The sequence below is a fragment of the Syngnathus typhle genome, linkage group LG3, assembly GCF_033458585.1.
Source record: "Syngnathus typhle isolate RoL2023-S1 ecotype Sweden linkage group LG3, RoL_Styp_1.0, whole genome shotgun sequence".
Taxonomy (NCBI): Eukaryota; Metazoa; Chordata; class Actinopteri; order Syngnathiformes; family Syngnathidae; genus Syngnathus; species Syngnathus typhle.
In genome coordinates this window covers 15938161-16082339 of record NC_083740.1, presented here as the reverse complement: position 1 = coordinate 16082339, position 144179 = coordinate 15938161, and the positions used below count along the sequence as shown (strand labels likewise).

Sequence of the window (144179 nt, the reverse complement as noted above, 5' to 3'; positions counted from 1 at the left end):
ATCTTTTATTTTGAAATTCACTCCCAATTCCTTTTTCCCTTCTCATTTCTACATTTTTCAACTGATTCAACCCATTCCAACTTTCAACTGTTCATCATTTTTCTACCTATTCCACAACTTCCCCCTTACCAAAAACTTCACATCTTTTATTTTGAAATTCACACCCACTTCCTTTTTCCCTTCTCATTTCTACATTTTTCAACCGATTCAACCCATTCCAACTTTCAACTGTTCATCATTCTTCTACCTATTCCACAACTTCCGACTTACCAAAAACTTCACATCTTTTATTTTGAAATTCACACCCAATTCCTTTTTCCCTTCTCATTTCTACATTTTTCAACCGATTCAACCCATTCCAACTTTCAACTGTTCATCATTTTTCTACCTATTCCACAAGTTCCCACTTACCAAAAAATTCACATCTTTTATTTTGAAATTCACGCCCAATTCCTTTTTCCCTTCTCATTTCTACATTTTTCAACCGATTCAACCCATTCCTACTTTCAACTGTTCATCTTTTCTCTACCTATTCAACAACTTCCCACTTACCAAAAACTTCACTTCTTTTATTTTGAAATTCACACCCAATTCCTTTTTCCCTTCTCATTTCTACATTTTTCAACCGATTCAACCCATTCCAACTTTCAACTGTTCATCATTTTTCTACCTATTCCACAACTTACCAAAAACTTCACGTCTTTTATTTTGAAATTCACGCCCAATTCCTTTTTCCCTTCTCATTTCTACATTTTTCAACCGATTCAACCCATTCCAACTTTCAACTGTTCATCATTCTTCTACCTATTCCACAACTTCCCACTTACCAAAAACTTCAAATCTTTTATTTTGAAATTCACTCCCAATTCCTTTTTCCCTTCTCATTTCTACATTTTTCAACCGATTCAACCCATTCCAACTTTCAACTGTTCATCATTTTTCTACCTATTCCACAACTTCCCACTTACCAAAAACTTCACGTCTTTTATTTTGAAATTCACACCCAATTCATTTTTCCCTTCTCATTTCTACATTTTTCAACCGATTCAACCCATTCCAACTTTCAACTGTTCATCATTTTTCTACCTATTCCACAACTTACCAAAAACTTCACATCTTTTATTTTGAAATTCACACCCACTTCCTTTTTCACTTCTCATTTCTACATTTTTCCACCGATTCAACTCGTTTCAACATCATTCAGGAACATTCCTTAAATATTTATTCAACTTCTTCACCTTCACACGCAATTCCTTCAGGAATTGCAAATTCTAGTTATTATTATTATTCTCTTTTATTCTCCACACTTTTTTGACACGTTTCATCTTCCACATAATTCATCCGATTCACTCCATTCCACTTTTCACGTATTCCAAATATTCACGCGACGAGCGCTTGTATTTTTCTCGTTCCGAAAATTTTCCGATTCCGCAAAATTCCCAAAATTCCGACAAATTTTTCCCCATTCATTCTTAATGGCACATTCGACATTTCACATTTACGTCGTTCCAATTTGAAATTCACATCATTCAGCACATTCTAATCACATTCGGAAGGATTCTCGACATTCCCAAAATTCCCAAATTCGAAAATTTCACGTTTTCACGTTAAAAATTCCGACAAATTTTCACAAAATTTCGTTTTTCACCTCTAACTTCTACATTTTTCAACCGATTCAACTCGTTCCAACTTTCAACTGTTCATCTTTTGCCTACCTATTCCACAACGTCCCACTTACCAAAAACTTCACATCTTTTATTTTGAAATTCAACCAAAATTCTCTAAAATTTCGTTTTTCTACTCTAATTTCTACATTTTTCAACCGATTCAACCCATTCCAACTTTCAACTGTTCATTATTTTTCTACTGATTCCACAACTTCCCACTTACCAAAAGCTTCACATCTTTTATTTTGAAATTCACACCCAATTCCTTTTCCCTTCTCATTTCTACATTTTTCAACCGATTCAACCCATTCCAACTTTCAACTGTTCATCATTTTTCTACCTATTCCACAACTTCCCACTTACCAAAAACTTCACATCTTTTATTTTGAAATTCACACCCAATTCTCCAATATTTCCTTTTCTCCTTCTCATTTCTACATTTTTCAACCGATTCAACCCATTCCAACTTTCAACTGTTCATCATTTTTTTACCTATTCCACAACTTCCCACGTCCCAAAAACTTCACATCTTTTATTTTGAAATTCCCACCCAATTCCTTTTTCCCTTCTCATTTCTACATTTTTCAACCGATTCAACCCATTCCAACTTTCAACTGTTCATCATTTTTCTACCTATTCCACAACTTCCCACTTACCAAAAACTTCACATCTTTTATTTTGAAATTCACACCCAATTCCTTTTTCCCTTCTCATTTCTACATTTTTCAACCGATTCAACCCATTCCAAATTTATTCACTTAATTCACCTTATTCTTCCCACATTCACTCCCTCTCACCCCCACTTCCACTATGCTTACACAATTCAACCCTTGACCCCCAATTCCAGTGTGGCGGCCATCTTGGATGACCCTGAAGTGCCACCAATGAACCCAGAATGAACCGGAAGTGCCCCAAATCAAACCGAAAGTGACCCCAAATAGACCGGAAGTGACCTCAGGTAAACCGGAAGTGACCCCAAATCAAACCGGAAGTGACCCCAAATGTACCGGAAGTGACCTTTTTAGACCGGAAATGACCCCTAATAAACCGGAAGTGACCTCAGATGAACCGGAAGTGACCCAAATTAAACCGGAAGTGACCCAAATAAACCGGAAGTGACCCCAAATAGACCGGAAGTGACCCCAAATAGACCGGAAGTGACCTCTGGTAAACCGGAAGTGACCCCAAATGAACCGGAAGTGACCTTTTTTAACCGGAAGTGACCCCAAATAAACCGGAAGTGACCTCAGCTAAACCGGAAGTGACCTATATTAAACCGGAAGTGTCCCAAATAAACCGGAAGTGACCCAAATTAGACCGGAAATGACCCGAATCAAGCCGGAAGTGACCTTATTTCAACACTAAGTGCCCCAAATAGCTACATTTGCGCTAACGTCTTCGTTTTTTGTCCGATTTAACCCGTTTCAACATTTTCACCCCAAAAGTGAACCTCCTGAGGCCGTTTTTTTTGTTTTGTTCCAAATTTAGAAAGATTTTGGCGCAATTGCTTTTTTTTATTTTCCCATTCATTCTCTATGGGGATTCAACATTTGCTCTAACTTCTACATTTTTCAACTGATTCAACCCGTTCCAACTTTCAACTGTACATCTTTTGCCTACCTATTCCACAACTTCCCACTTACCAAAAATTCGAAATTCAACCAAATTCTCCAAAATTTCGTTTTTCTACTCTAATTTCTACATTTTTCAACCGATTCAACCCATTCCAACTTTCAACTGTTCATCTTTTTCCTACCTATTCCACAACTTCCCACTTACCAAATATTCCAAACTTTCAATTTTGAAATTCACTACAAATTCTCCAAATATTCTACATTTCTCAAGTAATTCAACACGTTTCAACATCGTTCGGCAGCATTCCCCGAAAAAGTTATTCATACATTTCGCCTTCACACGCAATTTCTCCAGAAATTGCAAAATTCTAGTTATTATTATTATTCTCTTTTATTCTCCACACTTTTTTGTCCACTTTCATCTTCCACATAATTCATCCGATTCACTCCATTCCACTTTCCACGTATTCCAAATATTCACGCGATGAGCGCTTCCATTTTTCTCGTTCCGAAAATTTTCCGATTCCGCAAAATTCCCAAAATTCCGACAAATTTTTCCCCATCCATTCTTAATGGCACATTCGACATTTCACAAAATTTCGTTTTTCACCTCTAACTTCTACATTTTTCAACCGATTCAACCCATTCCAACTTTCAACTGTTCATCTTTTGCCTACCTATTCCACAACTTCCCACTTACCAAAAATTCCAAATTTTCAAATTTGAAATTCAACCAAAATTCTCTCAAATTCTGTTTTTCTACTCTAATTTCTACATTTTTCAACCGATTCAACCCATTCCAACTTTCAACTGTTCATCTTTTGCCTACCTATTCCACAACTTCCCACTTACCAAAAATTCCAAATGTTCAAATTTGAAATTCAACCAAAATTCTCCAAAATTCAGTTTTTCCACTCTAATTTCTACATTTTTCAACCGATTCAACCCATTCCAACTTTCAACTGTTCATCTTTTGCCTACCTATTCCACAACTTCCCACTTACCAAAAATTCCGAACTTTCACATTTGAAATTCAACCAAATTCTCCAAAATTTCGTTTTTCCACTCTAATTTCTACATTTTTCGACCGATTCAACCCGTTCCACATTTATTCCCTTTACTCATCTTATGCTTACCACATTCACTCCCATTCACCCCCACTTCCACTATGCTCACACAATTCAACCCTTGACCCCCAATTCCAGTGTGGCGGCCATCTTGGATGACCCTGAAGTGCCACCAATGAACCCAGAATGAACCGGAAGTGCCCCAAATCAAACCGAAAGTGACCCCAAATAGACCGGAAGTGACCTCAGGTAAACCGGAAGTGACCCCAAATCAAACCGGAAGTGACCCCAAATGTACCGGAAGTGACCTTTTTAGACCGGAAATGACCCCTAATAAACCGGAAGTGACCTCAGACGAACCGGAAGTGACCCAAATTAAACCGGAAGTGACCCAAATAAACCGGAAGTGACCCCAAATAGACCGGAAGTGACCTCTGGTAAACCGGAAGTGACCCCAAATCAAACCGGAAGTGACCCCAAATGAACCGGAAGTGACCTTTTTAGACCGGAAATGACCCCAAATAAACCGGAAGTGACCTCAGCTAAACCGGAAGTGACCTGTTTTAAACCGGAAGTGACCCAAATAAACCGGAAGTGACCCAAACTAGACCGGAAGTGACCCGAATCAAACCGGAAGTGACCTTATTTCAACACTGAGTGGCCCAAATAGCTACATTTGCGCTAACTTTTTCGTTTTTTGTCTGATTTAACCCGTTTCAACATTTTTACCCCAAAAGTGAACCTCCTGAGGCCGTTTTTTTTTTTGTTTTGTTCCAAATTTAGAAAGATTTTGGCGCAATTGCTTTTTTTATTTTCCCATCCATTCTCTATGGGGATTCAACATTTGCTCTAACTTCTACATTTTTCAACTGATTCAACCCGTTCCAACTTTCAACTGTACATCTTTTGCCTACCTATTCCACAACTTCCCACTTACCAAAAATTCCAAATTCGAAATTCAACCAAATTCTCCAAAATTTCGTTTTTCTACTCTAATTTCTACATTTTTCAACCGATTCAACCCATTCCAACTTTCAACTGTTCATCTTTTGCCTACCTATTCCACAACTTCCCACTTACCAAATATTCCAAACTTTCAATTTTGAAATTCACCACAAATTCTCCAAATATTCTGCATTTCTCAAGTAATTCAACACGTTTCAACATCGTTCGGCAGCATTCCCCGAAAAAGTTATTCATACATTTCGCCTTCACACGCAATTTCTCCAGAAATTGCAAAATTCTAGTTATTTTTATATTTTATTCTCCTCACTTTTTTGACACGTTTCATCTTCCACATAATTCATCCGATTCACTCCATTCCACTTTTCACGTATTCCAAATATTCACGCGACGAGCGCTTCCATTTTTCTCGTTCCGAAAATTTACCGATTCCGCAAAATTCCCAAAATTCCGACAAATTTTTCCCCATTCATTCTTAATGGCACATTCGACATTTCACATTTACGTCGTTCCAATTTGAAATTCACATCATTCAACACATTCTAATCACATTTGGAAGGATTCTCGACATTCCCAAAATTCCCAAATTCAAAAATTTCACGTTTTCACGTTAAAAATTCCGACAAATTTTCACAAAATTTCGTTTTTCACCTCTAACTTCTACATTTTTCAACCGATTCAACTCGTTCCAACTTTCAACTGTTCATCTTTTGCCTACCTATTCCACAACGTCCCACTTACCAAAAACTTCACATCTTTTATTTTGAAATTCAACCAAAATTCTCTAAAATTTCGTTTTTCTACTCTAATTTCTACATTTTTCAACCGATTCAACCCATTCCAACTTTCAACTGTTCATTATTTTTCTACTGATTCCACAACTTCCCACTTACCAAAAGCTTCACATCTTTTATTTTGAAATTCACACCCAATTCCTTTTCCCTTCTCATTTCTACATTTTTCAACCGATTCAACCCATTCCAACTTTCAACTGTTCATCATTTTTCTACCTATTCCACAACTTCCCACTTACCAAAAACTTCACATCTTTTATTTTGAAATTCACACCCAATTCTCCAATATTTCCTTTTCTCATTCTCATTTCTACATTTTTCAACCGATTCAACCCATTCCAACTTTCAACTGTTCATCATTTTTCTACCTATTTCACAACTTCCCACGTCCCAAAAACTTCACATCTTTTATTTTGAAATTCACACCCAATTCCTTTTCCCTTCTCATTTCTACATTTTTCAACCGATTCAACCCATTCCAACTTTCAACTGTTCATCATTTTTCTACCTATTCCACAACTTCCCACTTACCAAAAACTTCACATCTTTTATTTTGAAATTCACACCCAATTCCTTTTTCCCTTCTCATTTCTACATTTTTCAACCGATTCAACCCATTCCAAATTTATTCACTTAATTCACCTTATGCTTCCCACATTCACTCCCATTCACCCCCACTTCCACTATGCTTACACAATTCAACCCTTGACCCCCAATTCCAGTGTGGCGGCCATCTTGGATGACCCTGAAGTGCCACCAATGAACCCAGAATGAACCGGAAGTGCCCCAAATAGACCGGAAGTGACCCCAAATAGACCGGAAGTGACCTCTGGTAAACCGGAAGTGACCCCAAATCCAACCGGAAGTGACCCCAAATGAACCGGAAGTGACCTTTTTAGACCGGAAGTGACCCCAAATAAACCGGAAGTGACCTCAGCTAAACCGGAAGTGACCTGTTTTAAACCGGAAGTGACCCAAATAAACCGGAAGTGAGCCAAACTAGACCGGAAGTGACCCGAATCAAACCGGAAGTGACCTTATTTCAACACTGAGTGGCCCAAATAGCTACATTTGCGCTAACTTTTTCGTTTTTTGTCTGATTTAACCCGTTTCAACATTTTTACCCCAAAAGTGAACCTCCTGAGGCCTTTTTTTTTTTGTTTTGTTCCAAATTTAGAAAGATTTTGGCGCAATTGCTTTTTTTTATTTTCCCATTCATTCTCTATGGGGATTCAACATTTGCTCTAATTTCTACATTTTTTAACTGATTCAACCCGTTCCAACTTTCAACTGTACATCTTTTGCCTACCTATTCCACAACTTCCCACTTACCAAAAATTCCAAATTCGAAATTCAACCAAATTCTCCAAAATTTCGTTTTTCTACTCTAATTTCTACATTTTTTAACCGATTCAACCCATTCCAACTTTCAACTGTTCATCTTTTGCCTACCTATTCCACAACTTCCCACTTACCAAATATTCCAAACTTTCAATTTTGAAATTCACCACAAATTCTCCAAATATTCTACATTTCTCAAGTAATTCAACACGTTTCAACATCGTTCGGCAGCATTCCCCGAAAAAGTTATTCATACATTTCGCCTTCACACGCAATTTCTCCAGAAATTGCAAAATTCTAGTTGTGTGAAGGCGAAGGCCTTCACACATATGTTATTCTACACCATTCTCTATTATTATTATTATTATTATTATTATTATTCTCTACGTTTCTCCACACTTTTTTGACACGTTTCATCTTCCACATAATTCATCCGATTCACTCCATTCCACTTTTCACGTATTCCAAATATTCACGCGACGAGCGCTTGTATTTTGCTCGTTCCGAAAATTTTCCGATTCCGCAAAATTCCCAAAATTCCGACAAATTTTTCCCCATTCATTCTTAATGGCACATTCGACATTTCACATTTACGTCGTTCCAATTTGAAATTCACATCATTCAGCACATTCTAATCACATTCGGAAGGATTCTCGACATTCCCAAAATTCCCAAATTCGAAAATTTCACGTTTTCACGTTAAAAATTCCGACAAATTTTCACGAAATTTCGTTTTTCACCTCTAACTTCTACATTTTTCAACCGATTCAACTCGTTCCAACTTTCAACTGTTCATCTTTTGCCTACCTATTCCACAACGTCCCACTTACCAAAAACTTCACCTCTTTTATTTTGAAATTCAACCAAAATTCTCTAAAATTTCGTTTTTCTACTCTAATTTCTACATTTTTCAACCGATTCAACCCATTCCAACTTTCAACTGTTCATTATTTTTCTACTGATTCCACAACTTCCCACTTACCAAAAGCTTCACATCTTTTATTTTGAAATTCACACCCAATTCCTTTTCCCTTCTCATTTCTACATTTTTCAACCGATTCAACCCATTCCAACTTTCAATTGTTCATCATTTTTCTACCTATTCCACAACTTCCCACTTACCAAAAACTTCACATCTTTTATTTTGAAATTCACACCCAATTCTCCAATATTTCCTTTTCTCCTTCTCATTTCTACATTTTTCAACCGATTCAACCCATTCCAACTTTCAACTGTTCATCATTTTTCTACCTATTCCACAACTTCCCACGTCCCAAAAACTTCACATCTTTTATTTTGAAATTCCCACCCAATTCCTTTTTCCCTTCTCATTTCTACATTTTTCAACCGATTCAACCCATTCCAACTTTCAACTGTTCATCATTTTTCTACCTATTCCACAACTTCCCACTTACCAAAAACTTCACATCTTTTATTTTGAAATTCACACCCAATTCCTTTTTCCCTTCTCATTTCTACATTTTTCAACCGATTCAACCCATTCCAAATTTATTCACTTAATTCACCTTATTCTTCCCACATTCACTCCCATTCACCCCCACTTCCACTATGCTTACACAATTCAACCCTTGACCCCCAATTCCAGTGTGGCGGCCATCTTGGATGACCCTGAAGTGCCACCAATGAACCCAGAATGAACCGGAAGTGCCCAAAATCAAACCGAAAGTGACCCCAAATAGACCGGAAGTGACCTCAGGTAAACCGGAAGTGACCCCAAATCAAACCGGAAGTGACCCCAAATGTACCGGAAGTGACCTTTTTAGACCGGAAATGACCCCTAATAAACCGGAAGTGACCTCAGACGAACCGGAAGTGACCCAAATTAAACCGGAAGTGACCCAAATAAACCGGAAGTGACCCAATCAAACCGGAAGTGACCCCTTATAGACCGGAAGTGACCTCTGGTAAACCGGAAGTGACCCCAAATCAAACCGGAAGTGACCCCAAATGAACCGGAAGTGACCTTTTTAGACCGGAAATGACCCCAAATAAACCGGAAGTGACCTCACCTAAACCGGAAGTGACCTGTTTTAAACCGGAAGTGACCCAAATAAACCGGAAGTGACCCAAATTAGACCGGAAATGACCCGAATCAAGCCGGAAGTGACCTTATTTCAACACTAAGTGCCCCAAATAGCTACATTTGCGCTTACGTCTTCGTTTTTTGTCCGATTTAACCCGTTTCAACATTTTTACCCCAAAAGTGAACCTCCTGAGGCCGTTTTTTTTTGTTTTGTTCCAAATCTAGAAAGATTTTGGCACAATTGCCTTTTTTTATTTTCCCATTCATTCTCTATGGGGATTCAACATTTGCTCTAACTTCTACATTTTTTAACTGATTCAACCCGTTCCAACTTTCAACTGTTCATCTTTTGCCTACCTATTCCACAACTTCCCACTTACCAACAATTCCAAATTTAAAATTCAACCAAATTCTCCAAAATTTCGTTTTTCTACTCTAACTTCTACATTTTTCTACCGATTCAACCCATTCCAACTTTCAACTGTTCATCTTTTGCCTACCTATTCCACAACTTCCCACTTACCAAATATTCCAAACTTTCAATTTTGAAATTCACCACAAATTCTCCAAATATTCTACATTTCTCAAGTAATTCAACACGTTTCAACATCGTTCGGCAGCATTCCCCGAAAAAGTTATTCATACATTTCGCCTTCACACGCAATTTCTCCAGAAATTGCAAAATTCTAGTTATTATTATTCTTCTATTTTATTCTCCACACTTTTTTGACACGTTTCATCTTCCGCATAATTCATCCGATTCACTCCATTCCACTTTTCACGTATTCCAAATATTCACGCGACGAGCGCTTCCATTTTTCTCGTTCCGAAAATTTTCCGATTCCGCAAAATTCCCAAAATTCCGACAAATTTTTCCCCATCCATTCTTAATGGCACATTCGACATTTCACAAAATTTCGTTTTTCACCTCTAATTTCTACATTTTTCAACCGATTCAACCCATTCCAACTTTCAACTCTTCATCTTTTGCCTACCTATTCCACAACTTCCCACTTACCCAAAATTCCAAATTTTCAAATTTGAAATTCAACCAAAATTCTCTAAAATTCCGTTTTTCCACTCTAATTTCTACATTTTTCAACCGATTCAACCCATTCCAACTTTCAACTGTTCATCTTTTGCCTACCTATTCCACAACTTCCCACTTACCAAAAATTCCAAATTCTCAAATTTGAAATTCAACCAAAATTCTCTAAAATTCCGTTTTTCCACTCTAATTTCTACATTTTTCAACCAATTCAAACCATTCCAACTTTCAACTGTTCATCTTTTGCCTACCTATTCCACAACTTCCCACTTACCAAAAATTCCAAATTCTCAAATTTGAAATTCAACCAAAATTCTCTAAAATTTCGTTTTTCTACTCTAATTTCTACATTTTTCAACCGATTCAACCCATTCCACATTTATTCCCCTTATTCACCTTATGCTTACAACATTCACTCCCATTCACCCCCACTTCCACTATGCTTCCCACATTCACTCCCATTCACCCCCACTTCCACTATGCTTACACAATTCAACCCTTGACCCCCAATTCCAGTGTGGCGGCCATCTTGGATGACCCTGAAGTGCCACCAATGAACCCAGAATGAACCGGAAGTGCCCCAAATCAAACCGAAAGTGACCCCAAATAGACCGGAAGTGACCTCAGGTAAACTGGAAGTGACCCCAAATCAAACCGGAAGTGACCCCAAATGTACCAGAAGTGACCTTTTTAGACCGGAAATGACCCCTAATAAACCGGAAGTGACCTCAGACGAACCGGAAGTGACCCAAATTAAACCGGAAGTGACCCAAATAAACCGGAAGTGACCCAAATCAAACCGGAAGTGACCCCTAATAGACCGGAAGTGACCTCAGGTAAACCGGAAGTGACCCCAAATAAACCGGAAGTGACCTTTTTTAGCCGGAAATGACCCAAAATAAACCGGAAGTGACCTAAGCTAAACCGGAAGTGACCTATATTAAACCGGAAGTGACCCAAATAAACCGGAAGTGACCCAAATAAGACCGGAAATGACCCGAATCAAACCGGAAGTGACATTATTTCAACACTAAGTGCCCCAAATAGCTACATTTGCGCTAACTTTTTTGTTTTTTGTCCGATTTAACCCGTTTCAACATTTTTACCCCAAAAGTGAACCTCCTGAGGCCATTTTTTTTGTTTTGTTCCAAATTTAGAAAGATTTTGGCGCAATTGCTTTTTTTTAATTTTCCCATTCATTCTCTATGGGGATTCAACATTTGCTCTAACTTCTACATTTTTTAACTGATTCAACCCGTTCCAACTTTCAACTGTACATCTTTTGCCTACCTATTCCACAACTTCCCACTTACTAAAAATTCCAAATTTGAAATTCAACCAAATTCTCCAAAATTTCGTTTTTCTACTCTAATTTCTACATTTTTCAACCGATTCAACCCATTCCAACTTTCAGCTGTTCATCTTTTGCCTACCTATTCCACAACATCCCACTTACCAAATATTCCAAACTTTCAATTTTGAAATTCACCACAAATTCTCCAAATATTCTACATTTCTCAAGTAATTCAACATCGTTCGGCAGCATTCCCCGAAAAAGTTATTCATACATTTCGCCTTCACACGCAATTTCTCCAGAAATTGCAAAATTCTAGTTGTGTGAAGGCGAAGGCCTTCACACATATGTTATTCTACTCCATTCACTTTATTATTATTATTGTGTGAAGGCGAAGGCCTTCACACATATGTTATTCTACTCCATTCACTTTATTATTATTAGTGTGAAGGTGAAGACCTTCACACTATTGTTATTCCTGTCCTTTATTATTATTATTCTACTTATTCTGCCCACTTTTTCGGCGCTTAACTACTTCCACATTCTTCAACCGATTCACTCCATTCCACTTTTCACTTATTCCAAATATTCATGGCAACACTGCTTAAATTTTTTTCCTTCCAAAAATTATCCGTTTTCCCAAAATTCACAAATTTATGGCGATTTTTGCCCCATTCATTCTTAATGGCAGATTCAACATTTCACATTTACGTTGTTCCAGTTTGAAATTCACACAATTCAACACATTCAAATCACATTGGGGACATTCCCGAACTTGCCAAATTCAAAGTTTTCACGTTTTCACTTTTAAAATTTGCATAAAATTTTGCAAAATTTCATAAAATTTCGTTTTTCACTTCTAACTTCTACATTTTTCCACCGATTCAACTCATTCCAACTTTCAACTATTCATCTTTTGCCTACCTATTCCACAACTTCCTACTTACCAAAAACTTCACCTCTTTTATTTTGAAATTCAACCAAAATTCTCTAAAATTTCCTTTTTCTACTATAATTTCTACATTTTTCAACCGATTCAACCCATTCCAACTTTCAACTGTTCATCCTTTTTCTACCTATTCCACAACTTCCCAAAAACTTCACATCTTTTATTTTGAAATTCACACCCAATTCCTTTTTCCCTTCTCATTTCTACATTTTTCAACCGATTCAACCCATTCCAACTTTCAACTGTTCATCATTTTTCTACCTATTCCACAACTTCCCACTTACCAAAAACGTCACGTCTTTTATTTTGAAATTCACACCCATTTCCTTTTTCCCTTCTCATTTCTACATTTTTCAACCGATTCAACCCATTCCAACTTTCAACTGTTCATCATTTTTTTTCCTATTCCACAACTTACCCAAAATTTCACATCTTTTATTTTGAAATTCACACCCAGTTCCTTTTTCCCTTCTCATTTCTACATTTTTCAACCGATTCAACTCGTTTCAACATCATTCTGCAACATTCCTTAAATATTTATTCAACTTCTTCACCTTCACACGCAATTCCTTCAGGAATTGCAAATTCTAGTTATTATTATTATTCTACATCTTCCGCTCACTTTTTTGACGCTTAACTAGTTCCACATACTTCAACCGATTCACTCCGTTCCACTTTTCACTTATTCCAAATATTCATGGCACGGCTGCTTAGATTTTTTTCGTTCAAAAATTTTTCCGTTTTCGCAAAATTCACAAATTTATGGCGAATTTCGCCCCATTCATTCTTAATGGCAGATTCAACATTTCACATTAACGTTGTTCCAGTTTGAAATTCACATCATTCAACACATTCAAATCACATTGGGGACATTCCCAAACTTGCCTAATTCAACATTTTCACGTTTTCACCTTTTATTTTGAAATTCACACCCAATTCCTTTTTCCCTTTTCCCTTCTCATTTCTACATTTTTCAACCGATTCAACCCATTCCAACTTTCAACTGTTCATCTTTTGCCTACCTATTCCACAACTTCCCACTTACCGAAAACTTCACATCTTTTATTTTGAAATTCAACCAAAATTCTCTAAAAATTCGTTTTTCTACTCTAATTTCCACATTTTTCAACCGATTCAACCCATTCCAACTTTCAACTGTTCATCATTTTTCTACCTATTCCACAACTTCCCAAAAACTTCACATCTTTTATTTTGAAATTCACAATATTCCCTTTTCCTTTCTCATTTCTACATTTTTCAACCGATTCAACCCATTCCAACTTTCAACTGTTCATCATTTTTCTACCTATTCCACAACTTCCCACTTACCAAAAACTTCGCGTCTTTTATTTTGAAATTCACACCCATTTCCTTTTCCCCTTCTCATTTCTACATTTTTCAACCGATTCGACCCATTCCAACTTTCAACTGTTCATCTTTTTTTTTCCTATTCCACAACTTACCAAAAACTTCACATCTTTTATTTTGAAATTCACACCCAGTTCCTTTTCCCTTCTCATTTCTACATTTTTCAACCGATTCAACTCGTTTCAACATCATTCTGCAGCATTCCTTAAATATTTATTCAACTTCTTCACCTTCACACGCAATTCCTTCAGGAATTGCAAATTCTAGTTATTATTATTCTACTTATTCTGCCCACTTTTTCGGCGCTTAACTACTTCCACATACTTCAACCGATTCACTCCATTCCACTTTTCACTTATTCCAAATATTCATGGCAACACTGCTTAGATTTTTTTCCTTCCAAAAATTTTCCGTTTTCGCAAAATTCACAAATTTACGGCGATTTTTGCCCCATTCATTCTTAATGGCAGATTCAACATTTCACATTTATGTTGTTCCAGTTTGAAATTCACATAATTCAACACATTCAAATCACATTGGGGACATTCCCAAACTTGCCAAATTCAACATTTTCACGTTTTCATCTTTTATTTTGAAATTCACACTCTATTCCTTTTTCCCTTTTCCCTTCTCATTTCTACATTTTTCAACCGATTCAACCCATTCCAACTTTCAACTGTTCATCTTTTCTCTACCTATTCCACAACTTCCCACTTACCAAAAACTTCACATCTTTTATTTTGAAATTCAACCAAAATTCTCTAAAATTTCCTTTTTTCTACTCTAATTTCTACATTTTTCAACCGATTCAACCCATTCCAACTTTCAACTGTTCATAATTTTTCTACCTATTCAACAACTTCCCACTTATCAAAAACTTCACTTCTTTTATTTTGAAATTCACACCCAATTCCTTTTCCCCTTCTCATTTCTACATTTTTCAACCGATCCAACCCATTCCAACTTTCAACTGTTCATCATTTTTCTACCTATTCAACAACTTCCCACTTATCAAAAACTTCACTTCTTTTATTTTGAAATTCACACCCAATTCCTTTTTCCCTTCTCATTTCTACATTTTTCAACCGATTCAACCCATTCCAACTTTCAACTGTTCATCATTTTTCTACCTATTCCACAACTTCCCACTTACCAAAAAATTCACATCTTTTATTTTGAAATTCACTCCCAATTCCTTTTTCCCTTCTCATTTCTACATTTTTCAACTGATTCAACCCATTCCAACTTTCAACTGTTCATCATTTTTCTACCTATTCCACAACTTCCCCCTTACCAAAAACTTCACATCTTTTATTTTGAAATTCACACCCACTTCCTTTTTCCCTTCTCATTTCTACATTTTTCAACCGATTCAACCCATTCCAACTTTCAACTGTTCATCATTCTTCTACCTATTCCACAACTTCCGACTTACCAAAAACTTCACATCTTTTATTTTGAAATTCACACCCAATTCCTTTTTCCCTTCTCATTTCTACATTTTTCAACCGATTCAACCCATTCCAACTTTCAACTGTTCATCATTTTTCTACCTATTCCACAAGTTCCCACTTACCAAAAAATTCACATCTTTTATTTTGAAATTCACGCCCAATTCCTTTTTCCCTTCTCATTTCTACATTTTTCAACCGATTCAACCCATTCCTACTTTCAACTGTTCATCTTTTCTCTACCTATTCAACAACTTCCCACTTACCAAAAACTTCACTTCTTTTATTTTGAAATTCACACCCAATTCCTTTTTCCCTTCTCATTTCTACATTTTTCAACCGATTCAACCCATTCCAACTTTCAACTGTTCATCATTTTTCTACCTATTCCACAACTTACCAAAAACTTCACGTCTTTTATTTTGAAATTCACGCCCAATTCCTTTTTCCCTTCTCATTTCTACATTTTTCAACCGATTCAACCCATTCCAACTTTCAACTGTTCATCATTCTTCTACCTATTCCACAACTTCCCACTTACCAAAAACTTCAAATCTTTTATTTTGAAATTCACTCCCAATTCCTTTTTCCCTTCTCATTTCTACATTTTTCAACCGATTCAACCCATTCCAACTTTCAACTGTTCATCATTTTTCTACCTATTCCACAACTTCCCACTTACCAAAAACTTCACGTCTTTTATTTTGAAATTCACACCCAATTCATTTTTCCCTTCTCATTTCTACATTTTTCAACCGATTCAACCCATTCCAACTTTCAACTGTTCATCATTTTTCTACCTATTCCACAACTTACCAAAAACTTCACATCTTTTATTTTGAAATTCACACCCACTTCCTTTTTCACTTCTCATTTCTACATTTTTCCACCGATTCAACTCGTTTCAACATCATTCAGGAACATTCCTTAAATATTTATTCAACTTCTTCACCTTCACACGCAATTCCTTCAGGAATTGCAAATTCTAGTTATTATTATTATTATTATATTTTATTCTCCTCACTTTTTTGACACGTTTCATCTTCCACATAATTCATCCGATTCACTCCATTCCACTTTTCACGTATTCCAAATATTCACGCGACGAGCGCTTCCATTTTTCTCGTTCCGAAAATTTTCCGATTCCGCAAAATTCCCAAAATTCCGACAAATTTTTCCCCATCCATTCTTAATGGCACATTCGACATTTCACAAAATTTCGTTTTTCACCTCTAACTTCTACATTTTTCAACCGATTCAACCCATTCCAACTTTCAACTGTTCATCTTTTGCCTACCTATTCCACAACTTCCCACTTACCAAAAATTCCAAATTTTCAAATTTGAAATTCAACCAAAATTCTCCAAAATTCAGTTTTTCCACTCTAATTTCTACATTTTTCAACCGATTCAACCCATTCCAACTTTCAACTGTTCATCTTTTGCCTACCTATTCCACAACTTCCCACTTACCAAAAATTCCAAATTTTCAAATTTGAAATTCAACCAAAATTCTCCAAATTTCAGTTTTTCCACTCTAATTTCTACATTTTTCAACCGATTCAACCCATTCCAACTTTCAACTGTTCATCTTTTGCCTACCTATTCCACAACTTCCCACTTACCAAAAATTCCACATTTTCAAATTTGAAATTCAACCAAATTCTCCAAAATTTCGTTTTTCGACTCTAATTTCTACATTTTTCGACCGATTAAACCCATTCCACATTTATTCCCTTTATTCACCTTATGCTTACCACATTCACTCCCATTCACCCCCACTTCCACTATGCTTCCCACATTCACTCCTATTCACCCCCACTTCCACTATGCTTACACAATTCAACCCTAGACCCCCAATTCCAGTGTGGCGGCCATCTTGGATGACCCTGAAGTGCCACCAATGAACCCAGAATGAACCGGAAGTGCCCCAAATCAAACCGAAAGTGACCCCAAATAGACCGGAAGTGACCTCAGGTAAACCGGAAGTGACCCCAAATCAAACCGGAAGTGACCCCAAATGTACCGGAAGTGACCTTTTTAGACCGGAAATGACCCCTAATAAACCGGAAGTGACCTCAGACGAACCGGAAGTGACCCAAATTAAACCGGAAGTGACCCAAATAAACCGGAAGTGACCCCAAATAGACCGGAAGTGACCTCTGGTAAACCGGAAGTGACACCAAATCAAACCGGAAGTGACCCCAAATGAACCGGAAGTGACCTTTTTAGACCGGAAATGACCCCAAATAAACCGGAAGTGACCTCAGACGAACCGGAAGTGACCCGAATTAAACCGGAAGTGACCCAAATAAACCGGAAGTGACCCAAATCAAACCGGAAGTGACCCCAAATAGACCGGAAGTGTCCTCAGGTAAACCGGAAGTGACCCCAAATGAACCGGAAGTGACCTTTTTTAGCCGGAAATGACCCCAAATAAACCGGAAGTGACCTCAGCTAAACCGAAAGTGACCTAAATTAAACCGGAAGTGACCCACATGATCTGGAAGTGACCCCAAATAGACCGGAAGTGACCCCAAATAGACCGGAAGTGACCTCTGGTAAACCAGAAGTGACCCCAAATCAAACCGGAAGTGACCCCAAATGAACCGGAAGTGACCTTTTTAGACCGGAAATGACCCCAAATAAACCGGAAGTGACCTCAGACGAACCGGAAGTGACCCGAATTAAACCGGAAGTGACCCAAATAAACCGGAAGTGACCCAAATCAAACCGGAAGTGACCCCAAATAGACCGGAAGTGTCCTCAGGTAAACCGGAAGTGACCCCAAATGAACCGGAAGTGACCTTTTTTAGCCGGAAATGACCCCAAATAAACCGGAAGTGACCTCAGCTAAACCGAAAGTGACCTAAATTAAACCGGAAGTGACCCACATGATCTGGAAGTGACCCAAATTAGACCGGAAATGTATTTATTTCAACACGAAGTGGCCCAAATAGCTACATTTGCGCTAACCTTCGCATTTTTTGTCCGATTAAACCCGTTTCAACATTTTAACCCCAAAAGTGAACCTCCTGAAGCCGTTTTTTTTGTTTTGTTCCAAATTTTAAAAAAAAATGGCGCAATTTTTTTTTTTCATTCCCATTCATTCTCAATGGAGATTCAACATTTGCTCTAACTTCTACATTTTTTAACTGATTCAACCCGTTCCAACTTTCAACTGTTCATCTTTTGCCTACCTATTTTAAGAATTCCCGCTTACCAAAAATTGACCCCCACTTCCAGTGTGGTGGCCGCCTTGGATTGACCCTGAAGTGACCCAATGAACCCAGAATGAACCGAAAGTGCCCCAAATAAAACCGGAAGTGACCCCAAATGAACCGGAAGTGACCCTAGGCAAACCGGAAGTGACCTCCGGCAAACCGGAACTGACCCCAGATCAAACCAGAAATGACCCCAAATGAACTGGAAGTGACCTCCGCTAGACCGGAAGTGACCTATATTAAACCGGAAGTGACCCAAATAAACCGGAAATTATCCGAATCAAACCGGAGGTGACCATATTTTAACACTAAGTGCCCCAAATAGCTACATTTGCGCTAACTTTTGCATTTTTTGTCTGATTAAACCCGTTTCAACATTTTAACCCCAAAAGTGAACCTCCTGAAGCCGTTTTTTTTCGTTTTGTTCCAAATTTCTAAAAGATTTGGCGCAATTGCCTTTTTTTTATTTTCCCATTCATTCTCTATGGGGATTCAACATTTGCTCTAACCTCTACATTTTTTTTACTCTAATTTCTGCATTATTGCATTTCAAATTTTGAATGCATTTTTTGTGTATTGTGACAGCAAACGAGCAGGTGATCGAGCAAGCGTCTGATATGAGAGCATTGTGTTCGTATGGAGTGTGTTTGAAGTGAACAGCAGAGAAGAAAGTGCATCCGTAATGGCGGCCTCTGTATGATATCCGGATAAAAAAAAAAAAAAATTGTATCCATGTATAATGCGCACCCCAGATTTTAGGACAATAAATTAGTTCCATTTTGCACATTATACATGGAAAAATACGGTATGTTAGCTTGCGAGCAAGCTGTAAGATGCATTCAGATTTGTTCCAAGAAGCAAAAAGCGCTTCATTTGCATTCATCTCTGAATGCAGACAGTAAACATGCAGCGTATCCACAATGTCCTCATTCGAAGCACATGTGCGTGTAGCGGTGAGAGTGAATGTCTGATAATTCATTCTTATTTTTGATTGGTAGAGTTTGTGTGCAAGAAATATTTAAAATTCCCAAACCAAAATATTTGTTTGTATTTAAAAATAACATTTTAAAAGTTTTACATGTGTACAAATCTATGTTCAAGCACAGTAACTGATTTGTCTCTCTCTCTTTCTCTCACGCTCTCTTCCTCTTTATGCAGTTGAATTGCTTTGATGAATTGCTGTCACAAAGATTCGAGGTTTTTATTGTGGGAGAGATTTGGCATACATTACAACGTCTGTTGTGGTGGTGCTTGACACATTGTCCAAACTGTTACTTCCCAATTTGAACACTAGGTGTCACCCAAGTGACATTAAAAACTGACGTGGTGCTGTCGCCTCGTTGCAGTGTAAACAATAAAAGAAAAAAGAAGTATGAAATCGATTATCGAAATTACTGCAATAGTCAAACTTGTTTGTCAACATTATAATTTCATACATCAACCCTCACATTTTGAAACATTCAACGGCCATTGAATACCTGCCGAGCTAGACTGCAATTGACTGATTTTCTGAATCCAAACTCTACTTTTGATATTCAACCAGCAGCACATCGTCATTTTTGTGACTAGGTACGTGGCTCAAAACATGATAATTTAATAAGCTACTTACCCCAGGGACTTGAAATTTAGATTTTCAGATTGTCATAAATGCATCACGAGAGCATGTACGCGTCACGAGGTGAACACATTCATTCCGCTGCTGCCGTGAATGTGTGCCGAAGGTAAGTAGCAACACGTCGTCCTCATAAGATTTCAAATGGCCAAATGTGTTTCTTTAATGGTCTAATCTACTATAAACTATTATGTTTATGGCCATTTGGTGTTTGTCTGTCCGCGCGTGTAGGCAACTAGCCTCAAACCGTCCTTACGTTTTCTTGCTACCGTTAGCACGCTAGCATCTGCGCTTGCTACTGTTAGCTCGTTATCGCGCGTAGTAACGACATATATTCAAACGTTGAGGTAATATGGTTAGTGCGTCTTCTAGCGTCGAGACGCTCTGACGTTGGCGGTGATTGAGATATAACAAAATTAGGACGATAGGTTGCATGTTTGAACAGTGTTAAGATTGTTTGAATGTCCATTTGTTGTATAAGTTGCCATGTGTTTCGTTTTTACGTTTATAAAGTCAATAAACCTACGGCCGCCATTTTAATTTCTTTACGGCAGAAATGCATGGCGTCTTTCTCCCTGGAGTTCTTCAATAACAACGGGGAACTCAAGTTTTGTTGAGCTACGTCTGACAACCTGGTGTTTTTTTAAAAAAAGATTAAAGTCCCAATGATCGTCACACACACACCTGGGTGTGGTGAAATTTGTCCTCTGCATTTAACCCATCCCCGTTTTATTAGTGTCGAAGTAATTTCTGTTTAGAAAATGAGGTATTTGAGGCTTGCTAACTCAGTCATGTATTCATATTTAATGAAAATATACATATACATATGAATACACACAGTTTTTGAGTCATAACAAAAGATTGCTTTTTAAATGCACGTTTTTGGTTGACTGATTTTCTGAAAATACGAGACTCGGGGGATTCGGAAGTCTGTTTAATGTTCGATAAATGTGTTTTTGTATGCCTCAATAAGGCATTGCAATCTGTATGAGTGGTTTGTATGTGTGCAGTGATCTGCACACATACATTCTCGCCGTGATGGAGTACTTTGATAATATGTTTGAATTACACAACTTTTCATAAAAATTGGCTGATCATGAGAGGACCATCCCTGGTTCTGACCATTTTGCGGATGTGTAAAAAGTGTGTTGTGGGTTCTGTGGCTATTTGAACATTTTCTCCAAACATAAGAAGATTCACGTTTGTATGCTGTCTTCTATCTTATTTTTTGATTGGTAGAGTTTGTGTGCAAGAAATATTTTAAATTTTCAAACCAAAATATTTGTATTTAAAAATATATTTTTAAAAAATTTACATTTGATGGAAATGTATGTTCAAGTACAGTAACTGATTTCTCTCTCTCTCTCTCTCTCTCTCTCTCTCTCTTCCTCTCTATGCAGTTGAATTGCTTTGATTTTGCTTAATTTTGGTTAAGTAGATTGTGTGCTAAAAATATTTAAAATATCAAAATGTGTATATTTTAAATAGTCCTGCAACATTTTGTACGGTTTTTGTACGCAGATGTATGTTCAAGTACAATAACTGATTCTCTTTTTGTCTCTGTTTGCAGAGTTCATTCGCTTTGACCAAAGGTGAAGTGCGGATTATATCCAGCCAGCTAACCATGCTTCCACCCATTATGCAATAAAAGTTTCATAGTGATGATCTTTAACTGTAAAAAATGCTGTTTGTTCTTTGTACAACATACAATTAGATGCAGAGATCCTGTTTGTAAATGTGTTTATACATTTAATGTAGAAATGCTATTGTTAGGAATATTACAATCTTTTAGCATTTATTGTTGTGCATTTTAGCATTCATTTGATGTGGCCACATAATAAACACATGCTTTTTTGCAAGGAATTGCTAACCGAATTTCACATTTTATTATAAATTGTCGTGCAAATTTAATTTAAGTCAATTTCTAGTATACACATAATAAACACATGCTTTTTTGCAAGGAATTGCTAACCGAATTTCACATTTCATTATAAATTGTCGTGCAAATTTAATTTAAGTCAATTTCTAGTATACGGCGGGTCAGCAGTGACAGTAAAAATAAGGCTGCAGTGCCACCATTTTTTAAAGCTGACGTGAATTACAAGAGAAGTAGAAAGATGGTACCGTTGTAACAACTATTTGAACACTGTGGTTGACTTTAATTAATGCTTTTATGCTTTTTGTACCCATTCTCCCCAGGCTGCCGACTGAGTCCCCCCCCCCCCCCAACCCTCTTTATTGCTGCTCCACTTTTTGTCTCTGACTTCTTTCACTCACTGTCTATCTTGGATTGACAAGACGCATTGTGGTGGACGTTGACTGATCCCTGTGGGCTGGATCAGACATTGACGAATCAGACGTGGACTTTGATCCCTGTGTTGAGGATCAAACTTTCTTTTTTTTGATCCTTGTGGTGTGGATCAGACGTTGACTTGATCCCTGGTATCTGGATCAGACCTTGACTTGATCCTTGCCTGGATCGGACCTTGACTTGATCCCTTGCGGTGCGGGATCTGATTGAAAAAAAAACCCTGCCTTGGGATTGGCATTGAAATATAACCCTGTTGTGGGCTTTGCATTCAAAATATAACCCGTTGTGGGTTGTGCATTGAAATATAACTTCCTGGACCTGGGCCTGTGAAATATTACTACCTCTTGTGCGAGATCCAATTGACAAAAGTGCAAGACACGAGCCATGCCGCGCAAAAGCAAGAAGGCGCAAGCTGTCAAGGTAAGCTGGCAACAACGTAAAAAAAACACTGACTGTGGAAGTGCAGATAAACCAACACCCGCTAAAGAATTGCTGGCCATTGAACCTGGAAACTCATCGGAGGTAATGTCTACATGTCATGATCCTGTAACATGTGTTTTGGCATCCTACAGTCAAGATCATCCAAAGTATGCTGATTCCAGAAACAGTCAGTGTGCCGCAAACTCTGCTACATTTCTAGCTTTCCTGCAGGAGATAGACAATGTGACCAGTGCTCACCTGGACCTTGTTCTCAATCGAGGCAATGAGCTCTATGTGGCTACTGTGGCTGTGCTGAAAGCAGAAGGACGGTACGAACATCATCATTTGGCAACCGATGAAATTCCATCCATTGTGAATGGCTTTCACAAACAACATGTGTTAATAAAGTATCAGTCAATGTATGGTCTTTTCAATTCCTCTATTGCTGATGTGGCATTTATGATGCTCCGTGACAGACTTCAGTGCCTGGTGTCAGAGGTAAATTATGCTCTTTTGGTCATGAATTCATTGTTTATTGCTGTTTTCCGAAACCACCAAGGAAGATATGGCTATTTTGATCCACACGCCAGAGAGAGTGATGGGCTCCCTCCGCCCTCCGGTGCACCACGTGGTACAGCTGTCATGATGCTTTTTACATGTTTGAACGATCTGATAAATAAGCTCATACAGGTTTTTACTCTGGCGGGTGCCGCTCCCACTACTCAATATGAATTGATGCCGGTAAGGTTTCAACCAGTTGACAATGGACGTGACCGTGAAATGGCGACTGATGCTGAATCAACTCTTATGACAACACACAATGATGATGCTATGTCAAGCCAGTCTGCTGCTGAGATGACACAGCGTATGGTGACGGGTGAGTCCAAACCATGTGCGAACAAACACGAGTCCTTTGAAGGAGCACATGACAACAGTAAGGTGGTATGTACGCAACAAACACGAGATCTGTTGAAAATTGCTAAATCCAAAAGGAGAACATTTGCAAGACGAACTCAAGCCCAACAAAAGATAATTGATAAAGCTATGGCGACACTCACAAAACAAGAAACAAGGCGAATAGACGCAAACATGAAAAAGAAGGAAAGATACAGCCAAACTCCAGAGGTTAAACAACGTAAAAAGTCTTACATCGTGACTCGCTACCAGCAAGACCCTAATTTCCGTGCAAAACAAAAGTCGTTCGCAGTCGACCGCTATTGCAAATATGACACAATTAAGATGAAACAGCGCAAATATATCAAGCAGAGATACAGTCACGATGATAAATTTCGGACCAAAATGTGTTCCTATATCAACGAAAGGTATGGTCATGATGGTGAATTTCGGCGCAAACAGCGCTTTTTTGTCAAGCAGAGATACGCACATGACGATGAATTTAGGCGCAAACAGCGCTTTTACATCAAGCAGAGATATGCACATGACGATGCATTTACGCGCAAACAGCGCTTTTATATCAAGCAGAGATATGCACATGACGATGAATTTAGGCGCAAACAGCGCTTTTATATCAAGCAGAGATATGCACATGACGATGAATTTAGGCGCAAACAGCGCTTTTATATCAAGCAGAGATATGCACATGACGATGAATTTAGGTGCAAACAGCGGTCCTTTATCAAGCAGCGATATGTTGATGACGATCAATTTAGGCGCAAACAGCGTTCCTACATCAAAGAACGTTACGCACAGGACCCTGCCTTCAGAGCCAAGCAGAAGGAAAACATGCGTTTGCGCTGGAAAGCCAAACATGATTCATCAATGAAGGTAAATGCAAATCGCACTGCAATGAAACTGCTACAAAAATACAAAGTCATCAACAGATTATGCAAAGAGAGAAACGACCATGCAATCATGAAAGCTGTTGCGCTATTCCAAGCTCTGGTAAAAAATGGACCGACTTTTGTTTGCACAGTTTGCCACAGAGCATTATTTCCCAATCAAGTACGCCAGCTGACCAAATATAAGAAAAACAAGGACGTTGTTGCAAGTTGCCTTACACGAAGGTTTGTTCATGTTTGTAATCGTGAATGTAACACATGCTGCAAAGTACCGGATGAGAGAAAAATGGAGTGGATATGTCACACCTGCCATGCACATCTCAAAGATGGTAAAATGCCAGCACTTGCTGTAACTAACAATCTCCAACTTGCAGACATTCCCGCTGAACTGTGTGATCTAAATATTCTGGAAAGACATCTCGTTTCAAAATGCATTTCATTTGCCAAAATCGTCCCTCTGCCAAAGGGTCAACAACGAGCCATCCGTGGGAATGTTGTGTGTGTACCATCAGAAGTGGAAGAAACGGTCAATGTCTTGCCCAGACTAAGAAGTAGGTCTCAGGTGTTGAGAGTGAAACTGAAAAGACGACTTTGTTACAAAGGACATCAGATATTTCAAACTGTCACTTGGTCCAAGTTAATGAGTGCCCTGATAAAACTGAAACAAATTCATCCGCAGTACAGAAACATCACCATTCGCGACGATGCTGACCTTTGTGACCCGACGCTCACTGATGATGACAGCGGCTCTGATGAAGACGAAATGAACGAGAGTGACTACAATGAGGAAGACCTCGAGGCAATCCACGCATTTGAGAGGGATGCTCTCTGTGAATTGAACAGTGACTCACAGAACGATGCACGTGGTAATGTGCAGCAACAACAGTGTGCTGAAAATGTGGAAGAAGGTGATGCACCAAACGGTGGGGTTATCCTGGAGTCATGTCTCCAACCAAATGATGTGTCAGAGGAAATTATGAGTTTTACTCAAGGCATTTACTGTGTGGCTCCTGCAGAAAGAAATAACCCCGTAAGCTTTTTCAGGACTCCCAAACTTGAGGCCATGGCATTTCCAGTGCAATTTCCAACTGGACAAAACACCCTCGATGAAGAGAGACAAATAAAAGTCACACCAAGCAAATATTTCAAAACACGTCTGTGTTGTGTGGATGAACGTTTTGCCCGTGATACAAACTACTTGTTCTTTGCTCAGTTTGTGACTGAAATCTACCTGGCAACATCAAGCATGAGAATCCAGCTACGCAAAGGTAAACCTTTTACCAGGGATGGTCGGAGGATAAACAATGCTATGCTGCAGGACAAACGTGAAGTTGAAAAACTGGTGCGCAGCAAGGATGCAGTCCGTTTCATGACGCCCCTGAGAGGCACGCCAGCCTATTGGGAAAGAACCACCAAAGATCTTTTTGCAATGATCCGACAGCTGGGTACACCCACATTCTTTTGCACATTTTCTGCTGCCGAAATGCGTTGGGAAGAGGTTATCACTGCCATTAAAGCGCAACAAGGTGAGGTGGTGAATTTTGCTGAACTTGACTGGGCCACGAAGTGTGAAATTCTGCGCAGCAATCCTGTGACGACAATGCGCATGTTTGACAAACGTGTGGAAGCTCTGTTCAGAGATTTGATCCTCTCTCCGGCACGACCGATTGGTGAAGTCGTCGACTACTTTTACCGATTGGAGTTTCAGCACAGAGGAAGTCCTCACATTCATTGCCTCATATGGGTTAAAGATGCCCCTGTATTTGAGGAAGCCTCAGAAGGAGCCATCTGCGATTTTGTGTCCCGCTACATCTCGGCTCAGCTGCCGGACCCAGAAAAGGAACCCGAGTTGTATAAAAAAGTCACAGAAGTTCAGATGCACAGCAAAGGTCACACCAAAACGTGCGTCAAACACCAAGGTGCAAACTGCCGATTTGGTTTTCCCAGACCACCGTGCGAAACCACAATGATCATCACACCTGTAGCCTGTGAAAATCAAGATCAACACAAGGAGAAGCAGGTGGTGGCAAATGACAAGCTTGTTCGTGTGCAGCGTTTGCTGAATGAACCCGAAACCTCATCCCTGACTTTGCCGCAGCTTTTGGCTAAATGCGAGCTCACTGACGCCGAGTACGTGGAATGTTTGTACATGACCGCCTCAAAGAGTTCTGTTGTGCTCAAGCGAGATCCAAAAGACTGCTGGGTGAACAACTACAACCGCCATTTGCTTCTTGCCTGGGATGCCAACTTGGACATCCAGTACATTCTGAATGCCTATTCGTGCATCTCGTACATCTGCAGCTACATCAGCAAAGCTGAACACGGTCTGAGTCAATACCTGAAGTCTGTTATTGAAAACTCACGCAATGAAAATGTCAATGAGAGCGATGAAATGAAACAAATCATGCAAGCGTACTCAAAGAAAAGAGAAGTGAGTGCTCAGGAGTGTGTCGCACGCGCGTGCGGCTTGCATATGAAACAGTCCTCTCGCAGTGTGGTATTTGTACAAACGAGTGACAATCCGCTGAAAATGAGTTATCCTCTCTCGCTCCTTGAGGGCAAAACGCAGGAGTCTCATGAAGTGTGGATGACTGGCCTGCCAGACAAATATAAAAGCAGACCCCAAACGAAGGACTTTGAAGTGATGTGCTTGGCCGATTTTGCATCAACATGCAGAATTGTTTATGGAAAACAGGTAAAAGGCAAAAATGTTTTGCCTCTGCTGAACGACATGGGCTTTGTCCAGAAAAGAAAAGAAAAAGCTGCGGTCATCAAATACTGCAAATTCTCTGAACAAAAGAATCCAGAGGAATATTACTGCTCCTTGCTCAAGCTGTACCTGCCTCATCGTGCTAATTGCCAGTTAAAATCTGAACGCTGTCCCTCATATCAGTTGTTTCATGATCATGCCTGTGTACAGTTACCAAATAACGACTCTGTGGAGCGTGTGTGCGAAATTGTCAACAGGAACAGAGAAAGGTATGAGAAGCACAGTAAAGACATTGACGATGCCATCCAAGAGGTGGAGGAGAGCGGGCTCGTCATAAACGAATGGTGCCACCTGGCTCCTGAGAGCGAGTTGCAAAGACTCGAATGCATTGAGGAAAACAACGCAAGAGATGAACCAAATGACAACGTGGAGGACAATGTCCCGGACTATAACGTAAGGTCAGAAACGTCTGAAATTTCCATTGCGACAGAAGCTGCTGCCATCGATCCCGCAGTGTTACGTGACATGTATCGGAACCTGAACCAAAAGCAAGCGTCTGTTTTCTACAAGGTCAGAGATTGGTGCATAAAACGTGTGTGTAGCTCAAAGCCCATCGAGCAGTTCTTCTACCACATCAACGGTGGCGCCGGGACCGGCAAATCGCATCTCATTAAGTGTATCCACACCGAGGCTACCAAAATACTGCAAAGACTACCACGACTGGCTGAGGAGGCCGACATTTCCAAACAGACGGTCGTTCTCGCAGCCTTCACTGGCACGGCGGCATTCAACATTTCTGGGACAACTTTGCATTGTCTGCTCAAACTGCCGAGAAGTCTCAAACCCCCGTACCACGGCCTGGGCAATAAACTGGACGAAGTCAGAGCCGAGCTGTCGATCGCCCAAATACTCATCATCGACGAGATTTCCATGGTGTCCAAAGACCTCTTTGCCTACGTGAATGCCAGGTTGATACAAATCAAAGGCATCAATTTACCTTTTGGTGGCATGTCTGTTCTTGCTGTTGGAGATTTCTTTCAGCTCCCTCCCGTGAGACAGTCCAAACCGCTATGCGTGTACGATCCCACTCGGCTGGACCACTGGCGTGACAACTTCAAAAAGATCACGCTCACCGCCATCATGAGGCAGAAAGACGATGTTGCCTTTGCCGAACTGCTGAACCGACTCCGGGTGAAAGAAAAGTCTGATGAACTTTCGGAACTGGACAGAGCTCTTCTTGCTACGAGGTACACTTCTCCAGAAATGTGTCCAAGTCATATTCTGCATGTTTTTGCCACCAATAAACAGGTAGATGGCCATAACTCTGCGATGCTGGATCTGCTTCATAAGGACATTGTACAAATTGATGCAGATGACTACAAGAAGGACAAACAAACTGGCAGAATGGCGAGGCAAACTTTCCCTGTGCAAGGCGCTAAGAGCGAGCTCCCGGACTCGATCAGAGTTGCCCTCGGTGCTCGTGTTATGCTCACGCGTAATTTTGATGTTCAAGCAGGTCTGTGCAACGGGACGTTTGGAAAAATTGTGGAATTGGTCAACTATCCGAATGAAGCCCGCGTAAAGAAAGTTGGGTTGGAACTTGATCATGTGAGTAACACAGCGCGTGCCGCTAACCGTGTGTACATTGACAGACAGGAGGAAAAGCTGAAAAAGCCTGGAGTGACGCGCCGACAGTTTCCCATCAAGCTTGCTTTTGCCTGCACGATCCACAAGGTACAAGGCATGACAACATCAGAGGCTGCTGTTTCGCTGAAAGGCGTTTTCGAACACGGCATGGGGTACGTAGCTCTGAGTAGAGTGACCTCGCTCAGCGGTCTGCATATTCTGCATATGGACGAGAGAAGACTTCATGCAAATCCAGAAATCACTGCTGCTCTTGCTGAGATGGCAGAGGATTCTTTGGAGAGCGTCATGCCACTCCTTCACGTGATGCCGTCGGTAGATCGAGCAAATCACCTGGTTGTCGTCCATCATAACACCGAAGGGCTGTCTTGTCATGTGCAGGACATCAGGTGCCACCACGAGCTGCACTTTGCTGATGTTTTGTGCTTCACAGAGACACACCTTCAAGGATCTGTGGCTGATGGACGTGCCTGCTTGGAAGGCTTCACAATGTTTCACAGGAACCGAAGAGATTCTTACACAAACTGTCCTGACTTGGCAACAAAACTTGGTGGCGGCGTAGGTATTTGTGTCAAAAGTCACATTGCAGCCCAGGAAAAGAAATACATACAGGGTGTGACCGACATTGAATTTGTTGTGGTGAAACTTGAAGCTCCCCTCAATGTGTTGATTGCTGCCGTTTACAGGCCTCCAGGCAACAGTCTGCGCACTTTTCTGCCAAGCTTGGGAAATCTCTTGCGGTACCTTGAAGTAATGGACCATCATCAGATCTTGGTATGTGGAGATTTTAATGAAGATATGCTATCTGCCTCATTCAAGCCCATTCTCGATTTGTTTCGCTCAACAGGTTACACGCAACTCATAACCACTGCTACCACTGACAAAAACACATTGCTTGACTTAATTTTTGTCTCTCGACCTCAGTGTGCTCTTCATTCAGGTGTCTTGCAAACGTACTACAGCTATCACAATCCTGTTTTCTGTGTTTTGGCCACTGAAAGGTAAGTCACAGCTAAATCATGTGGTTCAGCATTTGCAAAAAGGATGGAAATCAGAACGTGAACGTTGTCGTAAGTGTATAATATTAGTGGTGGGATGTGGTGGGTGATTTGTTGCCTTTAGGTGAGATGGGATCTGGGGCGAAAGTTGCTCAAAATGACAAATGAAAGAAACCTGCTGGAATAGTGGTTGGGGGTCGGTGAGGAATCATGTTGAGTTTAGGGAAGGCAGAGGCTTTTTAAAATTTCAAAAAGCCTTCCCTTAACTCAACTTTTTAATTTTTAAAAAGCCTTCCCTTAACTCAACTTTTTATTTTTAAAAAGCCTTCCCTTAACTTAACGTTTTAATTTTTAAAAATGTTACTTTTATTTTTTTTAAATTTTAACTTTTAAAACTTTTACCTTTTTACATTTTTAAATTAACTTATGGTTGAGAGGAGACTTTTTAACTTTTTAAACCTTTATTTTACAATCAAATTTTAACCTTTTGAACCTTTATTTTACAATCAAATTTTAACCTTTTAAAACTTTATTTTACAATCAAATTTTAAAATTTTAAACCTTTATTTTACAATCAAATTTTAACCTTTTAAACCTTTATTTTACAATCAAATTTTAAAGATGAGTTAAGGGAAGGCCTTTTACATTTTAATTTTTTAATTGTTTTGAACTTTTATTTTGAATTTTTTTGAATGTCATAATCACCAGGCGAGAACAGAAAACAGATGAGGTAAGTTGCTCGTCATGAAACATGTTTTTTCCTTTCTTTCTAAAGAGAGTAAATGCTGCTATTTCACTCCTTTGTATTTTAACAGTTTTTATCTGGCGAAAGCAGTTCATCCCAGAATGGAGGCCAGAGGTAGGCATGACATATCACCTTATTGTAATGTAATTATAAAATTGTAACATGTTGTAATTTATAGTTAAGCTTGTGTAAGCCCTCTGTACAATCATACATTTTCAATCAACTTTGCTGGATTGTCCTTTTTTCTCCACAAAGACCTTGAGCATGCAAAAACATTCATCATGGAACGAATGACTCCCAAGCAGACTCAAGGCACGCCACCCCTACAACATGGCAGCACAAGAGATGCTCAATTCCATCCCTGAAGACATCTCCAGAGATGCCTGGCTGGCAGCAGCTTGGAAGCAGGAGTGGGAGGCAGCTGGCCCCTCCCTCATGCACAGTTATGTCTGGGAACCAGGAGACGGCGCCATAGGAGGAGACGAACTACCTCGCCAGCAGTGGACCACACTGAACCGCTTAAGAACTGGTGTTGGGCGCTTCAACATGTCTAGTGGGGTCTGGCGGACAGTGCGGCATGCGAGTGCGGAGCCCTCGAGCAGACAGCCGACCACACCATCAACACCTACACCAACATATAGACCACCCTCAGAGGCCGGCCTCTTCGACCTGGGACCAGAGATGCTGGCGTGGCTCCACGACACCAAGTTGGAGCGCTGACGTTACACGAGAGAGAGAGAGAGAGAGAGAGAGAGAGAGAGAGAGAGAGAGAGAGAGAGAGAGAGAGAGAGAGAGAGAGAGAGAGAGAGAGAGAGAGACTCCCAAACCAGGGTGGCAAGAAGCAGGACTTCTCATTCCTCTGTAAGTAGCCAATTATTATTGACTATTGTTACAAAACACTCTCTTTAATTTTGAATGTCTTTTTCAACTCATGTCCTCAACCACCTCTATGTTTTTTCTTCTTCAGTTTTCTATGTTGCGTGTGGCTCCACATGCTCCATTTGTGTAGACCATTTGTTTGGCCACCTTGGTACTCAGCCTTGATGAGACCTGGCCTGTCTCGCCAAAAAAATGACCGACATTTTAAGAAGATCCATGGGACCAGTGTTATTCTCCTTTTCTATTGACTCCAAGCAACAGGTAAGTAATTGTGATTCCAAATTGAATGTGTTCATATCATTCACTCAAGATGGACACAAGTTGTACATATGCTTGATTTATGACTGTATTGTAATGTGAATGAATTCATGTGATGAATTAATTATGATGTTATATTATAGCACAGGGAGAGCCAAGACTTTCCAAAAGACCTGTACAACGGAGGCCAGCATCATGAAACACAAACTCCCAAACCAGCATGGTAACATGAAACACAAACTCCCAAACCAGCATGGTAACACACAGGACTTCTTCTGATTCTTCTGTGAGTAACCATCAAGGAACATTTTCATGAAGCATTTTGCTCCTTTTCCTCAACACATCTTTCATGTTTTTTTTTTAGTATGTTCTTGGGTCTTGCCTGTGGTTCTACACGCATCCAGAAATGCAGACAAAGAACAGCTTGGCCTTTAACAGTCGGAAGCCTCTGATTTTACTCTACTAAGCCTCAGATACAGTCTGTTTTCTGTTCTCATTCAGTCATTCATTCATTCATTCATTCATTCATTCATTCATTCATTCATTCATTCATTCATTCATTTATTTATTTATTTATTTATTTATTCATTTATTATATTTTTTGCCTCAAATTATGTTTGCATTATCTTTTGTATAACAGCGTCTTCAATCATGTTGCACTTAAACTCTTAAAAAATAACACTGAAATTAACATAACATCCATCCATCCATTCATTCTCTGAACCGCTTAGTCCCCACGCGGGCCGCAGGTGTGCTGGATCCTATCCCAGCCGTCATCGGGCAGTAGGTGGGGGACGCCCTGAACCGGTTGCCAGCCAATCGCAGGGCACACAGAGACAAACAACCATTTGCACTCGCACTTCAGTCTTCAATCGGCCTACCAAGCATGTATTTGGGATGTGGGAGGAAACTGGAGTGCCCGGAGAAAACCCACGCAGCCCGGGGAGAACATGCAAACTCCACACATGGAGGGCCGGAGGTGGAATCGAACCCGCACCCTCCTAACTGTGAGGCCGACGTGCTACCCAGTCCTCCTTAACATAACATTCAAAATAAAAAATAGCATCCCCATGCACAAGCATGACTTTCTTTATGGCATATTTTTTCCCCACTGCCGTCTTTGATTCAGCTGGAAAAAGAATCATACTGCATTTTTGTCCTAAAAAGCACACTTTTTCTTTTCTTGCGTTTGGTTCATTATGTTTAGTGTGTCCAATGTTTACACGTAAATTTGAACACATTTAAGTCTTAATTCATTATTATTTATCATCACTGTGTTTATTATTTATTTAATCAGTAAAACATTTGATATGTTTTCTGTTTTTGTTATTTCTTGAGAGTTTCTAAAAGTTATTTATATTATTTCTAGCATTACACGTTTGATTCAGCTAAAAAAAAAACAAACATTGTATTTAGTCCCAAAAAGCACCAATTATTTTCTTTTGTTGTGTTTGCTTTATTATGTTTATTTTTTCCAATATTTAAACATGACTTTGAACACATTTAAGTCTTTGTTTGTTGTCGTTTATCATTTTTATGTTTATTATTTATTATTGTTATTTCTTGAGAGTTTCTAAAAGTTATTTATATTATTTCTAGCATTACATGTTTGATTCAGCAAAGAAACCAACATTGTATTTAATCCGAAAAAGCACCAATTTTTTTCTTTTGTTGTGTTTGCTTTATTATGTTTATTGTTTCCAATATTTAAACATAACTTTGAACTCATTCAAGTCTTTGTTCGTTGTCGTTAATCATTTTTGTGTTTATTATCTATTGAATCAGTAAAATACTTGATATGTTTTTATTTGTTATGTCTTCAGCGTTTTTGAAAGTTATTTATATTATTTCTTGCATTACTTCTTTGATTCAATTAAAAAAAACTGTATTTTGTCCCAAAAAGCAAAATTTTTTCCCTTCTCTTGTGTGTGATTATATTTTGTTTCCAATATTTAAACAGCTCAGTGACCTAGTGGTAGAGTGTCCGCCCTGAGACTGGAAGGTTGTGGGTTCAAACCCCGGCCGGGTCATACCAAAGACTATAAAAATGGGACCCATTTCCTCCCTGCTTGGCACTCAGCATTAAGGGTTGGAATTGGGGGGTTAGATCACCAACTGATTCCCGAGCGCGGCACCGCTGCTGCTCACTGCTCCCCTCTCCCCCAGGGGATGGATTAAAATCACACGGGGGTGAGTTAAATGCAGAGGACTAATTTCACCACACCCAGATGTGTGTGTGACCATCATTGGGACTTTAACTTTAACTTTTTTAACATGAATTTGAACACTTTCGAGTCAAGCCCAATTTATTCATACTTTTTCAGAGTTTCCGAAAGTTATTTATATTATTTCTTGTATTACTTCTTTGATTCAATTAAAAAAAAAAAAAACCTAATTCCTCCCAAAATCAGGAGTTTCCGGGTTAACGTAATAAGTCGGTGAGCGATTGGCTAAGGCAGCGCCCAATTACGTGAGCGGTTGTCTAAGCCAGCGCCCAATTATGTGAGCGGTTGGCTAAGGCAGCGTTATGGTAGCCAATCAGAGGCCGTGCTCTGTAAACTATTGCGGTTCGGTGTTATTGTGGAAATTATTACTCGCCACTTTAAACTTTGTGAAAATTATTAAGTATTCCAATATCCTCACATCTCATTTACTAGACATTTGCGTGTACATACATTTTCTAAATTTTTAGAAAAGTCGCGTACACGCAGATTTGCGCTGCTAGATAAGAGTCAACATTCAGCATCTTACAAAATACACAAATCAGACATTTATTCGTTTAAGAATACTAATTCATTATGTTCACATGCCCATGTATTTCACCACTTAGTAATTGCCAATTTATATTTGGTGAACGACAATTGGCTGCAGAGAATGACGTTCCTGACGGGTCGCAGCCAGACGGTGAGAGTGGGCCGTCATACATCCACACCTCTCAGTCTCGGTACCGGCTCCTCACAGGGCTGCGTCCTGAGCCCACTGCTTTACACGCTCTACACACATGCATGCACCCCCGCCCACCGTAGCAACATCATTGTGAAATTTGCGGATGACACAACCGTGGTGGGACTCATCTCAAAGGGGGATGAGTCTGCCTACAGGGACGAAGTGGTCCGGCTATCGGAGTGGTGCGGAGAGAACAATCTGCTCCTAAACACTTTTTTTTTTAATTATTCTATTTATTCTATTTATTTTTTTATCTCATGCGCGGATCGGTTGGCACTTTTTAAATTTCGTTGTACAGGTGACAATGACAAATAAAGATCTATTGTATTCTATTCTATTCTGGAACCGCGATCATGGTCAAAAATATGTTTTGACCATGACTGACAGCTCTCAATCGTATAATCACAATTCACATGATGTGTTTAGCAGTTATTATTTTTCTTTCTTCCGTGTGTAATTAATATCTTATTAATGTTGAATGGGGGCGGGGTTGTGCTACGTTCATAGAAATCTGAATTCACAAGGACTGTGATCGTAGTATATCATGAACAAAATCTTAAAATGCTGAAACATGTTCACTCAATCGTTTAGTCACATTTCAGACGAATTTACAGGGATATGTGTGTCTGACACTCTTTTTATCGATTGCATATCCAAATGTTGCATATCCAAATATTGCATATCTGTTTAGCCTGCACTGAAATTTCCCACTACCCGCAAAGATATTGGGGCGCACACAAGTTCGCATCAGACTTTCCCAGACGTCGAAAGAGGTAAGTAGCTCGCTCAACCCAGTCCGAAATTTGATTTTCCCAAAACATTTATAAACACTTTGTAGTCTAGTGTTGTACTGTAGACCATTGTGTTACTCTGTAAATTAGTATTTACTGCTTTAAACTGGGTGAAAATTAAGTAACATCCTCACTGTTCCGCGTGTACAGACAGGCCTTTTAAAATGTTTCTTAAAAGGCCTGTACACGCGAATTCTAGTAAGAGGTCTTCAGGTCCGTTTCTTAATGTTTAATAACAATTGTACCGATTTGGTTGAAGAAGAGCTGATATTCAAGAAAAGAAACGAAATAAACCTCGCGCACGACGGCAAGTGTAAAACTATTAAATGAGTCCTATATTATTATATCTATTATACCTATGTCCTCAAAAAAATGTATCCATTAGTAAGCGTCTCTCGAACAATATATTTCTTCATATGGTTTAGTTTTTGAGACAGACAGTGAATGTACATCTTGTCTTGACTAAATATCATTCAGTAGTGCGTACTCTAAAACAAAATGAGCAAATAATCCGAGTCATATTGTATAAACTTATTTGTACAATTATAAATAAATATTGTTGTATCCGTGTTCTAACATTGTAATTCCGCCTTAACAAGGCTGCATGGACACCTCTTTTGATCCATGCCGCATGTGGGAAAAAAGCCTGGGAAACACCGTGGCGCTGTCAATCATGCGAGTTGCGCGGCTAGATCAGTCAACTCTCAGCACCGTTTCTGGCAGTAGTATGCAGATGTTTATTTCACTATAACAAATAGAAAATCAAGTGCCAACATATGAGTTTCCAAAATTATGTAGGGGATGAAATTGTAGATCAAAGGAATCAACTCTTAATATCTTCCAAAATACACAAAACTGGAAGTAGTTCGTTGGAAATAATAAATAAATAAATAAATAAATAAATAAATAAATAAACAGATATATGATAGATAGATAGATAGATAGATAGATAGATAGATAGATAGATAGATAGATAGATAGATAGATAGATAGATAGATAGATAAAACCAACAAAAAAAACATTAAACAATAGCCATTTGGGACATTAACCATAGTCCTTCTAAAAGGGTAGGGCTGCTATTTTATAACCAATTTCTGTCATCATGTAGACTAATTAAACCATATATAAGTGCTGTAGTAATTATGTCTCTGATGATCAGTTATTATTTTCATTTTTTTTTTCAGAATGGAAAACCTGTGGACGCTCCACCAACTGCCAGCAGCGGTCACGGCCAAAGTGGTGGCCCTAAAAACCACCACAAAATATTCACAATGGGCCCTGAAAGAGGATGGCACGGTGGCGGCTGGGGCCTCCTACTGTAATACAGTGGTGGCCCTCTGTGATGGGCACCATTTGTGCAAATTTATTCTTTTTCAAAATTTAGCCACCGATGTCTCCGTTGGAGGCACGTTCCGATTTATTAATTTTGGGCGGGGAAAAGAAAAAGGGGTCCTCCTCTCCCGGCACAACACTGCGATTTATGTGGCTGGGGCGATAGAGGTGACACCAGATTTGGAGGTGAGGGGCACAGCTCTGCTGTACCCTCCAAGCATTGCCAGAGAGTTGAAGGACATCCGCCATGAGGAGGGTCTCCTTTTCACGACAGACGGCATTGTCTCTGCTGTAAGATCAATCTCTCTCTTTCCGCTCCCTCTCTTTCATGAAGTAGTGATGTTTAATCTGTTTTTCTTTTTTAGATCCGCCCCATGAGGATGGTGATGTCGCGTGGGTCGATGGTCCCCTTAGGCATCATTTATTTAAAAAAAGTAAACTGATTGTTCTCTCTCTCTCTCTGTCACACTATCTGTGTGTGTGTGTGTGTGTGTGTGTGTGTGTGCGTGCGTGTGCATGCATGTGTGTGCGTATCTAAATATAGATACATCACACACACTCACATTTCACCTGAGTAAGGTGCCTTAGGGCATCAAGGCCTGATCCCTTCCAAGCTTTTGATAGCTCACTCTAATATCACCCGTGAGAGTTTGCTGACGATCATGTATATTAGAGGAGGGAGACGTTTAAACCTGCAAGACACTGGTTTTGTAGGACAGAAATTTGACACCAGTTTCTTGAGTATTTCTCTAGCTTTATTGCCTTAGTAATTGTGGCCTAGATCTACATTTCTACAGCTAGTACTAATTTGATATTTTCATTATAGGATCAAATGCAAATAAAGGTGGTCAGGTGGCGAGAGACCAACATTTTTAATCTGGCAGTTGGACAGCGGGTGTCTCTATCCCACCTGAAAACAACATGTTCCGGTGGCCTGGAGCTCCACTCCACGGAAAGTACTGAGATAAAGGTACCTAAAGCAAGCAGTTTTTTCCCATGTGTATAAACAAAAGTATTCTAAATTGAATCAATACTGTTTTTTACTTGGGATGCCCTGCTATCAGTGGCTCATCATCACTAAGGTTGAAGTCAGATTCACGCTTTAGGAGTTTTCTCAAAATCTGGATCACCAACCTTATAAATTTTGTCTCAGATACAGCTCTATCATGAAGACATACAATTTCACTTGCTTCCTTGACTGTATGAAATCATTGTGGTTGTGATTATGGTCATGAAATTAATCAAATTGTTTTAGGTTTTCCATCTATCTATCTATCTATCTATCTATCTATCTATCTATCTATCTATCTATCTATCAATCTATCTATCTATCTATCTATCTATCTATCTATCTATCCGCCCATCCATCCATCCATCCATCCATCCATCCATCCATCCATCCATCCATCTCGTGGTGTTTTAAACACAATAAATTGACATGAATTTTCTTTACGCAGGAACTGGCAGAAGAGGTGTTTCACGTGATGGCCTACAAAATAAAAGGCGAACACGTGGAGCTCGTCAACGCTACCAATGCCATCAAAAAGGTTCCGCTGATAACGTGGAAGGAAAGATTCCCCGAAGGCCCTATTCTTACCCCAGAGGGTTTTTTGTGGTAATTTTTTTTTTGTTCTATTGTTTGTTGTTCTGTTTAAAATGTTGTATTATTAAAGTTTAATGCACACAATAGTCATTGTTTATTTGTTTTATTAAACTAAATTAATTCAGGGCGGCTTGGTGGCGCACTGGGTAGCACATCCGCCTCACAGTCAGGATGGTGTGGGTTCGATTCCACCTCCGGCCCTCCCTGTGTGGACTTTGCATGTCACCCCGGGCCCGTGTGGGTTTTCTCCGGGTACTCCGGTTTCCTCCTACATCCCAAAAACATGCTTGGTAGGCTGATCGAAGACACCAAATTGTCCCTAGGTGCGAGTGCGAATGGTTGTTTGTCTCCGTGTGCCCTGCGATCGGCTGGTAACCGGTTCAGGGTGTCCCCCGCCTACTGCCCGATGATGGCAGGGGTAGCACTCCCATGACCCCTGTGGGGACTAAGCGGTTCAGAAAATGGTTGGATGAATTAATTTAATCTAAATTATGAAAATATATTTCACCACTTAGTTATATTTAGTTGTCCGTGTATAAATTGTGTGTTGAGTCATTATATTAAATGTATTAGTTGTATCAATTCAATAGATGCTTTACGTTTTTTTCTCCCTATATTTTTCCAACTATTTTTTTAAATTATGATAAATTATTATTGACAATTCCTACACCAAAATACAACTTATTCCGACATATTTAGTTTTCCTTTCATGGTCTGGCTTGATAACCACATAAGCTACAACAAAACCAGGAAAAAAGTAACTAGCTTTTTACTAAACATTGCTAAATGTGCACTATATTGGCTCTATATTGGGTGATAGGCAGTACATTCCCTATCTGTTGATTCTGTCGCTCAGCACCTGGTGGATGTTGACAGTCATTAACAGCAAAGTCATGCGCGTATTTAAGTGACCTAGTTTTATTATATTCCTATTGCAAATACTATCTTGATTCAGTAGCTCGACACTGACACTTAGTGGCTGTATAAAATAATTACCAGCAAAGTCTTCCGTGGATTTAAGGCACCCGTTTTATTAAATTACCGTATTTATTCCAATTATCTCCCATTATTGTCCGATTGCCAAGGGGCACTGAAAAGGGCGATAATATGTATATTTTCCTTATGTAGTATCTCACTGGTGTTCTTAACACGAGGACAGCGGCTGTTTTGAGCTACCTCTAACAGCGGGGTGCGTCAATTGACGCCGCCATCGATGCGACACACTACCGTCGCACATCACGTGTTGGACACGTCATATTAACGCGATCGTCTCGTTCGAGCCCATGCCCCGAGAACGTAATTGTGTGAGGATATGGTCGCGGAGTGACGAGTGTAATTGTATCATACTTTATGGAGAAAACCAATTTAAAAGGGACATTCAACGCGCTGTCAAATCAGTCATATTTAAACTTGCGCAATGACGTCGGCATGTGGTCGCGGAGGAAAACGTAAGTTTTGGGGGGAATTTATTAGCAGCATGGGCGATAATTATAGGTATCAATGTTTTATTTATGCCATCGCTAACACACACAGGGCGGTTATTAGAATTTGGGCGATAACTAGAATAATTACGGAATTGCAAATACAATTGCAAAGAAACAATTGGTTGAGGAGCAGTTTTATAGCAGATTTTTCTTGTTGTATTGCGATACCGTATTGCTAATGCTAATCTGTTGATTGTGTCGCGAGAGAGAGAGAGAGAGAGAGAGAGAGAGAGAGAGAGAGAGAGAGAGAGAGAGAGAGAGAGAGAGTGAGTGAGAGTGTCTCAGTAAAGATATCTGTCACACTCTCATTTCACCTGAGTAAGGTCCCTTAGGGCATCATGTTGCCTTAGTAATTGAAGCCTAGATCTACATTTCAACAACTAGTACTAATTTGACATTTTCATTACAGGATCAAAGAGAAATTAAGGTCCTCACATGGCGCGAAACCAACTTTTTCCATGTCAAACTTGGACAGCGGCTGTCCATGACACACATGACAACATCATCTTCTAGTGGCGTGGAGCTCCACTCCACAGAAAATACTGTAATAAAGGTACCTAAAGCAAGCAGTTTTTTATGTGTATAAACAAAGGTGTTCTCAATTGAATCAATACTGTTATTTACTTGGGATGCACTGCTATCAGTGGCTCATCATCATTAAGGTTGAAGTCAGATTCATGCTTTAGGAGTTTTCTCAAAATCTGGATCACCAACTTTGTAGGATATTGTCTCAGATACAGCTGTCTGTCTGTCTATCTGTCTATCTGTCTGTCTGTCTGTTTATATATCTATATCTAACCAACCTACATACCTACCTACCTACATACCTACCTACCTACCCAACCCCATCCATCCATCCATCCATCCATCCATCCATCCATCCATCCATCCATCCATCCATCATGTTTTCTCATGGTGTTTCAAACATAATAAATTGTCATGAAATTTCTTTGCGCAGGAACTGGAAGAAGAGCCCTTTCGCTTTGTGGCCTTTAAAATCAAAGGTGAACAGGTGGAGTTTGTGGACGCCACCAATGCCACCAGAATGGTTCCATTAGAGGAGTGGAACCGAAAATTCCCCGATGGCCCTAAACTTCCCCTAGAGGGGTTTTTGTGGTAATTGTTTTTTTTTTGTTATGTTGTTTCTATTTTGTGTTACTTGTTTGTTCTGTTTAAAATGTTCTACTATTAAAGTTTAAAGTTAAATGCACAAAATAATCATTTTTTATTTTATTCATTTTTATTAAATTATGATAATATATTTCACCACTTCATCAACATTTGCCCCCTATAGAGACTACCCTCAGAGGCCGGCCTCTTCGACCTGCGACCAGAGATGCTGGCGTGGCTCCACGACACCAAGTTGGAACTCTGACGTTACACGTGAGAGAGAGAAAGAGAGAGGCAACGTCAGGTGACCCAGTTTATTATTTTGTTTATAGCAAATACAGTCGCAAATATATTGTTTCAATGTGTAGTTAATGGTATTAATGTATTGTATAGTATATGATTTTAATCTATTTTAATCTATAGTAATGGTATTTTACCCATGTCTTATTTTGGGATATTTGTAACTTCTGCTGTCTTTATTTTAGTATTCTGGAATACTATGGTTTATTTTGAAAATGTTGCTCAGATGTCGCATGTATTCCCATTCTAGATTGATAGATAGAATTTACGGTAGCGTTCTTTGGCCCGCTGTCCAAAGAACATAGAAAACAATACGGAATGCGATCATCTCATGTGCGGTGGCACCACAAAGTAGATTGCAGAAGTTAACTCAGCAGCATGGACGCGTTCCAGGCAGTTACTGCGACCGCAAGGGGGTAAGTATTACTAAAAAGAAGCACACAAGTTTCAAACTTGCCGAGTGGACAGTGAAGCAGAAAATAGATTTGTCAAAAAGTGTGAGGAAAATATGCACTGTCTGCCGACTCACATTTTCCATAGTCCATGTGGAACTGACTCACCTTAAGCAACACGGTGGACACGAACGAAAAAACGCACAACTAAGCAAGGGGGAACCTGGACAGATCCATCAGGCAACGACAAAGATGGTACGTAAATATTTTTTTAAACCCTCTCAAGGTTAATATGAGAATGTACAATGGATGTCTATCGTATAGAAAAAGCTATATTTGCTTTTGGGTGTAATAAACGACCAGGTAAATGGATAGATAATACATAAAAACCATTCGTTTGCATACATTGATAAATAAAAGATCAACATTATGTGGCACTTGCCTCCCCAGAACTTTTGGTTTATACGAAGTTTTTTTTTTTCTATGGAAGAAACCCATGCGCCCAAGTGCAATATGTATTTTCGCCAGTAGAGGACGCTGAAAATAAATGTTGCACAGCGGATGAGCTGTCTTCATCATTTCTGTCTGTAACAATTGCACACACAGCCTTACATTTGTAACTAGTTTTAGGAGATGTGCATATTTTTTCATTGGACATGCAATGTAATTCTGTCAACCTTTAAATAAACTGTTATTTTATTTTTAATGTGGATAGAGGATTTATTTTTGGTGTTTCCGATTTTACTGCAGATTATCCAGACATCCCCAACGTCAAAGCAGCAGTATTTTTGTCCTCAGCATCCTTATTTTCCACAAAGGTTTCTACATTTTTCAACCGATTCAACACATTCCAACTTTACACTGTTCATCTTTTGCCTACCTATTTCACAACTTCCCACTTACCAAAAATTCCAAATTTTCAAATTTGAACTTCAACCTAATTCTCTACAATTTACTTTTTCTACTCTAATGTCTACATTTTGCAGACGATTCAACCCATTCCAACTTTCAACTGTTCATCACTTGCCTACCTATTCCGCAACTTCCCACTTACCAAAAATTCCAATTTTGAAATTCAACCAAATTCTCCAAAAGTTTGTTTTTCTACTCTAATTTCTACATTTTTCAACTAATTCAACCCATTCCAACCCAAACTGTTCGTTTGCCTACTTATTCCACAACTTCCCACTTACCAAATATTCCAACATTTCCATTTTGAAATTCACCACAATTTCTCCACATTTTCTTCATTTCTCAAGTAATTCAACTCATTTCAGCAGCATTCCCTGAAAAAGTTATTCATACATTTCGCCTTCACACGCAATTTCTCCAGAAATTGCAAAATTCTAGTTATTATTCTCTTTTATTCTCCACACTTTTTTGTCCAGTTTCATCTTCCACATAATTCATCCGATTCACTCCATTCCACTTTTCACGTATTCCAAATATTCACGCGATGAGCGCTTCCATTTTTCTCGTTCCGAAAATTTTCCGTTTCCGCAAAATTCCCCAAATTCCGACAAATTTTTCCCCATTCATTCTTAATGGCACATTCGACATTTCACATTTACGTCGTTCCAATTTGAAATTCACATCATTCAGCACATTCTAATCACATTCGGAAGGATTCTCGACATTCCCAAAATTCCCAAATTCGAAAATTTCACGTTCTCACGTTAAAAATTCCGACAAATTTTCACAAAATTTCGTTTTTCACCTCTAACTTCTACATTTTTCAACCGATTCAACTCGTTCCAACTTTCAACTGTTCATCTTTTGCCTACCTATTCCACAACGTCCCACTTACCAAAAACTTCACATCTTTTATTTTGAAATTCAACCAAAATTCTCTAAAATTTCGTTTTTCTACTCTAATTTCTACATTTTTCAACCGATTCAACCCATTCCAACTTTCAACTGTTCATTATTTTTCTACCGATTCCACAACTTCCCACTTACCAAAAGCTTCACATCTTTTATTTTGAAATTCACACCCAATTCCTTTTCCCTTCTCATTTCTACATTTTTCAACCGATTCAACCCATTCCAACTTTCAACTGTTCATCATTTTTCTACCTATTCCACAACTTCCCACTTACCAAAAACTTCACATCTTTTATTTTGAAATTCACACCCAATTTTCTTTTCCCTTCTCATTTCTACATTTTTCAACCGATTCAACCCATTCCAACTTTCAACTGTTCATCATTTTTCTACCTATTCCACAACTTCCCACTTACCAAAAACTTCACATCTTTTATTTTGAAATTCAACCAAAATTCTCTCAAATTCCGGTTTTGTACTCTAATTTCTACATTTTTCAACCGATTCAACCCATTCCAACTTTCAACTGTTCATTATTTTTCTACCGATTCCACAACTTCCCACTTACCAAAAGCTTCACATCTTTTATTTTGAAATTCACACCCAATTCCTTTTCCCTTCTCATTTCTACATTTTTCAACCGATTCAACCCATTCCAACTTTCAACTGTTCATCATTTTTCTACCTATTCCACAACTTCCCATTTACCAAAAACTTCACATCTTTTATTTTGAAATTCACACCCATTTCCTTTTTCCCTTCTCATTTCTACATTTTTCAACCGATTCAATCCATTCCAACTTTCAACTGTTCATCATTTTTCTACCTATTCCACAACTTCCCACTTACCAAAAACTTCACATCTTTTATTTTGAAATTCACACCCAATTTCCTTTTCCCTTCTCATTTCTACATTTTTCAACCGATTCAACCCATTCCAACTTTCAACTGTTCATCATTTTTCTACCTATTCCACAACTTCCCACTTACCAAAAACTTCACATCTTTTATTTTGAAATTCAACCAAAATTCTCTCAAATTCCGGTTTTGTACTCTAATTTCTACATTTTTCAACCGATTCAACCCATTCCAACTTTCAACTGTTCATCATTTTTCTACCTATTCCACAACTTCCCACTTACCAAAAACTTCAAAGCTTTTATTTTGAAATTCACACCCAATTCCTTTTTCCCTTCTCATTTCTACATTTTTCAACCGATTCAACCCATTCCAACTTTCAACTGTTCATCATTTTTCTAACTATTCCACAACTTACCAAAAACTTCACAGCTTCTATTTTGAAATTCACCACAAATTCTCCAAATATTCTACATTTCTCAAGTAATTCAACACGTTTCAACATCGTTCGGCAGCATTCCCCGAAGAAGTTATTCATACATTTCGCCTTCACACGCAATTTCTCCAGAAATTGCAAAATTCTAGTTATTATTATTATTATATTTTATTCTCCTCACTTTTTTGACACGTTTCATCTTCCACATAATTCATCCGATTCACTCCATTCCACTTTTCACGTATTCCAAATATTCACGCGACGAGCGCTTCCATTTTTCTCGTTCCGAAAATTTTCCGATTCCGCAAAATTCCCAAAATTCCGACAAATTTTTCCCCATCCATTCTTAATGGCACATTCGACATTTCACAAAATTTCGTTTTTCACCTCTAATTTCTACATTTTTTAACCGATTCAACCCATTCCAACTTTCAACTGTTCATCTTTTGCCTACCTATTCCACAACTTCCCACTTACCAAAAATTCCAAATTCTCAAATTTGAAATTCAACCAAAATTCTCTAAAATTCCGTTTTTCCACTCTAATTTCTACATTTTTCAACCGATTCAACCCATTCCAACTTTCAACTGTTCATCTTTTGCCTACCTATTCCACAACTTCCCACTTACCAAAAATTCCAAATTCTCAAATTTGAAATTCAACCAAAATTCTCTAAAATTTCCTTTTTCTACTCTAATTTCTACATTTTTCAACCGATTCAACCCATTCCACATTTATTCCCCTTATTCACCTTATGCTTACCACATTCACTCCCATTCACCCCCACTTCCACTATGCTTCCCACATTCACTCCCATTCACCCCCACTTCCACTATGCTACACAATTCAACCCTTGACCCCCAATTCCAGTGTGGCGGCCATCTTGGATGACCCTGAAGTGCCACCAATGAACCCAGAATGAACCGGAAGTGCCCCAAATAGACCGGAAGTGACCTCAGGTAAACCGGAAGTGACCCCAAATCAAACCGGAAGTGACCCCAAATGTACCGGAAGTGACCTATTTAGACCGGAAATGACCCCTAATAAACCGGAAGTGACCTCAGACGAACCGGAAGTGACCCGAATTAAACCGGAAGTGACCCAAATAAACCGGAAGTGACCCCAAATAGACCGGAAGTGACCCCAAATAGACCGGAAGTGACCTCTGGTAGACCGGAAGTGACCCCAAATCAAACCAGAAGTGACCCCAAATGAACCGGAAGTGACCTCTTTAGACCGGAAATGACCCACAATAAACCGGAAGTGACCTCAGCTAAACCGGAAGTGACCTGTTTTAAACCGGAAGTGGCCAAAATAAACCGGAAGTGACCCAAACTACACCGGAAGTGACCCGAATCAAACCGAAAGTGACCTTATTTCAACACTGAGTGGCCCAAATAGCTACATTTGCGCTAACTTTTTCGTTTTTTGTCTGATTTAACCCGTTTCAACATTTTTACCCCAAAAGTGAACCTCCTGAGGCCGTTTTTTTTTGTTTTGTTCCAAATTTAGAAAGATTTTGGCGCAATTGCTTGTTTTTATTTTCCCATCCATTCTCTATGGGGATTCAACATTTGCTCTAACTTCTACATTTTTCAACTGATTCAACCCGTTCCAACTTTCAACTGTACATCTTTTGCCTACCTATTCCACAACTTACCAAAAATTCCAAATTCGAAATTCAACCAAATTCTCCAAAATTTCGTTTTTCTACTCTAATTTCTACATTTTTCAACCGATTCAACCCATTCCAACTTTCAACTGTTCATCTTTTGCCTACCTATTCCACAACTTCCCACTTACCAAATATTCCAAACTTTCAATTTTGAAATTCACCACAAATTCTCCAAATATTCTACATTTCTCAAGTAATTCAACACGTTTCAACATCGTTCGGCAGCATTCCCCGAAAAAGTTATTCATACATTTCGCCTTCACACGCAATTTCTCCAGAAATTGCAAAATTCTAGTTATTATTATTCTTCTATTTTATTCTCCACACTTTTTTGACACGTTTCATCTTCCGCATAATTCATCCGATTCACTCCATTCCACTTTTCACGTATTCCAAATATTCACGCGACGAGCGCTTCCATTTTTCTCGTTCCGAAAATTTACCGATTCCGCAAAATTCCCAAAATTCCGACAAATTTTTCCCCATTCATTCTTAATGGCACATTCGACATTTCACATTTACGTCGTTCCAATTTGAAATTCACATCATTCAGCACATTCTAATCACATTCGGAAGGATTCTCGACATTCCCAAAATTCCCAAATTCGAAAATTTCACGTTTTCACGTTAAAAATTCCGACAAATTTTCACAAAATTTCGTTTTTCACCTCTAACTTCTACATTTTTCAACCGATTCAACTCGTTCCAACTTTCAACTGTTCATCTTTTGCCTACCTATTCCACAACGTCCCACTTACCAAAAACTTCACATCTTTTATTTTGAAATTCAACCAAAATTCTCTAAAATTTCGTTTTTCTACTCTAATTTCTACATTTTTCAACCGATTCAACCCATTCCAACTTTCAACTGTTCATTATTTTTCTACTGATTCCACAACTTTCCACTTACCAAAAACTTCACATCTTTTATTTTGAAATTCAACCAAAATTCTCTCAAATTCCGTTTTTGTACTCTAATTTCTACATTTTTCAACCGATTCAACCCATTCCAACTTTCAACTGTTCATCATTTTTCTACCTATTCCACAACTTCCCAAATACTTCACATCTTTTATTTTGAAATTCACACCCAATTCCTTTTTCCCTTCTCATTTCTACATTTTTCAACCGATTCAACCCATTCCAACTTTCAACTGTTCATCATTTTTCTACCTATTCCACAACTTCCCACTTACCAAAAACTTCACATCTTTTATTTTGAAATTCACACCCAATTCCCTTTTCCCTTCTCATTTCTACATTTTTCAACCGATTCAACCCATTCCAACTTTCAACTGTTCATCATTTTTCTACCTATTCCACAACTTCCCACTTACCAAAAACTTCACATCTTTTATTTTGAAATTCACACCCAATTCCCTTTTCCCTTCTCATTTCTACATTTTTCAACCGATTCAACCCATTCCAACTTTCAACTCTTCATCATTTTTCGACCTATTCCACAACTTCCCAAAACCTTCACATCTTTTATTTTGAAATTCACACCCAATTCCTTTTTCCCTTCTCATTTCTACATTTTTCAACCGATTCAACCCATTCCAACTTTCAACTGTTCATCATTTTTCGACCTATTCCACAACTTCCCACTTACCAAAAACTTCACATCTTTTATTTTGAAATTCGCCACAAATTCTCCAAATATTCTACATTTCTCAAGTAATTCAACACGTTTCAACATCGTTCGGCAGCATTCCCCAAAGAAGTTATTCATACATTTCGCCTTCACACGCAATTTCTCCAGAAATTGCAAAATTCTAGTTATTATTGTGTGAAGGCGAAGGCCTTCACACATATGTTATTCTACACCATTCTCTATTATTATTATTATTCTCTTTTATTCTCCTCACTTTTTTGTCCAGTTTCATCTTCCACATAATTCATCCGATTCACTCCATTCCACTTTTCACGTATTCCAAATATTCACGCGAAGAGCGCTTCCATTTTTCTCGTTCCGAAAATTTTCCGTTTCCGCAAAATTCCCCAAATTCCGACAAATTTTTCCCCATTCATTCTTAATGGCACATTCGACATTTCACATTTACGTCGTTCCAATTTGAAATTCACATCATTCAGCACATTCTAATCACACTCGGAAGGATTCTCGACATTCCCAAAATTCCCAAATTCGAAAATTTCACGTTTTCACGTTAAAAATTCCGACAAATTTTCACAAAATTTCGTTTTTCACCTCTAACTTCTACATTTTTCAACCGATTCAACTCGTTCCAACTTTCAACTGTTCATCTTTTGCCTACCTATTCCACAACGTCCCACTTACCAAAAACTTCACATCTTTTATTTTGAAATTCAACCAAAATTCTCTAAAATTTCGTTTTTCTACTCTAATTTCTACATTTTTCAACCGATTCAACCCATTCCAACTTTCAACTGTTCATCATTTTTCTACCGATTCCACAACTTCCCACTTACCAAAACCTTCACATCTTTTATTTTGAAATTCACACCCAATTCCTTTTCCCTTCTCATTTCTACATTTTTCAACCGATTCAACCCATTCCAACTTTCAACTGTTCATCATTTTTCTACCTATTCCACAACTTCCCACTTACCAAAAACTTCACATCTTTTATTTTGAAATTCACACCCAATTTCCTTTTCCCTTCTCATTTCTACATTTTTCAACCGATTCAACCCATTCCAACTTTCAACTGTTCATCATTTTTCTACCTATTCCACAACTTCCCACTTACCAAAAACTTCACATCTTTTATTTTGAAATTCACACCCAATTTCCTTTTCCCTTCTCATTTCTACATTTTTCAACCGATTCAACCCATTCCAACTTTCAACTGTTCATCATTTTTCTACCTATTCCACAACTTCCCACTTACCAAAAACTTCACATATTTTATTTTGAAATTCAACCAAAATTCTCTCAAATTCCGTTTTTGTACTCTAATTTCTACATTTTTCAACCGATTCAACCCATTCCAACTTTCAACTGTTCATCATTTTTCTACCTATTCCACAACTTCCCAAATACTTCACATCTTTTATTTTGAAATTCACACCCAATTCCTTTTTCCCTTCTCATTTCTACATTTTTCAACCGATTCAACCCATTCCAACTTTCAACTGTTAGTCATTTTTCTACCTATTCCACAACTTCCCACTTACCAAAAACTTCACATCTTTTATTTTGAAATTCACACCCAATTCCCTTTTCCCTTCTCATTTCTACATTTTTCAACCGATTCAACCCATTCCAACTTTCAACTGTTCATCATTTTTCTACCTATTCCACAACTTCCCACTTACCAAAAACTTCACATCTTTTATTTTGAAATTCACACTCAATTCCCTTTTCCCTTCTCATTTCTACATTTTTCAACCGATTCAACCCATTCCAACTTTCAACTGTTCATCATTTTTCTACCTATTCCAACACTTCCCACTTACCAAAAACTTCACATCTTTTATTTTGAAATTCACACCCAATTCCCTTTTCCTTTCTCATTTCTACATTTTTCAACCGATTCAACCCATTCCAACTTTTAACTGTTCATCATTTTTCGACCTATTCCACAACTTCCCAAAATCTTCACATCTTTTATTTTGAAATTCACACCCAATTCCTTTTTCCCTTCTCATTTCTACATTTTTCAACCGATTCAACCCATTCCAACTTTCAACTGTTCATCATTTTTCGACCTATTCCACAACTTCCCACTTACCAAAAACTTCACATCTTTTATTTTGAAATTCACCACAAATTCTCCAAATATTCTACATTTCTCAAGTAATTCAACACGTTTCAACATCGTTCGGCAGCATTCCCCGAAGAAGTTATTCATACATTTCGCCTTCACACGCAATTTCTCCAGAAATTGCAAAATTCTAGTTATTAGTGTGAAGGTGAAGACCTTCACACTATTGTTATTCCTGTCCTTTATTATTAGTGTGAAGGTGAAGACCTTCACACTATTGTTATTCCTGTCCTTTATTAGTGTGAAGGTGAAGACCTTCACACTATTGTTATTCCTGTCCTTTATTATTATTATTATTATTCAACTTATTCCGCTCACTTTTTCGCCGATTAACTACTTCCACATACTTCAACCGATTCACTCCGTTCCACTTTTCACTTATTCCAAATATTCATGGCATGGGTGCTCACTTTTTTTTCCTTCCAAAAATTTTCCGTTTTCGCAAAATTCACAAATTTACGGCGATTTTTGCCCCATTCATTCTTAATGGCAGATTCAACATTTCACATTTACGTTGTTCCAGTTTCAAATTCACATGATTCAACACATTCAAATCACATTGGGGACATTCCCAAACTTGCCTAATTCAAAATTTTCACGTTTTCATCTTTTATTTTGAAATTCACACCCAATTCCTTTTTCCCTTTTCCATTCTCATTTCTACATTTTTCAACCGATTCAACCCATTCCAACTTTCAACTGTTCATGTTTTCTCTACCTATTCCACAACTTCCCACTTACCAAAAACTTCACATCTTTTATTTTGAAATTCAACCAAAATTCTCTAAAATTTCCTTTTTTCTATTCTAATTTCTACATTTTTCAACCGATTCAACCCATTCCAACTTTCCACTGTTCATCTTTTCTCTACCTATTCAACAACTTCCCACTTACCAAAAACTTCACTTCTTTTATTTTGAAATTCACACCCAATTCCTTTTTTCCCTTCTCGCTTCTACATTTTTCAACCGATTCAACCCATTCCAACTTTCAACTGTTCATCATTTTTCTACCGATTCCACAACTTCCCAAAAACTTCACATCTTTTATTTTGAAATTCACACAATTCCCTTTTCCTTTCTCATTTCTACATTTTTCAACCGATTCAACCCATTCCAACTTTCAACTGTTCATCATTTTTCTACCTATTCCACAACTTCCCACTTACCAAAAACTTCACATCTTTTATTTTGAAATTCACACCCAATTCCTTTTTCCCTTTTCATTTCTACATTTTTCAACTGATTCAACCCATTTCAACTTTCAACTGTTCATCATTTTTCTACCTATTCCACAACTTACCAAAAATTTCACATCTTTTATTTTGAAATTCACACCCAATTCCTTTTTTCCTTCTCATTTCTACATTTTTCAACCGATTCAACTCGTTTCAACATCATTCTGCAACATTCCTTAAATATTTATTCAACTTCTTCACCTTCACACGCAATTCCTTCAGGAATTGCAAATTCTAGTTAGTGTGAAGGTGAAGACCTTCACACTATTGTTATTCCTGTCCTTTATTATTATTATTATTAGTGTGAAGGTGAAGACCTTCACACTATTGTTATTCCTGTCCTTTATTATTATTATTATTATTATTATTATTCAACTTCCGCTCACTTTTTTGACGCTTAACTACTTCCACATACTTCAACCTATTCACTCCATTCCACTTTTCACTTATTCCAAATATTCATGGCACGTCTGCTCACTTTTTTTTCCTTCCAAAAATTTTCCGTTTTCGCAAAATTCACAAATTTACGGCGAATTTTGCCCCATTCATTCTTAATGGCAGATTCAACATTTCACATTTACGTTGTTCCAGTTTGAAATTCACATCATTCAACACATTCAAATCACATTGGGCACATTCCCAAACTTGCCAAATTCAACATTTTCACGTTTTCATCTTTTATTTTGAAATTCACACCCAATTCCTTTTTCCCTTTTCCCTTCTCATTTCTACATTTTTCAACCGATTCAACCCATTCCAACTTTCAACTGTTCATCTTTTCTCTACTTATTCCACAACTTCCCACTTACCAAAAACTTCACATCTTTTATTTTGAAATTCAACCAAAATTCTCTAAAATTTCCTTTTTTCTACTCTAATTTCTACATTTTTCAACCGATTCAACCCATTCCAACTTTCAACTGTTCATCATTTTTCTACCTATTCAACAACTTCCCACTTACCAAAAACTTCACTTCTTTTATTTTGAAATTCACACCCAATTCCTTTTTCCCTTCTAATTTCTACATTTTTTAACCGATTCAACCCATTCCAACTTTCAACTGTTCATCTTTTTTCTACCTATTCCACAACTTACCAAAAACTTCACATCTTTTATTTTGAAATTCACTCCCAATTCCTTTTTTCCTTCTCATTTCTACATTTTTCAACCGATTCAACCCATTCCAACTTTCAACTGTTCATCATTTTTCTACCTATTCCACAACTTCCCACTTACCAAAAACTTCACATCTTTTATTTTGAAATTCACACCCACTTCCTTTTTCCCTTCTCATTTCTACATTTTTCAACCGATTCAACCCATTCCAACTTTCAACTGTTCATCACTTTTTCTACCTATTCCACAACTTCCCACTTACCAAAAACTTCACGTCTTTTATTTTGAAATTCACACCCATTTCCTTTTTCCCTTCTCATTTCTACATTTTTCAACCGATTCAACCCATTCCAACTTTCAACTGTTCATCAGTTTTTTTCCTATTCCACAACTTACCAAAAACTTCACATCTTTTATTTTGAAATTCACACCCAGTTCCTTTTCCCTTCTCATTTCTACATTTTTCAACCGATTCAACTCGTTTCAACATCATTCTGCAACATTCCTTAAATATTTATTCAACTTCTTCACCTTCACACGCAATTCCTTCAGGAATTGCAAATTCTAGTTATTATTATTATTCAACTTCCGCTCACTTTTTTGACGCTTAACTACTTCCACATACTTCAACCTATTCACTCCATTCCACTTTTCACTTATTCCAAATATTCATGGCACGTCTGCTCACTTTTTTTTCCTTCCAAAAATTTTCCGTTTTCGCAAAATTCACAAATTTACGGCGAATTTTGCCCCATTCATTCTTAATGGCAGATTCAACATTTCACATTTACGTTGTTCCAGTTTGAAATTCACATCATTCAACACATTCAAATCACATTGGGCACATTCCCAAACTTGCCAAATTCAACATTCTCACGTTTTCATCTTTTATTTTGAAATTCACACCCAATTCCTTTTTCCCTTTTCCCTTCTCATTTCTACATTTTTCAACCGATTCAACCCATTCCAACTTTCAACTGTTCATCTTTTCTCTACCTATTCCACAACTTCCCACTTACCAAAAACTTCACAACTTTTATTTTGAAATTCAACCAAAATTCTCTAAAATATCCTTTTTTCTACTCTAATTTCTACATTTTTCAACCGATTCTACCCATTCCAACTTTCAACTGTTCATTATTTTTCTACCTATTCAACAACTTCCCACTTACCAAAAACTTCACTTCTTTTATTTTAAAATTCACACCCAATTCCTTTTTCCCTTCTCATTTCTACATTTTTCAACCGATTCAACCCATTCCAACTTTCAACTCTTCATCATTTTTCTACCTATTCCACAACTTCCCACTTCCCAAAAACTTCACGTCTTTTATTTTGAAATTCACACCCAATTCCTTTTTCCCTTCTCATTTCTACATTTTTCAACCGATTCAACCCATTCCAACTTTCAACTGTTCATCCTTTTTCTACCTATTCCACAACTTAACAAAAACTTCACATCTTTTATTTTGAAATTTACACCCAGTTCCTTTTTCCCTTCTCATTTCCACATTTTTCAACCGATTCAACTCGTTTCAACATCATTCTGCAACATTCCTTAAATATTTATTCAACTTCTTCACCTTCACACGCAATTCCTTCAGGAATTGCAAATTCTAGTTATTATTATTATTCAACTTCCGCTCACTTTTTTGACGCTTAACTACTTCCACATACTTCAACCTATTCACTCCATTCCACTTTTCACTTATTCCAAATATTCATGGCACGTCTGCTCACTTTTTTTTCCTTCCAAAAATTTTCCGTTTTCGCAAAATTCACAAATTTACGGCGAATTTTGCCCCATTCATTCTTAATGGCAGATTCAACATTTCACATTTACGTTGTTCCAGTTTGAAATTCACATCATTCAACACATTCAAATCACATTGGGCACATTCCCAAACTTGCCAAATTCAACTATTTCACGTTTTCATCTTTTATTTTGAAATTCACACCCAATTCCCTTTTCCCTTTTCCCTTCTCATTTCTACATTTTTCAACCGATTCAACCCATTCCAACTTTCAACTGTTCATCTTTTCTCTACCTATTCCACAACTTCCCACTTACCAAAAACTTCACATCTTTTATTTTGAAATTCAACCAAAATTCTCTAAGATTTCCTTTTTTCTACTCTAATTTCTACATTTTTCAACCAATTCAACCCATTCCAACTTTCAACTGTTCATCTTTTCTCTACCTATTCAACAACTTCCCACTTATCAAAAACTTCACTTCTTTTATTTTGAAATTCACACCCAATTCCTTTTTCCCTTCTCATTTCTACATTTTTCAACCGATTCAACCCATTCCAACTTTCAACTGTTCATCATTTTTCTACCTATTCCACAACTTCCCACTTACCAAAAACTTCGTCTTTTATTTTGAAATTCACACCCAATTCCTTTTTCCCTTCTCATTTCTACATTTTTCAACCGATTCAACCCATTCCAACTTTCAACTGTTCATCATTTCTTTACCTATTCCACAACTTAACAAACACTTCACATCTTTTATTTTGAAATTCACACCCAGTTCCTTTTTCCCTTCTCATTTCCACATTTTTCAACCGATTCAACTCGTTTCAACATCATTCTGCAACATTCCTTAAATATTTATTCAACTTCTTCACCTTCACACGCAATTCCTTCAGGAATTGCAAATTCTAGTTAGTGTGAAGGTGAAGACCTTCACACTATTGTTATTCCTGTCCTTTATTAGTGTGAAGGTGAAGACCTTCACACTATTGTTATTCCTGTCCTTTATTATTATTATTATTATTCAACATCTTCTGCCCACTTTTTTGACGCTTAACTACTTCCACATACTTCAACCTATTCACTCCATTCCACTTTTCACTTATTCCAAATATTCATGGCACGACTGCTCACATTTTTCTCGTTCCAAAAATTTTCCGTTTTCGCATAATTCATAAATTTATGGCGATTTTTGCCCCATTCATTCTTAATGGCAGATTCAACATTTCACATTTACGTTGTTCCAGTTTGAAATTCACATCATTCAACACATTCAAATCACATTGGGGACATTCCCAAACTTCCCAAATTCAAAATTTTCACGTTTTCACTTTTAATATTTGCATAAAATTTTGCAAAATTTCATAAAATTTCCTTTTTCACCTCTAACTTCTACATTTTTCCACCGATTCAACTCGTTCCAACTTTCAACTATTCATCTTTTGCCTACCTATTCCACAACTTCCCACTTACCAAAAACTTCACATCTTTTATTTTGAAATTCAACCAAAATTCTCTAAAATTTCATTTTTCTACTCTAATTTCTACATTTTTCAACCGATTCAACCCATTCCAACTTTCAACTGTTCATCATTTTTATACCTATTCCACAACTTCCCAAAAACTTCACATCTTTTATTTTGAAATTCACACCCACTTCCTTTTTCCCTTCTCATTTCTACATTTTTCAACCGATTCAACCCATTCCAACTTTCAACTGTTCATCATTTTTCTACCTATTCCACAAATTCCCACTTACCAAAAACTTCACATCTTTTATTTTGAAATTCACTCCCAATTCCTTTTTTCCTTCTCATTTCTATCTTTTTCAACCGATTCAACCCATTCCAACTTTCAACTGTTCATCATTTTTCTACCTATTCCACAACTTCCCACTTACCAAAAGCTTCACATCTTTTATTTTGAAATTCACACCCACTTCCTTTTTCCCTTCTCATTTCTACATTTTTCAACCGATTCAACCCATTCCAACTTTCAACTGTTCATCACTTTTTCTACCTATTCCACAACTTCCCACTTACCAAAAACTTCACGTCTTTTATTTTGAAATTCACACCCATTTCCTTTTTCCCTTCTCATTTCTACATTTTTCAACCGATTCAACCCATTCCAACTTTCAACTGTTCATCATTTTTTTTCCTATTCCACAACTTACCAAAAACTTCACATCTTTTATTTTGAAATTCACACCCAGTTCCTTTTCCCTTCTCATTTCTACATTTTTCAACCGATTCAACATCATTCTGCAACATTCCTTAAATATTTATTCAACTTCTTCACCTTCACACGCAATTCCTTCAGGAATTGCAAATTCTAGTTAGTGTGAAGGTGAAGACCTTCACACTATTGTTATTCCTGTCCTTTATTATTATTCAACATCTTCTGCCCACTTTTTTGACGCTTAACTACTTCCACATACTTCAACCGATTCACTCCATTCCACTTTTCACTTATTCCAAATATTCATGGCACGACTGCTCACATTTTTCTCGTTCCAAAAATTTTCCGTTTTCGCATAATTCATAAATTTATGGCGATTTTTGCCCCATTCATTCTTAATGGCAGATTCAACATTTCACATTTACGTTGTTCCAGTTTGAAATTCACATCATTCAACACATTCAAATCACATTGGGGACATTCCCAAACTTCCCAAATTCAAAATTTTCACGTTTTCACTTTTAATATTTGCATAAAATTTTGCAAAATTTCATAAAATTTCCTTTTTCACTTCTAACTTCTACATTTTTCCACCGATTCCACTCGTTCCAACTTCCAACTAGTCATCTTTTGCCTACCTATTCCACAACTTCCCACTTACCAAAAACTTCACATCTTTTATTTTGAAATTCAACCAAAATTCTCTAAAATTTCGTTTTTCTACTCTAATTTCTACATTTTTCAACCGATTCAACCCATTCCAACTTTCAACTGTTCATCATTTTTCTACCTATTCCACAACTTCCCACTTACCAAAAAATTCACATCTTTTATTTTGAAATTCACTCCCAATTCCTTTTTCCCTTCTCATTTCTACATTTTTCAACTGATTCAACCCATTCCAACTTTCAACTGTTCATCATTTTTCTACCTATTCCACAACTTCCCCCTTACCAAAAACTTCACATCTTTTATTTTGAAATTCACACCCACTTCCTTTTTCCCTTCTCATTTCTACATTTTTCAACCGATTCAACCCATTCCAACTTTCAACTGTTCATCATTCTTCTACCTATTCCACAACTTCCGACTTACCAAAAACTTCACATCTTTTATTTTGAAATTCACACCCAATTCCTTTTTCCCTTCTCATTTCTACATTTTTCAACCGATTCAACCCATTCCAACTTTCAACTGTTCATCTTTTTTCTACCTATTCCACAACTTACCAAAAATTTCACATCTTTTATTTTGAAATTCACACCCAATTCCTTTTTCCCTTCTCATTTCTACATTTTTCAACCGATTCAACTCGTTTCAACATCATTCTGCAACATTCCTTAAATATTTATTCAACTTCTTCACCTTCACACGCAATTCCTTCAGGAATTGCAAATTCTAGTTATTATTATTGTGTGAAGGCGAAGGCCTTCACACATATGTTATTCTACTCCATTTACTTTATTATTATTATTATTCTATTTTATTCCCGCCACTTTTTTGTCCCGCTTCTTCTTCCACAAAATTCATCCGATTCACTCCATTCCACTTTTCACGTATTCCAAATATTCACGACATGAGCGCTTGTATTTTTCTCATTCCGAAAATTTTCCGATTCCGCAAAATTCCCAAAATTCCGACAAATTTTTCCCCATCCATTCTTAATGGCACATTCAACATTTCACAAAATTTCGTTTTTCACCTCTAACTTCTACATTTTTCAACCGATTCAACCCATTCCAACTTTCAACTGTTCATCTTTTGCCTACCTATTCCACAACTTCCCACTTACCAAAAATTCCAAATTTTCAAATTTGAAATTCAACCAAAATTCTCTCAAATTCCGTTATTCCACTCTAATTTCTACATTTTTCAACCGATTCAACCCATTCCAACTTTCAACTGTTCATCTTTTGCCTACCTATTCCACAACTTCCCACTTACCAAAAATTCCAAATTCTCAAATTTGAAATTCAACCAAAATTCTCTAAAATTTCGTTTTTCTACTCTAATTTCTACATTTTTCGACCGATTCAACCCATTCCAAATGCATTCACCTTATGCTTCCCACATTCACTCCCATTCACCCCCACTTCCACTACGCTTACACATTCAACCCTTGACCCCCAATTCCAGTGTGGCGGCCATCTTGGATTGACCCTCAAGTGCCCCCAATGAACCCAAAATGAACCGGAAGTGCCCCAAATCAAACCGAAAGTGACCCCAAATAGACCGGAAGTGACCTCAGGTAAACCGGAAGTGACCCCAAATCAAACCGGAAGTGACCCCAAATGTACCGGAAGTGACCTTTTTAGACCGGAAATGACCCCTAATAAACAGGAAGTGACCTCAGACGAACCGGAAGTGACCCAAATTAAACCGGAAGTGACCCAAATAAACCGGAAGTGACCCCAAATAGACCGGAAGTGACCCCAAATAGACCGGAAGTGACCTCTGGTAAACCGGAAGTGACCCCAAATCAAACCGGAAGTGAACCCAAATGAACCGGAAGTGACCTTTTTCGACCGGAAATGACCCCAAATAAACCGGAAGTGACCTCAGCTAAACCGGAAGTGACCTGTTTTAAACCGGAAGTGACCCAAATAAACCGGAAGTGACCCAAATTAGACCGGAAATGACCCGAATCAAGCCGGAAGTGACCTTATTTCAACACTAAGTGCCCCAAATAGCTACATTTGCGCTAACGTCTTCGTTTTTTGTCCGATTTAACCCGTTTCAACATTTTTACCCCAAAAGTGAACCTCCTGAGGCCGTTTCTTTGGGTTTTGTTCCAAATTTAGAAAGATTTTGGCGCAATTGCTTTTTTTTATTTTCCCATTCATTCTCTATGGGGATTCAACATTTGCTCTAACTTCTACATTTTTTAACTGATTCAACCCGTTCCAACTTTTAACTGTTCATCTTTTGCCTACCTATTCCACAACTTCCCACTTACCAACAATTCCAAATTTAAAATTCAACCAAATTCTCCAAAATTTCGTTTTTCTACTCTAACTTCTACATTTTTCAACCGATTCAACCCATTCCAACTTTCAACTGTTCATCTTTTGCCTACCTATTCCACAACTTCCCACTTACCAAATATTCCAAACTTTCAATTTTGATATTCACCACAAATTCTCCAAATATTCTACATTTCTCAAGTAATTCTACACGTTTCAACATCGTTCGGCAGCATTCCCCGAAAAAGTTATTCATACATTTCGCCTTCACACGCAATTTCTCCAGAAATTGCAAAATTCTAGTTATTATTATTATTATTATTCTCTACGTTTCTCCACACTTTTTTGACACGTTTCATCTTCCACATAATTCATCCGATTCACTCCATTCCACTTTTCACGTATTCCAAATATTCACGCGACGAGCGCTTGTATTTTGCTCGTTCCGAAAATTTTCCGATTCCGCAAAATTCCCAAAATTCCGACAAATTTTTCCCCATTCATTCTTAATGGCACATTCGACATTTCACATTTACGTCGTTCCAATTTGAAATTCACATCATTCAGCACATTCTAATCACATTCGGAAGGATTCTCGACATTCCCAAAATTCCCAAATTCGAAAATTTCACGTTTTCACGTTAAAAATTCCGACAAATTTTCACAAAATTTCGTTTTTCACCTCTAACTTCTACATTTTTCAACCGATTCAACTCGTTCCAACTTTCAACTGTTCATCTTTTGCCTACCTATTCCACAACGTCCCACTTACCAAAAACTTCACATCTTTTATTTTGAAATTCAACCAAAATTCTCTAAAATTTCGTTTTTCTACTCTAATTTCTACATTTTTCAACCGATTCAACCCATTCCAACTTTCAACTGTTCATTATTTTTCTACTGATTCCACAACTTCCCACTTACCAAAAGCTTCACATCTTTTATTTTGAAATTCACACCCAATTCCTTTTCCCTTCTCATTTCTACATTTTTCAACCGATTCAACCCATTCCAACTTTCAACTGTTCATCATTTTTCTACCTATTCCACAACTTCCCACTTACCAAAAACTTCACATCTTTTATTTTGAAATTCACACCCAATTCTCCAATATTTCCGTTTCTCCTTCTCATTTCTACATTTTTCAACCGATTCAACCCATTCCAACTTTCAACTGTTCATCATTTTTCTACCTATTCCACAACTTCCCACTTACCAAAAACTTCACATCTTTTATTTTGAAATTCACACCCAATTCCTTTTTCCCTTCTCATTTCTACATTTTTCAACAGATTCAACCCATTCCAAATTTATTCACTTAATTCACCTTATTCTTCCCACATTCACTCCCATTCACCCCCACTTCCACTATGCTTACACAATTCAACCCTTGACCCCCAATTCCAGTGTGGCGGCCATCTTGGATGACCCTGAAGTGCCACCAATGAACCCAGAATGAACCGGAAGTGGCCCAAATCAAACCGAAAGTGACCCCAAATAGACCGGAAGTGACCTCAGGTAAACCGGAAGTGACCCCAAATCAAACCGGAAGTGACCCCAAATGTACCGGAAGTGACCTTTTTAGACCGGAAATGACCCCTAATCAACCGGAAGTGACCTCAGACGAACCGGAAGTGACCCAAATTAAACCGGAAGTGACCCAAATAAACCGGAAGTGACCCCAAATAGACCGGAAGTGACCCCAAATAGACCGGAAGTGACCTCAGGTAAACCGGAAGTGACCCCAAATCAAACCGGAAGTGACCCCAAATGAACCGGAAGTGACCTTTTTAGACCGGAAATGACCCCAAATAAACCGGAAGTGACCTCAGCTAAACCGGAAGTGACCTGTTTTAAACCGGAAGTGACCCAAATAAACCGGAAGTGACCCAAACTAGACCGGAAGTGACCCGAATCAAACCGGAAGTGACCTTATTTCAACACTAAATGGCCCAAATAGCTACATTTGCGCTAACTTTTTCGTTTTTTGTCCGATTTAACCCGTTTCAACATTTTTACCCCAAAAGTGAACCTCCTGAGGCCGTTTTTCTTTGTTTAGTTCTTCTACATTTTTTAACTGATTCAACCCGTTCCAACTTTCAACTGTACATCTTTTGCCTACCTATTCCACAACTTCCCACTTACCAAAAATTCCAAATTCGAAATTCAACCATATTATCCAAAATTTCGTTTTTCTACTCTATATTCTACATTTTTCAACCGATTCAACCCATTCCACCTTTCAACTGTTCATCTTTTGCCTACCTATTCCACAACTTCCCACTTACCAAATATTCCAAACTTTCAATTTTGAAATTCACCACAAATTCACCAAATATTCTACATTTCTCAAGTAATTCAACACGTTTCAACATCATTCGGCGGCATTCCCCGAAGAAGTTATTCATACATTTCGCCTTCACACGCAATTTCTCCAGAAATTGCAAAATTCTAGTTATTATTATTCTCTACGTTTCTCCACACTTTTTTGACACGTTTCATCTTCCACATAATTCATCCGATTCACTCCATTCCACTTTTCACGTATTCCAAATATTCACGCGACGAGCGCTTGTATTTTGCTCGTTCCGAAAATTTTCCGATTCCGCAAAATTCCCAAAATTCCGACAAATTTTTCCCCATTCATTCTTAATGGCACATTCGACATTTCACATTTACGTCGTTCCAATTTGAAATTCACATCATTCAGCACATTCTAATCACATTCGGAAGGATTCTCGACATTCCCAAAATTCCCAAATTCGAAAATTTCACGTTTTCACGTTAAAAATTCCGACAAATTTTCACAAAATTTCGTTTTTCACCTCTAACTTCTACATTTTTCAACCGATTCAACTCGTTCCAACTTTCAACTGTTCATCTTTTGCCTACCTATTCCACAACGTCCCACTTACCAAAAACTTCACATCTTTTATTTTGAAATTCAACCAAAATTCTCTAAAATTTCGTTTTTCTACTCTAATTTCTACATTTTTCAACCGATTCAACCCATTCCAACTTTCAACTGTTCATTATTTTTCTACTGATTCCACAACTTCCCACTTACCAAAAGCTTCACATCTTTTATTTTGAAATTCACACCCAATTCCTTTTCCCTTCTCATTTCTACATTTTTCAACCGATTCAACCCATTCCAACTTTCAACTGTTCATCATTTTTCTACCTATTCCACAACTTCCCACTTACCAAAAACTTCACATCTTTTATTTTGAAATTCACACCCAATTCTCCAATATTTCCGTTTCTCCTTCTCATTTCTACATTTTTCAACCGATTCAACCCATTCCAACTTTCAACTGTTCATCATTTTTCTACCTATTCCACAACTTCCCACTTACCAAAAACTTCACATCTTTTATTTTGAAATTCACACCCAATTCCTTTTTCCCTTCTCATTTCTACATTTTTCAACAGATTCAACCCATTCCAAATTTATTCACTTAATTCACCTTATTCTTCCCACATTCACTCCCATTCACCCCCACTTCCACTATGCTTACACAATTCAACCCTTGACCCCCAATTCCAGTGTGGCGGCCATCTTGGATGACCCTGAAGTGCCACCAATGAACCCAGAATGAACCGGAAGTGGCCCAAATCAAACCGAAAGTGACCCCAAATAGACCGGAAGTGACCTCAGGTAAACCGGAAGTGACCCCAAATCAAACCGGAAGTGACCCCAAATGTACCGGAAGTGACCTTTTTAGACCGGAAATGACCCCTAATAAACCGGAAGTGACCTCAGACGAACCGGAAGTGACCCAAATTAAACCGGAAGTGACCCCAAATAGACCGGAAGTGACCTCAGGTAAACCGGAAGTGACCCCAAATCAAACCGGAAGTGACCCCAAATGTACCGGAAGTGACCTTTTTAGACCGGAAATGACCCCTAATAAACCGGAAGTGACCTCAGACGAACCGAAAGTGACCCAAATAAACCGGAAGTGCCCCAAATCAAACCGGAAGTGACCCCTAATAGACCGGAAGTGACCTCTGGTAAACCGGAAGTGACCCCAAATCAAACCGGAAGTGACCCAAAATGAACCGGAAGTGACCTTTTTAGACCGGAAATGACCCCAAATAAACCGGAAGTGACCTCAGCTAAACCGGAAGTGACCTGTTTTAAACCGGAAGTGACCCAAATAAACCGGAAGTGACCCAAATTAGACCGGAAATGACCCGAATCAAGCCGGAAGTGACCTTATTTCAACACTAAGTGCCCCAAATAGCTACATTTGCGCTTACGTCTTCGTTTTTTGTCCGATATAACCCGTTTCAACATTTTTACCCCAAAAGTGAACCTCCTGAGGCCGTTTTTTTTGGTTTTGTTCCAAATCTAGAAAGATTTTGGCGCAATTGCTTTTTTTTATTTTCCCATTCATTCTCTATGGGGATTCAACATTTGCTCTAACTTCTACATTTTTTAACTGATTCAACCCGTTCCAACTTTCAACTGTTCATCTTTTGCCTACCTATTCCACAACTTCCCACTTACCAACAATTCCAAATTTAAAATTCAACCAAATTCTCCAAAATTTCGTTTTTCTACTCTAACTTCTAAATTTTTCTACCGATTCAACCCATTCCAACTTTCAACTGTTCATCTTTTGCCTACCTATTCCACAACTTCCCACTTACCAAATATTCCAAACTTTCAATTTTGAAATTCACCACAAATTCTCCAAATATTCTACATTTCTCAAGTAATTCAACACGTTTCAACATCGTTCGGCAGCATTCCCCGAAAAAGTTATTCATACATTTCGCCTTCACACGCAATTTCTCCAGAAATTGCAAAATTCTAGTTATTATTATTATTATTCTCTACGTTTCTCCACACTTTTTTGACACGTTTCATCTTCCACATAATTCATCCGATTCACTCCATTCCACTTTTCACGTATTCCAAATATTCACGCGACGAGCGCTTGTATTTTGCTCGTTCCGAAAATTTTCCGATTCCGCAAAATTCCCAAAATTCCGACAAATTTTTCCCCATTCATTCTTAATGGCACATTCGACATTTCACATTTACGTCGTTCCAATTTGAAATTCACATCATTCAGCACATTCTAATCACATTCGGAAGGATTCTCGACATTCCCAAAATTCCCAAATTCGAAAATTTCACGTTTTCACGTTAAAAATTCCGACAAATTTTCACAAAATTTCGTTTTTCACCTCTAACTTCTACATTTTTCAACCGATTCAACTCGTTCCAACTTTCAACTGTTCATCTTTTGCCTACCTATTCCACAACGTCCCACTTACCAAAAACTTCACATCTTTTATTTTGAAATTCAACCAAAATTCTCTAAAATTTCGTTTTTCTACTCTAATTTCTACATTTTTCAACCGATTCAACCCATTCCAACTTTCAACTGTTCATTATTTTTCTACTGATTCCACAACTTCCCACTTACCAAAAGCTTCACATCTTTTATTTTGAAATTCACACCCAATTCCTTTTCCCTTCTCATTTCTACATTTTTCAACCGATTCAACCCATTCCAACTTTCAACTGTTCATCATTTTTCTACCTATTCCACAACTTCCCACTTACCAAAAACTTCACATCTTTTATTTTGAAATTCACACCCAATTCTCCAATATTTCCGTTTCTCCTTCTCATTTCTACATTTTTCAACCGATTCAACCCATTCCAACTTTCAACTGTTCATCATTTTTCTACCTATTCCACAACTTCCCACTTACCAAAAACTTCACATCTTTTATTTTGAAATTCACACCCAATTCCTTTTTCCCTTCTCATTTCTACATTTTTCAACAGATTCAACCCATTCCAAATTTATTCACTTAATTCACCTTATTCTTCCCACATTCACTCCCATTCACCCCCACTTCCACTATGCTTACACAATTCAACCCTTGACCCCCAATTCCAGTGTGGCGGCCATCTTGGATGACCCTGAAGTGCCACCAATGAACCCAGAATGAACCGGAAGTGGCCCAAATCAAACCGAAAGTGACCCCAAATAGACCGGAAGTGACCTCAGGTAAACCGGAAGTGACCCCAAATCAAACCGGAAGTGACCCCAAATGTACCGGAAGTGACCTTTTTAGACCGGAAATGACCCCTAATAAACCGGAAGTGACCTCAGACGAACCGGAAGTGACCCAAATTAAACCGGAAGTGACCCCAAATAGACCGGAAGTGACCTCAGGTAAACCGGAAGTGACCCCAAATCAAACCGGAAGTGACCCCAAATGTACCGGAAGTGACCTTTTTAGACCGGAAATGACCCCTAATAAACCGGAAGTGACCTCAGACGAACCGAAAGTGACCCAAATAAACCGGAAGTGCCCCAAATCAAACCGGAAGTGACCCCTAATAGACCGGAAGTGACCTCTGGTAAACCGGAAGTGACCCCAAATCAAACCGGAAGTGACCCAAAATGAACCGGAAGTGACCTTTTTAGACCGGAAATGACCCCAAATAAACCGGAAGTGACCTCAGCTAAACCGGAAGTGACCTGTTTTAAACCGGAAGTGACCCAAATAAACCGGAAGTGACCCAAATTAGACCGGAAATGACCCGAATCAAGCCGGAAGTGACCTTATTTCAACACTAAGTGCCCCAAATAGCTACATTTGCGCTTACGTCTTCGTTTTTTGTCCGATATAACCCGTTTCAACATTTTTACCCCAAAAGTGAACCTCCTGAGGCCGTTTTTTTTGGTTTTGTTCCAAATCTAGAAAGATTTTGGCGCAATTGCTTTTTTTTATTTTCCCATTCATTCTCTATGGGGATTCAACATTTGCTCTAACTTCTACATTTTTTAACTGATTCAACCCGTTCCAACTTTCAACTGTTCATCTTTTGCCTACCTATTCCACAACTTCCCACTTACCAACAATTCCAAATTTAAAATTCAACCAAATTCTCCAAAATTTCGTTTTTCTACTCTAACTTCTAAATTTTTCTACCGATTCAACCCATTCCAACTTTCAACTGTTCATCTTTTGCCTACCTATTCCACAACTTCCCACTTACCAAATATTCCAAACTTTCAATTTTGAAATTCACCACAAATTCTCCAAATATTCTACATTTCTCAAGTAATTCAACACGTTTCAACATCGTTCGGCAGCATTCCCCGAAAAAGTTATTCATACATTTCGCCTTCACACGCAATTTCTCCAGAAATTGCAAAATTCTAGTTATTATTATTATTATTATTCAACTTCCGCTCACTTTTTTGACGCTTAACTACTTCCACATACTTCAACCTATTCACTCCATTCCACTTTTCACTTATTCCAAATATTCATGGCACGTCTGCTCACTTTTTTTTCCTTCCAAAAATTTTCCGTTTTCGCAAAATTCACAAATTTACGGCGAATTTTGCCCCATTCATTCTTAATGGCAGATTCAACATTTCACATTTACGTTGTTCCAGTTTGAAATTCACATCATTCAACACATTCAAATCACATTGGGCACATTCCCAAACTTGCCAAATTCAACATTTTCACGTTTTCATCTTTTATTTTGAAATTCACACCCAATTCCTTTTTCCCTTTTCCCTTCTCATTTCTACATTTTTCAACCGATTCAACCCATTCCAACTTTCAACTGTTCATCTTTTCTCTACTTATTCCACAACTTCCCACTTACCAAAAACTTCACATCTTTTATTTTGAAATTCAACCAAAATTCTCTAAAATTTCCTTTTTTCTACTCTAATTTCTACATTTTTCAACCGATTCAACCCATTCCAACTTTCAACTGTTCATCATTTTTCTACCTATTCAACAACTTCCCACTTACCAAAAACTTCACTTCTTTTATTTTGAAATTCACACCCAATTCCTTTTTCCCTTCTAATTTCTACATTTTTTAACCGATTCAACCCATTCCAACTTTCAACTGTTCATCTTTTTTCTACCTATTCCACAACTTACCAAAAACTTCACATCTTTTATTTTGAAATTCACTCCCAATTCCTTTTTTCCTTCTCATTTCTACATTTTTCAACCGATTCAACCCATTCCAACTTTCAACTGTTCATCATTTTTCTACCTATTCCACAACTTCCCACTTACCAAAAACTTCACATCTTTTATTTTGAAATTCACACCCACTTCCTTTTTCCCTTCTCATTTCTACATTTTTCAACCGATTCAACCCATTCCAACTTTCAACTGTTCATCACTTTTTCTACCTATTCCACAACTTCCCACTTACCAAAAACTTCACGTCTTTTATTTTGAAATTCACACCCATTTCCTTTTTCCCTTCTCATTTCTACATTTTTCAACCGATTCAACCCATTCCAACTTTCAACTGTTCATCAGTTTTTTTCCTATTCCACAACTTACCAAAAACTTCACATCTTTTATTTTGAAATTCACACCCAGTTCCTTTTCCCTTCTCATTTCTACATTTTTCAACCGATTCAACTCGTTTCAACATCATTCTGCAACATTCCTTAAATATTTATTCAACTTCTTCACCTTCACACGCAATTCCTTCAGGAATTGCAAATTCTAGTTATTATTATTCTACTTATTCTGCCCACTTTTTCGGCGCTTAACTACTTCCACATACTTCAACCGATTCACTCCATTCCACTTTTCACTTATTCCAAATATTCATGGCAACACTGCTTAGATTTTTTTCCTTCCAAAAATTTTCCGTTTTCGCAAAATTCACAAATTTACGGCGATTTTTGCCCCATTCATTCTTAATGGCAGATTCAACATTTCACATTTATGTTGTTCCAGTTTGAAATTCACATAATTCAACACATTCAAATCACATTGGGGACATTCCCAAACTTGCCAAATTCAACATTTTCACGTTTTCATCTTTTATTTTGAAATTCACACTCTATTCCTTTTTCCCTTTTCCCTTCTCATTTCTACATTTTTCAACCGATTCAACCCATTCCAACTTTCAACTGTTCATCTTTTCTCTACCTATTCCACAACTTCCCACTTACCAAAAACTTCACATCTTTTATTTTGAAATTCAACCAAAATTCTCTAAAATTTCCTTTTTTCTACTCTAATTTCTACATTTTTCAACCGATTCAACCCATTCCAACTTTCAACTGTTCATAATTTTTCTACCTATTCAACAACTTCCCACTTATCAAAAACTTCACTTCTTTTATTTTGAAATTCACACCCAATTCCTTTTCCCCTTCTCATTTCTACATTTTTCAACCGATCCAACCCATTCCAACTTTCAACTGTTCATCATTTTTCTACCTATTCAACAACTTCCCACTTATCAAAAACTTCACTTCTTTTATTTTGAAATTCACACCCAATTCCTTTTTCCCTTCTCATTTCTACATTTTTCAACCGATTCAACCCATTCCAACTTTCAACTGTTCATCATTTTTCTACCTATTCCACAACTTCCCACTTACCAAAAAATTCACATCTTTTATTTTGAAATTCACTCCCAATTCCTTTTTCCCTTCTCATTTCTACATTTTTCAACTGATTCAACCCATTCCAACTTTCAACTGTTCATCATTTTTCTACCTATTCCACAACTTCCCCCTTACCAAAAACTTCACATCTTTTATTTTGAAATTCACACCCACTTCCTTTTTCCCTTCTCATTTCTACATTTTTCAACCGATTCAACCCATTCCAACTTTCAACTGTTCATCATTCTTCTACCTATTCCACAACTTCCGACTTACCAAAAACTTCACATCTTTTATTTTGAAATTCACACCCAATTCCTTTTTCCCTTCTCATTTCTACATTTTTCAACCGATTCAACCCATTCCAACTTTCAACTGTTCATCATTTTTCTACCTATTCCACAAGTTCCCACTTACCAAAAAATTCACATCTTTTATTTTGAAATTCACGCCCAATTCCTTTTTCCCTTCTCATTTCTACATTTTTCAACCGATTCAACCCATTCCTACTTTCAACTGTTCATCTTTTCTCTACCTATTCAACAACTTCCCACTTACCAAAAACTTCACTTCTTTTATTTTGAAATTCACACCCAATTCCTTTTTCCCTTCTCATTTCTACATTTTTCAACCGATTCAACCCATTCCAACTTTCAACTGTTCATCTTTTTTCTACCTATTCCACAACTTACCAAAAATTTCACATCTTTTATTTGGAAATTCACACCCAATTCCTTTTTCCCTTCTCATTTCTACATTTTTCAACCGATTCAACTCGTTTCAACATCATTCTGCAACATTCCTTAAATATTTATTCAACTTCTTCACCTTCACACGCAATTCCTTCAGGAATTGCAAATTCTAGTTATTATTAGTGTGAAGGTGAAGACCTTCACACTATTGTTATTCCTGTCCTTTATTATTATTATTAGTGTGAAGGTGAAGACCTTCACACTATTGTTATTCCTGTCCTTTATTATTATTATTCTACTTATTCTGCCCACTTTTTCGGCGCTTAACTACTTCCACATTCTTCAACCGATTCACTCCATTCCACTTTTCACTTATTCCAAATATTCATGGCAACACTGCTTAAATTTTTTTCCTTCCAAAAATTATCCGTTTTCCCAAAATTCACAAATTTATGGCGATTTTTGCCCCATTCATTCTTAATGGCAGATTCAACATTTCACATTTACGTTGTTCCAGTTTGAAATTCACACAATTCAACACATTCAAATCACATTGGGGACATTCCCGAACTTGCCAAATTCAAAGTTTTCACGTTTTCACTTTTAAAATTTGCATAAAATTTTGCAAAATTTCATAAAATTTCGTTTTTCACTTCTAACTTCTACATTTTTCCACCGATTCAACTCATTCCAACTTTCAACTATTCATCTTTTGCCTACCTATTCCACAACTTCCTACTTACCAAAAACTTCACCTCTTTTATTTTGAAATTCAACCAAAATTCTCTAAAATTTCCTTTTTCTACTATAATTTCTACATTTTTCAACCGATTCAACCCATTCCAACTTTCAACTGTTCATCCTTTTTCTACCTATTCCACAACTTCCCAAAAACTTCACATCTTTTATTTTGAAATTCACACCCAATTCCTTTTTCCCTTCTCATTTCTACATTTTTCAACCGATTCAACCCATTCCAACTTTCAACTGTTCATCATTTTTCTACCTATTCCACAACTTCCCACTTACCAAAAACTTCACGTCTTTTATTTTGAAATTCACACCCATTTCCTTTTTCCCTTCTCATTTCTACATTTTTCAACCGATTCAACCCATTCCAACTTTCAACTGTTCATCATTTTTTTTCCTATTCCACAACTTACCCAAAATTTCACATCTTTTATTTTGAAATTCACACCCAGTTCCTTTTTCCCTTCTCATTTCTACATTTTTCAACCGATTCAACTCGTTTCAACATCATTCTGCAACATTCCTTAAATATTTATTCAACTTCTTCACCTTCACACGCAATTCCTTCAGGAATTGCAAATTCTAGTTATTATTCAACATCTTCTGCCCACTTTTTTGACGCTTAACTACTTCCACATACTTCAACCGATTCACTCCATTCCACTTTTCACTTATTCCAAATATTCATGGCACGACTGCTCACATTTTTCTCATTCCAAAAATTTTCCGTTTTCGCATAATTCATAAATTTATGGCGATTTTTGCCCCATTCATTCTTAATGGCAGATTCAACATTTCACATTTACGTTGTTCCAGTTTGAAATTCACATCATTCAACACATTCAAATCACATTGGGGACATTCCCAAACTTCCCAAATTCAAAATTTTCACGTTTTCACTTTTAGTATTTGCATAAAATTTTGCAAAATTTCATAAAATTTCCTTTTTCACTTCTAACTTCTACATTTTTCCACCGATTCCACTCGTTCCAACTTCCAACTATTCATCTTTTGCCTACCTATTCCACAACTTCCCACTTACCAAAAACTTCACATCTTTTATTTTGAAATTCAACCAAAATTCTCTAAAATTTCGTTTTTCTACTCTAATTTCTACATTTTTCAACCGATTCAACCCATTCCAACTTTCAACTGTTCATCATTTTTATACCTATTCCACAACTTCCCAAAAACTTCACATCTTTTATTTTGAAATTCACACCCACTTCCTTTTTCCCTTCTCATTTCTACATTTTTCAACCGATTCAACCCATTCCAACTTTCAACTGTTCATCATTTTTCTACCTATTCCACAAATTCCCACTTACCAAAAACTTCACATCTTTTATTTTGAAATTCACTCCCAATTCCTTTTTTCCTTCTCATTTCTACATTTTTCAACCGATTCAACCCATTCCAACTTTCAACTGTTCATCATTTTTCGACCTATTCCACAACTTCCCACTTACCAAAAACTTCACATCTTTTATTTTGAAATTCACACCCACTTCCTTTTTCCCTTCTCATTTCTACATTTTTCAACCGATTCAACCCATTCCAACTTTCAACTGTTCATCACTTTTTCTACCTATTCCACAACTTCCCACTTACCAAAAACTTCACGTCTTTTATTTTGAAATTCACACCCATTTCCTTTTTCCCTTCTCATTTCTACATTTTTCAACCGATTCAACCCATTCCAACTTTCAACTGTTCATCATTTTTTTTTCCTATTCCACAACTTACCAAAAACTTCACATCTTTTATTTTGAAATTCACACCCAGTTCCTTTTCCCTTCTCATTTCTACATTTTTCAACCGATTCAACTCGTTTCAACATCATTCTGCAACATTCCTTAAATATTTATTCAACTTCTTCACCTTCACACGCAATTCCTTCAGGAATTGCAAATTCTAGTTAGTGTGAAGGTGAAGACCTTCACACTATTGTTATTCCTGTCCTTTATTATTATTATTATTATTATTCTACTTATTCTGCCCACTTTTTCGGCGCTTAACTACTTCCACATACTTCAACCGATTCACTCCATTCCACTTTTCACTTATTCCAAATATTCATGGCAACACTGCTTAGATTTTTTTCCTTCCAAAAATTTTCCGTTTTCGCAAAATTCACAAATTTACGGCGATTTTTGCCCCATTCATTCTTAATGGCAGATTCAACATTTCACATTTATGTTGTTCCAGTTTGAAATTCACATAATTCAACACATTCAAATCACATTGGGGACATTCCCAAACTTGCCAAATTCAACATTTTCACGTTTTCATCTTTTATTTTGAAATTCACACTCTATTCCTTTTTCCCTTTTCCCTTCTCATTTCTACATTTTTCAACCGATTCAACCCATTCCAACTTTCAACTGTTCATCTTTTCTCTACCTATTCCACAACTTCCCACTTACCAAAAAGTTCACATCTTTTATTTTGAAATTCAACCAAAATTCTCTTAAATTTCCTTTTTTCTACTCTAATTTCTACATTTTTCAACCGATTCAACCCATTCCAACTTTCAACTGTTCATAATTTTTCTACCTATTCAACAACTTCCCACTTATCAAAAACTTCACTTCTTTTATTTTGAAATTCACACCCAATTCCTTTTCCCCTTCTCATTTCTACATTTTTCAACCGATCCAACCCATTCCAACTTTCAACTGTTCATCATTTTTCTACCTATTCAACAACTTCCCACTTATCAAAAACTTCACTTCTTTTATTTTGAAATTCACACCCAATTCCTTTTTCCCTTCTCATTTCTACATTTTTCAACCGATTCAACCCATTCCAACTTTCAACTGTTCATCATTTTTCTACCTATTCCACAACTTCCCACTTACCAAAACATTCACATCTTTTATTTTGAAATTCACTCCCAATTCCTTTTTCCCTTCTCATTTCTACATTTTTCAACTGATTCAACCCATTCCAACTTTCAACTGTTCATCATTTTTCTACCTATTCCACAACTTCCCCCTTACCAAAAACTTCACATCTTTTATTTTGAAATTCACACCCACTTCCTTTTTCCCTTCTCATTTCTACATTTTTCAACCGATTCAACCCATTCCAACTTTCAACTGTTCATCATTTTTCTACCTATTCCACAACTTCCCACTTACCAAAAACTTCACATCTTTTATTTTGAAATTCACACCCAATTCCTTTTTCCCTTCTCATTTCTACATTTTTCAACCGATTCAACCCATTCCAACTTTCAACTGTTCATCATTTTTCTACCTATTCCACAAGTTCCCACTTACCAAAAAATTCACATCTTTTATTTTGAAATTCACGCCCAATTCCTTTTTCCCTTCTCATTTCTACATTTTTCAACCGATTCAACCCATTCCTACTTTCAACTGTTCATCTTTTCTCTACCTATTCAACAACTTCCCACTTACCAAAAACTTCACTTCTTTTATTTTGAAATTCACACCCAATTCCTTTTTCCCTTCTCATTTCTACATTTTTCAACCGATTCAACCCATTCCAACTTTCAACTGTTCATCTTTTTTCTACCTATTCCACAACTTACCAAAAATTTCACATCTTTTATTTTGAAATTCACACCCAATTCCTTTTTCCCTTCTCATTTCTACATTTTTCAACCGATTCAACTCGTTTCAACATCATTCTGCAACATTCCTTAAATATTTATTCAACTTCTTCACCTTCACACGCAATTCCTTCAGGAATTGCAAATTCTAGTTATTATTATTCAACATCTTCTGCCCACTTTTTTGACGCTTAACTACTTCCACATACTTCAACCGATTCACTCCATTCCACTTTTCACTTATTCCAAATATTCATGGCACGACTGCTCACATTTTTCTCGTTCCAAAAATTTTCCGTTTTCGCATAATTCATAAATTTATGGCGATTTTTGCCCCATTCATTCTTAATGGCAGATTCAACATTTCACATTTACGTTGTTCCAGTTTGAAATTCACATCATTCAACACATTCAAATCACATTGGGGACATTCCCAAACTTCCCAAATTCAAAATTTTCACGTTTTCACTTTTAATATTTGCATAAAATTTTGCAAAATTTCATAAAATTTCCTTTTTCACTTCTAACTTCTACATTTTTCCACCGATTCAACTCGTTCCAACTTTCAACTATTCATCTTTTTCCTACCTATTCCACAACTTCCCACTTACCAAAAACTTCACATCTTTTATTTTGAAATTCAACCAAAATTCTCTAAAATTTCGTTTTTCTACTCTAATTTCTACATTTTTCAACCGATTCAACCCATTCCAACTTTCAACTGTTCATCATTTTTTTACCTATTCCACAACTTCCCAAAAACTTCACATCTTTTATTTTGAAATTCACACCCACTTCCTTTTTCCCTTCTCATTTCTACATTTTTCAACCGATTCAACCCATTCCAACTTTCAACTGTTCATCATTTTTCTACCTATTCCACAAATTCCCACTTACCAAAAACTTCACATCTTTTATTTTGAAATTCACTCCCAATTCCTTTTTTCCTTCTCATTTCTACATTTTTCAACCGATTCAACCCATTCCAACTTTCAACTGTTCATCATTTTTCTACCTATTCCACAACTTCCCACTTACCAAAAACTTCACATCTTTTATTTTGAAATTCACACCCACTTCCTTTTTCCCTTCTCATTTCTACATTTTTCAACCGATTCAACCCATTCCAACTTTCAACTGTTCATCACTTTTTCTACCTATTCCACAACTTCCCACTTACCAAAAACTTCACGTCTTTTATTTTGAAATTCACACCCATTTCCTTTTTCCCTTCTCATTTCTACATTTTTCAACCGATTCAACCCATTCCAACTTTCAACTGTTCATCAGTTTTTTTCCTATTCCACAACTTACCAAAAACTTCACATCTTTTATTTTGAAATTCACACCCAGTTCCTTTTCCCTTCTCATTTCTACATTTTTCAACCGATTCAACTCGTTTCAACATCATTCTGCAACATTCCTTAAATATTTATTCAACTTCTTCACCTTCACACGCAATTCCTTCAGGAATTGCAAATTCTAGTTATTATTATTATTCAACTTATTCCGCTCACTTTTTCGGCGCTTAACTACTTCCACATACTTCAACCGATTCACTCCATTCCACTTTTCACTTATTCCAAATATTCATGGCAACACTGCTTAGATTTTTTTCCTTCCAAAAATTTTCCGTTTTCGCAAAATTCCCAAATTTACGGCGAATTTTGCCCCATTCATTCTTAATGGCAGATTCAACATTTCACATTTACGTTGTTCCAGTTTGAAATTCACATCATTCAACACATTCAAATCACATTGGGGACATTCCCAAACTTGCCAAATTCAACATTTTCACGTTTTCATCTTTTATTTTGAAATTCACACCCAATTCCTTTTTCCCTTTTCCCTTCTCATTTCTACATTTTTCAACCGATTCAACCCATTCCAACTTTCAACTGTTCATCTTTTCTCTACCTATTCCACAACTTCCCACTTACCAAAAACTTCACATCTTTTATTTTGAAATTCAACCAAAATTCTCTAAAATTTCCTTTTTTCTACTCTAATTTCTACATTTTTCAACCGATTCAACCCATTCCAACTTTCAACTGTTCATCTTTTCTCTACCTATTCAACAACTTCCCACTTACCAAAAACTTCACTTCTTTTATTTTGAAATTCACACCCAATTCCTTTTTCCCTTCTCATTTCTACATTTTTCAACCCATTCAACCCATTCCAACTTTCAACTGTTCATCATTTTTCTACCTATTCCGCAACTTCCCACTTACCAAAAACTTCACGTCTTTTATTTTGAAATTCACACCCAATTCCTTTTTCCCTTCTCATTTCTACATTTTTCAACCGTTTCAACCCATTCCAACTTTCAACTGTTCATCATTTCTTTACCTATTCCACAACTTAACAAAAACTTCACATCTTTTATTTTGAAATTCACACCCAGTTCCTTTTTCCCTCCTCATTTCTACATTTTTCAACAGATTCAACTCGTTTCAACATCATTCTGCAACATTCCTTAAATATTTATTCAACTTCTTCACCTTCACACGCAATTCCTTCAGGAATTGCAAATTCTAGTTATTATTCTACTTATTCTGCCCACTTTTTCGGCGCTTAACTACTTCCACATACTTCAACCGATTCACTCCATTCCACTTTTCACTTATTCCAAATATTCATGGCAACACTGCTTAGATTTTTTTCCTTCCAAAAATTTTCCGTTTTCCCAAAATTCACAAATTTATGGCGAATTTTGCCCCATTCATTCTTAATGGCAGATTCAACATTTCACATTTACGTTGTTTCAGTTTCAAATTCACATCATTCAACACATTCAAATCACATTGGGGACATTCCCAAACTTCCCAAATTCAACATTTTCACGTTTTCATCTTTTATTTTGAAATTCACATCCAATTCCTTTTTCCCTTTTCCCTTCTCATTTCCACATTTTTCAACTGATTCAACCCATTCCAACTTTCAACTGTTCATCTTTTCTCTACCTATTCAACAACTTCCCACTTACCAAAAACTTCACTTCTTTTATTTTGAAATTCACACCCAATTCCTTTTTCCCTTCTCATTTCTACATTTTTCAACCGATTCAACCCATTCCAACTTTCAACTGTTCATCATTTTTCTACCTATTCCACAACTTCCCACTTACCAAAAACTTCACATCTTTTATTTTGAAATTCACACCCACTTCCTTTTTCCCTTCTCATTTCTACATTTTTCAACCGATTCAACCCATTTCAACTTTCAACTGTTCATCATTTCTTTACCTATTCCACAACTTAACAAAAACTTCACATCTTTTATTTTGAAATTCACACCCACTTCCTTTTTCCCTTCTCATTTCTACATTTTTCAACCGATTCAACCCATTTCAACTTTCAACTGTTCATCATTTCTTTACCTATTCCACAACTTAACAAAAACTTCACATCTTTTATTTTGAAATTCACTCCCAATTCCTTTTTCCCTTCTCATTTCTACATTTTTCAACCGATTCAACCCATTCCAACTTTCAACTGTTCATCATTTTTCTACCTATTCCACAACTTCCCACTTACCAAAAACTTCACATCTTTTATTTTGAAATTCACGCCCAATTCCTTTTTCCCTTCTCATTTCTACATTTTTCAACCGTTTCAACCCATTCCAACTTTCAACTGTTCATCATTTTTCTACCTATTCCACAACTTCCCACTTACCGAAAAATTCACATCTTTTATTTTGAAATTCACACCCAATTCCTTTTCCCTTCTCATTTCTACATTTTTTAACCGATTCAACCCATTCCAACTTTCAACTGTTCATCATTTTTCTACCTATTCCACAACTTACCAAATAATTCACATCTTTTATTTTGAAATTCACACCCAATTCTCCAATATTTCCTTTTCCCCTTCTCATTTCTACATTTTTCAACCGATTCAACTCGTTTCAACATCATTCTGCAACATTCCTTAAATATTTATTCAACTTCTTCACCTTCACACGCAATTCCTTCAGGAATTGCAAATTCTAGTTATTATTATTCTCTATGATTCTCCACACTTTTTTGACACGTTTCATCTTCCACATAATTCATCCGATTCACTCCATTCCACTTTTCACGTATTCCAAATATTCACGCGACGAGCGCTTGTATTTTTCTCGTTCCGAAAATTTTCCGATTCCGCAAAATTCCCAAAATTCCGACAAATTTTTCCCCATTCATTCTTAATGGCACATTCGACATTTCACATTTACGTCGTTCCAATTTGAAATTCACATCATTCAGCACATTCTAATCACATTCGGAAGGATTCTCGACATTCCCAAAATTCCCAAATTCGAAAATTTCACGTTTTCACGTTAAAAATTCAGACAAATTTTCACAAAATTTCGTTTTTCACCTCTAACTTCTACATTTTTCAACCGATTCAACTCGTTCCAACTTTCAACTGTTCATCTTTTGCCTACCTATTCCACAACGTCCCACTTACCAAAAACTTCACATCTTTTATTTTGAAATTCAACCAAAATTCTCTAAAATTTCGTTTTTCTACTCTAATTTCTACATTTTTCAACCGATTCAACCCATTCCAACTTTCAACTGTTCATTATTTTTCTACTGATTCCACAACTTCCCACTTACCAAAAGCTTCACATCTTTTATTTTGAAATTCACACCCAATTCCTTTTCCCTTCTCATTTCTACATTTTTCAACCGATTCAACCCATTCCAACTTTCAACTGTTCATCATTTTTCTACCTATTCCACAACTTCCCACTTACCAAAAACTTCACATCTTTTATTTTGAAATTCACACCCAATTCTCCAATATTTCCTTTTCTCCTTCTCATTTCTACATTTTTCAACCGATTCAACCCATTCCAACTTTCAACTGTTCATCATTTTTCTACCTATTCCACAACTTCCCACGTCCCAAAAACTTCACATCTTTTATTTTGAAATTCCCACCCAATTCCTTTTTCCCTTCTCATTTCTACATTTTTCAACCGATTCAACCCATTCCAACTTTCAACTGTTCATCATTTTTCTACCTATTCCACAACTTCCCACTTACCAAAAACTTCACATCTTTTATTTTGAAATTCACACCCAATTCCTTTTTCCCTTCTCATTTCTACATTTTTCAACCGATTCAACCCATTCCAAATTTATTCACTTAATTCACCTTATTCTTCCCACATTCACTCCCATTCACCCCCACTTCCACTATGCTTACACAATTCAACCCTTGACCCCCAATTCCAGTGTGGCGGCCATCTTGGATGACCCTGAAGTGCCACCAATGAACCCAGAATGAACCGGAAGTGCCCCAAATCAAACCGAAAGTGACCCCAAATAGACCGGAAGTGACCTCAGGTAAACCGGAAGTGACCCCAAATCAAACCGGAAGTGACCCCAAATGTACCGGAAGTTACCTTTTTAGACCGGAAATGACCCCTAATAAACCGGAAGTGACCTCAGACGAACCGGAAGTGACCCAAATTAAACCGGAAGTGACCCAAATAAACCGGAAGTGACCCCAAATAGACCGGAAGTGACCCCAAATAGACCGGAAGTGACCTCTGGTAGACCGGAAGTGACCCCAAATCAAACCGGAAGTGACCCCAAATGAACCGGAAGTGACCTTTTTAGACCGGAAATGACCCCAAATAAACCGGAAGTGACCTCAGCCAAACCGGAAGTGACCTGTTTTAAACCGGAAGTGACCCAAATAAACCGGAAGTGACCCAAACTAGACCGGAAGTGACCCGAATCAAACCGGAAGTGACCTTATTTCAACACTGAGTGGCCCAAATAGCTACATTTGCGCTAACTTTTTCGTTTTTTGTCTGATTTAACCCCTTTCAACATTTTTACCCCAAAAGTGAACCTCCTGAGGCCGTTTATGTTTTGTTCCAAATTTAGAAAGATTTTGGCGCAATTGCTTTTTTTTTATTTTCCCATTTATTGTCTATGGGGATTCAACATTTGCTCTAACTTCTACATTTTTTAACTGATTCAACCCGTTCCAACTTTCAACTGTACATCTTTTGCCTACCTATTCCACAACTTCCCACTTACCAAAAATTCCAAATTCGAAATTCAACCAAATTCTCCAAAATTTCGTTTTTCTACTCTAATTTCTACATTTATCAACCGATTCAACCCATTCCAACTTTCAACTGTTCATCTTTTGCCTACCTATTCCACAACTTCCCACTTACCAAATATTCCAAAGTTTCAATTTTGAAATTCACCACAAATTCTCCAAATATTCTACATTTCTCAAGTAATTCAACACGTTTCAACATCGTTCGGCAGCATTCCCCGAAAAAGTTATTCATACATTTCGCCTTCACACGCAATTTCTCCAGAAATTGCAAAATTCTAGTTATTCTATTTTATTCTCCTCACTTTTTTGTCCCGCTTCTTCTTTCACAAAATTCATCCGATTCACTCCATTCCACTTTTCACGTATTCCAAATATTCAGGAAAGGGTGGCTTGTATTTTTCTCATTCCGAAAATTTTCCGATTCCGCAAAATTCCCAAAATTCCGACAAATTTTTCCCCATCCATTCTTAATGGCACATTCGACATTTCACAAAATTTCGTTTTTCACCTCTAATTTCTACATTTTTCAACCGATTCAACCCATTCCAACTTTCAACTGTTCATCTTTTGCCTACCTATTCCACAACTTCTCACTTACCAAAAATTCCAAATTTTCAAATTTGAAATTCAACCAAAATTCTCTAAAATTCCGTTTTTCCACTCTAATTTCTACATTTTTCAACCGATTCAACCCATTCCAACTTTCAACTGTTCATCTTTTGCCTACCTATTCCACAACTTCCCACTTACCAAAAATTCCACATTTTCAAATTTGAAATTCAACCAAAATTCTCTCAAATTCCCTTTTTCTACTCTAATTTCTACATTTTTCAACCGATTCAACCCATTCCAACTTTCAACTGTTCATCTTTTGCCTACCTATTCCACAACTTCCCACTTACCAAAAATTCCAAACTTTCACATTTGAAATTCAACCAAATTCTCCAAAATTTCGTTTTTCGACTAATTTCTACATTTTTCGACCGATTCAACCCATTCCACATTTATTCCCTTTATTCACCTTATGCTTACCACATTCACTCCCATTCACCCCCACTTCCACTATGCTTCCCACATTCACTCCCATTCACCCCCACTTCCACTATGCTTACACAATTCAACCCTTGACCCCCAATTCCAGTGTGGCGGCCATCTTGGATGACCCTGAAGTGCCACCAATGAACCCAGAATGAACCGGAAGTGCCCCAAATCAAACCAAAAGTGACCCCAAATAGACCGGAAGTGACCTCAGGTAAACCGGAAGTGACCCCAAATCTAACCGGAAGTGACCCCAAATGTACCGGAAGTGACCTTTTTAAACCGGAAGTGACCCCAAATCAAACCGGAAGTGACCCCTAATAAACCGGAAGTGCCCTCAGCTAAACCGGAAGTGACCGAAATTAAACCGGAAGTGACCTAAATAAACCGGAAGTGACCCAAATCAGACCGGAAGTGACCCCAAATAGGCCGGAAGTGACCTCAGGTAAACCGGAAGTGACCCCAAATCAAACCGGAAGTGACCCCAAATACACTGGAATTGACCTCAGGTAAACCGGAAGTGACCCCAAATCAAACCGGAAGTGGCCCCAAATGAACCGGAAGTGACATTTTTAAACCGGAAGTGACATTTTTAGACCGGAAGTGACCTTGGCTAAACCGGAAGTGACCTCGGCTGAACCGGAAGTGACCCCAAATGAACCGGAAGTGACCTTTTTAAACCGGAAGTGACCACAAATAAACCGGAAGTGACCTCAGCTAAACCGGAAGGGACCTCTGCTAAACCGGAAGTGACCTATATTAAACCGGAAGTGCCCCAAGTAAACCGGAAATGACCTGAATCAAACAGGAAGTGACCTTATTTCAACACTAAGCGCCCCAAATAGCTACATTTGCGCTAACTTTTGAATATGTGTCCTATTCAAACGCTAATATTAAGATCTCCCTTTGGGTTTTCTAACAAATTGTGACTTCATTAAGGTAACATTCACAGCACTATCATGTTTATGTCCATTTGGTGTTTGTCTGTCCGCGCGTGTTGGCTACTTAGCGTCTTCTTGCTATTGTTAGCACGCTAGCATCTGCGGTTTGTAGTGTTAGCGTGTTAGCGCGCGTGTAAACGACATATATTCTTCAAACGTTGAGCGATATAGTCCTTGCGTCTTCCAGCCTTAAGACGCTCTAACGTGAGCAGTGATTAGATATATCCGCTTATCGCGATTGTTGCAGCCCGCGCGCAGTGGTCAGTCACAGACGGTGGTTATCGACAGAGACTGTTGCTGTGATTGTGTGCGTGTTTGCCAAAAAGTAAGTATAGACATTTAAGTGTTACATTGTTTACTGTTGTGCTGTTTGTCTGCTCCCAGATTGTTTCATGTGTGCGCCGTTTGGTTGGTAGCTTCGGCGATGCTTTACATAAGATGTCGTTTATTTGCTATCTAGCTAGCATTAGCGAAACGTCCAATAGCAACTACTTTGGTTGCAGCTCGGCTCCGGAGTTCAATAGGCGTAAATAGGTTCAACATAAGAGGCGGTTGCTGTGTCGAATTAAATATTTTATATTAAACTTTGATCCTTTCAATAATCGCAATAATATGTATATAAATGTCTTTATTTCATCGGGACTTTTACGGTGACGCACGGCGACCGGATATGACGTCACATTGTAGTTCCCCCCCTCGCGTTTACTTGTAGGCCTCAAATCGGCGACCAAATATGACGTCACATTGTAGTTTTTTTTCCCGACGCGTTTCCTTGATGCAACAAATATATCGAACACAATGGTTTTCACTATTCTTAAGCATACTGTAATATAAATAAATTTTGATGTTTAGTAGACAAACAACGCATCTTGACAACCGGTTGTGTTTCAGTGTCCTATGTTGAAAAATCAATGTACATGTTGGGGTTAAATTGTTGCGTTGGAAAGTGACGTCACCACGCCACGTGTCGCGTGACTTATATCCGCTTATCGCGATTGTTGCAGCCCGCGCGCAGTGGTCAGTCACAGACGGCGGTTATCGACAGAGACTGTTGCTGTGATTGTGTGCGTGTTTGCCAAAAAGTAAGTATAGACATTTAAGTGTTACATTGTTTACTGTTGTGCTGTTTGTCTGCTCCCAGATTGTTTCGTGTGTGCGCCAGTTGGTTGGTGGCTTCGGCGATGCTTTACATAAGAAGTCGTTTATTTGGTTTGTTTTTTCAGTGAAGCATTGCCGCTAGCTAGTTAGCATTAGCGAAACGTCCAATAGTAACTACCTTCGTTGCAGCTCGGCTCCGGAGTTCAATAGGCGTAAATAGGTTCAACTTAAGAGGCGGTGGCTCTGTCGAATTAAATATTTTGTATTAAACTTTGATTCTTTCAATAATTGCAATAGGGACTTTTACGGTGCGTACGGCGACCAGATATGACGTCACATTGTAGTTTTCCCCACCCTCGTGTTTACTTGTAGGCCACAAATCGGCGACCAAATATGACGTCACATTGTAGTTTTATTACGTTGCGTTTACTTGGATGAAACAAATATATCTTACACAATGGTTTTCACTATTACGCATACTGTAATATAAATAAATTTTGATGTTTAGTAGACAAACAACGCATCCTATGTTGAAAAATCAATGGACATGTTGGGGTTAAATTGTTGCGTTGAAAAGTGACGTCACCACGCCAAGTCTCGCGTGAGTTATAGCCGCTTATCGCGATTGTTGCAGCCCGCGCGCAGTGGTCAGTCACAGACGGCGGTTATCGACAGAGACTGTTGCTGTGATTTTGTGCGTGTTTGCCAGAAAGTAAGTGTAGACATTTAAGTGTTACATTGTTTACTGTTGTGCTGTTTGTCTGCTCCCAAATTGTTTCATGTGTGCGCCGTTTGGTTGGCAGCTTCGGCGATGCTTTCCATAAGTCGTCGTTTAGTTGGTTTATTTTTTCAGTGAAGCATTGCCGCTAGCTAGTTAGCATTAGCGAAACGTTCAATAGCAACTACCTTCGTTGCAGCTCGGCCCCGGAGTTCAATAGGCGTAAATAGGTTCAACTTAAGAGGCGGTGGCTGTGTCGAATTAAATATTTTATATTAAACTTTGATTCTTTCAATAATCGCAATAGGGACTTTTACGGTGAGTACGGCGACCAGATATGACGTCACATTGTAGTTTTCCCCACCCTCGTGTTTACTTGTAGGCCACAAATCGGCGACCAAATATGACGTCACATTGTAGTTTTATTACGTTGAGTTTACTTGGATGAAACAAATATATCTTACAATGGTTTTCACTATTACGCATACTGTAATATAAATAAATTTTGATGTTTAGTAGACAAACAACGCATCCTATGTTGAAAAATCAATGGACATTTTGGGGTTAAATTGTTGCGTTGGAAAGTGACGTCACCACGCCAAGTCTCGCGTGAGTTATAGCCGCTTATCGCGATTGTTGCAGCCCGCGCGCAGTGGTCAGTCACAGACGGCGGTTATCGACAGAGACTGTTGCTGTGATTGTGTGCGTGTTTGCCAGAAAGTAAGTGTAGACATTTAAGTGTTACATTGTTTACTGTTGTGCTGTTTGTCTGCTCCCAAATTGTTTCATGTGTGCGCCGTTTGGTTGGCAGCTTCGGCGATGCTTTCCATAAGTCGTCGTTTAGTTGGTTTATTTTTTCAGTGAAGCATTGCCGCTAGCTAGTTAGCATTAGCGAAACGTTCAATAGCAACTACCTTCGTTGCCGCTCGGCTCCGGAGTTCAATAGGCGTAAATAGGTTCAACTTAAGAGGCGGTGGCTGTGTCGAATTAAATATTTTATATTAAACTTTGATTCTTTCAATAATCGCAATAGGGACTTTTACGGTGAGTACGGCGACCAGATATGACGTCACATTGTAGTTTTCCCCCCCCTCGTGTTTACTTGTAGGCCACAAATCGGCGATTAAATACGACGTCACATTGTAGTTTTATTACGTTGCGTTTACTTGGATGCAACAAATATATACACAATGGTTTTCACTATTACGCATACTGTAATATAATTTTTTTTTGATGTTTAGTAGACAAACAACGCATCCTATGTTGAAAAGTCAATGTACATTTTGGGGTTAAATTGTTGGAAAGTGACGTCACCACGCCAAGTCTCGCGTGTTATATCCGCTTATCGCGATTGTTGCAGCCCGCGCGCAGTGGTCAGTCACAGACGGCGGTTATCGACAGAGATTGTTGCTGTGTGTCACTTCCGGTTTATTTGGGGTCATTTGGGGTAATTTCTTTACGGCAGAAATGCATGGCGTCTTTCTCCCTGCAGTCCCTGTGGAAGTTTGAACATTTTCTCCAAACACAAGATTCACGTTTTTATGCTGTATTGTATCTTAGTTTTCATTGGTTGAGTTTGTGTGAAAGACCTATTTAAAATTCCCACACCAAAATATTTGTTTGTATTTAAAAATAATATATTTAAAAAATTTACATTTGATGGAAATTTATGTTCAAGTACAGTAACTGAATTTTCCCTCTCTCTCTCCCTCTCTATGCAGGTGAATTGCTTTGATCAGGTAAGGTGTGGATTATGATTATTTAATTTCACTAATGATTTATAGTTTTTGTGGCAACAAAATTCTTTCTTTGTGCTCATGATTTTTAAAGAATTTTGAAAATACAAGACTAAAGAGAAAGTAGGTTTTGGTGTTACATAGAAAGGATCCTGAAAAAATACTGTCACAAAGATTCAAGTTTTTTTTTGTGGAAGAGATTTGGCATACATTCTACAACGTTTCTTGACACATTGTCCAAACTGTTACTTCCCAATTTGAACACTAGGTGTCACCCAAGTGACATTAAAAAACTCAACCCCTCACATTTTACGGCCATTGAATACCTGCCAAGCTAGACTGCAGTGCTTTTTTCATCGCCACTGCATGTCCTTCGAAAACACGTGGTAGTTTGTTCAATTTTCAACGACTTTTATGAGGCAGTCTTTTTACTTCTGCTATCATTATAAAGAATATAGATGCATTCTACGGCCGTTGAGTACCTGCTGAGCTAGACTGCAATGCCTTTTCATCGCCACAGCATGTCCTTCGAAAACAATTGGTAGCTTGTTCAATTTTCAATGACTTTTATGAGGCAGTCTTTTTTACTTCTGCTATCATTACAAATCATATATAGATACGTTTTAGTTATTTTCTTTGAGATGCTGATTAAAGCCCAAAGCAGCACTGCATAGACACACTGCGTAGTGTGTTTGCTTGCTATCGATCACCACTAATAATGCATCACGTGGTGTAATACATTTGCTGTATTCGGACGAAAGGATGTTAATGCATGTTTTATGTGTTTGTGATACCATTGGTTGAATATATGTCATATTCAAACGCTAATATTAAGGTCACCTTTTGGGTTTTCTAATAAATTGTGACTCTTCTGTCGTGTTGTGTGCAAATAGCGACTATTCCTCTCATTTTTTTGTATCATTGGTTTGTATGGTGGCAGGAGCATCCCCAGTTGTGACCACTGTGTGGATGTGTTTGAAGTGAATCATATTCAAATGATTATGTTCTGTTCTTGCTTAATTTTGTTTAAGTAGATTGTGTGCTAGAAATATTTAAAATATCAAAATATGTGTATATTTTAAATAGTCCTGCAACATTTTGTATGTTCAACTACAATAACTGATTCTCTTTTTGTCTCTGTTTGCAGAGTTCATTCGCTTTGACCAAAGGTGAAGTGCCGATTATATCCAGCCAGCTAACCATGCTTCCACCCATTATGCAATAAAAGTTTCATAGTGATGTTTAACTGTAAAAAATGCTGTTTGTTCTTTGTACAACATACAATTAGATGCAGAGATCCTGTCACCTGTTTGTAAATGCGTTTATACATTTAATGTACAAATGCTATTGTTAGGAATATTACAATCTTTTAGCATTTACTGTTGTGCATTTTATCATTCATTTTATGTGGCCACATAATAAACATGTTTTTCTGCAAAGAATTGCTAACCGAATTTTACATTTTATTATAAATTGTGATGCAAATATAATTTAAGTCAATTTCTAGTATACGGCGGTTCAGCAGTGACAGTAAAAATAAGGTTGCAGTGCCACCATTTTTAAAGCTGACGTGAATTACAAGAGAAGTAGAAAGATGGTACCGTTGTAACAAATACTTAAACACTGTGGTTGACTTTTATGCTTTTTGTACCCCTTCTCCCCAGGCTGCCGACTGAGTCCCAACCCACCCCAACCCACCCCAACCCTCTTTGTCGCTGCTCCACCTTTTGTCTCTGACTTCTTTCACTCACTGTCCATCTTGTGGTGTTGATAAGACAATCTGATGTGTGGATAAGACAATCTGATGTGTGGATAAGACAATCTGACTTGTGGATAAGACAATCTGACTTGTGGATAAGACAAAAACCCTTTTTGGGCTGTGCATTGAAATATATCCCCTTGCATCGGGGCCTGACTGTTGAGACTTTATTACCTGTTGTGTGGAATCCAATTGAGAAAAGTGCAAGACACGAGCCATGCCACGCAAAAGCAAGAAGGCGCAAGCTGCCAAGGTAAGCTGGCAACAGCGTAAAAACAACACAGACTCTGGAAGTGCAGATAAACCAACAACTGCCAAAGAATTGATGGCCATTGGACCTGAAAACTCTATGGAGGTAATGATGTCTACATCTCATGATCCTGTAACATGTGTTTTGGCATCCTACAGTCAAGATCATCCAAAGTATGCTGATTCCAGAAACAGTCAGTGTGCTGCAAACTCTGCTACATTTCTAGCTTTTCTGCAGGAGATAGAGAATGTGACCAGTGCTCACCTGGACCTTGTTCTCGATCGAGGCAATGAGCTCTATGTGGCTACTGTGGCTGTGCTGAAAGCAGAAGGACGGTACGAACATCATCATTTGGCAACCGATGAAATCCCATCCATTGTGAATGGCTTGCACAAACAGCATGTGTTAATAAAGTATCAGTCAATGTATGGTCTTTTCAATTCCTCTATTGCTGATGTGGCATTTATGATGCTCTGTGACGGACTTCAGTGCCTGGTGTCAGAGGTAAATTATGCTCTTTTGGTCATGAATTCATTGTTTATTGCCGTTTTCCGAAACCGCCAAGGAAGATATGGCTATTTTGATCCACACGCCAGAGAAAGGGATGGGCTCCCTCCGCCCTCCAGTGCACCACGTGGTACAGCTGTCATGATGCTTTTTACATGTTTGAACGATCTGATAAATAAGCTCATACAGGTTTTTACTCTGGCTGGTGCTGCTCCCACTACTCAATATGAATTGATGCCTGTAAGTTTTCAACCTCTTGACAATGCAAGTGACCGTGAAATGGCGACTGATGCAGAATCACCTCTTATGACAACACACAATGATGATGCTATGTTAAGCCAGTCTGCTGCTGAAATGACACAGCGTATGGTGATGGCTGAGTCCAGACCATGTGCGAGCAAACACTACGAGTCCATTGGAGGGGTACATGACAACAGTAAGGTGGTATGTACACAACAAAAACAAACACGAGATGTGTTGAAAATTGTGAAATCTAAAAGGAAAACATTTCAAAGACGAACCCAAGCCCACAAGATAAGTGATAACGCTATGGCGAGAGTCACAAAACAAGAAACAAGGCGAATAAACGCAAACCTGAGAAAGAAGGAAAGCTACAGCCAAACTCCAGAGATTAGACAACGTAAAAAGTCTTACATAGTGACTCGCTACCAGCAAGACCCTAATTTCCGTGTAAAACAAAAGTCGTTTGCAGTCGACCGCTATTGCAAACATGACACAATTAAGATGAAACAGCGTTCTTATAGCAAACAGAAATATAGTCATGACGATGAATATCGGACCAAAAAATGTTCCTACATCAAGCAGAGATATGGTCATGACGATACATTTCGGAACAAACAACGTTCCTATATCAAGCAGAGATATGGTCATGACGATACATTTCGGAACAAACAACGTTCCTATATCAAGCAGAGATATGGTCATGACGATACATTTCGGAACAAACAACGTTCCTACATCAAGCAGAGATATGGTCATGACGATGAATTTAGGCGCAAACAGCGTTCTTACATCAAAGAACGTTACGCACAGGACCCTGCCTTCAGAGCCAAGCAGAAGGAAAACATGAGTTTGCGCTGGAAAGCCAAACATGATTCATCTACGAGGACAACTGCAATGAAACTGCTCCAAAAATACAAAGTCATCAACAGATTATGCAAAGAGAGAAACGACCATGCAATCATGAAAGCTGTTGCGCTATTCCAAGCTCTGGTAAAAAATGGACCGACTTTTGTTTGCACAGTTTGCCACAGGGCATTATTTCCCAATCAAGTACGCCAGCTGACCAAATATAAGAAAAACAAGGACGTTGTTGCAAGTTGTCTCACACGAAGGTTTGTTCATATTTGTAATCGTGAATGTAACACATGCTGCAAAGTACCGGATGAGAGAAAAATGGAGTGGATATGTCACACCTGCCATGCACATCTCAAAGATGGTAAAATGCCAGCACTTGCTGTAAGTAACAATCTCCAACTTGCAGACATTCCCACTGAACTGTGTGATCTGAATATTCTGGAAAGACATCTTGTTTCAAAATGCATTTCATTTGCCAAAATTGTGCCTCTGCCAAAGGGTCAACAACGAGCCATTCGTGGGAATGTTGTGTGTGTACCATCTGAAGTGGAAGAAACGGTCAATGTCTTGCCCAGACTAAGAAGTAGGTCTCAGGTGTTGAGAGTGAAACTGAAGAGACGACTTTGTTACAAAGGGCATCAGATATTTCAAACTGTCACTTGGTCCAAGCTAATGAGTGCCCTGATAAAACTGAAACAAATTCATCCGCAGTACAGAAACATCACCATCCGCGACGATGCTGACCTTTGTGACCCGACGCTCACTGATGATGAGAGCAGCTCTGATGAAGACGAAATGAACGAAAGTGACTACAATGAGGAAGACCTCGAGGCAATCCACACATTTGAGAGGGATGCTCTCTGTGAATTGAACAGTGACTCACAGAACGATGCACGTGGTAATGTGCAGCAACAACAGTGTGCTGAAAATGTGGACGAAGGTGATGCACCAAACGGTGGGGTTATCCTGGAGTCATGTCTCCAACCAAATGATGTGTCAGAGGAAATTATGAGTTTTACTCAAGGCATTTACTGTGTGGCTCCTGCAGAAAGAAATAACCCCGTAAGCTTTTTCAGGACTCCCAAACTTGAGGCCATGGCATTTCCAGTTCAGTTTCCAACCGGAAAAAACACCCTTGATGAAGAGAGACAAATAAAAGTCACACCAAGCAAATATTTCAAAACACGTCTGTGTTGTGTGGATGAACGTTTTGCTCGTGATACAAACTATTTGTTCTTTGCTCAGTTTGTGATTGAAATTTACCTGGCAACATCAAGCATGAGAATCCAGCTACGCAAAGGTAAACCTTTTACCAGGGATGGTCGGAGGATAAACAATGCTATGCTGCAGGACAAACGTGAAGTTGAAAAACTGGTGCGCAGCAAAGATGCAGTCCGTTTCATGACGCCCCTGAGAGGCACGCCAGCCTATTGGGAAAGAACCACCAAAGATCTTTTTGCAATGATCCGACAGCTGGGTACACCCACATTCTTTTGCACATTCTCTGCTGCCGAAATGCGTTGGGAAGAGGTCATCACTGCCATTAAAGCGCAACAAGGTGAGGTGGTGAATTTTGCTGAACTTGACTGGGCCACCAAGTGTGAAATTCTGCGCAGCAATCCAGTGACGACAATGCGCATGTTTGACAAACGTGTGGAAGCTCTGTTCAGAGATTTGATCCTCTCTCCGGCACGACCGATTGGTGAAGTCGTCGACTACTTTTACAGATTGGAGTTTCAGCACAGAGGAAGTCCTCACATTCATTGCCTCATATGGGTTAAAGATGCCCCTGTATTTGAGGAAGCCTCAGAAGGAGCCATCTGCGATTTTGTGTCTCGCTACATCTCGGCTCAGCTGCCGGACCCAGAAAAGGAACCCGAGTTGTATAAAAAAGTCACAGAAGTTCAGATGCACAGCAAAGGTCACACCAAAACGTGCGTCAAACACCAAGGTGCAAACTGCCGATTTGGTTTTCCCAGACCACCGTGCGAAACCACAATGATCATCACACCTGTAGCCTGTGAAAATCAAGATCAACACAAGGAGAAGCAGGTGGTGGCAAATGACAAGCTTGTTCGTGTGCAGCGTTTGCTGAATGAACCCGAAACCTCATCCCTGACTTTGCCGCAGCTTTTGGCTAAATGCGAGCTCACTGATGCCGAGTACGTGGAATGTTTGTACATGACCGCCTCAAAGAGTTCTGTTGTGCTCAAGCGAGATCCAAAAGACTGCTGGGTGAACAACTACAACCGCCATTTGCTTCTTGCCTGGGATGCCAACTTGGACATCCAGTACATTCTGAATGCCTATTCGTGCATCGCATACATCTGCAGCTACATCAGCAAAGCTGAACACGGTTTGAGTCAATACCTGAAATCTGTTATTGAAAACTCACGCAATGAAAATGTCAATGAGAGCGATGAAATGAAACAAATCATGCAAGCGTACTCAAAGAAAAGAGAAGTGAGTGCTCAGGAGTGTGTCGCACGCGCGTGCGGCTTGCATATGAAACAGTCCTCTCGCAGTGTGGTATTTGTACAAACGAGTGACAATCCGCTGAAAATGAGTTATCCTCTTTCGCTCCTTGAGGGCAAAACGCAGGAGTCTCATGAAGTGTGGATGACTGGCCTGCCAGACAAATATAAAAGCAGACCCCAAACGAAGGACTTTGAAGTGATGTGCTTGGCCGATTTTGCATCAACATGCAGAATTGTTTATGGCAAACAGGTAAAAGGGAAAAATGTTTTGCCTCTGCTGAACGACATGGGCTTTGTCCAGAAAAGAAAAGAAAAAGCTGCGGTCATCAAATACTGCAAATTCTCTGAACAAAAGAATCCAGAGGAATATTACTGCTCCTTGCTCAAGCTGTACCTGCCTCATCGTGCTAATTGCCAGTTAAAATCTGAACGCTGTCCCTCATATCAGTTGTTTCATGATCATGCCTGTGTACAGTTACCATATAACGACTCTGTGGAGCGTGTGTGCGAAATTGTCAACAGGAACAGAGAAAGGTATGAGAAGCACAGTAAAGACATTGACGATGCCATCCAAGAGGTGGAGGAGAGCGGGCTCGTCATAAACGAATGGTGCCACCTGGCTCCTGAGAGCGAGTTGCAAAGACTCGAATGCATTGAGGAAAACAACGCAAGAGATGAACCAAATGACAACGTGGAGGACAATGTCCCGGACTATAACGTGAGGTCAGAAACGTCTGAAATTTCCATTGCGACAGAAGCTGCTGCCATCGATCCCGCAGTGTTACGTGACATGTATCGGAACCTGAACCAAAAGCAAGCGTCTGTTTTCTACAAGGTCAGAGATTGGTGCATAAAACGTGTGTGTAGCTCAAAGCCCATCGAGCAGTTCTTCTACCACATCAACGGTGGCGCCGGGACCGGCAAATCGCATCTCATCAAGTGTATCTACACAGAGTCTACCAAAATACTGCAGAGACTACCACGACTGGCTGAGGAGGCCGACATTTCCAAACAGACGGTCGTTCTCGCAGCCTTCACTGGCACGGCGGCATTCAACATTTCTGGGACAACTTTGCATTGTCTGCTCAAACTGCCGAGAAGTCTCAAACCCCCGTACCACGGCCTGGGCAATAAACTGGACGAAGTCAGAGCCGAGCTGTCGATCGCCCAAATACTCATCATCGACGAGATTTCCATGGTGTCCAAAGACCTCTTTGCCTACGTGAATGCCAGGTTGATACAAATCAAAGGCATCAATTTACCTTTTGGTGGCATGTCTGTTCTTGCTGTTGGAGATTTCTTTCAGCTCCCTCCCGTGAGACAGTCCAAACCGCTATGCGTGTACGATCCCACTCGGCTGGACCACTGGCGGGACAACTTCAAAAAGATCACGCTCACCGCCATCATGAGGCAGAAAGACGATGTTGCCTTTGCCGAACTGCTGAACCGACTCCGGGTGAAAGAAAAGTCTGATGAACTTTCGGAACTGGACAGAGCTCTTCTTGCTACGAGGTACACTTCTCCAGAAATGTGTCCAAGTCATATTCTGCATGTTTTTGCCACCAATAAACAGGTAGATGGCCATAACTCTGCGATGCTGGATCTGCTTCATAAGGACATTGTACAAATTGATGCAGATGACTACAAGAAGGACAAACAAACTGGCAGAATGGCGAGGCAAACTTTCCCTGTGCAAGGCGCTAAGAGCGAGCTCCCGGACTCGATCAGAGTTGCCCTCGGTGCTCGTGTAATGCTCACGCGTAATTTTGATGTTCAAGCAGGTCTGTGCAACGGGACGTTTGGAAAAATTGTGGAATTGGTCAACTATCCGAATGAAGCCCGTGTAAAGAAAGTTGGGTTGGAACTTGATCATGTGAGTAACACAGCGCGTGCCGCTAACCGTGTGTACATTGACAGACAGGAGGAAAAGCTGAAAAAGCCTGGAGTGACCCGCCGACAGTTTCCCATCAAGCTTGCTTTTGCCTGCACGATCCACAAGGTACAAGGCATGACAACATCAGAGGCTGCTGTTTCGCTGAAAGGCGTTTTCGAACACGGCATGGGGTACGTAGCTCTGAGTAGAGTGACTTCGCTCAGCGGTCTGCATATTCTGCATATGGACGAGAGAAGACTTCATGCAAATCCAGAAATCACTGCTGCTCTTGCTGAGATGGCAGAGGATTCTTTGGAGAGCGTGATGCCCCTCCTTCACGTGATGCCGTCGGTAGATCGGGCAAATCACCTGGTTGTCATCCATCATAACACCGAAGGGCTGTCTTGTCATGTGCAGGACATCAGGTGCCACCACGAGCTGCGCTTTGCTGATGTTTTGTGCTTCACAGAGACACACCTTCAAGGATCTGTGGCTGATGGACGTGCCTGCTTGGAAGGCTTCACAATGTTTCACAGGAACCGAAGAGATTCTTACACAAACTGTCCTGACTTGGCAACGAAACTTGGTGGCGGCGTAGGTATTTGTGTCAAAAGTCACATTGCAGCCCAGGAAAAGAAATACATACAGGGTGTGACCGACATTGAATTTGTCGTGGTGAAACTTGAAGCTCCCCTCAATGTGTTGATTGCTGCCGTTTACAGGCCTCCAGGCAACAGTCTGCGCACTTTTCTGCCAAGCTTGGGAAATCTCTTGCGGTACCTTGAAGTAATGGACCATCATCAGATCTTGGTATGTGGAGATTTTAATGAAGATATGCTATCTGCCTCGTTCAAGCCCATTCTCGATTTGTTTCGCTCAACAGGTTACACGCCACTCATAACCACTGCTACCACTGACAAAAACACATTGCTTGACCTAATTTTTGTCTCTCGACCTCAGTGTGCTCTTCATTCAGGTGTCTTGCAAACGTACTACAGCTATCACAATCCTGTTTTCTGTGTTTTGGCCACTGAAAGGTAAGTCACAGCTAAATGATGTGGTTCAGCATTTGCAAAAAGGATGGAAATCAGAACGTGAACGTTGTCGTAAGTGTATAATATTAGTGGTGGGTGCATAGTATTAGTGGTGGGATGTGGTGTGGGTGCATAATATTAGTGGTGGGATGTGGTGGATGATTTGGTGCCTTTAGGTGAGATGGGATCTGGGGCGAAGGTTGCTCAAAATGACAAATGAAAGAAACCTGAAAATCAAAAATTAATAATAACTACAGACCTATATGTATGACATACTTTATGTTTTCTGCAGATAGGATAAATCTGGCTGACCTCATGTCTATGGTGGGAAGATAGTCCTGTAGGTTGAGATAGTGGTTGGGGGTCGGTGAGGAATCACGTTGAGTTAAGGGAAGGCAAAGGCTTTTTAAAATTTCAAAAAGCCTTCCCTTAACTCAACTTTTTAATTTTTAAAAAACCTTCCCTTAACTCAACTTTTTATTTTTAAAAAGCCTTCCCTTAGCTCAACATTTTAATTTTTAAAAATGTTACTTTTATTTTTTTAAATTTTAACTTTTAAAACTTTTAACTTTTTACATTTTTAAATTAACTTATGGTTGAGAGGAGACTTTTTAACTTTTTAAACCTTAATTTTACGATCAAATTTTAACCTTTTAAACCTTTATTTTACAATCAAATTTTAACCTTTTAAACCTTTATTTTACAATCAAATTTTAACCTTTTAAACCTTTATTTTACAATCGAATTTTAACCTTTTAAACCTTTATTTTACAATCAAATTTTAAAGATGAGTTAAGGGAAGGCCTTTTACACTTGAATTTTTTAATTGTTTAGAATTTTTATTTTGAATTTTTTTCAAGGCGAGAACAGAAAACAGATGAGGTAAGTTGCTCGTCATGAAACGTGTTTTTTCCTCTCTTTCTAAAGACAGTAAATGCTGCTATTTCACTCTTTTGTATTTTAACAGTTTTTATCTGGCGAAAGCAGTTCATCCCAGAATGGAGGCCAGAGGTAGGCATGACATATCACCTTATTGTAATGTAATTATAACATTGTAACATGTTGTAATTTATAGTTAAACTTGTGTAAGCCCTCTGTAGAATCATACATTTTCAATCAATTTTGCTGTATTGTCCTTTTTTCTCCACAAAGACCTTGAGCATGCAAAAACATTCATCATGGACCAATGACTCCCAAGCAGACTCAAGGCACGCCACCCCTACAACATGGCAGCACAAGAGATGCTCAATTCCATCCCTGAAGACATCTCCAGAGATGCCTGGCTGGCAGCAGCATAAGCTGGAGTGGGAGGCAGCTGGCCCCTCCCTCATGCACCGTTATGTCTGGGAACCAGGAGACGGCGCCATAGGAGGAGACGAACTACCTCGCCAGCAGTGGACCACACTGAACCGCTTAAGAACTGGTGTTGGGCGCTTCAACATGTCTAGTGAGGACTGGCGGACAGTGCGGCATGCGAGTGCGGAGACCCCGAGCAGACAGCCGACCACATCATCAACACCTGTCCCCTATATAGACCACCCTCACAGGCCGGCCTCTTCGACCTGGGACCAGAGATGCTGGTATGGCTCCACGACACCAAGTTGGAGCTCTGACGTTACACGAGAGAGAGAGAGAGAGAGAGAGAGAGAGAGAGAGAGAGAGAGAGAGAGAGACTCCCAAACCAGGGTGGCAAGAAGCAGGACTTCACATTCCTCTGTAAGTAGCCAATTATTATTGACTATTGTCACAAAACACTCTCTTTAATTTTGAATGTCTTTTTCAACTCATGTCCTCAACCACCTCTATGTTTTTTCTTCTTCAGTTATTTATGTTGCGTGTGGCTCCACATGCTCCATTTGTCTAGACCACCTTGGCCACCTTGGTACTCAGCCTTGATGAGACCTGGCCTGTCTCGCCAAAAAAATGACCGAAATTTTAAGAAGATCCATGGGACCAGTGTTATTCTCCTTTTCTATTGACTCCAAGCAACACGTAAGTAATTGTCATTCCAAATTGTATGTGTTCATATCATTCACTCAAGATGGACACAAGTTGTACATATGCTTGATGTATGACTGTATTGTAATGTGATTTTTAAATATGAATTAATTATGATGTTATATTATAGCACAGGGAGCCTTTCAAAAAGACCTGTACAAGGGAGGCCAGCATCATGAAACACAAACTCTCAAACCAGCATGGTAACACACAGGACTTCTTCTGATTCTTCTGTGAGTAACCAACAAGGAACATTTTCATGAAGCATTTTCCTCCTTTTCCTCAACACCTCTTTTATGTTTTTTTTAGTATTTTCTTGGGTCTTGCCTGTGGTTTTACACGCATCCAGAAATGCTGACAAAGAACAGCTTGGCCTTTAACAGTCGGAAGCCTCTGATTTTACTCTACTAAGCCTCAGATACAGTCTGTTTTCTGTTCTCATTCATTCATTCATTCATTCATTCATTCATTCATTCATTCATTCATTCATTCATTTATTTATTTATTTATTTATTTATTTATTTATTTACTTATTTATTTATTTATTTATTTATTTATTTATTTATTTATTTATTTATTATATGTTTGCCTCAAATTATGTTTGCATTATCTTTTGTATAACAGCGTCTACAATCATGTTCCACTTAAACTCTTAAAAAACAACACTGAAATTAACATAACATCCATCCATCCATTTTCTGAACCGCTTAGTCCCCACGGGGGTCGCGGGTGTGCTGGATCCTATCCCAGCCGTCATCGGGCAAGTAGGCGGGGGACACCCTGAACCGGTTGCCAGCCTATCGCAGGGCACACAGAGACATACAACCATTTGCACTCGCACTTCAGTCTTCAATCGGCCTACCAAGCATGTATTTGGGATGTGGGAGGAAACTGGAGTGCCCGGAGAAAACCCACGCAGCCCGGGGAGAAGATGCAAACTCCACACATGGAGGGCCGGAGGTGGAATCGAACCCGCACCCTCCTAACTGTGAGGCGGACGTACTACCCAGTGCCCCTTCACATAACATTCAAAATACAAAATAGCATCCCCATGCACAAGCATGACTTTCTTTATGGCATATTTTTTCCCCACTGCCGTCTTTGATTCAGCTGGAAAAAGAATCATACTGCATTTTTGTCCTAAAAAGCACACTTTTTCTTTTCTTGCGTTTGGTTCATTATGTTTAGTGTGTCAAATGTTTACACGTAAATTTGAACACATTTAAGTCTTAATTCATTATTGTTTATCATCACTGTGTTTATTATTTATTTAATCAGTAAAACATTTGATATGTTTTCTGTTTTTGTTTGTTCTTGTTTGTTGTCGTTTATCATTTTTATGTTTATTATTTATTATTTTTGTTATTTCTTGAGAGTTTCTAAAAGTTATTTACATTATTTCTAGCATTACATGTTTGATTCAGCAAAAAAACAACAACATTGTATTCAGTCCGAAAAAGCAACAATTTTTTTCTTTTGTTGTGTTTGCTTTATTAGGTTTATTGTTTCCAATATTTAAACATAACTTTGAACTCATTCAAGTCTTTGTTCGTTGTCGTTAATCATTTTTATGTTTATTATCTATTGAATCAGTAAAATACTTGATATGTTTTTATTTGTATGTCTTCAGCGTTTCTGAAAGTTATTTATATTATTTCTTGCATTACTTCTTTGATTCGATTAAAAAAAACTGTATTTCGTCCCAAAAAGCACAATTTTTTTTCTTCTCGTGTGTGATTTATTATATTTTGTTTCCAACATTTAAACATGAATTTGAACACTTTCGAGTCAAGCCAAATTTATTCATACTTTTTCAGAGTTTCTGAAAGTTATTTATATTATTTCTTGTATTACTTCTTTGATTCAATTAAAAAAAAAACTATTTCGTCCCAAAATCAGGACATTCCGGGTTAACGTAATAAGTCGGTGAGCGATTGGCTAAGGCAGCGCCCAATTACGTGAGCGGTTGTCTAAGGCAGCGCCCAATTATGTGAGCGGTTGCTAAGGCAGCGTTATGGTAGCCAATCAGAGCCGGTGCTCTGTAAACTATTGCGTTTCTGTGTTACTGTAGAAATTATTACTCGCCACTTTAAACTTTGTGAAAATTAATTAAGTATTCCAATATCCTCACATTTCATTTACTAGACATTTGCGTGTACATACCTTTTCTAGAATTTTAGAAAAGTCGCGTACACGCAGATTTGCGCTGCTAGATAAGAGTCAACATTCAGCAACTTACAAAATACACAAATCAGACATTTATTCGTTTAAGAATACTAATTCATTATGTTCATATGCCCATGTATTTCACCACGTAGTAATTGCCAATTTATATTTGGTGAACGACATCTGGCCGCAGAGAATGACATTTAGAATCGCGATCAGAATTGTAGTCGAAAATATGTTTTCACCATGACTGACAGCTCTCGATCGTATAATCACATTTCACATGATGTGTTTAGCAGTTAGTATTTGTCTTTCTTCCGTGTGTAATTAATATCATATTAACGATGCATGGGGGCGGAGTTGGGGGTTGTGTTACGTTCATAGAAATCGGAATTCACAAGGACTGTGATCGTAGTATATCCTTAACATCATCTTAAAATGCTGAAACATGTTCACTCAATCGTTTAGTCACATTTCAGACGAATTTACAGGGATATGTGTGTCTGACACTCTTTTTATCGAATGTGTGTCTGACACTCTTTTTATCGATTGCATATGCAAATATTGCATATCTGTTTAGCCTGCACTGTAACTGAAATTTCCCACTACCCGCAAAGATATTGGGGCGCACACAAGTTCCCATCAGACTTTCCCACACGTCGAAAAGGTAAGTCGCTTTTTAACAATGTCAGCCCAATCCGAAATCCGATTTTCCCAAAACATTTATAAACACTTTGTAGTCTATTGTTGTACTGTAGACCATTGTGTTACTGTGTAAATTAGTATTTACTACTTTAAACTGGGTGAAAATTAAGTAACATCCTCACTTTTCCGCGTGAAGACGTCTGACTCAAATTCGAATTTGAGTCAGACGTCTTCAGGTCCGTTTCTTACAATGTTTAATAACAATTGTACCGATTTGGTTGAAGAAGAGCTAGCTGGAATTCAAGGAAAGAAAAAGAAACGAAATAAACCTCGCGCACGACGGCAAGTGTAAAACTATTAAATGAGCCCTATAACCTTAAAAATCTATATTATTATATCTATTATACCTATGTCCTCAAAAAAATGGATCCATTAGTAAGCATCTCTCGAACAATATATTTCTTCATATGGTTTAGTTTTTGAGACAGACAGTGAATGTACATCTTGTCTTTTGATCTGTACCGCGTGTGGGGAAAAAGCCTGAGAACTAGTGCGCGGCCAGAAAAAAAAAAACGTGGCGCTGTCAATCATGCGAGTTGCGCGGCTAGATCAGAGTCAACTCTCACCACCGTTTCTGGCAGTAGTATGCAGATGTTTATTTCACTATAACAAATAGAAAATCAATCTTTGCTTACCGTGGGAACAAATGCACAGGTGCCAACGTATGAGCTTCCAAAATTATGTAGGGGATGAAATTGTAGATCAAAGGAGTCAACTCTTAACATCTTCCAAAATACACAATATTGGAAGTAGTCCATTGGAATTAAATAAATAAATAAATAAATAAAAACGAAATGTTAACAGATATAAGATAGATAGATAGATAGATAGATAGATAGATAGATAGATAGATAGATAGATAGATAGATAGATAGATAGATAGATAGATAGATAGATAGATAGATAAAAACAACAAAAACAATTCAACAATAGATATTGGGGAAGGGTATACACACTTACCATAATCCTTCCAAAGGGGTAGGGCTGCTCTTTTATGAAATCAGTTTCTGTCATCACGTAGACTAATTAAACCACATATAAGTGCTGTCGTAATTATGTCTCTGCCGATCAGTTATTGTTTTTATTTATTTTTTTCAGAATGGAAAACCTTTGGACCCTCCAACAATTGCCAGCGGCTCTCACGGCAAAAGTGGTGGCCTTAAAAACAAATGAGAAACATTCTCGATGGGTCCTAAAAGAGGATGGCACGGTGCAGGCTGGGGCCTCCCACTTTAACACAGTGGCTGCCCTCTGTGATGGCCACCGTGTTTGCAAAATTGTGTTGTTTGCAAATTTAGCCTCCAACGTCTCTGTCGGAGGTACATTTCGATTTATTAATTTTGGCCGGGGAAGAGAAGAAGGGGTCCTCCTCTCCCGGCACAACACCACCATTTACGTGGCTGGGGGGATGGAGGTGACGCCTGATTTGGAGGCAAAGGGGACAGCTCTGCTGTACCCTTCAAGTATTACCAGGGAATTAAAGGACATCAGCCATGAGGAGGGTGTCCTGTTTACGACAGACGGCATTGTCTCTGCTGTAAGATCACGCTCTCTCTTTTTGCTCCCTCTCCTTCATGAAGTATTGATGTTTAATCTGTCTTTATTTTTTAGATCCGCCCCATTAGGATGGTGCTGACACGCGCGATGCCAGTCCCATTGGGCATCTTTTATTTGAAAAAAGTAAACTGATTGTTCTCTTTCTCTCTCACACTATGTGTGCGTGCGTGCGCATGTGTGTGTCTAAATATAGATATATATCACCCTCTCATTTCACCTGAGTAAGGTCCCTTCGGGCATCATGTTGCCTTTGTAATTGCAGCGTAGATCTACATTCCAACACCTAGTACTAATTTGACATTTTCATTATAGGATCAAACGGAAATAAAGGTGCTCAGGTGGCGGGAGAGCAACTTTTTTCGAGTAGTTGTTGGACAGCGGCTTTTAATGACGCACATGACGACAACGTGTTCTGATGGCGTGGAGCTCCACACCACAGAAAATACTGTGATAAAGGTACCTAAAGCAAGCAGTTTTTTCCCGTGTATAAACAAAGTTATTTTAAATTTAAACAATACTGTTATTTACTTGAGATAAACTGCTATCAGTGGCTCATCATCATCAAGGCTGAAGTCAGAATCATGCTTTAGAGTTTTCTCTAAATCTGGATCACCAATTTTGTAAGATTTTGTCTCAGATACAGCTCTATCAGGAAGACATACAATTTTACTTGCTTCCCTGACTGTATAAAATCATTGTGGTTGTAATTATGTTCATGAAATTAATCAAATTGTTTTAGGTTTTACGTTTTTTATCTGTCTGCCTGTCTATCTATCTATCTATCTATCTATCTATCTATCTATCTATCTATCTATCTATCTATCTATCTATCTATCTATCTATCTATCTATCTATCTATCTATCTAACCAACCAACCTACCTACCTACCTACCTACCCAACCGAACCAACTTCATCCATCCATCCATCCATCCATCCATCCATCCATCCATCCATCCATCCATCCATCCATCCATCCATCCATGCATCATGTTTTCTCGTAGTGTTTTAAACCCATAATAAATTGTCAAAACATTTCTTTGCGCAGGAACTGGAAGAACAGTTTCATGTTGTGGCCTTTAAAATAAAAGGCAAACACGTGGAGCTTGTCAACCTCAACAATGCCACCAAAACGGTTCCTTTGGATGAGTGGAACCAAAGATTCCCCGAGGGCCCTAATTTTCCCCCAGAGGGGTTTTTGTGGTAATTTTGTTTGAAATTTTGTTCTATTGTTTGTGTTTCTTGTTACTTCTTTGTTGTTCTGTTTAATATGTACTATGATTAAAGTTTGAATTTAAATGCACAAAATCGTCATTGTTTATTTTATTTATTTTTATAAAATTGAATTAATTTAACCTAAATTATGATCATATATTTCACCTCTTAGTTATATTTTGTTGTCCGTGTATAAATTGTGTATTGCGTCATTATATTAAATGTATTAGTTGTATCAATTCAATAGATACTTTAATTTTTCTTCTCCCCATATTTTTCCAACTGCGTATTTAAGTGACCTAGTTTTATTATATTTCTATTGCAAATACGATCGCGATCTTGATTCAGTTGCTCGACACTGACACTTAGTGGCTGTGTAAAATCATTACAAGCAAAGTCTTCCGTGGATTTAAGGTACCCGTTTTATTAAATTACCGTATTTATTCCAATTATCACCCATTATTGTCCGATTGCCAAGGGGCACTGAAAAGGGCGATAATATGTATATTTTCCTTATGTAGTATCTCACTGGTGTTTTTAACACGAGGACAGCGGCTGTTTCGAGCTACCTCTAACAGCGGGGTGCGTCAATTGACGCTCTATCGATGCGACACGCTACCGTCGCATAACACGTGTTGTACACGTCATATTAACGCGATCGTCTTGCCCCGAGAACGTAATTGTGTGAGGATATTGTCGCGGAGTGACGAGTGTAATTGTATCATAGTTTATGGAGAAAAACTATTTAAAAGGGACATTCAACGCGCTGTCAAATCAGTCATATTTAAACTTGCGCAATGACGTCGGCATGTGGTCGCGGAGGAAAACGTAAATTTTGGGGGGATTTTTTTAGCAGCATGGGCGATAATTAGAGGTATCAATGTTTTATTTATGCCATCGCTAACACACACAGGGCGGTTATTAGAATTTGGGCGATAATTAGAATAATTACGGTATTGCAAATACAATTGCAAAGAAACAATTGGTTGAGGAGCAGTTTTATAGCAGATTTTTGTTGTTGTATTGCGATACCGTATTGCTAATGCTAATCTGTTGATTGTGTCGCGAGAGAGAGAGCGAGAGCGAGAGAGTGTCTCAGTAAAGATATCTGTCACACTCTCATTTCACCTGAGTAAGGTCCCTTAGGGCATCATGTTGCCTTAGTAATTGAAGCCTAGATCTACATTTCAACAACTAGTACTAATTTGACATTTTCATTACAGGATCAAGGAGAAATTAAGGTCCTCACATGGCGCGAAACCAACTTTTTCCATGTCAAACTTGGACAGCGGCTGTCCATGACACACATGACAACATCATCTTCTAGTGGCGTGGAGCTCCACTCCACAGAAAATACTGTAATAAAGGTACCTAAAGCAAGCAGTTTTTTATGTGTATAAACAAAGGTGTTCTCAATTGAATCAATACTGTTATTTACTTGGGATGCACTGCTATCAGTGGCTCACCATCATTAAGGTTGAAGTCAGATTCATGCTTTAGGAGTTTTCTCAAAATCTGGATCACCAACTTTGTAGGATATTGTCTCAGATACAGCTGTCTGTCTATCTGTCTGTCTGTCTGTTTATATATCTATATCTAACCAAGCTACATACCTACTTACCTACCTACCTACCTACCTACCTACCTACCTACCTACCTACCTACCTACCTACCTACCTACCCAACCCCATCCATCCATCCATCCATCCATCCATCCATCCATCCATCCATCCATCCATCCATCCATCCATCCATCCATCCATCCATCCATCCATCCATCATGTTTTCTCGTGGTGTTTCAAACATAATAAATTGTCATGAAATTTCTTTGCGCAGGAACTGGAAGAAGAGCCCTTTCGCTTTGTGGCCTTTAAAATCAAAGGTGAACAGGTGGAGTTTGTGGACGCCACCAATGCCACCAGAATGGTTCCATTAGAGGAGTGGAACCAAAAATTCCCCGATGGCCCTAATCTTCCCCTAGAGGGGTTTTTGTGGTAATTGTTTTTTTTGTTCTGTTGTTTGTATTTTGTGTTACTTGTTTGTTCTGTTTAAAATGTTCTACTATTAAAGTTTAAAGTTAAATGCACAAAATAATCATTGTTTATTTTATTCATTTTTATTAAATTATGATAATATATTTCACCACTTCATCAACATTTGCCCCCTATAGAGACTACCCTCAGAGGCCGGCCTCTTCGACCTGCGACCAGAGATGCTGGCGTGGCTCCACGACACCAAGTTGGAACTCTGACGTTACACGTGAGAGAGAGAGAGAGAGAGGCAACGTCAGGTGACCCAGTTTATTATTTTGTTTATAGCAAATACAGTTGCAAATATATTGTTTCAATGTGTAGTTAATGGTATTAATGTATTGTATAGTATATGATTTTAATCTATTTTAATCTATAGTAATGGTATTTTACCCATGTCTTATTTTGGGATATTTGTAACTTCTGCTGTCTTTATTTTAGTATTCTGGAATACTATGGTTTATTTTGAAAATGTTGCTCAGATGTCGCATGTATTCCCATTCTAGATTGATAGATAGAATTTACGGTAGCGTTCTTTGGCCCGCTGTCCAAAGAACATCTGTCTGTAACAATTGCACACACAGCCTTACATTTGTAACTAGTTTTAGGAGATGTGCATATTTTTTCATTGGACATGCAATGTAATTCTGTCAACCTTTAAATAAACTGTTATTTTATTTTTAATGTGGATAGAGGATTTATTTTTGGTGTTTCCGATTTTACTGCAGATTATCCAGACATCCCCAACGTCAAAGCAGCAGTATTTTTGTCCTCAGCATCCTTATTTTCCACAAAGGTTTCTACATTTTTCAACCGATTCAACACATTCCAACTTTCAACTGTTCATCTTTTGCCTACCTATTTCACAACTTCCCACTTACCAAAAATTCCACATTTTCAAATTTGAACTTCAACCTAATTCTCTACAATTTACTTTTTCTACTCTAATTTCTACATTTTGCAGACGATTCAACCCATTCCAACTTTCAACTGTTCATCACTTGCCTACCTATTTCGCAACTTCGAACTTACCAAAAATTCCAATTTTGAAATTCAACCAAATTCTCCAAAAGTTTGTTTTTCTACTCTAATTTCTACATTTTTCAACTAATTCAACCCATTCCAACCCAAACTGTTCGTTTGCCTACTTATTCCACAACTTCCCACTTACCAAATATTCCAACATTTCCATTTTGAAATTCACCACAATTTCTCCACATTTTCTTCATTTCTCAAGTAATTCAACTCATTTCAGCAGCATTCCCCGAAAAAGTTATTCATACATTTCGCCTTCACACGCAATTTCTCCAGAAATTGCAAAATTCTAGTTTGTTGTGTTATCTGTTTATTTATTATTTATTCATCACTCTTACTATTGATTGTTTGAATTTTTGCCTTCTTGTTTTTATATTGTGTCACGTACATGTATGTCTATCGTGTTATGTGTCTCGTCACCGTGGGATAGAGAAAAACGTAATTTCGGTCTCTTTGTGTGTTGTGACATGTGGAGAGATTGACAATAAAGCTGACTTTGACTTTGACTTTGACGTGCTTTATTGAGTGTTTTTATGTGTGAAGACTGCTGATATGGGATTTTAATTAAAATACCGTTTTTTTCTATGTATAATGCCCAAAATTTAACTAATTTATTGTCCTAAAATTTGGGTGCGTATTATACATGGGTACAGGCTTTTTTCCAGCATCGACATGCCATTTTAAGGGTGCGTATTATACATGGGGGCGCATTATACATGGAAAAAAACGGTAGTTCAAATTAAAGAATAAATAAGCTACTCTAGAGCAGCGTTCCCCAACCTTTTTTGTGACGTGGTTAGGTGTCGGACAAATTTTACCGGGGGCGTGACTTCAGTGCCTCCCCAGTCATTAATCTCACCGCACGTCAATGAGGGGTGGGTACTTTGAGCTGACGTTTGGTGCATAGACACAAACAACAGTCAGGACCCGTCCCCCCACCCGAAGCCGGGGGGCTTTAAGTATGCCCACACCTGCTCGACGCCTCTCACCATGGGCAACTCCAGAGCGGAAGAGAGTCCAGCCCCTCTCAAGAGGGCTTGTACCAGAACCCAAACTGTGTGTGGAGGCAAATCTGACAATGTCTAGTCTGAACTTTTCTGCCTCGCACACCAGCTCGGGCTCCTTCCCTGCCAGAGAGGTGACATTCCATGTCCCAAAAGCCAGCTTCTGCAGCCGGGGATCGGATCGCCAAGGTCCCCATCTTTGGCCACCGCCCAGCTCACTTAGCACCCGACCCCTTTGGCCCCTCCCACAGGTGGTGAGCCCATGGGAAGGGGGACCCACGTTTTCTATTTGGGCTTTGCCCGGCCAGGCCCCATGGGCGAAGGCCCGGTCACCAGACGCTTGCCTTCGAGCCCCAACTCCAGGTTAGATGCAGCCCGCCCACGTTTTTTTTCAAGAATAGGGGCACAAAATGGTTAGACTTCCTGTGGGCATCGTTTACGTATGTGACCCCGGTTTTAAACTGTTATAGGCAATAATCACTTTGGGTTGAAATTATTGGTGGGAAGCTGTTATTTGAGTTTACCTCAGTCCTTATCCACAGTGACTAGTGATGTGAGGTGAACAGCAAGAGAGGGAGACAAAAAAGAATTTAATGGTAAAATATGTTCTACCTGCTCATTGGTAGTTCTGCCTCTTCCCACAAGAACAATGTGGAAACCAGTGAGACCAGCAACTGGAATGAAAAACAGGCTTGTAACACACATTTACAGCCAGCCTGAAAAAGAACGTTAAGGAATATATTGCCTGTTAATAGTCTATTTTTTAGGATCTACGCAATCACAATTTTGGGGGTCAATCACAGATCAGAGAGCTTAAAGATCCATTAGACATGTATGTTTTCGTTGATTATGGCGGCGCAGTATGGACTAAAGTGATAAAGGTTTTGCCTGAAGTTCACCACATTTCCCCTGAGTGCCAATGTGCAGTGTTGTTTAATACTGAGCTCTCACACACCTGCAGTTGGACTGAATTACCCCTAAATCTTGATTTTACGTGGATTTTTCTAGCTCTCAGTAACTGCAGTAACAAGCATAAGCCGGACAGAGTGGCTGAACTAGATGCTCTCTTTGCAGCAGTCCCACAATCAGAGAAGCTATTGGTTCTCGGGGACCTCAACGTCATAGTGGGGACGGACCATCAGACCTGGGAAGGAATCATTGGGAAGCATGGCATTGGCAAATGCAACAGCAATGGTTTACTGCTGCTCAAGTCTTGTGCTGCGCATGACCTTGTCATCACCAACACCATATTCTGACTACCCACCTGCAACAAGACGTCATGGGTATGTGTTGTTGCATAATAGGCATGGTATTTCATATATTATGTTGGATTTGTGTTTTGGTTTTATCTTTTTTTTCGGTCAAGAGCGGTCTGAGTTGTGTGTGTGGTTTGATCGTTGTATTGATGTTGTATTTCTTCATCCCTTTTTGGATGCGTTTGGTGACTCTGGTATATGGCAGTGTTATGATGGCCGGTTTGTTTTTGTTGAGCGTGTTTCTGATCTTCTGATGTGTTTTTTGTGTGCCTGTTCTTTGGATATTGGCAGGTTCTGAGTGTTGTGTACGTGTATCTTCTCCTCTTCCCTGTCCTGTTTGTCTGTGACTATGATGGCTCATTTGTACAGTTTTCTGACGAGTGACCAGAGACATGCGGTCAGAGGAAACAAGGCTCCCCTGCGCCTCCCCTGCCATCATGAAAAGGCGAAAAAAATTCAGTTGTTTTTATTATAAAGTCATTTTCCTTTTAAATTCAATAGTTTTGTATCATTTTGAGCCAAACTTGCTGAATTTTTATAGTTATTTTAAAACTGAAGACGATTCGCTCAGAGGAGCCAACTTCCTGTCTAGCCTCCTCTGAGGATTGCGTAATCACACGGCTGCCTATGTTGACAGGCAATGCAGTTAGACAGAACTGCTCTCTGTCTTTATGTATTAACTAATTTCCGTAGTTAAGGTGACGTATATAATATCTTGTGTTTTTTGTCATCTGTCTGTAATGTCATGTTTCTTTAGATGAGCAAAATGGCTTTGAAAAGATACCTTACGGAGGCTATGAAAAAAGGTCCTCCAGCCTTATGGCAGGGGGTGCTAGTGACGTCAGTGCCTTCTCAGTCATGAACCTCACCGCACGTCACTGCTAGTGACAGTTTGTGTTCTTTGGGGTGCTCTGATGTCCATAAAAGGTATTGATCCGCGTAGGTGGGTTTCCTGTGTATTTAAAGTATGATACTGCCGTCTGTCTGTGGTGAATTTCTAGGGCCAAAAAGCCTAGTTCATTGTTTTTTTTCTTCCTCATGTGTGAATTTGATGCTGCCTGTGTGGTCTATGGCAGTGGTCCCCAACCCTCGGGCTGCAGACCGGTACCGGTCTGTGGCTCATTTGGTGCACATTTGGTGCTCATACGTGCACAAAAAAAAGAATTAATACCTTGCATTATTTTATACCTCTGTGACATGTACATGGGCGAAGGTCTGGTCACCAGACTCCTTTTATGTTGTAAGTACAATGTTATGAGGATGCTGCAAGTAAAGTTAGATAGACTAGACAGTGGATTCACATTTATTATTATATTATACTGTGGTGTTTGCACACAGAATTCCCCTATGGAACTCAGGGTTGAAGAGTGTCTTGGGACGGTGGTGTTTATGTTGTAACGCACTTCCGTTGTTCTGAGATATGATTGGCTGCAAAGACAGTACGATGACGTTTAGGATTGTCAAAGTCAAAGTCAAAAGTCAAAGTCAAAGTCTGCTTTATTGTCAACATCTTCACATGCCGAGACACACAAAGAGATCTAAATTACGTTTTCCCTATCCCACGGTGACAAGACATATTACACGATAGACATACAAGTAAACGACGCAATATAAAAAACAAGAAGGCACAAACAATAAATAATAAGAGTAACAATAAATAATAAATAAATAGATAACACAACGAATAAAAAAAAAACTTTTTGGAAACACCGTCCGATCTGTCAAACAACCTTAACTTATCACGTCACGCAGACGTGCATCAAGTAATGCGGCCAAACAAACAGACATGCGCTGTCTGTTTTTTCTATTTTTCTAATTATGTGTCATGTCTCGTCCCCAGTTTTGCTATGTGTTTGGTTGCCGTAGTTTCTGTTCGCGTCGCCCCTCCCTTCCTGTGTCACCTCAATCAATGTAACGTGTTTTGTATTTAAGTCCTGTCTGCCCCTGTCTGTTTGGTTTCTGTTCCTGTCTTTGGTAATGTCACCCTGTCTTTTTGTTCCACGTCTTTGTCGGTCAGTCCTGTTGTTGGTTTTGTTGTACCATGATTTTCTCAAAAAAAAAAAAAAAAAAAAAAAATTTAAAAATTTGTACCCATGTATAATGCGCACCCGAGATTTTAGGACAATAAATTAGTTAAATTTTGCGCATTATACACGGAAAAAAACGGTAGTTCAAAATTTCACCAGGAGATGGTGTTAAAGCTTGACATAGGGGTGACCTGATGGAAATTAACAAATCTAATAAATTAAACTGTTAGCAATTGGGAGGACACGACCTGCTCAAACACGTAGCAACGCACAATTTTGTAATATGAGTTTGCTATGCCATAATTTTAAGATGCAACAGCTTGAGCAATATCAATATATGTGTTTAAGTTGGAGGAAACCATTATTGTGTTAAGTACTATTATGTGTTGAGATTGATCTTTGTTAGACAAGATATATGTGATTCATGTTGCAATGTTTTGTCCAACCTGTATTTAACATTGGTGTTCCATCCATACCTGAATGTATTAAATTGAGAGGAGACATTAAGGGCTAATACTAAAAGCACGAACGAGCAAAACAGGAAACATCGGCATCCGGTGATTGCAATTCGACTTGCAATTCTTTTTCTTGCTTATTCATTAAATCTCTTCTTGAGCCTTAATTCGGTTATCGATTATTTCGTATTAACTATGTCGAGCATGGTTTTATATGCGGTAATTACAACTTTAAAATGTCTTTATTTCCCTATCATAGTCATTCTTTAAATCCGTCCAATTCTTTTTAAAGTGAAGACAGCTTTAATCCTTAACATCAGGAATTGTCAGCTCTGGTTCGAAGTAGTTATCTTGAGCTCAGCTAGGGCGAGGGCGCTCTAGTAAATTAACGAATCCTTGAGGTCTTAACAAGGCATCTAAAAAAATATCCGTAACGTAATACCAGCATCAAACAACCGAAGGGAGCCATCATTACGGCGCGGTCATTTCGACGACTCGCCTCGAATTGAGTTACTCGGCTCGGGCGTCGGATTATTTGAAAGGGGTTGCCGTCGTATAGAAATTAGATTGATTCTAGTAGAATTAATTTAACTCGGGTGGTCAGCTACGGACGAGTCCCTTCGCCCCGGCTTATTGAACCCGTTACCGGGGAGCCGGAGGCACTTCGATAAAAAGTGCGCGTTTGACAGGGTCTAGACATTATACCCATTTTCAATTTTGCGCAGCGGTAAGTTAAAGGTTGCTGGTATCGACCGAGTATGTTACTGTGGCCGTGTGCGTCTTTGACACAAAGTGAGGATATACATTTCATTCTTACTACTGTCCACTGTTGTGCCGTTTGTCCGATCGCGGTTTGCTTCGTGTGCTCGCCGTTTGATTGACAGCTCTGGTGCGCTCATAATCGACTGAGTATGTTGCTGTGATCGTGTGCGTCTTTGACACAAAGTGAGTATATACATTCCATTGTTACTACTGTCCACTGTTGTGCCGTTTGTCCGATCGCAGTTCGCTTCGTGTGCGCGCCGTTTGATTGACAGCTCCAGCGAACTCCTTTAAGTTTGCCTCGCATTGTACGAGTAGCCGTTACACAGCGCCATGGCGACTAACGGTCGCCAGCAAATGTATTTTGTTGTCTCGATCGATGACTTATGTTTGGTGTGTTGCCGAGAGTATTTCATTTATGGTTATTTATTATCCCCTCCGTGAGTCGTCACCTTACCAGACAAAGCACGGCTCACCCAAGCCCCTTATGATGAAAGAGACATATGGACTTCGTTTTCCCTCGCCTGGACGCGGGTCACCGGGGCTCCCCTCTGTAGCCAGGCCTGGAGGTGGGGCTCGAAGGCCGGGCCTTCACCCATGGGGCCCGGCCGGGCATAGCCCGAAAAGAAAACGTGGGTCCAGCTTCCCATGGGCTCACCACCTGTAGGAGGGGCCAAAGGGGTTGGGTGCAAAGTGAGCTGGGCGGCGGCCTTGGCGATCCCTGGCTGCAGAGGCTGGCTCTTGGGACATGGAATGTCACCTCTCTGGCAGAAAAGGAGCCCGAGCTGGTGTGTGAGGCAGAAAATCATGGTACAACAAAACCAACAACAGGACTGACTGACAAAGACGTGGAACAAAAAGACAGGGTGACATTACCAAAGACAGGAACAGAAACCAAACAGACATCATGACATCATCCGACGGTGAGCGAGGGGCAGACAGGACTTAAATACAAAACACGTTACATCAGGGGTCACCAAACTACGGCCCGCGGGCCGTATCCGGCCCGCGGGACCGTTTAATCCGGCCCGCCAACCCTGAACAAATTGTATTATTAAACTTTTTTTTTTGGTCATTTTGCCTGCAATGACTGCGTTTCCCCAGTAGGTGGGGAAGCGCTCGCCTGCGCATTTACTACCGGAAGCCGTGCCAGAAAGCTCGGTGCACACTCACAAGTGCGTGTACGGACATGGCGCACTCGCGCTCTATTTGTATCAGTCCCGAATTTAGAGTGTGGGCTGTGACGACAGCATTCTTGTAATTCGCGCGCTGAGCTTTCAGATGCAGTTTCAGCCACATTAACGTCAACATCTACCCGTCACAGATCGAGGTAAACGGACCAACACCTCGGATCTCGCCTAAGAATAGCCACAACAAATTTTACTCCAGACTATGACGCACTATCAAACTTTAACAAAAAAGACAGCGGTGTCTACAAGCCTACTGGAACCTACAAAAGGATTATAAGGAAGGAACACAAGAACTTTAAGAGACTGTTCATATGTGTCAGAGAGGTTCTGCTCTGACAACTGAGCTGAACTTTTATCTGTTAAGATTGTGCATGGCAAAACAGAAAGTTAATGTTCCATAGTTTTTTTTCTATGAAGAACCCAGAGATAGTTATTTAGTTATTTTTTTAGTTGTTTTTTCTGTGAAGAACTCAGAGAGGGTTATTTAGTTATTATTTATTTCATTAATAGTGTTATTATTTGTTTCCTGACTTTTTTTCTGTAAAGAGCCTGGAAAGGGTTATTAAATAACCGTTATTTGGTTATGTGTGGCTTTCTGGAAAACAATAAATTTTTTACGATCGTCACACTTTTTCTGTTACAAACTGACACCGGCCCCCCATCAGAGAAGGGAAAGGTTATGTGGCCCTCAAAGGAAAAAGTTTGGGGACCCCTGCGTTACATTGATTGAGGTGACACAAGAAGGGAGGGGCGACGCGAACAGAAACTATGGCAACCTAGACACATAGCAAAACTGGGGACGAGACATGACAAATCTCCCTCGAAATAAAACTTGAAATCACCTTTCTTCTTGTTTGTTGTCAATCGCGCATTGCATTCAGCCATCCTGCCCAAATTAAGTTAAGTAAAATTGCATGCCATTTTTAGGGTGCGTATTATACATGGGGGCGCATTATACACGGAAAAAAACGGTACATACAAGTAAACAACACAAAATAAAAACAAGAAGGCACAAACAATGATTAATAAGAGTGATGAATAAATACTAAACAAACAACACAATAAATAAGAGGAGCAAAACGGAGCAAGTGTGCATACAGCAGACAGTCAGAATATAGCGCAAAAGTACAGGATGCTACGCAGAAGGGGGGGAGAGAGTTCAGGATCCTAACAGGCTGGAGTATGAAACTGTTGGTGAGTCTGGTGGTGCGGGAGCGCAGGCTCCCGTACCTCTTCCCAGAGGGCAGAAGATTGAACAAAGAGTGAGCGGGGTGACTCACATCACTCACAATCGTGGTCGCCTTGCGGGTGAGATGGGAGGTGTAAATGTCCTTCAAGGAGGGGAGTGAAGCACCAGTAATCTTACCAGCCGTGTTCACTATGCACTGCAGGGCCTTCATGTTGTAATCAGTGCAGCTACCACCCCAGACAGCAATACAACTTGAGTGGACGCTCTCAATGGTGCCACGGTAAAATGTAGTCATGACGGCCGGAGGAGCACTCGCTCGCCTGAGTTTCCGCAGGAAGTACAGGCGGTGCTGGGCCTTCTTCGCCAGTGATGCGGTGTTGGTGGACCAGGAGAGATCCTCACTGATGTGCACCCCCAGGAACCTGGTGCTGCTCACTCTCTCCACCGCAGCACCGTCGATGGTCAGCGGCAGGTGTTGGGTGTGACACTTCCGGAAGTCAACAAGAATCTCCTTGGTCTTGTTGACGTTCAGCAGGAGGTTGTTGTCCCTGCACCACGTGGTCAGAAGGTCAACCTCCAACCTGTATTGAGTCTCGTCGCCCTTGGTGATGAGACCCACCAGAGTTGTGTCGTCAGCAAATTTCACTATGCGGTTGTTGCTGTAGGTTGCAGCGCAGTCATGCGTCAGCAGGGTGAAGAGCAGCGGACTAAGCACGCAGCCTTGGGGGGCCCCCGTGCTCAGCGTGATGCTGGCGGAGTGTTTGTCGCCAACGTGTACCACCTGAGGCCTCTGACAGAGGAAGTCTAGTAGCCAGTTGCAGAGGTAGGTACTGAGGCCCAGCTTGGCGAGTTTGCAGATGAGTCGGTGTGGCACAATGGTGTTGAAGGCAGAACTGAAGTCCACAAACAGCAATCTCACGAGTTCCTTCTCTCCAGGTGGGTGAGGGCCGAGTGGAGGTGAGAGCAGATGGCATCCGCAGAGGACCGTTTGGCTCGGTACGCAAACTGGAAGGGGTCTATTGTTTGGGGGGATGAATCTGATGTGCTCCATGACAGGCTGCTCGAAGCGCTTAATGATGATGGGCGTCAGTGCCACGGGGCTGGAGTCATTGAAGCGGGACGGAGCAGGTTTCTTCGGCACAGGTACGATGGTGGCAGCCTTGAAACACGAACGGGCGATGGCCTGCTGCAGGGAAATGTTAAAGATGTCCGTGAAGACACCCGTCAGCTCCCCAACGCAGTCCTTCAGCGCTCGACCAGGGATGTTGTCAGGGCCCGCCGCCTTACGGGTGTTGATAGCGGCAAGCCAAGTCAAGTCAAGTTTATTTGTATAGCCCTAAATCACAAGCAGTCTCAGAGGGCTTCACATAGACAGAAATTGACAATTATTCTCAAAGCATCCGCTGATCTTAAGCTCCCAAAAGGGCAAGGAAAAACTTAAAAACCCCTACCGGGGGAAAATGAGAAACCTTGAGAAGGGACCACAGATGGAAGGATCCCCCTCTCAGGATCACCAGGTTGGAATGGATGCAGAGAGGGCACAAATGATACAACATGAACATCAATGAAATAAAAAGTGGATGTTCATGTCAGAGCAGAGGGCTGCCGAAGGAGCCCTCAATTGTCCTGGCAATGTCTTCGAGGAAGTTGAGCTGCAGTTCCCCCATCCTGAATTGGCCCACGAGAATCCAGATAGCCGCTGTCAGCATGGGTGCCACCTAACCACTTCCCCGGCCGGGGAGGGGGGAGGGAGGGGGTGGAGAGGGAGAGAAAACAAACTCCAGCCGAATCGGCCACTACAGGTTAGTTAAAGGCCATGTCATAGAAATGTGTCTTTAAACGTGTCTTAAATGTTTCTACTGAGGTAGCAGTTCTAATATCCATTGGTAGGGCATTCCAAAGCTCTGGAGCCCGAATAGAAAATGCTCTAGAGCCTGCAGACATTTTCTTGGCCCTCGGTGTCGCTAAAAGGGTAGCGTTTTGCGAACGAAGGTTACGAGATGGAACATAAGGAACAACAAGGTCGACGAGATATGAAGGCGCTAAGCCATGCAGTGATTTATAGGTTAATAGAAGAACCTTGAAGTCACATCTTGAATGGACCGGGAGCCAATGTAAGTTGGCTAGTATTGGGGTAATGTGATCAAATTTTCTTGTCCGAGAGAGCAGCCTTGCAGCAGCATTTTGTACTAACTGTAGACTTTTGATGCGGGACTTAGGAAGACCCGAAAATAGTACATTACAGTAGTCCAGGCGCGACGTGCCGAACGCATGTATAATAGTTTCTGCATCACCGGTTGAGAGGATCGGATGAATCTCTGCAATATTACGAAGGTGAAAAAAACGCAATTCTGGTTATATTCTTAATGTGCTTTTGAAAGGAGAGAGTTTGGTCAAATATTACCCCGAGATTAGTTACAGTATCGCTTTGAGTGATAGTACGGTTATCTATAGTTATAGCGGTTTCCTTGAATAAGTGTTGATAACGAGTTGGACCAATTATCAACATCTCAGTTTTATCTGGGTTAAGACGAAGGAAGTTGAGAGACATCCATTGCTTGAGCTCCGCAAGGCACGCCTCAAGATTACAACAATCCTGCGGATCTGTCATCGATAACGGCATATATAATTGGGTGTCATCCGCATAGCATTGAAAACTAATATTATACTTACGTATTATGTCGCCAAGCGGAATCATATAAATATTAAAAAGAATTGGTCCAAGAACCGATCCCTGTGGGACACCACACGTAACATTATAGAGCTCCGAAGACGCATTGCCATGGACCACTCGGTGCGTCCTGTTTGATAGATAGGAATGGAACCAGCCTAGTGCTGACCCTGAAATACCAACACAACTTTTAAGACGCCCTAATAAAATATCGAAGTCTAGAGTGTCGAAGGCAGCACTAAGATCGAGTAGTAACAGTACAGACGAAGTGTTTGAATCCATAGCTATGAGGAGATCGTTAGTCACTTTAGCAAGTGCTGTCTCAGTGGAATGATTAGCTCTAAAACCAGACTGAAAAGTGTCATATCGATTATTGGTGACCATGTAATCAATAAGCTGCTGCGCTACTACTTTTTCAAGAAGTTTTGCTATGAATGGGAGGTTTGAAACTGGCCTATAATTACTGAGACAGTCCGGGTCAAGATTTGGTCGCTTAAGTAACGGTTTAATGATAGCGGTTTTAAAGGCTGTTGGCACTATCCCAGAGGAGACAGACAGATTGATTATATTTAAGACGGACGGTCCTAAAATTTGAAATAATTCTTTAAGTAGTTTGGCTGGAAGAGGGTCGAGTAAACATGTTGTTTGTTTAGCCGCACTAACCAATTGTGTAAGCCTTCGGTCACCTGCCTCGTGTTTCGTGTTTTGTATTTAAGTCCTGTCTGCCCCTAGCTCACCGTCGGATCATTGCATGTGTTATTGTCATGATGTCTGTTTGGTTCCTGCTCCTGTCTTTGGTAATGTCACCCTGTCTTTTTGTTCCACGTCTTTTACGGTCAGTCCTGTTGGTTTTGTTAGTAAGTCATACCAGTTTGCTGAGTCTTTTGAGTTTGTGTCAATAAACCCTGGTCCAAGCTGCACTTGGTCGCCCTGCTCCATTTCCATTCCGAATCGTGACAGAATGATCCGACCACTACAGCAACCAGCGCTTGGACCTTCCTACACCACCAGCTCCCGTCTGCGACGCCCGAGCCAAGTTCGTCGTCCGAGCATGTTTCAGCGCGATCGGCTCCGCTGTCGCCAGCGGACTTCGCTCCAGCGACACCGGCTCCAGGGCCGGCATCGGGACTTTGCTCCAGCGACGCCGGACTCCATCGGAGTGCGTCGCGGCGCCATCGGCTCCGCGACAGTCATCGGACTTCGCTGCCGCGACGCGGGACCCGCGGCCGCCAGCGGAGTGCCTCCTGGCGCCATCAGACTCGCGGCCGCCAACGGGCTCCACCCCAGCGTCACCGGACCCGCGGCATTGCTGGGCCTCGTGCCAACAATGCCGGACCCGCGACCGTCACAGACCCTGCTCCCACTGCTGAAACACTGACTCCTGCTGTTGCGTGCAGCTCTGGCGTACGAATGCCGCTGATTGCGGTCCGGAATTTCAAATGCCGCTGATTGCGGTGAGGACTTTTTTTTTTTTAGCCGCCCGAGTGCGGGTTTGTGTGAGTAGCCGCCCGAGTGTGGTTTTGGTTCTGTGTGAGTTGCCGCCCGAGTGCGGTTCAGGTTCTGTGTGAGTTGCCGCCCGAGTGCGGTTCAGGTTCTGTGTGAGTTGCCGCCTGAGTGCGGTTCAGGTTCTGTGTGAGTTGCCGCCCGAGTGCGGTTCAGGTTCTGTGTAAGTTGCTGCCGATTGCGGGTCAGGTCCCCAGTGTGTGCCGCAATTGTGGCCCTGGGCCCCTGAACGCCGCCGAGTGCAGTTCTGTCGCCCCAAGTGCTGCTGATTGCGGTTCAGGTTCCCAGTGTGCCGCGATTGTGGCCCTGGGCCCCTGAACGCCGCAGAGTGCAGTTCTGTCCCCCAAAGTTGCTGCCGATTGCGGTTCAGGTCCCCAGTGTGTGCCGCGAGTGTGGCCTTGGGCCCCTGAACGCCGCTGAGTGCAGTTCTGTCCCCAGTCGCCGCGAGCCCGCTTCAGGCTGTTTCTAAAACCAGTAGGGTCGTCTGGACGTGTGCGCCCGGCCGGGCACAGCCCGAAAAGAAAACGTGGGTCCCCCTTCCCATGGCCTCACCACCTGTAGGAGGGGCCAAAGGGGTCGGGTGCAAAGTGAGCTGGACGGCGGCCAAAGGCGGGGACCTTGGCGGTCCGATCCCCGGCTGCAGAGGCTGGTTCTTGGGACATGGAATGTCACCTCTCTGGCTGGAAAGGAGCCCGAGATGGTGTGTGAGGCAGAAAAGTTCAGACTAGACATAGTCGGACTTGCCTCCACACATAGTTTGGGCTCTGGTACAAGCCCTCTCGAGAGGGGCTGGACTCTCTTCCACTCTGGAGTTGCCCACGGTGAGAGGCGTCGAGCAGGTGTGGGCATACTTATTGCCCCCTGGCTGGGCGCCTGCACATTGGGGTTCACCCTGGTGAATGAGAGGGTAGCCTCCCTCCGCCTTCGGGTGGGGGGACGGGTCCTGACTGTTGTTTGTGTCTATGCACCAAACAACAGCTCAGGGTACCCACCCTTCTTGGGGTCCCTGGAGGAAGGGCTGGAGAGTGCTCCTTCTGGGGACTCCATCGTTCTACTGGGTGACTTCAATGCTCACGTGGGAAATGACAGTGAGACCTGGAAGGGCGTGATTGGGAGGAACGGCCCCCCCGATCTGAACCCGAGCGGTGTTCTCTTGTTGGACTTCTGTGCTCGACACGGATTTTCTATAATGAACACCATGTTCAAAAATAAGGGTGTCCATGTGTGCACTTGGCACCAGGACACCCTAGTTCGATGATCGACTTTGTAGTCGTGTCATCGGATTTGCGGCCGCATGTTTTGGACACTCGGGTGAAGAGAGGGGCGGAGTTGTCAACTGATCACCACCTGGCGGTGGGTTGGCTCCGATGATGGGGGAAGATGCCGGTCCGACCTGGCAGACCCAAACGCTCTGTGAGGGTTTGCTGGGAACGTCTGTCAGAATCCCTTGTCAGGAAGAGCTTCAACTCCCACCTCCGGCAGAGGTTTTCCCATGTCCCAGGGGAGCCGGGGGACATTGAGTCCGAGTGGACCATGTTCCACGCCTCCATTGTTGAGGCAGCCGACCGGAGCTGTGACTGTAAGGTCGGTGGTGCCTGTCGTTGCGGCAATCCCTAAACCCGCTGGTGGACACCGGCGGTAAGGGATGCCATCAAGCTGAAGAAGAGTTCTATCAGGCCGTTTTGGCCTGCGGGACTCCGGAGGCAGCTGACAGGTACCGGATGGCCAAGCGGAACGCGGCTTCGGCGGTTGCTGAGGCAAAAACCCAGGCGTGGGAGGAGATTGGCGAAGTCATGAAGAATGACTTCCGGACGGCTTCGAGGAAATTCTGGTCCACCGTCCGGCGTCTCGGAAGGGGGAAGCAGTGTACCGTCAACACTGTTTACAGTGGAGATGACGTGCTGCTGACCTCAACTCGGGACGTCGTGAGTCGATGGGGAGAATACTTCGAATACCTCATTTCCACCGACACGCCTTCCATTGTGGAAGCAGGGCCTGGAGACTCTGAGGCGGACTCTCCAATCTCTGGGGTCGAAGTCACTGTGGTAGTTAAACTCCTCGGTGGCAAGGCCCCAGGGGTGGATGAGATCCGCCCGGAGTTCTTAAATGGTCTGGATGTTGTGGGGCTGTCATGGCTGAAACGCCTCTACAACATTGCGTGGACATCGGGGACGGTGCCTCTGGATTGGCAGACTGGGGTGGTGGTTCCCCTCTTTAAGAAGGGGGACCGGAACGTGTGTTCCAATTACAGGGGAATCACACTCCTCAACCTCCCTGGTAAGGTCTATTCAGGGGTGCTGGAGAGGAGGGTCCGTCGGGAGGTCGAACCTCGTATTCAGGAGGAGATGTGCAGGTTTCGTCCTGGCCGTGGAGCAGTGGACCAGCTCTACACCCTCGGCAGGATCCTCGAGGGTGCATGTCCACATGTGTCTTGTGGACTCGGAGAAAGTGTTCGACCGTGTCCCTCGGGAGGTTCTGTGGAGGGTGCTTCTGGAGTACGGGGTGCCAAGCCAACTGATAAGGGGGGTTCGGTCCCTGTATCACCGATGCCAAAGATGTGTCCGCATTTCCGGCAGTAAGTCGGATTCGTTCCCAGTGAGGGTTGGACTCCGCCAAGGCCTTTGTCACCGATTCTGTTCATAATTTTTATGGACAGAATTTCTAGGTGCAGCCGAGGCGTTTAGAGTGTCCAGTTTGGGGACTTCAGCATCGCGTCTCTGCTTTTTGCAGACGACGTAGTGCTGTTGGCTTCTTCAAGCCGTGATCTCCAGCTCTCACTGGAGCGGTTCGCAGCCGAGTGTGAAGCGGTCGGGATGAGGGTCAGCACCTCCAAATCCGAGTCCATGGACCTCGGTTGGAAAAGGGTGGAATGCCCTCTCCGGATCGGGGATGAGTTCCTGCCCCAAGTGGAGGAGTTTAAGTATCTTGGGGTCTTGTTCACGAGTGAGGGCAGGATGGAGCGCGAGATTGACAGGCGGATCGGTGCGGCGTTGGCAGTAATGCGAACTCTGTACCGGTCCGTCGTGGTAAAGAGAGAGCTGAGCCAAAAGGCAAAGCTCTCAATTTACCGGTCGATCTATGCTCCTACCCTCACCTATGGTCACGAGCTATGGATCGTGACCGAAAGAACGAGATCCAGAAGACAAGCGGCCGAAATGAGTTTCCTCCGCAGGGTTTCCGGGCTCTCCCTTAGAGATAAGGTGAGAAGCTCGGTCATCCGGGAGAGACTCGGAGTAGAGCCGCTGCTCCTCCACGTTGAGAGGAGCCAGATGAGGTGGCTCAGGCATCAGGATGCCTCCTGGACGCCTCCCTGGGGATGTTTTCCGGGCATGTCCCATTGGTAGGAGACCCCGGGGACGACCCAGGACGTGCTGAAGAGACTATGTCTTGGAATCCCCCGGGATGAGCTGGATGAAGTGGCTGGGGAGAGGGAAGTCTGGGAGTCCCTCCTAAAGCTGCTGCCCCCGCGACCCGATCGCGGATAAGCGGAAGAATATGTATGTATGTATGTATGTATGTATGGATGTATGTATGTATGGATGGATGGATGGATGGATGGATGAAATACAATTTATTTGGAAACTTGGAAACCCTCACCCCCGCTCCCTTTGCTTTTCCTCTCCAGCCTCTGCTGTCCCCTGCGGGCCGCCGCCCTTTTGCCTGCTTGGAGCAGCGAGGGAGGGGCCGGGTGAAAGGATAGGGCTGCTCTTCTGACACGCAGTGACACACCCTGACCTGACTCTCAGCAGCAAATTGACATCACGTGACAATAAGGATTGTGACAACGGAACTGAGCTAGAATACTGGGACTTTTTTTTTTTTTTTGACAGCGCTCATATGTTGCCCATAGCAAAAACTGTGGTAGTATAATGATGTTGTCCTGTTTACCTATGGCTCTCCTTTCCTCCTTGGCGAAGTTACTGGGACGTAAGTCTGTGGTTTCAAGAATGCTTGCTACCTTGTTTTGTAATACTGATTTCTTTCACTGATCGTGTATGGAAAGACAAGCTAATTTCGTGGTTAAAATGAAGTCCTCGTATGGTATTATGTCAAAGTCAAAGTCTGCTGTGTTGTCAATTTCTTTACATGTCAAGACATACAAAGAGATCGAAATTGCATTTCCTAGTTTCCCACGGCGGAGACAAGACATATTACACCCAATTGGTCCACAGACAAACAAAACATTCAAGTAAACAATACAAAAAGTAAAAATAAGAAGGCACATACGTACAATGAATAAATAAGACCAACTTGGTTGAAATGGTGCAATTGTGCATACAGCAGACAGTCAGTATAATAGCGCAAAAGTACAAGTGGAGTAGCGCAATTGGAGTAGTGCAAGGCAGCCATCGTGGCCCAAAAGGCAAGGATGTTATGCACCCGAGGGTGGAGGGGGGAGAGGGGGGAGAGAGTTCAGGGTCCTAACAGCCTGGAGTATGAAGCTGTTGGTGAGTCTGGTGGTGCGGGAGCGCAGGCTTCTATACCTCTTCCCAGAGGGCAGTAGATCAAACAAAGTGTGAGCGGGGTGGCTCACATCACTCACAATTGTGGTCACCCTGTGGGTGAGGTGGGAGGTGTAAATGTCCTTCATGGAGGGGAGTGAAGCACCAATAATCCTTCCAGCTGTATTCACTATGCGCTGCAGGGCCTTACTGTTGTATTCAGTGCAGCTTCTACCTCACACAGCGATACAGCTGGAGAGGATGCTCTCAATGGTGCCTTGGTATAATGTGGTCATGATGGCTGGTGGAGCACTTGCTCTCCGGAATTTCTGCAGGAACTACAGGCGGCGCTGAGCTTTCTTCGCCAGTGATACAGTGTTGGTGGTCCAGGAGAGGTCTTCACTGATGTGCACCCACAGGAATCTGGTACTGCTCATTCTCTCCACCACAGCACCGTCGATGGTCAGTGGCAGGTGTTGGGTGTGACCCTTCCACAAGTCAACAACAATCTCCTTGGTCTTGCTGACGTTCAGCAGGAGGTTGTTGTCCCTGCACCACGTGGTCAGAAGGTCGACCTCCAACCTGTATTGAGTCTCGTCGCCCTTGGTGAGGTGGGTGGTTATCTTTCAAGTGAATGCCTTTTTCGCTTCCTTGATGCTACGGGACTGGTTGGCCCTTGCTGTTCTCATGCCAGGTTCATCCCCAGCTCTGTAGGCTTTGTCTGGCCCTCAGCAGCCTGAGGACATCCCCTGTCAGCCATGGCTTCCAGTTAGCCCGAGTGATGATGTATTTTTTGTGGGTCACATCATCAATGCACTTTGTGATGTAAGAGGTTACAGTGTCTGTATACTCCTCTATGTCTGTCTGATTGTTGTAAGTGGGTGCCCGCTTAAACATTTCCCAGTCTGTTGTGTCAAAGCAGTGTCGAAGAGCATCAAAGGCTCCCTCAGGCCGCACTTTTACTTGCTTGCGAACCAGCCTGTATGCTTTCACTCTTTGACTGTATACGGGCATTAATGTTGGAAGGCGGGATGTCAGGTGTTATTGCGTAGTTGAGTCCTTTTGCTAACACTTGTCTTTCTGTGTGTGTGGTCCAGTTGGTCCAGAACAGTGTTTCATGGCCAGGACGAAAACCACATTGCTCCTCCTGAATCTGAGATTTGACCTTCTGGAACCTTTTCCAGCACCCCTGAATAGGCCTTATCAGAGAGGCTGAGGGATGCAAGTCCTCTGGAGAAGAAACACAACCTGCGGTCATCCTTCCTGAAAAGGAAATTTAACCTCATGATTGACCTTGTACAGCACACCTGAATAGACCTTACTGGGGAGGCTGAGGAATGTGATTCCTTTGCTGACAAACATACCCTCTGGTCTCCTTTCCTGAAAAGGAGGACCACCACCCCGGTCCCCATCTGTCAATCAAGAGGCACTGTCCCCTACGTCCATGTGATGTTGTAGAAGCCAGGACAGCCCCACAACATCCAGAGCTGAGTTGAGGTTAGCAGTACCCCATCTCCACAATACACAGTTTAACGATTCACGGCTTAGCCCTCCTGAGACACCATACAGTGTTCCAGAATTTCCTCAAAGACATCCCAAAGCTGTTCTTCTTGGCCTGGTTGAACTCCTTCCACACCCACCCAACACACACACACATACACGCACATACACAGATGTTTTTGCTTCAGTTTCAGTTAAATCCTCTATGTCAAATCACAGGCTGAAATTCCCTCAATGTCTTCCATAAAGCACAGTGTGATGGAGACTCATGACAATATTCCTTACATCTGTGAGCAACCAGAGGGGCTACAGACCAAACCGACAAAGCGCAACCCGCTTTGGGAGGCTGGATGTATAGACACTTTCTCCATGGGTTTCCTGCTTTAAGCAGTGTGAGTGTGGTTTGTCGACTGAAGAGGAAGACAGGGCAGATCCAGTGGCTGCACATAAACCGAGCAAGAGAAAATCCGAGGTGCGATTGAGTCGAGGAGCAGACACTCATGAGCTTTGAGTTGGGCATTTACACTGGCCCACTTCCTACGTCTTCTAAAAAAACGTACCTTTCGGACTATAAGTCGTGTTTTTTTTCATAGTTTGGGTGTGGGGGCGACTTATACTCAGGAGCAACTTATATGTGTAATTATTCACAAATTTATACTTGATCATTAACACATTACTGACTTACTAGTATAGTTGATCACGTCACCCGTTATTTTCACTTTAAACCGCATGAGGGCGCACTATGGCTGTGGAATAATTGGAGCCTCACTGACAATGAGTTCCATTCACTGACTTCCGGAGTCAGGAGATTTTATGATTTTGAGTGACACAGATGGTTTGGTAAACTTGTTATTTATGTTATAGTTGTTTGATATATAGTTTATTTAGAGTAGCAACATCTATGTTGTTAGACTTCAGTAGTTTCTGATTGTCTAGCAAGGCCGTAAAGGTAGCTGGGAGAGGGGGGGGGGGTTACGGGAAGAGCGATACAGGGCGCTTGCTTATAGCACTGTGTTGGCTCATATGTTAATCTCTGGTTTTGGGAAATAAAGAGCCGGTTACAAAACCCACATCTTGCCTGATACTTTGGTAACGCTACAATATAGTTATATACGTAGATCTGTTGAATAATTGGAGCCGCAACTGACGACAAGGCTGACGACAAGGCTGACGACAAGGCTGACGACGAGGCTGACGTCAGCAGCGCACGTAGATCCCGAGTCAACAGCTGTTTTTTTTTAGTTTTTTTTAAGTGACACAAGACGAAGATTCCCATGGATATAATGATTTGAAGTGACACGGATGGTTTAATAAAATTTTTGTTTATATTATTGTTATTTGGTATATAGTTTATATATTGTTATATGGGCCTGTGAAATAATTTGAACTGCAACTGACGACGAGTCCGACGTCAGCGGCGTGCCGCACACGCGCCACTGTTTACATGAAGGACGAAGAATTCGATCGATGGTATCATGATTTGGAGTGATACAGATGGTTTGATAAAATTGTTGTTTATATTATAGTTATTTCATATATAGTTCATATATCGTTATATGGGCCGGTGGAATTATTTGAACTGCAACTGACGACGAGTCCGACTGTCAGCGGCGCGCTGCTCATGCGGCGTTCTTTCCATAAAGGACGACGAATTCGATCGATAGATTAATTGATTTGGAGTGACACATGGTTTGATAAAATTGTTGTTTATATCATAGTTATTTGATATATAGTTTATATATCGTTATATGGGCCTGTGGAAATATTTGAACTGCAACTGACGACGAGTCTGACGACGAGTCCAACGTCAGCGGCACGCCGCACACGTGGCGTTGTTTACAGAGAGGACAAAGAATTCGATCGATGGATTCAATGATTTGGAGTGACACAGATGGTTTGATAAATGTTATTATTTATGTCATAGTTATTTGAATAGTATTTTGTTAATAGTTACCGTTTTTTTCCACGTATAATGCGCAAAATGTAACTAATTTATTGTCCTAAAATCTGGGGTGCGCATTATACATGGGTAATTTTTTCTTTTTTTTTTAATCCGGATATCATACGGAGGCCGCCATTACAGATGCTCTTTCTTCTCTGCTGTTCACTTCAAACACGCTCCATACGAACACAATGCTCTCGTATCAGACGCTTGCTCGATCACCTGCTCGTTTGCTGTCACAATGTACCCTACACAAATCCGAAACATTTCTTCGCTATTGAGTTTGCTAGCGCATGCGCAGTGATACTGACCGGCAGAATAACATCCAGTTGTTCCCAAAGATGATCTTTTTTCTGAAATAATTTTACGTTTACGGACTTAAGTATTGGGGTGCGTATTATACATGGGTACAGGCTTTTTTCCAGCATCGACATGCCATTTTTAGGGTGCGTATTATGCATGGGGCGTATTATAGATGGAAAATTACGGTAAGACACGTTTAAAGACACATTTCTATGATATGGCCAGTATAGAGTGTCCGTTCTTGAACGCTGTTTTATTTGCCAGTTAAATCGTTGCCTTGTTTTTCGTCTTCAGTCGAAAAAGTTGTTTTGTTGTTCAAGAGCGTGTTTGAAGTGAACAGCAGAGAAGAAAGGAACAAGGCAAAGTGTTGTGAAATAAAATATTACCTGTAATACGCATTTATGTAGAGAACTGAACTTTCGCTCTTTATATAGCTGACGTGTCTTGCGCATCGGTTCTGCGCATCTGTAATGGAGGCCTCCGTATGATATCCGGTTTGCGATGGAGATTAAAAAACAAACAATATTTGACAATAACACACCATCAAGGATTGCACCATCGCATCAAACGATGTGTCGTCAATTATGAATTTTACTGACTAAGTGTGTTGGGCAGGATGGCTGAATGCGATGCGCGATTGACAACAAACATAGGTAGAGAACTGAACTCTCGCTCTTTATATAGCTGACGTGTCTTGCGCATCCGTTCTGCGCATACTGTCATGGCGGCCTCCGTATGATATTCGGTCTGCGATGGAGATTAAAAAACAAACAATATTAGACAATGACACACCATCAAGGATTGCACCATCGCATCAAACGATGTGTCGTCAATTATGAATTTTACTGACTGTGTTGGGCAGGATGGCTGAATGCGATGCGCGATTGACAACAAACATAGGTGGAGAACTAAACTCTCGCTGTTTATATAGCTGACGTGTCTTGCGCATCCGTTCTGCGCATACTGTCATGGCGGCCTCCGTATGATATCCGGTCTGCGATGGAGATTAAAAAACAAACAATATTTGACAATAACACACAATCAAGGTTTGCACCATTGCATCAAACGATGTGTCGTCAATTATGGATTTTACCTACTAAGTGTGTTGGGCAGGATGGCTGAATGCGATGCGCGATTGACAACAAACATAGGTAGAGAACTGAACTTTCGCTCTTTATATAGCTGACGTGTCTTGCGCATCCGTTCTGCGCATACTGTCATGGCGGCCTCCCTATGATATCCGGTCTGCGATGGAGATTAAAAAACAAACAATATTTGACAATAACACACCATCAGGGATTGCACCATTGCATCAAACTATGTGTCGTCAATTATGAATTTTACTGACTAAGTGTGTTGGGCAGGATGGCTGAATGCGATGCGCGATTGACAACAAACAAGAAGAAAGGTGATTTCAAGTTTTATTTCGAGGGAGATTTTCTTCAAAAATTGCTGTACCCATGCATAATGCGCACCCCAGATTTTAGGACAATAAATTAGTTAAATTTTGCGCATTATGCATGGAAAATCACGGTAAATGTTTCTACTGAGGTAGCAGTTCTAATATCCATTGGTAGGGCATTCCAAAACTCTGGAGCCCGAATAATCACTTTTAAATTGTTTTTCCCCATAAACAGATACAATTACACTTGTCACTCCGCTACAATATCCTCACACAATTCTGTTATCGGGGCGTGCGCTCGAACAAGACGATCGCGATAACATGACGTGCGCAACATGTGATGTGCGACGGTAACGTGTCACATCGATGGAGCGTCAATTGACCCACCCCGCTGTTAGAGGTAGATCAAAAAAGACACTCTTCTAGTGTTAAGAACACCAGTGAGATGCAGGTACTGCATACTACATAAGGAAAATATACATATGTATTATCGCCCATTTCAGTGCCCCTTGGCGATCGGACAAAAAGTGTTCTCTATTAATCAGCCATTGGACATAAACCTTCTCTAATTATCGCCCAATAAATACAGTACCCCTTATTCCTGCTTTCACATGCAAACAGGGAACAGAGGAATTTGAAGTTGATGAGCTTCAAAGTTTTGAACAACATTTTTTGCTTTCAACATTTGAGATACTCTCATCTGACAACACCTAGCAGAAAGCAAACCCCTCTGCTTGGCTTATGTGCTAAACCTCAGCCGTAAAGTTAGTCAATACCAATCGCAGATGACCAATGGTTATCTGCTGCTCCCATTGGACCAATAGTAACTTCAGTAAACATTCTGTTCAGTTAGATAACTGGAGATTAAACATAGGCCAAGAATGTGGATAGGCAGTGGGAGTTACGTGTGTGCAGGAAATCTGACGGAGGGGAAGAACAACTCCATGGTGACAGCATTATCGCCTTGGTGACTGAGACACCCAGATAGCTGGAACATACGTAGGGTTAGGGTTAGCCCTTGTGACTGAAGGACCAGACAGGGGTAAGGCCCAAGGATGCTGATAAAGAAGCCACAACCCACATACTCTGTAGAATTGTACCCTTGTCAAACAACTATATCACAGGTGTCAAACCAAAGGCCCGGGGGCCAGATACGGCCCGCCACATCATTTTAAGTGGCGCGCAAAGACAAAGTGTGCATCAGATTCGTGTCATTACTAGAATTGCAAATTGTCTTCACTTTTAATAACTTTTTTTTTTAATATTTGACCAGTTTTTACTCGTCTGATTTGAAAACGAGTTATTTGTCTGTTTGTTTTGTAGCTATTACTGTATACAATATGAGGTGCTCATACATTTATTTGGGTTGACAGTCATAATGGCCCTCCGAAAGAAGCTATGACGACAATGCGGCCCGCGAAAAAAATGAGTTTGACACCCCTGAACTATATAAACATGAGGACTTAAGAAGTTAGACACCACCATTCTCACTCTGCCCGTCCGCAGGTGTGAGTTTTGTGGGTCATAGAAAGTGGTCCAGTGCTATACCCTTCCTGAACCCAAAATGTTGCAACAAGAACCGGAGAAAATTGAATCCACCTTGTGTGAGTATGCTTTTTGTGTCAGTGTGAATACCTTCCTTAAACAAAAATCTATCACATGTTGAGTAAGTTGGGCATAGACAATTCGTATTAGTTTTGTGCCGCGGAGTCGGACTGGCGCTATTGAGTAATCCAACAGGCCTATCGCCCAAAGACTGCTGGGGTAGGTTACAGTGCGCCCGCGACACTTGTGAGGACAAAGCATTTCAAAAATGTATGGACATTCTATGTAATCATTACACAAATCTGTGCTTTCCAAATGATTTAACTTTCCATGGAATGTTGTTTTATGCATTTACGCAAAATAATGCGTGATACAGTGTGATCTTATGGGATTTTGCTCCCTAAATATTTTCCACCCAAGGATATAAACTCTAAGGGGCTCCACATTTTCCATTTGGATAATATACATAGTTTCTGTAAAGGCATTGCCACCATAGCGGTCAATGAGACAAATAACGTCTTTATTCACAGTGCTTTATGAACTGACTGAAGTTCAGACATTTGATCTCATCAAATCTGGGAGCTCGGGTTCCTGCACAATATAATTTGGAGCTATTACTAGCTGCATAGATGTAATTTTAGAGCCATCAGATGAAGGACGATGAGTGGTTGCATTAACCCCCCTCCCTCCTTTTACTGACCCCACGTTTGGATACCAACAGGTCGATATATATATATTAAAACCTATATTAAAAAAAATCTGTTATTTATTCAAACTAGTGATTAATCTAAAGTGTTGAAAATGGCTTGTTGTCTTTGACAATGCAATGTTAAAGGCTTAACAAAGGTGCCATTTTTTGTTGCCCAAAACCAGATGGTTTTACACAATTTCACACATAGCCAGAAACACTTGCCAAGATGGGTAAAAAAAAAAATTATATAGATATTAATATATCTGTCCATCCATCCATTATCCAAACCGCTAATCCTCACAAGTGTCGTGGGCATGCTGGAGACTTTGGCAAATGGTGGGGTACAGCCTGAACTGATCGCCAGTCCATCGCAGCACACTCACAGACAAACATGCAAAATCATACTTTTTAAAACCTAAAGAGTGTTAGATCATGGTGCCTATATCAGGGGTGTCCAAACTTTTTTCAATGAGGCCACATACATAAACATATAGTATGGGTAACTTTAGCATATTAAAGTTCGAAAAACTCAGTTAAAAGTGGTCAAATATGACATCACTGCATTCATCACAGCTTTCCATGAACTGATCTTGGGAAAATGGCACGGGTTAATTATTTAAATATTAGGCTGAGCATCACACCTATTAATGTTTGTTTGAAACACTTAACATTAACAGACTGAAATGGATTTAATACAGTGTAAAAATGTATATAATTTCAGTAAATTATTCTGGTGAGTATCGGCTGCCTGCCTCCACCTGTCAGTGGATCACCAGCTTCCTGACCAACAGGAGACGACGTGTGAGGCTGGGGGGCATCACATCTGACACCCGGACCACCAATACTGGAGCCCCTCAGGGGTGCGTCCTCTCCCCACTGCTCTTCTCTCTCTACACCAATGATTCCTCCTCAGGTGACTTCTCCTGTGAAGCTCCTGAAGTATGCAGACAACACCACTCTCATTGGACTGATCCAGGACGGTGATGAGACTGCGTACAGACAGGAGATGGAGCGGCTGGTCCACTGGTGTAGCCAAAACCATCTGGAGCTGAACCCGCTCAAGACCGTGGAGATGACAGTGGATTTCAGGTGAGACCCTTCACCACTTTTACCCCTCACTATCCGCAGTAATACTATTCTCTCCACAGACACCTTCAAGTTCCTGGGAACCACAATCTCTCGGGACCTGAAATGGACCGTGCACATAGACTCTGTCCGGAAGAAGGCCCAGCAGAGGCTGTACTTCCTGAGACAGCTCAAGAAGTTCAACCTGCCGCGAGAGCTTCTGAAGACCTTCTACACTGCCATCATCCAGTCTGTCCTCTGCACCTCCATCACTGTCTGGTTTGGATCGGCCTCCAAACAAGACAAGCACAGACTGCAACGGACAATCAGGACTGCAGAAAAGATTATTGGAATCAACCTCCCATCTATCCAAGACTTGTACCTGTCCAGGACCAGGAAACGTGCAAGGAACATCTCTACAGACCCTTCTCACCCAGGTTGCAGTCTGTTTGAACTACTCCCCTCCGGACGGCGTTATAGAGCTCGGTACGCCAAAACAAGCAGACACAGCGACAGCTTCTTCCCCCAGGCTGTTGCTCTGAGGAACTCACACCACTCATAGAATCTCAGAGTCATTACTGTGCAATAACATCCTGCTCTTCACACCTTTTTGAATTAGTCTACACTGTTTATGCCATTTTTCACATGTCCTGAGTGTTGTTAGTCACCTAAATGTTGAACAGAGGGTGTGTTTTACCGAAGTCAAATTCCTTGTTTGGCATGCTCAAACATGGCGAATAAAAACTCTTGAATCTTGAATCTCGAATCTGCACTGGGTATGTAAATTGGACCATAAAGCTCCAGTGATGATCCGATAGCACTCGTGCCAAAAATTCGGACAAATGTCACTTAATCAAGGAGCAAATCAGATGACTTTGCATGTGCACTGTGTGCACTGTGCAAGGCGGTGTGTACTCTAAAAATGCAAGTGGTGGGCAGAAATAGGCTAGTGACAGAATTGATGTGCCTTATCCATACACCTATATCTTGATTTTACTCGCTTCGATCCTACATGACTTTCTGTCTCATGTGGTTTTGTCATGGCGGTTCTTCACTGAATTCATCCGTGGGTGACGCTACTTCAGAGCGCCCCCTCCCCCCCCCCCTTTTTTTTTTTAGAACAGTAAATGTAAATGCAATTGCAATTGATATACCACAATATAACTCATACAAAACATCCCTCCATAAATTACTATAAATTTAAATAAACATGCTAAATATGATTCATGTAAATATCATAATAATGTAAGGAATACTTTAATAAATAATAATAATAAATATTAATGTAATAAATGTCATAAATTACCTCAATCCGACTTTCAAGGAAGGAGGAACGATTAGCTCCTTGGTAAGTGTCCCAAATTCAAAACTTGACACAAAAAACAGTTGTCACAAAATATACCGCATTTATTCTAATTATCGCCCAGGTTTATGTCCAACACAGGGGGTGGGCGATTAATAGAGAACACTTTTTGTCCGATCGCCAAGGGGCACTGAAATGGGCGACAATATGTATATTTCCTTATGTAGTATGCAATACCTGCATCTCACTGGTGTACTTAACACTAGAACAGCGGCTGTTCTGATCTACAGCTAACAGCGGGGTGCGTCAATTGACGCTCCATCGATGCGACACGTTACCGTCGCACATCACATGTTGCGCACGTCATGTTATCGCGATCGTCTTGTTCGAGCGCACGCCCCGATAATGTAATTGTGTGAGGATATTGTAGCAGAGTGACGAGTGTAATTGTATCATAGTTTATGGAGAAAAACAATTTAGACGGGACATTCGACGTGCTGTCAAATCAGTCATATTTAAACTTGCGCAATGACGTTGGTATGCGGTCGCAGAGGAAAACGTAAGTTTTGGGGGGAATTTTTAGCAGCATGGGCGATAATTAGAGGAATCAATGTTTTTTATTTATGTCATTGCTAACACACACTGGGCGATTACCGTTTTTTTCCGTGTATAATGCGCCCCCATGTAAAATACGCACCCTAAAAATGGCATGTTGATGCTGGAAAAAAGCCTGTACCCATGTATAATAGGCACCCAATTTTTTATTTATTTATTTTTTTTAATTTGTTTTCTTTTTTTTTTTCTTAAGTCCCAATGATCATCACACACGCAGGGAGGCAATGGGTCCCATTTTTATAGTCTTTGGTATGGTCTTTACTAGGCTGGATGTAATTTTTTGTGTTGGCGTTGATTTCTCCGACTGCCCGTAAAGGCACCACCGCGATCAGTGCGGACATGTGAAAAAGGCGTGCGGACGTGAAAAAGGCGGCTCTGTATGGGAGAGACGTTGAAGAGGAATAAAAACACCCTTGGAAACCAAAACTTGCCCCTCGTCGTGACTCGGAGCCGCAACAAATGCTTCGGATTTGTGTAGGGTACATTGTGACAGCAAACGAGCAGGTGATCGAGCAAGCGTCTGATACGAGAACATTGCGTTCGTATGGAGCGTGTTTGAAGTGAACAGCAGAGAAGAACGGAACAAGGCAAAGTGTTGTGAAATAAAATATTACCTGTAATACGCATTTTGTTATTTGCTGATTGAAACTGCTAATTAAACTGTGAATTGAAACTAATGGGAAGAAAACTGATTTCTCACTCTTTATATCGCTGACGTGTCTTGCGCATCCGTTCTGCGCATCTGTAATGGCGGCCGCCGTATGATATCCGGATTAAAAACCAAACAATATTTGACAATAACACACCATCAAGGATTGCACCATCGCATCAAACGATGTGTCGTCAATTATGAATTTTACTGACTAAGTGTGTTGGGCAGGATGGCTGAATGCGATTGACAACAAACAAGAAGAAAGGTGATTTCAAGTTTTATTTCGAGGGAGATTTGTCATGTCTCGTCCCCAGTTTTGCTATGTGTCTAGGTTGCCATAGTTTCTGTTCGCGTCACCCCTCCCTTCCTGTGTCACCTCAATCGATGTAACGTGTTTTGTATTTAAGTCCTGTCTGCCCCTCGCTCACCGTCGGATCATTGCATGTGTTACTGTCATGATGTCTGTTTGGTTTCTGTTCCTGTCTTTGGTAATGTCACCCTGTCTTTTTGTTCCACGTCTTTGTCGGTCAGTCCTGTTGTTGGTTTTGTTGTACCATGATTTTCTTAAAAAAAAAAAAAAAAAATTTAAAAAAATTTGTACCCATGTATAATGCGCACCCCAGATTTTAGGACAATAAATTAGTTAAATTTCGCGCATTATACACGGAAAAAACGGTATTAGAATATGGGCGATAATTTGAATAAATACGGTAGTTGCACTAGCAAATGGCAAATGTTTGTCTATGAAACTAGCTTCAGATATGAGCATTCTACGAGCTAATTACGGCCCAACATTAACACAAGGTAAATAAGTAGGCCTAGTAACTGAACTTTAATTATTTTATTTCCTGTGCATTTTTCTCTCTATAGCTTCCAGGTCATGTGACCCATTGACCCCAAATCACTGCTGGAACATATTGCCGAGTTGGCTGGTTGACATACTCCACCTCTTTTGTAACACCCGACTATTTTTTAATTATTTTATTTCTGTAAATTTGAGCATTTTTTTCTCAACAGCTTCCAGGTCATGCAACCTATTGACACCTCTTTTTTCAATCTCCTTTTTTCCTTCATTTTAGATGAACTTAACATTGTACGTATCTAATTATTGCTGGTCATGGAAGCTATTCATTCCAGAAGAGTGCAGACTATGCATGCCTGTACAGTATACAGTATAACGCGTTCAACGAACGGAAGTTCATGAACTTGTTCATATTTTGGACGAATGTAAAATTGAGCGTAGCGCATTTTTGCTTCGTGAGTGATTTTGTGAACTGTGCGGCCAATGAACGTTTTTTTTTAAAGGGCAATCCAATTTTGCTTAAGTGTGCCAGGTTTTCTCTTCTCAGACTTCAAAATAAAAGCCCGCTAAACACACTAAAAACAAGGCTTAAAGGACTCATACTTGTAAATTATCTATCGAACTAACAAGAGAAAAAACAAACTGGTTCGTGCATTTATGATACAAACTTGCCTGGAACGTGAATACCTTAGGAACTCTCAATTCTTTTTATTGAGACAAAAAAGAGAAATAAGTTCAAGACAAAGTTGAGAACTGTATTAAAGCAAAGTGAGATCACTATTAAATCTTCAGAGGAGGGTATATTTTAAGATCTGTGTTTCTTCTTTCTCAGGGGAAACAAATGAAAAACAGAAGAAATCAGCCATAACAAGTTGAATAGTTGAATAGTTAAATAAAAAGTAAGTCAATATTTTTATTTAGATTGTATTTCTTTTTTCTAATAAAAGTGATACTTATAGACAGTGTAAGGAATAAACAGTTGAAAGTTTCTGTCATTAAAAGCCAAAAGAATGAACATGGCTGTGTTTTAGACTAGCTCTATAAATATCCACTAAAAATGTTGGGATTTCCGTCAGTCCGTAAATGCACCACGGCCGCCAGTACGTCACTGTTATCAAAAGCTGACAGCAGGGGAGTGGCTGATGGTGTAGGGCAGGCATGTCCAAAGTCCGGCCCAGGGGCAAATTTCATACGGCCCGCAGCTTTGGTCTGAAATGTATTATTTATAGGGGTGTAAATCGCGGGTTTTGTCACGATACGATATCATATCGATACAAAGGATCACGATACGATATTTGCTGATATCTTAAAGCCTGCTGTGATTCATTCACGATACATCGCGATATAGTGCTCTACGATCGATTTTTTTTTTTTAAATAAAAAATATAGAACAATATCCGGATTTATAACAATTCATACGCAAAATCAACAAGGTACTGCAAACTCTTTATTTAGGAAATTACAAGAGTATTGTAGTATACAAAGTGCTTATTTTAACACTGAACTTTGATGTCGTGTTTTTTCTTTAAATATAAATATAGAGATGTGTGGTCCCTGAATATTTGATCACCGCATGGCAGGATTTACAAACTGCACGTGTCTTGCCCGTTGAGCCATCTTTTCTTTGGAATCCAAAGTGCTTCCAAACGAATGACTTGAAGCCTAAAGGGTCCTTTTTGGACACTAGCCATAGCACCAGCCCAGGAGCCGCGTACTAGTTGTCGACTCCCCTTTTACGTGCCTGCACTGCTCACAACACAACACGCCGCTCACTGCTCCCGGAAAGAGGACGCAAGCAACAATGAACTGGATTTCAAAATAAAGTCGCGTCTAATGTCCGAGGTCAAACACGGCGATATAAATCGATGTTTATGTTTAGCATCGATGCCAATAAATCGTAGAGCATTATATCGATTAATCGATGTGTATCGATGAATCGTTACACCCCTAATTATTTACATTATTTACAGCTCAGTGGCCTAGTGGTAGAGTGTCCACCCTGAGACTGGATGGTTGTGGGTTCAAACCCCAGCCGGGTCATACCAAAGACTATAAAAATGGGACCCATTGCGTCCCTGCTTGGCACTCAGCATTAAGGGTTGGAATTGGGGGTTTAGATCACCAAATGATTCCCGAGCGCGGCACCGCTGCTGCTCACTGCTCCCCTCTCCCCCAGGGGATGGATTGAAATCACACGGGGATGGGTTAAATGCAGAGGACAAATTTCACCACACCCAGATGTGTGTGTGACGATCATTGGGACTTTAACTTAACTTAACTTTAACTTAATTTATGGCCCGCCTGCACTGTTAAACTGAATAAAAAAAATCATGAAACTTGAAACTATAATTCCTCTTTTTAGCAAAAGGTGACAGCACCACTTTAATAATATCAGTCTGCATCCGTGCCGCGGATCCCTCTCAGCAAAGAAAATGAGGAAAGCTAACATTGAGGGCCATCGCTTTCAAGAGAGATGGGAATTACAATACTTGTTCACTGAAAATCAAGGCAATTATGTTTGTCTAATTTGTAAAGAGACGGTTGCCTTGTTTAAGCATTTCAACCTAAAGAGACACTACCATACTAAACATGCTCACACATACGACAAGCTAACAGGGAGTGACCGTGCTGATAAAGTGAAGAAGCTCCAAGCTGAACTGGCGTCACAACAGTGATTCTTCACGCGGGGCTATGAGTCAGAAGTACCGTTTTGGCCCCAATGTAAGACGATGTTTTTTGGATTGAAATAAGACTGAAAAAGTGGGGGTCGTCTTATATTCGGGGTTGTCAAGTGACATGGTGGTACGAGATGGTGTAAATTTAGGTATTGAATTTGGCCCAGGCACATTGGCTATCCCAAACCATGTGGTACCGTTTTTTTCCGTGTATAATGTCCCCCCATGTATCATACGCCCCCTAAAAATGGCATGTTGATGCTGGAAAAAAGCCTGTATCCATGTATAATACGCACCCATTTTTTTTTTTCTTTTAATTTTATTTATTTATTTTTTTTTAAGTCCCAATGATCGTCACACACGCAGGGAGGCAATGGGTCCCATTTTATAGTCTTTGGTATGGTCTTAACTAGGCTGGATGTATTTTTTTTTGTTGGCGTTGATTTCTCCGACTGCCCGTTAAGGCACCACCGCGATCAGATGAAAAGAGAGGAAAGTGACGTGCGGACATGTGAAAAAGGCGGCTCTGTATGGGAGAGACGTTGAAGAGGAATAAAAACACCCTTGGAAACCAAAACTTGCCCCTCGTCGTGACTCGGAGCCGCAACAAATGTTTCGGATTTGTGTAGGGTACATTGTGACAGCAAAAGAGCAGATGATCGAGCAAGCGTCTGATACGAGAACATTGCGTTCGTATGGAGCGTGTTTGAAGTGAACAGCAGAGAAGAAAGGAACAAGGCAAAGTGTTGTGAAATAAAATATTACCTGTAATACGCATTTTGTTATTTGCTGATTGAAACTGCTAATTAAACTGTGAATTGAAACTAATGGGAAGAAAACTGATTTCTCACTCTTTATATCGCTGACGTGTCTTGCGCATCCGTTCTGCGCATCTGTAATGGCGGCCGCCGTATGATATCCGGATTAAAAACCAAACAATATTTGACAATAACACACCATCAAGGATTGCACCATCGCATCAAACGATGTGTCGTCAATTATGAATTTTACTGACTAAGTGTGTTGGGCAGGATGGCTGAATGCGATGCGCGATTGACAACAAACAAGAAGAAAGGTGATTTCAAGTTTTATTTCGAGGGAGATTTGTCATGTCTCGTCCCCAGTTTTGCTATGTGTCTAGGTTGCCATAGTTTCTGTTCGCGTCGCCCCTCCCTTCCTGTGTCACCTCAATCCATGTAACGTGTTTTGTATTTAAGTCCTGTCTGCCCCTCGCTCACCGTCGGATCATTGCATGTGTTACTGTCATGATGTCTGTTTGGTTTCTGTTCCTGTCTTTGGTAATGTCACCCTGTCTTTTTGTTCCACGTCTTTGTCGGTCAGTCCTGTTGTTGGTTTTGTTGTACCATGATTTTCTTAAAAAAAAAAAAAAAATTAAAAAAAATTTTTTAAAAACATTTGTACCCATGTATAATGCGCACCCCAGATTTTAGGACAATAAATTAGTTAAATTTCGCGCATTATACACGGAAAAAACGGTATTAGAATATGGGCGATAATTTGAATAAATACGGTAGTTGCACTAGCAAATGGCAAATGTTCGTCTATGAAACTAGCTTCAGATATGAGCATTCTACGAGCTAATTACGGCCCAACATTGACACAAGGTAAATAAGTAGGCCTAGTAACTGAACTTTAATTATTTTATTTCCTGTGCATTTTTCTCTCTATAGCTTCCAGGTCATGTGACCCATTGACCCCAAATCATTGCTGGAACATATTGCCGAGTTGGCTGGTTGACATACTCCACCTCTTTTGTAACACCCGACTATTTTTTAATTATTTTATTTCTGTAAATTTGAGCATTTTTTTCTCAACAGCTTCCAGGTCATGCAACCTATTGACACCTTTTTTTTCAATCTCCTTTTTTCCTTCATTTTAGATGAACTTAACATTGTACGTATCTAATTATTGCTGGTCATGGAAGCTATTCATTCCAGAAGAGTGCAGACTATGCATGCCTGTACAGTATACAGTATAACGCGTTCAACGAACGGAAGTTCATGAACTTGTTCATATTTTGGACGAATGTAAAATTGAGCGTAGCGCATTTTTGCTTCGTGAGTGATTTTGTGAACTGTGCGGCCAATGAACGTTTTTTTTTAAAGGGCAATCCAATTTTGCTTAAGTGTGCCAGGTTTTCTCTTCTCAGACTTCAAAATAAAAGCCCGCTAAACACACTAAAAACAAGGCTTAAAGGACTCATACTTGTAAATTATCTATCGAACTAACAAGAGAAAAAACAATCTGGTTCGTGCATTTATGATACAAACTTGCCTGGAACGTGAATACCTGAGGAACTCTCAATTCTTTTTATTGAGACAAAAAAGAGAAATAAGTTCAAGATAAAGTTGAGAACTGTATTAAAGCAAAGTGAGATCACTATTAAATCTTCAGAGGAGGGTATATTTTAAGATCTGTGTTTCTTCTTTTTTTTAAAAATTTGTACCCATGTATAATGCGCACCCCAGATTTTAGGACAATAAATTAGTTAAATTTTGCGCATTATACACGGAAAAAAACGGTAGTTCAAAATTTCACCAGGAGATGGTGTTAAAGCTTGACATAGGGGTGACCTGATGGAAATTAACAAATCTAATAAATTAAACTGTTAGCAATTGGGAGGACACGACCTGCTCAAACACGTAGCAACGCACAATTTTGTAATATGAGTTTGCTATGCCATAATTTTAAGATGCAACAGCTTGAGCAATATCAATATATGTGTTTAAGTTGGAGGAAACCATTATTGTGTTAAGTACTATTATGTGTTGAGATTGATCTTTGTTAGACAAGATATATGTGATTCATGTTGCAATGTTTTGTCCAACCTGTATTTAACATTGGTGTTCCATCCATACCTGAATGTATTAAATTGAGAGGAGACATTAAGGGCTAATACTAAAAGCACGAACGAGCAAAACAGGAAACATCGGCATCCGGTGATTGCAATTCGACTTGCAATTCTTTTTCTTGCTTATTCATTAAATCTCTTCTTGAGCCTTAATTCGGTTATCGATTATTTCGTATTAACTATGTCGAGCATGGTTTTATATGCGGTAATTACAACTTTAAAATGTCTTTATTTCCCTATCATAGTCATTCTTTAAATCCGTCCAATTCTTTTTAAAGTGAAGACAGCTTTAATCCTTAACATCAGGAATTGTCAGATCTGGTTCGAAGTAGTTATCTTGAGCTCAGCTAGGGCGAGGGCGCTCTAGTAAATTAACGAATCCTTGAGGTCTTAACAAGGCATCTAAAAAAATATCCGTAACGTAATACCAGCATCAAACAACCGAAGGGAGCCATCATTACGGCGCGGTCATTTCGACGACTCGCCTCGAATTGAGTTACTCGGCTCGGGCGTCGGATTATTTGAAAGGGGTTGCCGTCGTATAGAAATTAGATTGATTCTAGTAGAATTAATTTAACTCGGGTGGTCAGCTACGGACGAGTCCCTTCGCCCCGGCTTATTGAACCCGTTACCGGGGAGCCGGAGGCACTTCGATAAAAAGTGCGCGTTTGACAGGGTCTAGACATTATACCCATTTTCAATTTTGCGCAGCGGTAAGTTAAAGGTTGCTGGTATCGACCGAGTATGTTACTGTGGCCGTGTGCGTCTTTGACACAAAGTGAGTGTCATGCCTCGTCCCCAGTTTTGGTTGTCATCGTTTCTGTGTCCGTGTGCTCGCCCCTCCCTTCCTGTGTGCCCTTGTTTAGAGTAATCACACGCACCTGCCTCTCGTTACCTGTGTTGTATTTAAGTTCTGTTTGAGTGTCACTCCCGGTCGGAGCATTTTCTGTGTATGTGTGTGTAACACGTGGACAATGCATGTCTCACGGTCACGGTTGGTTTTGTTCCTGTCTTTTGTTTCATAATTTAGTCTGTTAGTCTTGTTAGTCTGTTGGTTAGTCACGTCAGTTTGCCTGGTCTTTTGAGTTTGTTGCAATAAACCCTGGTCCAAGCTGCACTTGGTCGCCCTGCTCCATTTCTCCACTCCGAAGCCGTGACAGAATGCTCCGACCATCACAGCGACCAGCGCTTGGACCTTCCAGGATCAGCTCCCGTCCGCGACCTGCAATCCACGCCCGTCGTTCGAGCAGGTTCCAGCGCCATGGGCTTCGCGGCCGCCATCAGAGTTCCTCCCGGTGCGACCGGCTCCGCCGTTGCCATCGGACTTCGCCCACCTGCGACGCCAGACTCGCGGCCGCCGTCGGACTTCGCTCCAGCGACGCCGGACCCACGGCCGCCATCAGGGTTCCTCCCGGCGCCATCGGCTCGACGGCTGCCATCGGACTTTGCTCCAGCGACGCTGGACCCACGGCCGCCGTTGGTCTTTGTGCCAGCAGCGCCAGAACCTGCGATCATCACCCGACATCTAGAAAGGCAACATGCTTGACTCGTGCCGCTGCGCACAACTCCGCCTCCCCGAATCCCGCCGATTGCGGATCTGTTTTCCCGGGTGTCCGCCGATTGCGGCTCTGTTTCCCCGGGTGTCCGCCGATTGCGGCTCCGTTTGCCCTAGTCGCCGCCGCCCCCCGAGTGCGGCTCTCTGCCCCTAGTCGCCGCCCGAGTGCGGCTCTCTGCCCCTAGTCGCCGCCCCAGTGCGGCTCTCTGGCCCTGGTCGCCACCCCTGTGCGGCTCTCTGCCCCTAGTCGCCGCCCGAGTGCGGCTTTCTGCCCCTAGCCGCCCCCCGAGTGCGGCTCTCTGCCCCTAGTCGCCGCCCCCCGAGTGCGGCTCTCTGCCCCTAGTCACCGCCGCCCGAGTGCGGCTATCTGCCCCCCCGCCCCCCCGCGTGCCGTCGTGGGGGATTGGATTTTTGGGACGTCGGGAGCCGTCCCTTGTGGGGGGGGTTCTGTCATGCCTCGTCCCCAGTTTTGGTTGTCATCGTTTCTGTGTCCGTGTGCTCGCCCCTCCCTTCCTGTGTGCCCTTGTTTAGAGTAATCACACGCACCTGCCTCTCGTTACCTGTGTTGTATTTAAGTTCTGTTTGAGTGTCACTCCCGGTCGGAGCATTTTCTGTGTATGTGTGTGTAACACGTGGACAATGCATGTCTCACGGTCACGGTTGGTTTTGTTCCTGTCTTTTGTTTCATAATTTAGTCTGTTAGTCTTGTTAGTCTGTTGGTTAGTCACGTCAGTTTGCCTGGTCTTTTGAGTTTGTTGCAATAAACCCTGGTCCAAGCTGCACTTGGTCGCCCTGCTCCATTTCTCCACTCCGAAGCCGTGACAGTGAGGATATACATTTCATTCTTACTACTGTCCACTGTTGTGCCGTTTGTCCGATCGCGGTTTGCTTCGTGTGCTCGCCGTTTGATTGACAGCTCTGGTGCGCTCATAATCGACTGAGTATGTTGCTGTGATCGTGTGCGTCTTTGACACAAAGTGAGTATATACATTCCATTGTTACTACTGTCCACTGTTGTGCCGTTTGTCCGATCGCAGTTCGCTTCGTGTGCGCGCCGTTTGATTGACAGCTCCAGCGAACTCCTTTAAGTTTGCCTCGCATTGTACGAGTAGCCGTTACACAGCGCCATGGCGACTAACGGTCGCCAGCAAATGTATTTTGTTGTCTCGATCGATGACTTATGTTTGGTGTGTTGCCGAGAGTATTTCATTTATGGTTATTTATTATCCCCTCCGTGAGTCGTCACCTTACCAGACAAAGCACGGCTCACCCAAGCCCCTTATGATGAAAGAGACATATGGACTTCGTTTTCCCTCGCCTGGACGCGGGTCACCGGGGCTCCCCTCTGTAGCCAGGCCTGGAGGTGGGGCTCGAAGGCCGGGCCTTCACCCATGGGGCCCGGCCGGGCATAGCCCGAAAAGAAAACGTGGGTCCAGCTTCCCATGGGCTCACCACCTGTAGGAGGGGCCAAAGGGGTTGGGTGCAAAGTGAGCTGGGCGGCGGCCTTGGCGATCCCTGGCTGCAGAGGCTGGCTCTTGGGACATGGAATGTCACCTCTCTGGCAGAAAAGGAGCCCGAGCTGGTGTGTGAGGCAGAAAATCATGGTACAACAAAACCAACAACAGGACTGACTGACAAAGACGTGGAACAAAAAGACAGGGTGACATTACCAAAGACAGGAACAGAAACCAAACAGACATCATGACATCATCCGACGGTGAGCGAGGGGCAGACAGGACTTAAATACAAAACACGTTACATCAGGGGTCACCAAACTACCGTTTAATCCGGCCCGCCAACCCTGAACAAATTGTATTATTAAACTTTTTTTTTTGGTCATTTTGCCTGCAATGACTGCGTTTCCCCAGTAGGTGGGGAAGCGCTCGCCTGCGCATTTACTACCGGAAGCCGTGCCAGAAAGCTCGGTGCACACTCACAAGTGCGTGTACGGACATGGCGCACTCGCGCTCTATTTGTATCAGTCCCGAATTTAGAGTGTGGGCTGTGACGACAGCATTCTTGTAATTCGCGCGCTGAGCTTTCAGATGCAGTTTCAGCCACATTAACGTCAACATCTACCCGTCACAGATCGAGGTAAACGGACCAACACCTCGGATCTCGCCTAAGAATAGCCACAACAAATTTTACTCCAGACTATGACGCACTATCAAACTTTAACAAAAAAGACAGCGGTGTCTACAAGCCTACTGGAACCTACAAAAGGATTATAAGGAAGGAACACAAGAACTTTAAGAGACTGTTCATATGTGTCAGAGAGGTTCTGCTCTGACAACTGAGCTGAACTTTTATCTGTTAAGATTGTGCATGGCAAAACAGAAAGTTAATGTTCCATAGTTTTTTTTCTATGAAGAACCCAGAGATAGTTATTTAGTTATTTTTTTAGTTGTTTTTTCTGTGAAGAACTCAGAGAGGGTTATTTAGTTATTATTTATTTCATTAATAGTGTTATTATTTGTTTCCTGACTTTTTTTCTGTAAAGAGCCTGGAAAGGGTTATTAAATAACCGTTATTTGGTTATGTGTGGCTTTCTGGAAAACAATAAATTTTTTACGATCGTCACACTTTTTCTGTTACAAACTGACACCGGCCCCCCATCAGAGAAGGGAAAGGTTATGTGGCCCTCAAAGGAAAAAGTTTGGGGACCCCTGCGTTACATTGATTGAGGTGACACAAGAAGGGAGGGGCGACGCGAACAGAAACTATGGCAACCTAGACACATAGCAAAACTGGGGACGAGACATGACAAATCTCCCTCGAAATAAAACTTGAAATCACCTTTCTTCTTGTTTGTTGTCAATCGCGCATTGCATTCAGCCATCCTGCCTAAATTAAGTTAAGTAAAATTGCATGCCATTTTTAGGGTGCGTATTATACATGGGGGCGCATTATACACGGAAAAAAACGGTACATACAAGTAAACAACACAAAATAAAAACAAGAAGGCACAAACAATGATTAATAAGAGTGATGAATAAATAATAAACAAACAACACAATAAATAAGAGGAGCAAAACGGAGCAAGTGTGCATACAGCAGACAGTCAGAATATAGCGCAAAA

General features: G+C 40.2%; 3 long non-coding RNA genes across 3 annotated transcripts; all 3 read left to right on the top strand.

Annotated features, from left to right (window-relative positions):
* The first annotated feature begins 31318 nt into the window (after positions 1 to 31318).
* Positions 31319 to 32686, top strand: LOC133151686 (uncharacterized). Its single transcript, XR_009713969.1, has 4 exons — positions 31319 to 31883; positions 31990 to 32162; positions 32303 to 32445; positions 32524 to 32686. It is a non-coding gene; the product is annotated as an uncharacterized LOC133151686 (long non-coding RNA).
* Positions 32687 to 41811: 9125 nt separating this feature from the next.
* Positions 41812 to 88414, top strand: LOC133152080 (uncharacterized). Its single transcript, XR_009714053.1, has 4 exons — positions 41812 to 42936; positions 85963 to 85980; positions 87125 to 87146; positions 87642 to 88414. It is a non-coding gene; the product is annotated as an uncharacterized LOC133152080 (long non-coding RNA).
* A 15429-nt stretch (positions 88415 to 103843) lies between these two features.
* On the top strand, positions 103844 to 104903 carry LOC133152009 (uncharacterized). The gene is made up of 3 exons (XR_009714030.1): positions 103844 to 103981; positions 104451 to 104608; positions 104785 to 104903. It is a non-coding gene; the product is annotated as an uncharacterized LOC133152009 (long non-coding RNA).
* The last annotated feature ends 39276 nt before the right edge of the window (positions 104904 to 144179 follow it).